Source organism: Tauraco erythrolophus, chromosome Z, assembly GCF_009769465.1.
Source record: "Tauraco erythrolophus isolate bTauEry1 chromosome Z, bTauEry1.pri, whole genome shotgun sequence".
NCBI lineage: Eukaryota > Metazoa > Chordata > Aves > Musophagiformes > Musophagidae > Tauraco > Tauraco erythrolophus.
This window is the reverse complement of record NC_141496.1, coordinates 29,039,436-29,183,614: the sequence shown is the minus strand read 5'-3', so window position 1 is coordinate 29,183,614 and position 144,179 is coordinate 29,039,436. Positions and strand designations below refer to the sequence as shown.

At 41.3% G+C, this 144,179-nt stretch overlaps 3 protein-coding genes across 5 annotated transcripts; 2 read left to right on the top strand and 1 right to left on the bottom strand.

Annotated features, from left to right (window-relative positions):
• Positions 1 to 23,289: 23,289 nt before the first annotated feature.
• Positions 23,290 to 103,247, top strand: PDE8B (phosphodiesterase 8B). Of its 3 annotated transcripts, none has more exons than XM_086630084.1 (22): positions 23,290 to 23,601; positions 56,894 to 56,950; positions 62,490 to 62,680; positions 63,943 to 64,002; positions 65,985 to 66,042; positions 70,977 to 71,065; positions 77,521 to 77,599; positions 78,135 to 78,275; positions 79,999 to 80,087; positions 80,754 to 80,814; positions 85,518 to 85,569; positions 88,542 to 88,619; positions 89,524 to 89,600; positions 90,827 to 90,991; positions 91,772 to 91,817; positions 92,258 to 92,393; positions 94,721 to 94,919; positions 95,896 to 96,113; positions 97,125 to 97,260; positions 100,238 to 100,405; positions 102,362 to 102,491; positions 103,030 to 103,247. In XM_086630084.1, the coding sequence occupies exons 1-22, from the start codon at positions 23,290 to 23,292 to the stop codon at positions 103,143 to 103,145; spliced, it is 2,658 nt and encodes an 885-aa protein (XP_086486210.1). In that variant the 3' UTR covers positions 103,146 to 103,247. The 3 variants fall into 3 exon arrangements, with proteins under 3 accessions (XP_086486210.1, XP_086486208.1, XP_086486211.1); XM_086630082.1 differs by having other exon boundaries at positions 56,891 to 56,950; XM_086630085.1 differs by lacking the exon at positions 56,894 to 56,950.
• Positions 103,248 to 106,325: 3,078 nt separating this feature from the next.
• Positions 106,326 to 139,512, bottom strand: WDR41 (WD repeat domain 41). The gene is made up of 13 exons (XM_086630086.1): positions 139,460 to 139,512; positions 133,357 to 133,472; positions 129,644 to 129,692; positions 127,593 to 127,724; positions 127,166 to 127,228; positions 126,534 to 126,645; positions 125,100 to 125,162; positions 123,751 to 123,861; positions 122,255 to 122,439; positions 118,500 to 118,621; positions 117,419 to 117,507; positions 115,492 to 115,625; positions 106,326 to 108,224 (listed from the first exon to the last, which is right to left on the bottom strand). Exons 1-13 carry the CDS (start codon positions 139,508 to 139,510, stop codon positions 108,072 to 108,074), a joined length of 1,380 nt encoding a protein of 459 aa, XP_086486212.1. The 5' UTR covers positions 139,511 to 139,512; the 3' UTR covers positions 106,326 to 108,071.
• LOC147526357 (uncharacterized) lies at positions 110,099 to 111,086 on the top strand. Its single transcript, XM_086629143.1, has 2 exons — positions 110,099 to 110,223; positions 110,447 to 111,086. Exons 1-2 carry the CDS (start codon positions 110,099 to 110,101, stop codon positions 111,084 to 111,086), a joined length of 765 nt encoding a protein of 254 aa, XP_086485269.1.
• Positions 139,513 to 144,179: the final 4,667 nt, after the last annotated feature.

Below are 144,179 nucleotides of genomic sequence, written 5' to 3'. Positions count from 1 at the left end.
ACTCGGTGGATAAGGAATTGGCTGGATGGTCGCACTCAAAGAGTTGTGGTCAACAGCTCAATGTCCAAGTGGAGGCTTGTGACGAGTGGTGTTCCTCAGGGGTCAGTACTGGGACCAGTGCTATTTAACATCTTTGTTGGAGACATGGACAGTGGGATTGAGTGCACCCTCAGCAAGTTTGCAGATGACACCAAGTTGTGTGGTGTGGTTGACACGCTGGAGGGAAGGGATGCCATCGAGAGGGACCTTGACAGGCTGGAGAGATGGGCCTGTGAGAACCTCATGAAGTTCAACAAGGCCAAGTGCAAGGTCCTGCACGTGGGTCAGGGCAATCCCAAGCACAAGTACAGGCTGGGCAGAGAATGGATTGAGAGCAGCCCTGAGGAAAAGGACTTGGGAGTGCTGGTGGATGAGAAGATCAACATGAGCTGGCAATGTGCACTGGCAGCCCAGAAAGCAAATCGTATCCTGGGCTGTATCGAAAGAAGTGTGGCCAGTAGGGATCAGCTTGTGGGTTAGGTGGGCATCAGATCAATTCACATTTTGAAGGGCTCTCAACCCCCAGTAGTAAATTGTAAAACACTTACGTTCAGGAGTTTTTTAACTCTGCTTTCCATTCTACTGTTGGGATATCTCTCAGGTTCAGCTGTTACAACCATTTGCAAAAGCAACAGAAGCTTCTATTTTTATGAAGACTTTTTCAGAGTTAAATGAATTCACATGATTTCACTGACTTTCATGCTGTGCGACCTTTGCATCTTGATGGAATTGGACTCCCTGTTTTGCATTTTATTTCAGTGCGTTCTGTGAGACTAACTAGAACTTACTAGGAATCTAAGTTTTTCTAAATTATTTTTATAATTTATCTCGCTTGATCATGTTTTCCATTTCTTCTCTGATTTCACGTCTCTCAGTGTTCTTGGTCTCAGTTTTTCCTGCTGAGAAGTACTAACTGCTGTGCAGCATACATTTTTCCTATAGAAACAGAGCTGGAATTGTAAACATTTCTCTTCAATCTCCTCTTTTCACCAAGAAAGAAAAAAAAAAAGCTCTATCTTCATATTAATCAGGAGAGAACATGTCCGCAGCAGCCTCTCTTCAATTTGACCCTGACATAGAGGTTGATATTACAACTTGCAGTACTGATTTAAGTACCACATCTGGTACTGAGAAATAAAAACCTAGTAAGTGAGCATCCTTTCATGAAATGTTAACCCTTTTGTAAAGACCTATTTACACATCAAAAACCCTGAAGGCAATTTTAGCTGGTATAAATCAGCACAGGCCCAGCTATGCAGTTTTATACTACCTATTCTGTTTTACACCAAAAACTCTCCTTCATATTGGCAATCTTATCTCTGGCTATATAGAATTATGATCTGTAGGTCTGTGGATTGGCAGCTGTGGATGTGGCCAAGCAATCCTCAGCAGGTCAAAAGCTCTGAAGCAAGTTTTTCTTATTAAACAGACCACTTTCTCCAGACCTACCCTTTAACATTCCTCAGTTTTGATGATTAGTCTCTTAAGATTGCTCAGGGTGAACAAATTGAACAAATTTATCTTCTAATAAAGCTGCCAGGAGTCATGTTACTGAGGTCCTCCAAGAACCTAACACTCTTTCAGACTGTTTACAGAAAATAGGGAGGAAGTGAATTGCAAGCAGGGGTTTTGCACCTACAGTAGCCTGAAGTCCATCACCTCTACAAGACCTGGGAACAGGTCCTGTTTGTCCATAATTGAGGTGGGTTAGTTAGAGCAGTGTAAGCTGGTATGCAGACCTTACTTTGGGCTGAATGGCATGTTTCAGCGTAAGCCTGTGCTTGCCTGACCTACACCTAATAAAAATAAGCTGGGTTTAAACTAAGGGAAGGTTGATTTTCGCTGGGTTTTGCACTAAATCAGCTACTTCGGGTTTTAAATCACACTTTGAAAGAAGATCCTACAACTCTGCATGCAGGCAATCCTTTAAGCTTCAATTTGTTTGTGATGTACAGGCCAGAGATTACAAAGGGCATCGTTGTTCTGCCCCCAGCTCTGACCCACACGCCTCTTTCTTTCTTCACTTGTTATTTTCTGCTGGACCCATGAGCTCATCTCTGTTTGACTGCTCATTTGTGACTGCAATAATAATTTTTTAGAAGATGTCACATGTGGTAAAAATACCTGTCCTAATACTCTTAACAGCATGGTGAAAGACAGGCTGATCTTCACCTGGCCAGGGCTGGGAGCAGCCTCTGGAAGTGCTGTTTTCCTTATCTGGGACTGATTTCAGTCTCAAGCCTATTTGCCAGCATGACATGCCGTCAGATTTCCAAAATACTCGGAGGAAGGATTTGCACTTACAGCTGCACACTGATGAGTGCCCCCTCTGATTCCCCTCCCCCAGCTCATTAACATGCATGTCTTCCCTTATTAGTGTTCGTCATTATGTGAACAGCTGGTAACTGTTCTGTTTTCCTTCTCGTCAAAAAGAAGGCTTCACAGCCATGAGGAAAATTAGTATTAGGTACAAGCAATTTTTAATACTGACTCCAGGTCCATTAATTTTTTCATTATCGTTATTATCATGATCATGGCAAGGGTGGGCAGTTAGGCTGTGGGCCTGATTCTCATCCTACTCAGAGAAGGATAAAGGGAGACAAACTCTTCTGAAAGCAGCAGTGTTACACCAATGCAAACCAGGGTAAGTGTGAATCAGGGTCTGACTCTCATTACATTTTTTTTCATGGCTGCCTTTAAAGTACGAATAGTTTCTCTTCGAAATCCATTTTAACTGTAATTAACTGTAATGAAGATTTTTTTTTCCTGCTTGTATTTCTCAAATACATGCTCCACCAAAGATTTTAAGTGATCCCTCTGGCTGTGTATCTTATGATCAAAGTAAAAAATATTTCTCTCACGTATGTAAGGAAAAGATGAGTAAGTAAAAGATAATTGGAAACTAGATGTATTTGCTGGGGTCCTCACTTTGGTTTTTCCTTCAGTAGACGACTGATTAATATGCATTTTTAGTGGATCATGGCTGCAATAGTCAGGTTACAAGACTTTGTGAACTGTCTGAAATACTCCAGAGTTTAGATCTCCACCTTCTGTGTTGAAGACAGTTTTGGAATGATATTTTACACTGGATTTTTTAATTACTTAAAAAATTAATTGTCCTCCATGCCTTTCATCCAGGACATAAGATCTTTTCCATTTTCCCTTCTCAAACCATAGCCCTGAGAACACATTTCTTTTCCATAGGAATCAATAGCAATATACCCATTAACAATTTTTCCCTGGTGTGAAAAGGTCAGTTAAGTAAGGTGTGGTAGAGGTGAAGTATGTTTTCCACACTTCCCATGGAGAAAAAAAAAAAAAGAAGGGCAAAAGAAGGGCTGGAGGCAAGAGTCCCAGCACTGAGGATAAGGCCTGTTGAGGGTAAGGGATGTCTTCAGCTATGCGATTTCATAGAGACGAGCCTCCATTCATGTGTTCTCACAAAGACCAGGAGCCCTTGGGGAAGCGATCTAACAGAGCTGCTTTTCCCTTTCCCAAGTCACCATTTTTGGTTATTGCTGGCCAAATCCAGTCACTTGGCAGGACAGATATCGAAAACAGATGTCTCAGTTTCAGAGAGCCTGATCTATGGTCCTGTCTTTCTTCAAGGAGCCTGGACCCTGCTGTAGGATTGATTTGATGCTCTAGCGTGTTAAGCCTCCTCATAGTTATATATCCATCTTCCTTGAAGCTATTCTTTTTGCACAGGCTAGTGCCCGCAGTTCCTGAGGTAGGAGAACGTAAAAGCTGAAGTTTTGTCTGACACCATCAGTTCGACTCTTCCTGATGACAAGTGCAAAGTCTCCAGAATCATAGAATCATAGAATGGTTACAGCTGGAAGGGACCTTCAAAGGTCATCTAGTCCAACCCCCCTGCAAGGAACAGGGATATCTCCAACTAGATCAGGTTGCTCAAGGCCTCATCCAACCTGGCCTTGAACGTCTCCAGGGAAATGTCCTCCAGAAGTAATGTCTGGGTGGATCTAGAAATGTTGTAATTGTAGGAAATTTCCATAGGAAATAGTGTGAGATCTCTTATCTGGGATTAACAACTTTTTTTTTTTTTTAAGTAAAAATAATTCATAATTGTAGAACCATGGTCTTAGTAAAGTACACTCTTTGTATGTTGAACTCAACTGTTAACGGACTGTAAGTAAAAAAAAAATGTGGAAAAGAGCAAATATGAAGCATGTTCTGTGGATATATAAAATTAAGTTTACAATTTCCCTGAAAAATATTGAACTATAAAACTCTGATGTATGATCACTTCATGGTTAGAACAGTCTCCACTTCTTTTGCAGGTTAAATACAAGTGCAAAGTAGTGAATAGCCTTGTCTTCAAACCAAACAAGTTCAGTGTGTATCTGCAGTTAAGTTAAAATACACCTTGGCACCACAGGGACTGGCAATCAGTTGGACTTACTTCTGCTCCCTCCATGTCTTCCCTCTGTATTGTTATACTGGCTTATATTTTTCCTTTGACTTCCAAAGAAAATGAGTTTAAAACAAAGTGATAGAATACTTTTGAATGAACAGAAGCCTTTAACCAGTCATATGTCATGAAAATTAAGGAAATGCTGGGAACACAATGCCAGGATATAAATAAGAAAATTGGTTTTGAATGTTGAGTTACTTCCCTGTCTTCCAAACGGAAATGCACATACAGTGATTAATTGTCCATATAAAGTCAACGAGACGCTACATCTTCCGTGTATTTTTTTTTCCCTATGGGATCACATTTTTCTCTCTGGAGCTGTTTATTCCCAACTGTGTACCACTAGAGGGTGCTCAGATAGCAGTATTACTGGGAATTTATAAATCATAGTTTGGATGGAATTTTTGGCTTTTATGCAGCTACTTGTGGCTTTAATTCTCATCTTCCTACTTGCTGTGGCTAGTTTGTTTGTTTGCTTGTTTATTTTCCCTCTGTCTCTTTATTTAGAGCTTCTGCAAGCTGAGAGACTCTTGCTGAATGAGTTAGTAGTTCGTCATCTTGATGCTGCTTTAATGGCATTCGTCAGCGCAGCACAAAGTGTCTCGCTGCGTTCCTCCTCATATCATGGCCAAACATGACTTACCACACCTCAAATGTGAAACCAGCATTAAGCCACAGCTTCCAAGTGGTTAAAGTACATATGGTATAATCCGGGAATCCAGAACCATTTAAGGGTAAGCAAACCTGTAGTACTTGGCTCACTCCCTCCTCTACACCCTCTCAGAACTAAGGGTATTTTTATTCTCCGGACTTACCAACTTCCATTTCCTGTGCAAGGAGACATTCCATGTCCTAAAATTACTCACTTTGTCACCCATACTAAAAAAGTCTAAGCAAATACACAGCACTTGCATAAGCATCATGCACGATGGGTGTAGCAATTCTTCCGGTAAGTACATTTCACTGTGCTATGTAATATCACCATCCTGTGTTAAAAAAAAAAAACCACCAGTGAGAGCCTTTGCGCTGACTGCAAAGACCTTGCATGTAGACTGTTTATACACTCCTCAAGGGCAAGGAGAGGAAATTTTCTGTAATCAGGAGAGCTGAATAGGTGGCAACCAACCTCATCGCTGAACTAGGCTTTACCAGTAATTAAGTAATCTGTGGATCACCACATACCTACACAGCGCTAATAAAACCCAAACAATGTTACATTTTTTCATTTCAAGACATGGTAAAGAACAGTTATTTAATCGGAGGTAGTTTTGAGAGATTATATCTGAAAAAAAAAACAAAAACAAAAACAAAACAAAGCGCCTAGCTTTTAGGGGATTCCTGGAATGAATGGATTGGAAGGAAAGAGAGCACCAGATGGACAAGAAGTGCATGTGTGACTGTAGGCTGTTTGCAACATTCAGAGACACGTGGGGGAAAAGGAGGTAAAGTCTTTCTAAAGAAAGAGGTCAGGAAAAGTGCCTGATCACTCTGTGGATACAGAACTGAGTGCCTTTGCTGTTTACAGCTCTGCAGGCATGTTGTGGATGAAATCTTACTTGGGCTAAGAAGGTAATTTTTCAGGGACAAAGACAAGGAGTTTTCTTAGAGTTTCAATGCAGTTACTCCCTTTGATGCCAGTCTGTACCTCTGATTCTTTTCTCCTTTGCCTCTCTGTAGAACAGTGTATCACAATTCTTCAGGGAGGTTTTGTTGACTTTCTGCTGAAGTAAGTGTGTATGTATAATGGTGGTCTTGCTAACTACTAGCTGATGCTAAACTACTCGTTCTAGAGAGGACGATGAGTAGGCAACCTATTTGCCTTCAGTATTTCCTATCAGTCTCATTTCAGAGCCATGTAAGTAAAAGAGCAGCAGTAACTGTAGATGATGACCTTCTCGCAATGGACAGGAGTAGCATACGAATGCTGTTAGATTAATATCATATTGGTCATCCTGCTGCTCTTGGCCGTGAGGTAGGATGAGCACGTGAGGATGGTCACAGATGGGAAAAGGCAGAACTGCTTTGGGATAGTCTTGCTCCCTTGGTTGTGTTTGGTCATTCCTTGTTTCCAGTTGATCTTTCCTCTACGTAGAATCCTACTTCTGGTTGTGCTCAAGCAATCAAGTAATCCTGATTGCCCTGTAAGTGAATGGTCACTGTCGCTGTTTACTTTTCCAGCAGTATGGGGGACTCAGATAGATGGAGAACACGATCAGCCTTTAAAAGAACAATTTGATTGAAGAGAGAGAAAGCATAAGCCAGAGACTTGATTTAACAGATCATCATTTAGTTACACGAAAATGACGTAGGGAAAGCAAACAGCAGAGTCCACAGACTTGGAGGTGAGAGAATGATGATGACAGAAGACAGTAGTTTGAAAACCAGTTATTGCCAAGGAAAAGTTTTTTTGGGGATTGAAGACCAAGGTGTATCCCTGTAGGCAAGTAGGAAGAAAGAGCAAAAACTGTGAGAGAAACTGCTTAAAGAAAGAAGAGGAAAAAGATACAAGGAAAGGGATGAGATTAATTTGGAAGTTGAAAGGGAAACTGAGGCAGGATAGCATCTGCAAAAGCACATCTCTTTTAATGAAAATTAACTGGTACTGTCATAAGTCTAAGGCAGCATTCTTAGACTCCAGTTCTTTTCCTGGAGTTTGTTTCCTTCTTTAGCTGAAGTTGTGGTATTCTTTATTATCTGAAATTATCCACTATGGAAAAATAATCACTCTCAGACAATGCATTGAGAAACACATTATGTTATTTTAAAGGTCAGATTTTAAAATTGATTTGACCTTGGTTTGTTGATAAGAGCCTGGAAACTTTGCACACAGTGATTTCTGACTGCAGATAAAGGATATTTTACCTACCTGAATTGTGGCTGAAAATGATCTGAGTCAGCAAACAAGTTGCAAATAGCTGCGTATTGTTGCAAATAGTCTTGCCCTCTAGATTACAGTGGAGAATGAAAAGGCCTGGTTTTTTCATATCTGGAGTTCATTACATTTTCTAGAAAGCGTTTTCCAGAAGTCGGTAGGACTGCCCTCTGACCTGCGATTTCACGCGCTCATTCTGTTACCAAAAAAAATTTGGGAAGGAGTCGTAGCTTTCATACCCTTTGTCCTTACGTCAGAAGCCATCACTCAACTGAACGGTGGCTTTGCCTTAGTCTGTGACTTCTGTAAGGATTGCTTTGCTTTGAAGATTTCACAGTCTATGTGATATGACCAGAGTATCACCTTTCTCAGGGGCCTTTAAGCAGATCGGTCAGTCTGCCTCTCCTGAAGGAGAACATGCAGCTGCTGTAACCAGAGCAGCTGATGGAGCCCAGGGTCCTCTGCCATCTTCCCAAGAAGGAATCAGACGTATACCTCTGCTACGCAGCCATGTAGAGCACATACAGCAACCCAGCACAATGGCGAAGAAGGAAGCAAGGTAGGTAGGAGCTGGTTACCACCACTCCAGCAATTCACCCACACCCTTGTGGAGTCTACAGGCTGGATGAGTTGCAGGTTGCAACCAGCCTGGGAGCCCTTGGCTTGGTGTGACAGTTACAGATATCACATTGCCACTTTGTGAGTAAAACTCTTGGTATGCAGCCGTTCATTGATCCGCACCCTCCAGGTTTATGAATTTCAGGCAGCCTTCAGGACAGAGGGACCCAGGTGCTGTGTGTGGGGTGACCACACCTCTTTGTTGCTGCACTTTCAGCACTTTGCCTTGAACCCATGGCAGCCTTTTATGATCTCATTTGCCCTGTGTGAAAGACTTCTCTGTCCTTTGTACAGGTATAATTTTAATACCTCTACTACCAGGGCTGGGAAGAGACACTAAGCTGTAGTGAAGACTCCTGGATGCTCCTTGGAGGGCAACACAAGACATCTTTTTTTTTTGTGGAAATGAGCAGGTTGCAGCTGTTGTACCTCAGATAGGACTGTGCAGCTTCAAGAAAAATATGTAGTTCTGCCACCATGTCCCTTCAAGAATAGGTACGGTTTCATATGGTGTTGGGTTTTTTTGTAAGTGTTGCTGCTTTTCTATTCCTGTTCTGGAAATTTTCTCCAAGCTTTCCATAACTGCAGCTAACTTTGTAGACATCATGAGAAAAACATGGGTATCATAATAAAGAATATACAATTTTATTGTGACACAAAGTAGAATGGTTCAGTGATTTTTTTCTGCCAACTGTTTGATCTAGTGGATCTTTGCTACAAGGTTTTCTAAAATTAAATCTCTGTAGTCATTCCTGGAGTAATGTAATGTTACTCTTTCTAGTATATACTTACACTAATTCATCCATGTTTATAACAGAAAGCAAGAGGGCCAAGAAGAGGGTCAAACTTTCTAAAGTGAGACTATTTGTAGATAGTCATGACTTGCAGATCTGAATACCAGTGCTTTGGTGCAATGGCTCTGGGTTAGACGTTGTGGCATGCAAATAACAGGATTCTTCTGCAGCATCTCTCTCCTCAGTTATTCAGGAGTGATAGTGTTTGTGCAGGTTCATTGCATTATTGCAAAGAGATTGAAAAATCAGATTATCTCTATACTATGAGCTGGGTAGTAGTTTCTCAGAGCTATAACACTGGGGAGGTTTCTAATGCACCTGTTAAAATATTTGTATTCTAGCAGGTGCAGAAGCATCCATTTCTAGACATCATATTAACATATGTTTCACACAGGTATATTGTCTTTTGTTTCATAACCCAAATGAGCCTTACATATGTTAATGACACAGGTGAAGTTGTATTTGTCATAGCTGCCTTGGCATGAGCCTTGTGCCTGTTCCTCCATGCATGGATGTCGCACGAGTACGCAGTATGTGATGTAATCATCGTCTTTGACTAAGGATTGCTTACAACATAGTCCTGCTGTTAGAGTGCTCTAAAATAGTGAAATTCATGTTTGTGTGTTTGAAACATTACCCTGAGAGTTTATAGGCACAAAATTATTCATGTGGCTTCCTCCTTTTGTGCCCTGGCCAAGACACAGGGTACTGCCGAGTATTGTAGCTCGCGAAAGCCATGCTTCTGTCCTTCCAGGAGGGGAGATATCTTCAGCAAAACACAGCCTGTCAAAATTAGTAAGAGAAGAATTGCCCTGCAGTGCTTAAGATGAATACTCCCAATAGTATTTTATAGCAAAATTTAAGTCAATCGATACTCAACAGCAACAGCAAATCCCCAATGCTATTAGTTAGCATTTGTTTGTGAAATGCAGTAGAAAGAGTAGAGAACTTTGCTGGATCTAGAGAAGATTTTCATTTCACACTGCTTTTAATACAAGTTTGCTCTGCAGTGCCTTACTTTTTGAAGACATAGAAGTTCAAGTCAGAAATTACTGGGTTCCTTAAAACTATTTTCCAATTAGAGAATCATAGAATCATAGAATGGTTTGGGTTGGAAGGGACCTCAAAGATCATCTAGTTCCAGCCCCCCTGCCATGGTCAGGGAAACCCTCCACTACACCAGGTTGCCCAAAGCCTCATCCAGCCTGGCCTTGAACACTTTCAGGGATGGGGCATCTACAACTTCTCTGGGCAACCTGTTCCAGTACCTCACCACCCTGTGAATGAAAAATTTCTTCCTTATATCTAGTCTAAATCTGCCCTCTTTCAATTTAAAGCCATTTCTCCTGTCCTATCACTACACACCCTTGTAAAAAGTCCCTCTCCAGCTTTCCTGTAGCCCCCTTTAAGTACTGGAAGGCTGCAATAAGATCACCCTGGAGCCTACTCTTCTCAAGACTGAACAGCCCCAACTCTCTCAGCCTGTCTTCATAGCAGAGGTGTTCCAGCCCTCTGATCATCTTCGTAGCCCTCCTCTGGACCTGCTCCAGCTGCTCCATGTCCTTCATGTGCTGGGGACTCCAGAGCAGAACGCAGTATTCCAGGTGGGGCCTCACGAGAGCAGAGTAGGGGGGCAGAATCACCTCCCTCAACCTGCTGGCCACACTTCTTTGATGCAGCCCAGGATACAGTTGGCTTTCTGGGCTGCCAGCGCACATTGCCGGCTCATGTTGATCTTCTCATCCACCAGCATTCCCAAGTCCTTTTCCTCAGGGCTGCTCTCAATCCATTCTCCACCCAGCCTCTACTTGTGCTTGGCATTGCCCTGACCCACATGCAGGACCCTTCACTTGCCTTGTTGAACTTCATGAGGTTCTCACAGGCCCATCTCTCCAGCCTGTCAAGGTCCCTCTCGATGGCATCCCTTCCCTCCAGCGTGTCCACCACACCACACAACTTGGTGTCATCTGCAAACTTGCTGAGGGTGCACTCTATCCCACTGTCCATGTTGCCGACAAAGATGTTAAATAGCACTGGTCCCAGTACTGACCCCTGAGGAACACCACTCGTCACTGGCCTCCACTTGGACATTGAACCGTTGACCACAACTCTTTGAGTGCGACCATCCAGCCAATTCCTTATCCACCGAGCGGTCCATCCATCAAAACCATGTCTTTCCAGTTTAGAGACAAGTATGTCGTGTGGGACAGTATCAAATGCTTTGGATAAGTCCAGGTAGACAATGTCAGTTGCTCTTCCCCTATCCATCAATGCTATAAGCTCATCATAGAAGGCCACCAAATTAGTCAGGCAGGATTTGCCCTTTGTGAAGCCATGTTGGCTGTCACCAGTCACATCCTTGTTTTCTATGTGCCTTAGCATAGTCACCAGGAGGATCTGCTCCATGATCTTGCCGGGCACAGAGGTGAGACTGACTGGCCAGTAGTTTCCCAGGTCTTCTTTTTTCCCCTTTTTAAAGATGGGGGCTATGTTTTCCCTTTTCCAGTCAGTGGGAACTTCACCAGATTGCCACGACTTCTGAAATATGATGGATAGTGGCTTAGCAACTTCATCCCGCAGTTCCCTCAGGACCTGCAGATGCACCTCCTCAGGTCCCATGGACTTGTCCACCTTCAGGTTCTTTAGATGGTCTCCAACGTGATCTTCTCCTACAGTGGGTGGTTCTACATTCTCCCAGTCCCTGCCTTTGTCTTCTGTGACTTGGGCTGTGCAACTGGAGCTCTTGCCAGTGAAGACTGAGGCAAATAAGTCATTGAGAACCTCAGCCTTCTCCATATCCCGGGTAGCCAGGTCCCCCGTTTCCTTCCGGAGAGGGCCTACGTTTTCCCTAGATTTCTTTTTATCACTGCCATATCTATAGAAGTTTTTCTTGTTGCCCTTGATGTCCCTGGCCAGATTTAACTCTATGAGGGCTTTAGCTTTCCTAACCTGATCTCTGGTTGCTCGGACAATCACTCTGCATTCTTCCAGGCTACCTGTCCTTATTTCCACCCTCTGTAGGCCTTCTTTTTGTGCCCAAGTTGGTCCAGGAGCTCCTTGTTCATCCATGCAGGCCTCCTGGTGTTCCTACTCAACTTTCTCTTTGTTGGGATGCACCGCTCCTGAGCTTGGAGGAGGTGATCCTTGAATATTAACCAGCTCTCTTGGGCCCGTCTTCCCTCCAGGGCTTCATCCCATTGTACTCTACCAAGGAGATCCCTGAAGAGGCCAAAGTCTGCTCTCCTGAAATCCAGGGTAGTGAGCTTGCTATGCACCCTCCTTGCTTCCCTAAGAATCTCCAAAGAATGCCTTCTTCATCTGATTTTATTAGTGGCACAGTTTATTCCAGAATCAGCAGAGGATTATAGGATTCACCGAAGCCTTGTGTTGCCTAATGACGAGAGAACAAGACAATGTCTTCATGTGAACTTCACTAACAAAAGGACCTGCTCTTAGGTGTCCTAAATATACTCCAGGGAGAAAAAATGTCATCTGAAATATGTGTAAAGTGTATGTTCTGTATTCTAGATACAAACGTCTTAATGCTGCTTATTTCTGCTAGACTGGCTCCTTGAGTTGAGTGTTTTGGTATCTGTAGTTCTTCACAGCATGCTGTAGTGTTCTGATTTGTGGTAAGTCTAGAGAGAAGTGATATCCCTCATAAGTGTTTGCTTTATGTGATGTTTGTACCTTTCTGGCTTGTAGTTTACAAATTTTCCTGTGCTGTTTTTATACTATTTTCATAGTTCATTACTTCTTATTTACTTCGTAAGAACATAAAATAGTCCAATTAAACTATCAGTTGACAACACATTTAACAATAAATCGGTTGTCTACCAACCAAATGAACCACTCCAAGGCAAGACAAGAAGCTACTGTACATATCAACTGATGCAATTTATACCATCAGCTGATATGTACTTAAAATATTCTGGCGTTGATTGCATACAAAGATTACACTGTAAAAGATGAGCTAGGGCAAATTTAATAATTGATACACTCTGAAGCCTAGAGATAACAACAGGATTTATGAAGGATCCTGCGGCCTTTTACTCATGCTAGCAGTCCCAGCAAAGTCAAAGGCTATGATCGGCACCATCATTACCCACCATCGGCCTACTGGAAATTCTTTGAGCTGAGGCCTCTCACCCTCAAGTGACCAGGGACCATTTCCTGCCATTCCCTTGTTTCTGCAGGCCAAGCTCAAGAAGTGGAGCTGCGAGTGACTCAACTCTTTCATGGCTTTTTTTTGGTCAAAAAGTCCGTGGAGATGTGTGTCAGGGTGGGACAGAATTAGCCCTTCGTTTGCCCTGAAGGCTTTTGAGACAGCATCAAGCAGGGGAAGAGCTTGGAAATAGGATGTGTATTGAGGAACCTGACACCTCAAATGCAGCATAAAACCCACAGCGTTATCGGCTTTATCTTTTGTGTAAAATGGCAGTGAATTGTCCAGGAATAAAAATCTATCACTATTGTTATTATTATTTATTCTTGTTATTATTATTACTATTATTGATTTACACTTCCTTCTCTGAAGAATGGTTCTTTCTTAGCCAGTGACAAAAGCAATGCTTTTTTGAGTACAGATCACATGACAAATCTCTGTCAGGCAGTGTCCTGTTCACCCAGCTGTGCTCTGCCAGGGTGTATTGTTAGACATCTATTTGCTTCAGCTTCTAACGTCAACCTTTAATGATTTTTTTTTTCTGTTTGTCCTTGTGATGACCTGAAAACATGACAAGAGAGTAAACCCAAGCTACTCTACAAGGACTGGATTAAAAAAAAAAGAAAGAAATTGTTCTGTGCTCCGATTCAGCTTGCAGTCTGGCAAATCATGGCCCCTTCAGGATTAATATTCTAACCTACACATGGATTATGTATGTTCAGAGATAAAAATTGTTTGTTAATTTTAAGCACAGCTAATTTTAGATTATTGCTTATCTATTGAGATCTAGCAGCATTTTCAATGCTGGCTAAATATAAATGGAAAAGAAAAAAAAAAATCTTATCTAAGTGGCAAAGACATCCTACTCCTGCCTACCGTGAGATCAGAGGAGGAAATTCTGAGGGCAGATAAATGAGTGAGGATGGCATTCATGGGACTGGGTCTGTCTGCAAGACCAGGAATGATTCATCGTGTGCTTTGCTAATGTCAAATAAATGGTCAAGTGCAAACTTAATCTGAGCTCTGGAGTCTGCCTGAGCCTAGGAGGACCAAGCTCTGGTCCTTGCAGTCGGGGCAGGATGGAGTGTCTGGGCAAGCATGCCTCAGCCTGACCACCAGCAGGTACCTAGAACTTGCCTCTTCATAAACTACATGTGGATGCTGTGAGCTGAAGCTACAGCCAGGCTGCAGCCAGCTAAGGAGGCAGACATGGATTATGGACTTTGCTGTACCTAGACCTACTGGTCTGCTGATGGAGTTTGTAATTTCCTTCCATAAACTGGGGAACTCACCTCAACAAAAAGCAGTATCCTGGGCCTTATCTGTGACATATCTTGGATACCTCTTTTAAAATTCCCAGAAGCCATAGAGTGGGCATTTTCCTTGCGTAAGGAACATGAACTCTATTGCTGCCACAGTGCAATTCAGGCACACATAGATGATGTACTCAGGGAAGTCCATTCAGGGGAATACCCAAACATCCACTTCCTTACTATTTGTATGATTACAATAACATCTCGAAAATGGGCTCTTCACAAACAGGTTTGTCTATGAGAGGAATTTTAATGGGAGATTTATGCATAGCAAAGAAAATCACAAAGGCCAAATATTCAGAAAAGACCAAACGTTCAGAACCTAACTGGCTGTGTGCAAGAAAGAGCAAAATGAACAGCATAGGAAAGAAACGAGGGAATTCCAGAGTGAAAAAAAGTGTTGAAAATTACCTCGTTGACACTAACAGAAGAAAGTCCCAAGAAATTAACGCAAAAATGCAACCTGAAGGAGAGCTGAAGTCCCTATACATTACCCACTAGGAGGAACAATCTTTCATGCTAGAATTTAAAGATGTCATTCAGGATACTGCAGTGTTCTTATGATGTTCTCAGAACACAGCAGATGCAAATTAGAATTATGAAATAGATAATAAAAAAGCTACAAAGTTCAAACGAAGGGCCTAATTTCATCCTTATTAAAATATAAACAGCCACGTTCCCATGAAGTTCAGTGGAAGTAGTATACTGAACCTGAAGTGGGGTCCATAGTGCATGCTAAAATCTACATGCATGCAAACTGTACTAAAAAAAACCACTTTGCTCTTTATTTTAGTTCTACATCTAAAAGAAAAGTAGGTAGAATAATCCCCTAGGTTTAGACTGTTTCCCCAGAAACAAAGACCGAGTTACTTTCTGTCTTCTAAAGCACTGCAGTTAGTGCCAGTAGCCTGGTCCCAAGTCACAGGTGAACAAAAAGTGAAGGGGTCTGTGCCTGTGCTCTTTGCTCAGGGCAGGCTTTGCTGACAGCACAATCGCTGCAGGATGACATCCTCCTTTCCGAGAGCGTGCAAAATGCCTTTTGTCTGTCACATACAGAGTGTGGTTGCTAGTGATGGGACTGAGCCTTCTGCATTTCCCATGTCAGCTTCTCAGTGCTTGAAAAGAATTAACGCTCTGGCTGGCTTCAACATTTCTCTAGCGAGTTTTCAAAAGCCATGTCAGTTCGAAGGGGACCATGAAAGGAGAAATGCAAGGAAAGGCCTGTGTGGGACTTGCAAAAAGTCTGTGTGGCTTTATCCAAAACTTAGCACTGTGGACACTTCTGAACTACTGTGTCCAGGTGAGTACCTTGCCCTGATCATGATGCTGTGTCTGGGTGAGATCCTTCCTCCTTCTCCTGGGTCTTTATTGGGAAGGCAGCCTAGCTGTTCAGAATGGCAAGAGTAAGAGGCGTGCTTTGCTTAGTCCCTAATTTGTCCACCTGGGAAAAGCAGGGTCCCAGGGCAGGCTGTGATGTTTGCTTGTCTGAAAAGCCTTTGAAATACATGGGCAAAGCTGATTCTGAGGTTTGCAGTTAAAGGCTCTTTGACAGCTGGCACCTGTTCGACACCTGGCACTTGTACAGAGATACTGAAGAGGAAAGGTTATACCTCCTCTGAGACCATACCAGGGCTGCAGTGCCAGGTATTCAAGAACATGGCTGTGTGCAGCTGAGGCTGTAGCAAACCTCCGGTCTGCCTCATCCATGCAGGACCAGGACCTTTGAGAGACTACCAGGAACATGAGCTCCCAGACAACAGCTTTTGCAGATGTATAGCCGCAAAAGGGGGGATGTTCTGACCTGCTGTTGAGGACATTTCAATATGTGTGTTGTCTAGGGTTTCTGGGGAGCTCAAGGAAAATTGTGTTTGCTGACTGTGTGTTTTCTCCCCTAGAAGTAGGGCAGCTCTTCACAGTCCCTAGCCTCAATCTGACATAACTTGCTGACCCACACTCGTTCTGCTTCTGCTTTCTAGAACTGATTTTCTGCACAGGTTCAGTGCTTTGGGTTTATTTTTTGTTGTAGTCTGTGGTTTTGTGGGTTTTTGGCTTGGCAGCTGTTGTGACTGGACCACTACTTGTCCCACAGCTCCCAATCATCTTTAATGTTGCCCTACTTTTGTGACATTCATGTGCTCTCCACTGTCTTGTGCGCAAACCTTTGACTCTTTTGAGTAGGGATTGTTCTTTATTGTGTTTCCTGAGTATCTTATACAGCTCCTTTGTTGAGGCCTTCAGTACCACTGCAGAGCAATGGCAGTATTGATGATATCAATGAACTCCCAAGAAATTGCAATACTCCAAAGGAAAGAACAGCAATAAGCTGTTCCTAAAGCATGAAGGAGAAAGCAACGAAGTGAAGGAGTCAAGTCCAGTCAAGCCCAAAGCTGTCATTCTCAAGATGATGCATTCCACCTACCTGGTACTTGCTGCAACCTAGAATATCTCAAAGATGAAAATAGGTTGTTTGAAGTATGTCTCTGATCCCACCTCTGGCAGCTGAGATTTGCTCCAGATCAGGGTCATGCTGCCCTCTCTCAACCCCAGGCAGTTTGGCTCCCGTCTCCTCGACTGCGAGGCTGGATTTTGCCTGAGGATCCTGAAAAGCACCGGCAACAAGCTGTCTGCTCCGTGGGTGGATTTATCATTCTCTCCAGGGGATGTAAAGGTTTGCCTTTTTCCGATGGCTGTGTAACTAACTATTGGCATACCGAACCAAGTCAGGGCACTGGGTTGACCTCGCTTTCCCGGAGCGGTTTTCCCCATTGCTAAATGTTCACGATCAGGGCAGAAAATGATCTTTTCGGGGCACAGGCAGGGCGAGAGGCCGGCGGAGAGCCGGGACAACTCGGAGAAGCCGGTTCTCCCTTCTTCCTCGGTGGAGCCCCGGAGGTGAAACTCGTTTTCCTGGAGCGCTTCCAGCCCAGCGGGACTGGGCGCGGGGCGGCGGGGGAGCTGCGGGGGGCCGGGCCGGGCCCAGGGGAGGTGCCAGAGGCGGCGGGGCCCGCCCCGCTCACCTGGACAGCCGCACTGGAGCGCCGGTCCCGCTCCTTTCCGCTCCTCGGAGGATGAATGGTCCGGGGAGGAAGGTAAGGGTAAGCCGGGCGGGTCGGGGGGCAGCGGGGCAATCCCGAGGAACTCCCCCTTGCTCCGGGGTTCCCAGAGCCGGAGCACAGCGGCGTCGGGTGCTGAGGCTCTCCGGATGATATCCCCTCCGGGCGGCACCCCGGCGGCTAGTGGAGGTGGGTCCGAGCCCTGCTGCGTCTGCCGGAGCCCGCGCAAGGCGGCTGGTCCCGCCGGGAGCTGCGCGCTGCTGCGCCCGGTGCACAGAGCCAAAGGCTTCCCGAGAGGGCAGTGACCGCCCCAGAGGGATTTGCTGTGCGGACATTCAAATAGTCCCGCAGAAGAACAAATCAAGGGAGAAGAGCTGTGTTATTAACGTGATAACGAGCAAAGAACGAGCTTCTTGCTGGGAAACCACCACTAAAGTCTTGTTGGGGGACTTTTCAGCGCTGGTAGGAGAACAGCAGTCACTTTTCCTAAATTTGAGGGCTGCGAAGTACTTGATTCAGTCCTGCTCAGAGGCAAGCCAAAGGATTTGGTGGAGAGCAGACGTCTAAGCCTTTTAAATGTGATGTGATCACTGTTGTCCTAGAAAATTTGCTTACAACTAGAAGTGCCGGGCCGCTGTCCTGCCAGAAGTTGAGCTCCTAAAGGGGAATAAGGCTAACGCATATTGCTACTGCTGGTGGCCTGTAGTTACTATGTATTTCTACACGTTACTCTTCATCTTCAAAGCCGCGTGGTAAAAGGTTGCCACATCTCTCAAGAATAAGCTGATACGAAGGACAGTGCCAAGTTGGCCAATTCTAGGTAAAAGGACTGCAGGTGTGTGTCCCCAGGAGGAAATTAACATCCCTGGAGCAGCTCATCATTTGTCAGCGGTGAGGAGCAAAAGTCCAGGGCTGCATCTTCTCCTGCCCCTGGGGAGAAAGAAACAGCTGCAGACAGAGGAGGGCAGGAACCAAATCTCTTTCTGGCTCCCACACAGAAGGATGGAGAAGGTAGAGAGTGGAAGAAGGCCACTCTCTCTCCGTGCACTCTCAGCACAATGCCTGCCTCATGGCATTTGCAGCAGCATTAGACTGCTAGGAGAAAGGGAACCAGGCTGAATTCCATATTCAGCTCTGCTCCCGTGAGTGAGCTTGGAAACAGGATTCTCTATGACTCAGTTTCCCCACTTGCAAGATATCTCTAGTGCAAAGTATTTTACGATCTTCTGGGGAAAACTGAGACAGCTGGCATTGTCCAAGCCAGTTAAATTCTGACTGTAAAAGAAAGCCAAAGTCAGATTTTACTGTGTGATTAAGCAATCCCAGCAAACCCATGGTGAATTAAAACACAGTTTTGCTGCAATGAATGATTTTTCAAAGTTACACAATGAAAAGAGGTTTGGGCAAGGAAAGAAAAATAGGACTTAATTTTGCTTTTTCGTTGAGTTGGAGAAAGGTTACCGCTTTCAGTGAAGTTACTCTTGATTACATTGATGAGAGTGTCATTGGATTTGTAGACTGAAAAATACATTCTGCTCTTCCTCAGGCAGAAGAAATAACCTTTACATCTTGTATTTAATATCTTTCTGTTTTCCAAGTGCCTGTACTGTTGATGAGTAAAAGCACGAGGCTAGCATTTAATAATCTATTATAGATTATCAAGTTACTACAGAGGTGGGGGTTTTTAGCAAAATAGAGGTATACAGAGAAGAGTTCCATTCTAGCTGTCATGATTGTTATTTTCCTCATATCTATTTTAAGTTAAAAACACTGCATGTAGTCTGGAAAATTTAAATAGTTTTTAGGTATTTACTTTGCTCTAATCTGAGTATGCAGCACGTTAGTTTTTACTGTTGTTTAGAAATCTGTCAGACCAATATGAAAGGACTGAGAAACTGTTAGCCTCCTAAGAGCCTAGTAATTTTTTTTTTTGTACAGGCTTATTTATACATTCTTAAACTGGTTTTACAGTAAATGAACCATGAATAGAGGTAACTGTCTTCAGTAGCTGGTTGTCAAGTACCAGATTTTTAAGTCTCTGTAAAATGCGACCTCTGAAGTAGTATATTCTTACTGCAATGAACTGGGATTTACAGATGTTACTTCCAATAATGCCAACATAAACTTAGCAATCTACTCGTAGCATGGAGTCTTAATATTGAGGTCAGAGTGAAGTCTATGACTGGCTTTGGAAGGGATATAAAGTTTGGAGGAGTATATTTTCCTCATTGTGGAGGGATTTGCAGGTATAAACACCATAGAGAATGTATATCCAGTGCTTTTTACTGGGGGAAAAAAAAAAAAAAAGAAGAAGAAGAGACACTTCAGGGTTTCACTGACAGCTTCCAGAATCACTCATATGCTTAAATTCATCATGCTGAAATTAGTCATGTGTAAGAAATTGGTTTCCTGTGAGCATAAAATTTGTTAGGGTTTATACAGTTGCAACTAAAGCCAGTGAAAGCTCTTCAGTAGTGGAAAAACTGGTGCACGTGAATATCCTCCAGTAGTCGAATGCACTGGCTTGATTTCTGGGCCATGCTAAAGATGCACGTCTGAGAGCAGAGTCTGCGTCAGTACATTAACTGTTCCTCCTGTAAGTCCCTGGTTGAATCAGTATGTGCTGCTCACGGTAAAGCCTTCTGTCTTAGTGGGCATCAGCCAGGGCAGACTGTAGCAAGATGACTGCGGGAGCATGACTTGAGCGTGCCGTAAGATGTGGGGCAAGTGTGCATGCGTGTGTTCTAGATATTCTCTCTTCCTCCCTGTCCAGTAAATCCATGGTTGTCTTCTCATAGGCAAGGTGCAGGAAGAGTATCAATGTTAGGAAAAGGAATCTTTTACTTTCCATTTCTTCACTTCCTGTTTCAGTGGCAGACAGTCATTCTCCTCTGCATCCACTCGCTCTGCCTTACTCCATTCTTTGCTCATGCTAGTCATCGCTTGTTTGTTCCTTCTGAGCACCATGCATATGAGGAGACACTGGGAGAGCTGAGGCTCTTCTGCCTGGAGAAGAGAAGGCTCCAGGGGAATCTTATGAATATGTATAAATACCTGAAGAGAGGGTGCAAAGAGGACAGAGTCAGGCTCTTCTCAGTGATGCCCAGTGACAGGTCCAGAGGCAAAGGGCACAAACTGAAACATGAGATGTTCCCTCTGAACATCGGGAGGGAACTGTGAGGATGACTGAGCACTGGAATAAGTTGTGCAGAGGGGTGGTGAAGTCTCCATCCTTGGAGATATTCAAATACCATGCAGATACGCCAATTCTGAGCAACTGGCTCTAGGTGGCCTTTCTGGAACAAGGAGGTTGCAGCAGATGACCCTTCCAACCTCAACCATCCTATGATTCTGTGATTCTGCTGTCAGACAAAGTATCAAGTTATTCTCCCCACATTTCTGTTGCTTTTCAGAGGCCCCTGTAGTTCCCCATCCTGCAGCCTTTTCTCCTCTAAAGCACTCTCACACTTTGCACAGGCAGGCTCATCCTCTTCAGGGTGATCCTTTCCTGTTACCTCAAAATCAACAGCACAGGGAGAACTACTTGAAAGCTGCATTTAGCAAAGGTTCTCCAGAGCTGTGACTTTTTATTCCTACAACTTCTCCTCTGACATCAACTCAAATGTTATGCCTAAGCTAGGGAAATCCATGTGAGAAAAGGCAGATGCCTGCAATGCTGTCTGAAATTGATAGCAAAGTTGTCACACAGTTCTGTAGGAACAGGGCAGAAACCCGAGTACTGGGATGTTAAGAAAACCTAGGTATTGATTGACTGATGAAATAACTTATCACTGATATCTATTTAGAAAAATGAACTGTGATTAGCTAACAACACAGTTTAGGGTGTGACATGACATTTTCACCAAGGTCAGTCTGCAAAGTCAAAATACGGTTTATGTTCACAGCCTTTATTAAAATTCTATATGCTGTTGATACCTGAGGTGTGTAAGTTCCTGTGAACAAAGTGTCAAACTAGACAGTCAACGAATCTTAGAGATCTTTTGGGATAGCACCATGTACACCTATGTATGGGTTCTGAGCGACATTCCTGAGCTCCTGGTTCTGCTGCAAATCTCAGGTGTGGTCTAGGGCAGGTAACTCAAATCCCCAACATCAGTTTCCCAACCGCTAACAGAAATGAAGAGGGACTTGAAGATATTGCAAGGAATACATACAACTGGTCACTTCTGTTATTAAGTGCAGTTTTAGGACATGTTCATCTGTAACTAAATGGCATTATGCTCTGAGAGACTGAAAGGTCTCACCCAGGACTACAGCCTAAGCAGCAAGAAAGGCTCCATGGTTTGGTGACGAGGCATAGTCTGCTTCATTTCGCTCGTACTGAGCCTGTCTTCAAGATGTTCCTCAAAGACAGCCACCAGCAAGGCAACGTGGCAGCATGCAAACATATGCAGCATATGCAGGATATGAGCCACAACTTGGTTTGTGAACATTGATAACTAGTGGGGAAAAAAATTAGCTAGAGAAATTTGATTACTAGGGCAAACACAGGCTCTCTCTGGTAAATGAAAAACCATAGCTTGTCAAATTGGTTGGTGTTCTCAGTCCAGTTCTTGATGGATGAGTAAATGTCCATATTGCCATAATTACAATAACCCATGGACCAGATCAGCAGAGACAGAGACTGAAGGCTCAAAGAGTCTCTCTAAACAGACATTTTAGCTGTGAAGCCATCACTTTGAATGAACTGGTCTGTAATCCATGAATTATAGAATCACAGAATCATCTGGTTGGAAGAGACCCTCAAGATCATTGAGTCCAACCATTCACCCTGCACTGGCAGGGTCCCTAAACCATGTTCCTCAACAATTAGGAGACAAATAACGTGTTCAGAGCAATTTGTTCTTCAGCATCACAATCCTTGCACCAGCTGTGCTTCACGTTTCTAGTATTTTTACATCATTCAACAAAAACTAGCTGGAGAAATAGCGATCAAGCATCAAGTAACACTCCAAGAAGAAGAAGAGTTGCATACAAAAGTGTTCATTGGTAACTGGGTGTCAAGTGAATGCTTTATTAGGCAGGCAGCATACCGCTTAGATGACATTACCAATTCTTGAAGGATTTATAACATGCCATTGAAAACAAAGAGATTTAAACTAAAAACTTGCGAAGACTTAAAACTCTACATATTTAGCTTTACACCTTGTAGGGAGTTTCACTGAGGTCAATGAAACTATTCACTGTGGAAAGCTAAGAAGGGGTGTAAAGCTCTGCAGCATTAAACCTTTTGCTTGATTATCTCCCCAGGGAGTGGAAACAGGGATTGGCAGCTATCAGACGTATAGGCTAAAATAGCAGTTTGTGTCTTTGAATATTGGCCTAATTGAAAAACAACACTGAAAACTGTGGAACAATCCTGGCCTTTTATCCTAATTTGCCGTGGGTGCTGTGTGGCTCCAAACTCCTCCCTGCAGTCCCCACAAACAACTGAGCTTTGCTCACCTGTGGCTAAGAAAAGTAGATGCGTTTTGACTGTCAAAACAAGTATTTTTAACTGCTTTAAAAAATAAAAAGTATTTGGCATAATGGGGGGAGGGGGGGGGCGCGTGTCATGTTGTAAGTACGGAAGGCTTGAAGGCAGACCCTCTGCCAGGGTCGGGAGGGGGCTGCAACGCCGATGATGCTGCTGCTTCTCCTCCTCCTCCTCCTTCTTCTTCTTCCTCCCCGCGGCTGAAGGACTCGGTAGCCGCAGGCGCTTCGTAAGACGCTGCCGAGGAGGGGAAGGGGCTTAACCGGTCTGGGGTCCCTGGAGGCGGCGCGGGGAGACGGGCAGGGGTGCCGGGGAGGCGCCGCATGGGCGGGAGCGGCCGGGGCAGCGCCACCGGCGGGGGGTGGTGCCGGTGCCGGTGCCGCCGCGGGGTGCGCGGCGCAGGGGCGGCGGCCCCGCAGCCCGGGCGGGCGGCAGGTGGGAGCGGAGCGGAGCGGAGCGGGCCGGCCCGCCGGCGGTGCAGCGGGGCTGGGTGGGGAAGGGAAGGGATGGGCTGCGCCCCCAGCATCCACGTCTCGCAGAGCGGCGTGATTTACTGCCGGGACTCGGACGAGTCCAACTCCCCCCACCAGACCACCACCATCTCGCAGGGCACCGCCACCCTGCACGGCCTCTTCATCAAGACAGACGCGGCCGACTCCATCCCCTCCGTCCTCGCCTACCAGAGCCGGCAGCAGCCGCCGCTCCCCGCCGGTCCCCGGCGCAAGGAGCGCAGGGAGCCCGGCGCCTCCGCCCGGGCCAGGGCGACCCGCTGCTGCGGCATCGAGGCGGAGACCCAGACCAGCAACGCCAGCGTCAAGGTAAACCGGCGGCCGCTCCGGAGAGGGTCCCCGCTGGGGCTGGTGTGGGTCCCGCCGGCCGTGGCGGAGGGAGGACGGAGCCTGAGCGTCCCCCGCCTCCGCCGGGGAGGCAGGCGATGCTTCGGCGGGCGGGATGCAGCTGCCAGCAGCGGTTGCCCTGGCGCCCACTGACTCACCGCAGCTGCGGCGGCCGGGCCGGGCTGGCACCGCCGCGGGGGGGCTGCGCCGGGGGACGCCTCGCCTGGAGCTCCCCCCGGGGCCGAGAGCCGGCCGCCCGGCCCCTCGGGCTCCCTCCGCCCCGCGCACGCAGCCCGGGGGTGGCTCCGGCGTGCCGCCGTGCTGAGATCGCTCTTGGAGTTGCAGCCTAGGGGTGAAAGGGTTTGCGTCGAGCTTTGTGGCTGTTGGTAGGGAGTGGGCTCCTGGGAGAGGTGTTTGTATGCCGGCATAAATTCTCGACAGCAAAAAGCCCGTACTTGCTGTTGGGTTTTGTTCACCCCTTTTTCTCCCCCGCCCGCATCTGATTAAAATGAGCTGTTGCTGCTAGGGGTGGATGTTCAGCTGAGAACGGGACCACTGCGATTCGCACACACAGCCGAACACGCCTTGATGGTGTAGGGTCAGGGGGTGCTCACGGGAGGGGCGGGCGGGGGCTGTGTCTGTCGGGTCGTCTCACTCCAAGTATGGAAGGTTTGAGTCCGCCTCTCAGTGGCTAAGGCAGGCGCTGCTGCAACCTGCTTGTCAACATCTTCACTTCAGTCTAGCAGTTAAAAGAGGTGACTTTTCTGAATTTGTTTAATTAATATTTTTTGATATCAAAGTAGGTTTTTCATTATTTCCCCCGAAAGTTTTCTAATAATTAAATGTTGCTTTTTTTGCCCTATTCCAAAGCTTATTATCAAAACAAATGGTGTCATGATCCCAGCTGTACCATAGGTTACTTTTCTGTTGTACTGGTAAAGCAGGATATCATGTCAGAAAGTAGTTCCATGGGCTTAAGCAGGTCCTGGTATTTTGTTAGAATATGATTAAGAAATTGAAAGATTATATAATCTTCCATAATTTTAAAAAATCCAGAAATGCCCTCTTCTTTTCTTATGGATTGTTTATCATTTGTTATTATATCATGTGCTCTAATAAATAAATATATTTGTCAATTTTCTGGTTATTAAAAGTGAATGTATTTCAGATGGTCTAGAACTTTGTAATTGGAATTGTAATATTATTTTAGGTAGTTTCAGTTCTTTTTACAATTTTAGAGTCTCAAGCACCTAAGATAAATGGTGTGCTAATTTGTGGTGGTTTTTTATTTAAAAACTGCTTCAATGATATAATAGAAATATTTACGTTCTTACAAGAATTAAGATGTGTAAAATATTTTATATAATTTTCAAACTGAGTTAGAGCCTCTGCTTCTGCTGCTACTCTTGACACAATTTTCTATGGGTTAATATCATACTTGAGTATTTGTCTGACCAAAGTAAAGTTGGAATATTACAGAACTATCATAAAGGCAAAACAATACTTGATACCTGACAGGCTATAAGAAGTGAAAAAGTATGGAAATATGATTCTCCAATAGTGCATGCTAACAATATTTGTTTCCATAGATGTTCAAAAATGAAGAAAAGTATTAGTTGTTTTGGTACAGAAAAAGTATCTAGTAATACCATACAGTTTTAACTGCTGTAGTGCTTGGTTGCACATATTAGCAGTGTTCAAATCTCATCTAACTGTATTTAGGGCACAAAAAAAATACATAGGTCAAATGGCTGTTAGCACTACTATATGTTAATATAATATTCCAGTTGCGTAACTGTTCAACTCACTTCAACTATGCTGCTTCACAGAATCACAGAATGTTAGGGATTGGAAGGGACCTCAAAGGATCATCTAGTCCAATCCCCCTGCCAGAGCAGGACCACCTAGATCAGATCACACAAGAACGTGTCCAGGCGGGTTTTGAACATCTCCAGAGAAGAAGACTCCACAACCTCTCTGGGCAGCCTGTTCCAGTGTTCCATTACCCTTACTGGGAAGAAGTTCTTCCTCACGTTTAAGTGGAACCTCCCATGTTCCAGCTTATATCCATTTCCCCTTGTCCTATCATTGGATGCCACTGAGAAGAGCCTGGCTCCATCCTCAGTCACCCTTTACATATTTATAAACATTTATGAGGTCCCCCTCAGTCTCCTCTTCTCCAAGCTGAAGAGACACAGCACCCTCAGCCTTTCCTCATAAGGGAGATGCTCCACACCCTTAATCATCTTTGTGACCCTGCGCTGGACTCTCTCAAGCAGTTCCTTGTCCTTCTTGAACTGAGGGGCCCAGAACTGGACACAATATAATGAAGACTTAATTTGTCTTCATTTTCTGCTCTAAACTGTTCTTTAATTGTCTACGCAATCAAGTATTGCATAATTTACATTTGACCTTATCTTTATATTATGTTTTAAAACTCACCCATACCATGATATTAAACTGGTGTTAAAAGAAATCAAAGTGCAATGATTTCAACCTGATACAATTCACATAAAAAAAAAAAAAAAAACCAAAAAAAACCCAGCAAAACAAACCCAAAATGATCCCATGTTGCTTAAAATATATGGCTTACATAAACTTTACTTTTTAAGTCCATCTAACCTGTATTCATTGGGGTGAGGTCAGTGTTACAAAGTCAATTTTTTTTTTCTTTTCTCCTCCTTTCCAAAATAAAAAGTTCCAAATTGTTCAGAGCATTCAGATGTGTTGGTTGCATCCTTCTCATGCTGGTTGTGAGTAATCATTCAGCAGTTCTATGTGAGTGCATTTCTTTGTGGATCTCAAGAGCTTGGTAACAAATATCTAGAAGTTATCTGACAAAGATCTTAAGTGGATTTGTTAAGTATTATAAGATGCATCTTTGCCCTAATTCAGAATGGGACCCACAGTTTCTGATGCCCAGCCCTATGTTACGGTATTATGATTGTTTCTTCAGAAAATAATAAACCACTTGGCAAAGAGCAGCCTGGTAGCTTACACTTGCTGAGTACTGAGTCACACAACATTCTGGACTTCCAAAACCATTCTGTGTGGTAGGGGTATATATCATTACATGTAACATATGTTCTCCCCTTCCTTCCCATGGCCTTAGTTTGTGCAGGAAAAGAGAAACATTGGAAGATTGCAAGAAAACAATGAGCCTCAACCATTTCGGCATTCATAGAATCATAGAATGGTTTGGGTTGGAAGGGACCTCAAAGATCATTTAGTTCCAACCCCCCTGCCATGGACAGGGAAACTCTCCACTACATCAGATTGCTCAAAGCCTCATCCAGCCAGGCCTTGAACAATCCCAGGGATGAGGCACCTACAACTTCTCTGGGCAACCTGTTGCAGTGCTTCACCATTGCTTGGCACTGAGATTCAATGGGCATCTCAGGAACCCCTGCACCCCTCTAAGTCCTCCAGTAAAAAGTTATTTTGGAACGTTTACTTTCTGTGCCCAAAATACCAGTTTTAGGTAAACTTAACATTAATATCATCCAAGTACTTCGTACCATTTGCTACATGGAAAATGAGATTCTGAGGAGCCTGATGTGAATCTTTTGACAATTACTAATACTCCATGATCGTGCTGAATGCAGAGCAGAGGAATTTCAAGTCGAAGTGACCACATAGCTGAAAGACATAATGCAAGTTGTGCCGTATATCCCGGGAAATAGTGCATGCTCTTGGGATGCAGGAGATAGGTTTGAATTCCTGCAGCTGAGAATGCTTAATGATCACTAGGGTGTGATACAGAAAATAGGCACATAAGGTTCCCATTCCTCTCCTTCAGGTGAGAAATAATCTAGTCATCTATCGTACTTCAAGTAGTGGTCTAGACAGCAGAACAATTGAGCAGGTTTAGGTTGTGAAACCAAACATCTCACCTGCTCTGCGAGTTGTCTAAGAGAGAGACAAGGCTACCAAACATCTCTTGGAGACATTACCTTTCAGCTGGCTTGAGTGTCCCCACACCTCAGCCATCTATCACATTGAGATGATGAGCTTGCCCTATTTGCTGTAAGGAACATTCAAGCACCTGACTCACAAAAGTTTCCTGTTCCCGGTGGGCATCCTTCAACTTCTCCATGAGCATGTTATTTCAGACAGGTTACTGTACCTCTTCTGTGTCCATGGGTTCCTAGATCACATAGTTGTACAAGGCTGGATTGTACAGAGTAGACATTCTCGAAGTAAGGAGTAATGCAAAAGCATATTTTCTGTAATTTGGTAAAGTTCTGGGAAATAGTCCTGAATTTTGTGTAATGATGCCTAAAGCCTGTAGAGGTTAAAAGGAGTATTGTTTCTAGATCCTTGTGATTTCTGAAATGCGATGTGCTCATGGGTGAGCTTGTCAGATTAATGCAACCAGCCCTGGGGACATGTGTAAGCCTTAGTCTTATATACAAAAAAGAAGCAGAGTTGAGGCATTAGTTTGTTGGTTGTTTGTTTTTAATTAAAATCTTCACAGTTCAAGGTAGATATGCTATTTGCGTGAATACTGTGTTCTCATTTTGGATATTCTGTATACTCCCTTAAAAGAGTTGTTGCTTGAAAATTCAAGTCCCATTGAGTAAGAAAATGTAAATAGTGGTGTGAAGGGGAACCAGAGATGGGAAAGAAACCATGCTTTGGGTTAAATTTTCTTCTTGTTCCACCTGCACTGCTGCCAGATCTCAGGGTACTTTACTTTCCACACAGGTCGTTCTCTGCCTGTATTTTCTGTATGCCTGTTGGTCACTCCTCTAGTTTTCTTAAAAGATTCCAGTCTGTCTCAGTTACAGGGTTGTTCAGTGTAGCCCAAAGTGAAAGATGCATGGCGTATGTGAAATTTGTAGAATTATCTTTAATGTACATGCAACTTTTCTAAAATTGCCTTCAGCGAAGGTTCTATGTACCTGTGTGGTTGCTAGGAAATAGCATGTGAGGTGTTTTACGATGTAGCAGAGTTTAACTCTTTTGAGGGAGTGTTGTTATGGTAACCAAACCCAGTAATTTCTGGACTTCAAAATAAGTCAATGGTAGCAGGATTACAGCTTCAGAAAACCAACAGTCACCTTTACCAATGTAAAGATAAACATATGTTTGTGTAATGCAGCATGTGTGTTTGAAGTGCATCATTTTGTGGTCGAGGGCATGAGCTTACGGTAACGACTGCTGCCTGATGATCTCTTGTGTAGTACTGTCTCCCTCTGACCCAGTTTAGCAGGTGCATTTTCTAGCCCAGTAAGTCACTGATCTTGCAGGACAGCAACAGTTGACTGTCCCCATGCTTCTCTGAGGGCATCTGCTTTGGGGCAATTCTCATAGGCCATGAAGTACAATGAGCTCATTTTATAGGAGCTCCCAGAACACTAATGCTTTCGACTTGTGCAGCTTGAGTCACCATTTCTTTTGTGTGAAGGAGGAAGAAGTGCTGTCTGGAGAATAAGCTATCAATCCTGAGTAAGATGGCACATTGCGCAGCTTTCTGGAGGTAGTGTCTAAGTGTAGGTAACTTTCTTCACTTGAGAGGATCATTAGTCCATTTACTCATGAGCTTTATTTTTCCCTTACAAGTCAACTGTTTGTGTCAACCACTGCCCCAGCTTTCATCATCCAATTATTTATAAATGTCTTTCTCACCCATATTGTCAGTTGTAAAAGAATAAAACTTATTAGACACATTCTGTCCCTTTGGTTTATCTCTGACTCTATAAACCAAGAGTTACTCTGGAGGGTTATTTAAAAAATCCCTGTATATCTTTACCCACTAATTTGGCTGTCCAGTGCCAATATTTCGTATATTGAACATAGAAAGGATAGAGCTTAGATTTGTGTTGAGAAGCCTCTCAGCTAAATAATACTACTTTAGGACCAGTCTCAATATTAAGCTCTTAACAATGTGGGTTACTCACTTTGAAAACACAGAACTAATTTTGATGTAGATTTACGATTCATTGATCTCTTGCCCTGGATTCATACTGCATCTGAAGAGGTGGCTTTCTTTCTAAAAGGACAGAAAAACTGGACCAACATCAGTTGGTTTCATAGCGTGGAAGAGTGGAGCAGGAACTGCGAAGATCTGGGCTCCAGCACACAGAATTCACAGAGAATGCAGCCAAGTGTGGGCATGTGTATAGATATTATGAAATGATGTTTAAATAAGAAATCCAAAGAAGCAACAGTTAGCTAAGAGACTCTGCGTTAGAAGGGTCAGTAATGTCAACTGTGAGGTAAGGCAATGAGCTGAAACGGGCAGAATGGGGTTTTGAAGCAATGTAGCAATTGGAAAACAAGCTATTCAACAGCTATTTATAAGCCTAGGACAAACTGTGCTCACAGCCAGTTTGCACATAGAGCTGTAACCTGTTAGATTTAATTACAATTTATTTGTTTATATTTGGAGGGGCATGGCCTGATTTCTTTCTCATTTTATGAATATTTTAATCAAAATACTGATATATTTACCAGCAGCATACTTTCTAACACTATAAAAAAAGTCAGCTTAGTGGAGTGTGGAATTGGGCACGAGGTCTCTGAAGTTAGCTTTGGAGCTTCTTCCAGCACTCCATTTTCCCTTTGATCTTTGGTCAGCCATTTCACCACAGGGACAGCAAAAGAAGCTTTCTTGTTCCCCCATCACAAATTTGGAAGGCTATCTGAAGGCACTGTGAACTTGAATGTTGTTAATGATCATGTTTCTCCTACAGTTGTTTAATAATTGTTGTGTCAATTTTGAAATGCAGCTTATCAAGCCGTTTTGATAGCCAGAAAATGAAGAACTCCCTTTTAGAAAAGAAGAGGGAAAATGAGGCTTTAACTTTTATGTATATTCATTTCCAAAGTGAATCAAATTTATTCTGAAAGTCGAAGTCTCCAGGGTAGACAGTAACGTGGTAGCTAGGGTGTTTTCTGGAGATGAGACACCCAAGTCCGATTCTCTGTTTTGAAAGAGCCTGAAGAAGTTCTCCCACATGAGTCCCCTGCCTCTTGGACTGTTGGCTATTTTGAGCTTCTCTTCCTCTTGGCTCTGAGACGGCTTCCCTGAAATCCATCCATTCAAAAGGGTCCCCTCCGGATGAGTCTCTACTTCCTCCTGTCTCAAAGAAAGCCTAAATAGCTGTTTAATTATATTGGGAAATAACACAAGCTTCATGAAAAGGTGGCATGTTCCATTTCAGAATAAAACCATTCACATATGTTAAATGGCTAGGGCTGTGTTTACGTGCAAGGCTAGTGGAAGAGGTGAGTGACTGCAATGTTGGACACCTTGCCATGGCCCCATTTCAGGCTGCTTCCTTTTATCTCAGATTGCGAAGTGAGGGAGGCCACGATAGCAAGACATCTGGAAAGTTTTGATTTTTTGATGTTCTCATGGACATGGTGCGGTGGCCATGGATGTGGTGCAATGGGCTGCAGCTGCTGGACAGTGCTCCTGTCCCCACAGAGCTCTGGACAGTGGCCACAGTGCACTGGTGGAAACCTGGGAAATCTTTGGCTGTCTTTGTTCTGAAGGCTTTTGCAGCCATAAAAAAGGTCAACTAGAGCACTATGAGGGTGCAGTGGATGGTTACAGAAGAGACGGATGAAGTGATGATCTGAGACAGTCTAAGCAGAGAGGGACATCATTGTTCAAGTGAAAAGGAAGTAATCAATCTAGCCTAAGTTGGGGTGGTTGTGAAAGGAGCATCTGTTATGGGCAGGAGGAGGCCAGGACAGAGAATTAAGCCAAAGGGAGTGGATAGAGAGGTGGTTTGGGGGGGAGGGAGGGGGAGGCGGAAAAAGCTTTGTCTTGGTGGCACAGCATGCTGATGACACTTGGAAGCCTTGAGGAGATGTGATGTCTGAATCTACAGATTTCTGTCCAGATCTTAGAGCTACGCAACAAAAACGTAGCTTGCAACTCAGTGCTAAGATGTTTTGTGGATTGTAGCATTTGTCTTGAACATGGTATTTCTGGAGTTTATTCGTGGTCATCTTAATGAGCTTCTAAAACAATGCAATTGTACACTGGTTTCACTGCAAGAGGAAATGCATGGATGATGTTCTTTGTTACAAAGTTGTGGTAATGTATCCACTCCTGCCTAAAGTCACCTAATAGTCTGTGCTTTACTGTGGTTTTATTTCCCACCCTATCACAACAGCAGAGGACTCCTTCTGAATCTATGTAATTTAATATTTGAGAGCAAGAGAGAAGTATCTAAAATTTGTCTAGGCAAATTGAAGACTATGGACCGGTCTGTTTGCCAGTGCAAGATCTACACTCTTGAAAGCAAAAAAAATTCTTAGCTTCACATGTTTTTTAATTTGTCTGGACTACTGCTCCAGACAAATCGTGCTGGTTTGTTGTGGCATCACAGTAGTTGAGGGAAGAATGTTGGTAGCTAAATCAGTGGTTTTACTATAAGACAGGAGAGAGAGCTTACTAGGAGGGTCTTGTCCTGAAGAAAGCTTTGACAAAAGGAGGAAAAAGAAACCCCCCAAAAAAACCAAACCAACCCAAAACCAAAAAAAAACCCACCAAAACAAAACAAACAAACAAACAAAACTCCAAACAACAAACCACCAAGCAGGGTATAACGATCAAAATTGTTGTAATACAAAGGTACTTCTGGTACAACTTTGTGAAATGACAGCATGCAGTCCTATATTTCAGGCCCAAACTGGGCACTGCCAGAGAGGACTCACACAGTGTATTAACTCTGAGTCTGGTGCGTGGGAATTAATTTAATTTTAATGGTAATTTTTTCTTTCAAAAGTGACTTTGTATAAATATTGTCACTTCATTTGATGCAAGAGTTTCTTTGGTACATTCTGGAATTTTTGCTCGTTTCAGTGTGACAGAGCTACCTTTTGCTACTCTGGTCCTTCAAGTGGGCTTGGAGTGAGCAACAGATCTTGTTTGTTTTTCACACCACCGGCAGATTGAAAATCATGTGTTTGATAGATACTGCTAAAGACTCAAGCTCAGGACAAGAGTTGTGTCAGTCTTAAAAACAATATATTTAAAATTTCATCATTTTAAGTTAGATTCTATGCATTCTGGTTTTAAAGATATCAGTCATTTTTTTTTCAAGTATGAAACCAGGTGTTTAAGAAGGTGAAATGTCATAAAATTAGCAATAGTATAACAGCTAGTGGGACTGATCGGTATTACACTCAAACAGAAAGCATGAGGGTATTGTATGACCTGTAAGGTCCTGCAGTGAATTAGAGCCACATGTTGTTCTAGGGGGTTTGGGCCCTCATGAATGTGTGTAGAACAAAGTCTTACATTTCACTGTGTTCCTGGCTTTTGTCCTAATACCTACCATTTTGTCCCAACACATGCTTGTAGAGTTCAGGAAGAAAAACTAGCAGGTGATGAGAAACTCTCTTAAAAAATAGTTCAAATCAATAGTTTTAGACTTCAGGCTTACATTTGTTTGTTTCTTGCCTACCCTATCAACTCGGAAGGTTCCTTCGTTGCCTGTTTGCAGACACACATTAATTAGAACAGCCAATGCACATACAGATCTTCTTTGGCCCTCTGGTGTTTTAGTGGGTTAGGGACCATCCATACAGTTCAAAGAGTTCAGTAATGAATCATCTTCAAAGAAGGGAATAGTTTTCATGGGTTCCACCAGATTTATACAAGATACTATTTTTAGATCAAGGATTTTTTTTTCCCCTTAGAGCTATAAAACATCTGTGGCCTCGCTTTAGATTTGAAAAATCTGTAACTCCTTTAAGGCCATCCTTTCATGTTCACTTTATTGTTATTTTTCATTGGATTGCACATAGTCTGCAGACAGCTTAAAATTGAAAAGGGATCTGTTCTTCTGTAGCTCCCATGTAAATTCCTATCAGAGATAAGACATACACACTGGTTTCCTGCACGGCTAATGAGGATGGTTGCCTGTGAAAGGATGACCCTCGGTCACTGTGCTCCCACTTATTCTCTGGTATCAATGCATAATCCGGTTTACCTATCCAAGTCTGAGATACATGTGTGTTTACAACTGGTATTTTATGATACACATACAGTTTTTGGCATATAGCATGTTAAACAGCAGATGAGTAAAGACCGTCTTCAACATGCTCTTGTTTTATTCAGGAACTCATGTAGTATAGCTGCACAGGACCCATTGGAACAAAACGAAGGAAAACAGAAGCAACTTTCTTACAGTTGCAAGGTGTTTCATTTTATGTTACTGATGTTGTAAAATGGATACTGGACATATATGATCCTCTTTCAGCTGGAGAGCTACTCCTACAAGATACTGTCATCAGGCAGGTTTAGCAGTATCCAAATGGTAAAGAGCGGCAATAAACTTCTGTGCACTTCAGAAACTTTCAGGAGAGAGATCAGGTTGACTCTGACTGTGGACACATGTTTTAAGAACATTTAACAGAGCTGGTGTCCTGGTTTCAGCTGGGACAGAGTTAGCTCTTCTTTTTAGCAGCTAGAAGAGCTCCATGTTTTGGTTTTACTCAGATACTCGCTCTGAGAAGAATGTTCATAGCACACTGATGTTTGTGGTTGGAAGTGAGTGTCCACCACGACAGCTGACTTTTAACTGAATACCAGAACATGAAGAAGATACATGTGATTTTTTTTTTTGAGGTGTTTATCAAGAAGTACTCTGAATTTTTTGTGTATCATTTCTTATCATTGAAGGAGGAACAGTATTTTATTTCAAAACCTAATGCAAGAGCTTAAAATACAAAACAGTATTCAATGACACAACTGTAAAAACTTTGTACCTTTTCACACTTCCAGTCCTACTGCAGAAATGTGCAATTCATACATGTAGTTTGGTAAAAATGACCAAATTCAGAAGTCACCGCTTCATATGTTAGGATGCAAATCTTGCTCCTGGACATCAGTGAGATGAAGATTTGACCTTTTTCAGATATGAAGCTATCGATGGGCAAAAGACTATTCAAATTTTCTGAAAATTTCACCACATCTTATTTTTAATTCCATAGAAATAAATGATTAGGCCCTGATATCTCCTCTTCTGGTTAATGGGCTATCAGAGACCAAAACAGCTGACAGTGTATCTCCCACACAGCCCTTAGCTATTTTAGCTGCAGCTAGTAGTTGGGCTAGACAGTGCTGCTTCTCCAAATGCCTTGTTCCTAACTCTCCATGATAAGTGTTCAACATTTCTTGATGAGTGAAGGACGTAGTGGCATAACATAGGTGCAACATACCAGATTTACATCACTTGGAGATGTCAGCAGTGCTTCATGACACCACTCCCTTTTGTTGATGTCTCTCTTACAGAATTTTTATTTTCCACTCATTCTTTCACCATAGGATCACTGAAGAGGACAGTCTGCCTTCTGCAGGTGATGGGTGATCCTTTTGTCTATTTGTGTGCATACTTGGTGTGTGCATACTTGTTGTATGCATACTTGGTGTATGCTTGCCTGCAAGTTGAGTGAGCCATTTTCTGGTATCTCCCCTCTAGTTTTGGTTGTTTGGGTTTTTCCCCACTCCATTTGGCCAGTTGCAGAGCTGTTGCCATTGCAGAAAATGATATCAAAGCAGGATACATTTAAATGTGTGGACTTCTTGGTTCTTTTTCATCACAGTTCACATTCTGTGTCTACCAGCTGCCCAAGTCTCTTAATTCATTCTTTGATGACCAGTTGTGCTCTTTCTCACTCTGGAGGAGAGCAGTTTTATCCATTTGTTCCAAGTTTTATCAAAATTGATGAGTATCTGACAACAGTAGGCATATCTTCTTTTCTGCTACCAGCGTGTATGCCATGGACAGGAAGAAATCATGGCATAGGTGTGTGACTTAAAACAGTACTTTCATTGCTGTCTATCACAGGATTAAGTGCAGAACAGGAAAGATAGTCTTCTGTGCATCTTCTCTAAATCCCTTCCAAACTTTTACTGCTTGTCTTCTTAGAAATTTGCTAGGCAACTGACTTGTATGCTGTTGGGAAGTTAGTGGGAATTGGATTTCCTGCTTATTTGGAAATGTCACTTCAACAGAAATGTTTCAAAGATAAAATTCTGGGAAAATATTTCAAGTTAATCAGAACTTACTATAGTCAATCTGAGATTCTGTTTATATTTTGATAAAAATGTCCACCTGAATCACTGCTTCTTCAAATAAGTTTATTTCTAATAAACAAGAATTTTCTGGTGGCTGGGAAGATCTATTGTAAAGGACAAGTATGTGGCCTTGGACAACTGGATCAGATCTACAAAGACCCAGTGTCTCCACAAATGGGATTGCAGTGCTTGCTGCTGCTCTTTCTCCTCATTTGGTAACTGACTTGACGTTTTTACTTTCTGCAATGATGTATTTTGCACCTTTGGTAGGGTTTGTACCGTTAGATCAAAACTCAAGGTGAAAAATAAAACGAGTTGTTATTTACTTTTCTTAACATCAGCCATAACATCATTTGTGTTGTTACAGATTTGGCTTCAGTGTCTATGTTTAATGCTTGCAGATGAGTTCAGTGAGCACATATGGAAATGGAAAATCGCTCCCTTTGAAGGAAAAGATGAAGTGGAGCGCTAAGGTGAAGAATTCAGCAAGTTATCTTTAAATAAATATGGTTTCTGACTTAGTTCGCATCTGAATGCAAACCAGTCAAAAGAAGCCAAGCAAGGTTTTAAATTGTACTAGTAGGCTGCTACTCAATCTGCTGTCGTTATGTTTCTTTTCATGGAGAACCTAGTCATATGAGGAAGCATACGAACGAAATGCTTACCTGATATTGCTGTCAGCAGCAGAAAGGTAAAGTGAACAACAGCCAACTGTGTGTGTTCTGCTGTATGTAAAAATTCATGGAGACTTCTGTAATACTTCATGCTGTACACATTTTAATGATAGGTAATAATTTCAGACAGAAACATCTGCAGTCTACCTTTCAACAGCAGCATAGACAATCGTTAAACCAAGCCATATTAAATAAGATAGATGCTCCTGTGACTGTTTCATTTTCTCAGAATTAGTCTTTTCACTGGAGCTCACTTATAATTCCTTGCCAAGTACAGTGTATTTATTCTATTTCCGTACACATTAGCACCAGATTCCCTAGTCTTCCAAGGATAATAAAATAATTTGTGATGGATACCAACAAAATTACTGTGTTTGTAGTATAATCTAGTTATTTGAACCTGTGTAAAATTTCATTGCAATTTATAGCAAGTGTCTTATGCTTCAAAGAAAAACTCAATCAAAGTAACTGGCATGCATGAGAAATAGCAGAATAGTTCTTATTTGCTGTGAACATAGGTAAGATTTCTATTCTAACATATTCTCACTTTCTTTATCTGATAACACAACCCATAACTACAAAATCTTAAGGTTTTTTTACATGTAGAAATAGGGTAAACTGTTTTCTGAGCTGATACAGGCAAAGTCCATTTGAGACTTATGTGTCCCAAGTCCTGAGACAGTCTGATGCCTTTAATGCTGCAGCTTTTGCCTCCCCCAAGATGAGTGACTGCAGAGAGAGTTCCTGCTTTGCCATGAGGATTCCTGCACCACCACAGAGATTGTCTCAGTGTTGCCAGTAAGCTCCCAGCTGACTCCTCCTTGGCTGGAAGGATAGTTCCCAATCCAGAGATGAAGTGCCCACCCTGGAGAAAAATAGAAGCTATGTGTAGAGTTGCTTTTAGTTATCCTCTGAAAAATTCCAAATGTATATGCCTTAGATGGCTCATGGTAAGCGTTTTGAGGCAATCATATTTTAAGTATGGTAAGAGTGACTGTATCATTTAAAAATATTTCTGCATACATCATGATTGAAATTAAAATACCAGATCAGGGAATGACTGTTTTATTTCTAATGGGAAATAATATTTGTTTGGCCTGTTTTCATAAAGTGAAATATAAAAATATCAGTTAATGAAAACGTGTTTCCTTAGAACTGTTACAGGAAAAACTCTACCTGCAAATATCTGTACTTCTCTACTGGAAGCTGCAAGAGAAATTAAAACACAAGAAACTGTTAATCTATGAAATATTAAGCATAACCCAGCACTCAGACTTTCGTGGGGGAATAGCACTTTTTCAGTGTTTTATATATATTCATTGCACAGTTTTTTTAAAAATTGATGCTGAAATGGGTCAACAATGCGCGTTTCTATAAACTCCCTGCAGTTGTTGTCGCTAGCAAAATGACTTCTTGCCTTCTTTCTCATCTTACTGCCAACTTTTGGAGGGGGTCCTTTCCTAAAGTCTCCCTAAAATCAAATTATCCTGGTTTGGGTCTGAGAAGCAGCATTCTCAGTTTCCGTGGGGGGAAAAAAAGTAAATCACCAGACAAGATGCACATAAGTGATGTATCAAGACCACTTTTCTTTTAGAATACACAAGGCAAACTCCCATCTCAGAACAGATCTCTCTGCAAGGTGAGTTCACCATGCTGACTGTTAAAATTGCCTTAAAGGCTATCAGAGCTGTTGTCTCAGACCTGCTATAGATTCAGGGATATGTTGATTCACATTAACTTTGAAAATAAGATTTTATCTACCTTGAGGACTTAAAAATGACTTGACTTTATTTGTAATGAAAGTTTTCTGAGTAATCTGTACCTGCTATAAGGCAGTTTCTGTGAAAAACCTAATGACTGCAAATTACAGAACGTGTCAGGCTGTGCCTTGCGTTGCAACTATGTATACAAAAAGGAGGCAGTGTTCCATGAAGCACGTATCATGAGTTCACCGGAACACTGGAAAAATAAGCCAGAGAGAGATTTTTTGAGAATTAATAAGTCAAAAATTACTTTTGTGTATTTCAGAAATCTCTGAGGCCTGTGGTGGGGAATGGATTCAGGAGATGTTTTAAGTGCTTGCCTTGGTCTTGTACATATTACCCAGTGTTGACCATTCCCAGAGACATGATGTTAGTTTGGTGGCTTGATCTGTCCCAGTGCACCTGTTGGTATGTGTTTGCGATCCTGGCCTCCATTGAAGCCTGACTTAGCGAAATACTTAAGCGCACAAGTAGAACCATCCAGCTTGACTGGAAAAACCAGAGCATCAGTTTGACTTTACATTTCTGCAGGGTCATTGCACTCAGAAGAAGTCTACAACAGCCTTGGAGGGGTTTTAACACGTGTCTGGCCGCTAAATATAGAACAGTTGGCTAGCTCTGTGTCCCTACAAAGGTCTAAAAGGAAAAGTGGATTTCCCAAAGAAGAGCTGCATATGTGAAAATTTCTTGTTCCGAAGGTGTTAACGTGGATCTGAAAACTTGGGGTTTAAATTCTGTAAGGAGACCTACTAACATATTTGCAGTGCCATAACTGAAATAGTCAGTGATGCTCTTGTGTTACCCAGTGTGGAGGATCAGGCTATTGTACCGCATCATCACTTCATTACAAGGTTTCTGCAGATGGAATCAGTGAGCTAATCAGACTGTTTTATTTGTGCCCAGAAATGGGCTTTTGATGTTCAGCAGCCATAACAATTACAGACCTTTCATTACAGATGTATTTTGTTGGGAGGCCCCCCCAGTCCAACGTCTCTCATTGACTTTGGGGGAAGCATTTAAACTTTAATGGTAACTTGCTATGTGAAGTAAAATTTAATTTCTGGAAAGGACTTTTGGATCAGAGAGCTGGCCACTGCAATTGTAGGAAGCCACATTTTATAAACCCTTTAATTTCATCGAAGTCTTGAAAAAGTTTACTTCTGGTCCTCTCTGACTTTACTGACTGGAGTCCTAAGCTGTCATATACACTTTTTCTGTTGTATTCAGCTAAGAAGCTTCTAACATACAGCAACACACATAAGTACGCAGTGTGGCACTTCATACTGTTTGAATTTCAGCCCATTTATATGACTCCTGCCCTCAAGATTCTCTGCTGCCCTGCCTACCTTGCAGTTCTTTTATTCATCCCATTTTCTGTAGCTTTTTTAATAGCTTTGCCTGAGGCATCCCAATAAGTGCTTTTCAGCAGTCTTGAACGGGACAGGTTTATTAAGTTTCCTTTCTCTAGAAAATCACTTATTTTATACATTTTTATCAGCACTCACATTACGGTGACCCAGTAAATTTTGTAAAATTATATTGAATTGCATCTTCTGTTCAATATATCTCAATGTCTCTATTCTTCCATACAACTCTGGCACAGATTTTTAGCATGAGTGCCAATATATTATGGGCCTATGAATGCCCAGATCACTTTCCCTGCTCTCTTGGCAGCCCGTTTCCCTAGTTTATGTCAATCAAATATTTCTCAACTTCTTTGAAAACTGAATGTGACTCAGCAAGACATTTACAGAAGTTACTATTTTCCGTATTGTGATATACACTTGTGAATAAGTACAATATTAAGAGGAAATACAAGACATTTCTCTACAGAGCACATCCAAAGACAGTTGTAAAATAGAGATATGGAAGAGAGAGATATATAACAGAACTCCAGCAATATATTTTATCTGTTGTGATCCAATGGACTGTAATGCTGGATTGTGAATAATTTATACATAAGTAGTTTATCAATGGAGCTGTGTGTGATACTGAGTCTAAGTAGCTAAAATGAAGAGATGATGCCTTATAAAAGCTTTGCTGGTGAAAATTTTGTCAGTGAATTGGAACTAAAATCTTCTATGACTTTCAGAGACAGGATTTCTAGATGAAGGTGGTTGGAAGTTGTCAGGCTTTGAACTATCCATGTGTTCTCTTGAAAAGGAGATTAATATTGTCCTACAATTCATGATAAGTATATAGTTCCTGCTGCTTAATTTTGCTTAATTCTGCAAAATGCTGAGCATTTGGGTCATGCTACTTTTTACTGTACACAAGCCCTTTTTGCCTCCAGTGATATTTCTCATAAAATAAAATTAAACAGATTGACGAACTGAGGCTGTGATGCACAGAATTTAGCTTCTGCAATATAAGGTGCATTGAAAATAGGTAGCTGTAACTATTCTTTGGGGAGAGAAAGGTGGCAGTTAACACTGCATTCGTTGGACAGAACTTCTGCTTTTAATTCTTGAGAGTGGAAGTTTATCCTGTGCACGTGCAGAAGCCATGGGAGAAGATCAGGTCCTGAGACATTTGCAAGAGACTTGTGTTTCATTATCTGTGGAGAACATAATTGTGCAGGTTTTTTTTATCCTCTCAATATTGTGTTGGTAGTGAGTTGCATAATACATCCTAATGATGGATGATTCTAATGGTGCACTAAAATGACTATATTCTGTTCAAATAGATGTCAGTACATAAAAATTGGAGTAGCAGTAAGAGCACTCTGTAGAACATCGGCATGAATCTTGTAATGCTGAGTCTGGAAAGTGGCACTTAAATTTGATGGTGCTTCTCCTTGTCAAGACTGGAATAAAATATCCAAAAAAAGAGTCATCTTCCAGAAAGCTTTTAATGATTTCCCCCCACATTTTGGAAACAGTGGTGAAAAATATCAAAATGATTATTGCTTATTGCAAAAGTAATAATTTGTTCTGGTATAGCAGGCCAGCTGGAGGACTATGCGACGCCTTCTTTTCATACTTTTGCAGAGCTTATTTGGATTGTAGCTGCATACAAAAGTTAAATCCTAACATAAGATGCTGATCCTACCTAGAGTAAAGGCAATGAAATTAACATGACTGCATTTAAGTTTGCAAGACCCAGTAATTAAGCTTCCAGGTTTATCAGGCTAATTCTTACTTTTGCAAGGTATGAATACTTCAGGTGCACCACACACCCACTACTCTGTTCCTCTGGGTCAGAGCTTCCTCTCCCTCTGACCACTTCATGTGTGCTGCTATACCCACCTTATATTAATACCACTTCTACTCTTCCTCGCTCTTCTTCTGTGTTTGGGTAGGGCTTATGGGATCAGTCAGCCCATGTGCTCTATTTTACAAGGTGTTATAGAAGCGAGAGGTGATCTTTGCCTCTGAGATTTATAACCTAAATAGATGAAACAAGATTCATTAACGCTTTAGTCTTGAATGACAAAATACAGAGGGTGAAAATTTTGGTTTTGGGTAATATCCATGTGGCTCAGTTAGATGACTCACCAGTGGGCAAGACACTCTGCATGTCCCAGAGGGTGATATCCAAATGTCAGTATTGGAGTCTTAGATTCACATGCTACTGCTGCTGCCTGGATTATCTGCAGTGGCTTTGTCAAAATTAAAGTAGAAACTTAAATTTTATTGAATATGATCATGAATTATTCAGTCAGCGTAAGAGCCTCAGAGTTGTTTATTTTGATGAGAATTTGGGTTTGATTTTTGTTGTCTGCACAATTTTTAGTGTGAGACATGGCACAGACTTTCACGTTGGTAATTTGTAGCTGCGCAGTAGCAGGTAGTGTTGAGCTGGAGACTTTGTTACTGGAGACAGCATCACTCTTCATACTTGAGGTGGTAGGGTCTGCTCTGGGAATAGTTCAGTCTGTGGGTTTCTGATACAAGGATCAATGGCAAAATAGTTAATTTTGACATATATTTAAATGCTAATTTTGGATTTTAGAGTCAATGTTAGGTTGTAATGAAAAAAGTGCACATATGTATCTGTTATCCTAAAAGCTTTGGAAGATTTAATTTTTCTTTTACTGATAGTTGTACTGTGTATTTTCAGTTTGGAGTTGTTGGGTTTTGTTTATTATTTTTTTCAAAAGAGTTTCTAGATACAATTCTAAGACAAGTCTTGTGGATGTTAAAATTTTAATTAGAAGGCCAAATTAGTTGGCTTCAGCTGCCTGTCTCCAGACTAAAATGATTCAGACAGAAGAACTGCAAAGCAAATGCTATCTGGCCATGTGAAGGAGTGAGAGAGAGAGAACATTGTGTCTATGAAGAAAGCGAGGAATACCCTATTCTTTACCAGAGCTTATTTTGATATTTTTGTAAGATGTAGAAAACTTCAATAAGATGACTAGCGCTCATCAGAATATCTTTCTGGGTTTTCTGGTTTTGTTTTCTCTGTTCCAACAAGAAGAATATAGTGTTGGTTCTAGGCTAAGATAACATATAGATGCCTTATAGAAGCTGGAAAAGGAAGGTATATATAAACCTTGTTGAACCGGGAAGAAATTTTTTCCAGCTATTCCCACCTGGGATAAGAAATAAGAGAAAGTGATACTAAGCCCAAGTTCTGGTAGTGACATCCGTTGTGCACCTCTGAAGAAGCAGCCTGCTAACCACTCTAGCTTCAGATTGATACTGGTAGCTAATAGTATGTGCATTGAATAGTGTTGGAGAAATGGTAGACTAAAAACATAGTGCATACCTTGGGTCAAAATGTTGTTAAATGTTAAAAATGTTAAACTCCTTTTAACCCTTGGAGTAGAGTCCGTAATACCTGTGTATTAACTGGTAGTTGAGGTGCTGCTTCCGACCGCTCTCAGACTATTGAGCGGCATGATCTTAGGGATTTTGAAGGCAAGAGAGAACCTGTGAATTCGGCTCAATCTTAATCTGTTCACTTTCAGTAAAATGCTGAATAGTTTATGTTAGATAAACAGTAGAAGCCAAGACAACTAAAATTTTCGCCTTCAGTAAGAAATGAGGTAGGTTATCTACTACTTTAACAGCAGTGTTAAATTATTTGAGAACACACCGTTTCTTGTCAAAAATCTTCCTGAACTGAAACAGTCCTCCAACAAGCAGCAACCAAAGCCAGAAATACACTGAATGAAGAAAAAGGAGACAGATTGCCCTTTTCTAGTAGAAATAGACTTGTGGAAAATTCCTGAATATTCACATATTAAAACATTTAACTTGTTCCTTTGCTAATTTCCAGAAGGAATTCCAAATAAGATAACTTTTCCAGTAACTTCTTACTGACATCACAGGACCCTGGAAGTATCCCCCCCACAACCCTGCACAGAAGTGGGACTTGAAATTTGTTTTGACAACACCTTCCATGTGAGGTGGAGGGTACTGAACAGTTTCTAGAGTAAATGCTGAGCTGGCAGCCCCTCAGGTCTACGCAGACAACTTCCAGATGCTTTTTCTTAGTCAGCCTTTAGAAGACAAAGTTAACTTTACATTTTAAAATGATTGTTTGATCACAGACTAACAGTATGCTTTGTAAGTTATGAGTATTTACCTAGACCAAGAGCTGATAGATCAGGATTATTTATCTAGCAGTTTGCTGCAAAATAATGTTCTAGCTGTTTCCATTCATACTTACATGATCATATTACCTGAATCTTTCAGTATTGAAACTCACTTCATATCTTTTGTATCAATTTTAATATCTATGCCCAAGAATTGTTCTACTGTATTGAACCATAGGTCTGCCACCCCACTGTCTTGTCTCGGGCAGAAGCAGAGCCTTACGCAACAGGCAGAAAAGAGGGAAGATGGAGACGAATCTTGCCCTGGGCCTCTCAACGTGTGTCTGAGGGTCTTCTCAGTTGAGGTTACGTGCCTACTGATGTGTTTCGCAGCAAAACAGGGGCCTATCTTTGTCAAATTTTGTTCAACTGCTTTTTGAACAACACCCCCTTCAGTGGCCTGGTAATTCAAACGAAAGCATCATATTTCTTGTATTGTGAAGATTTTGATGAGTTTTTCTTCATTCAGCTCTACACCATTCATGATTTCGTAGATGCCTATTCTGTTCCTTAGTTATCCCTCTTCCTGGCAGAAGCAGCCTAGTTCTAAATTCTCCAAAGACATCTTGGAATATCTTTGATTATTCTTGTTGCTTTCTCTTTTGTTTTTCTAGTTTTAACTTATCTCAAGGAAAACAAAGTATGATGTGGGCTTATCATAAATTTACATGGCAGCATAAAGTCGTTTTGTTTGGCTCTTTGTTCCTACCTTCACACTGGTTGCTTTTTTGACTATCTGAACATACAAAGATGAAAATAAGATTAATTTTAAAATCTTTTTTGTAGTTTGGGATTTTACTGCCTAAATGAACACTAGTGAGTGTATTTCTAAACAAGTTCAGATTTAGTTGCTGGTTTTTCCTAAAGTTGATGTAAGGAGATTTGATCGGCTTCTGCAGTTGTCTGTGACTCTTGCTCTTACAAAGTTGAGAACGGACCGTAATGACAAACGGATTTACAGAAAGAGGTCTCACCATGCTGAGATCCACAAGTCTTGGTCAGATTCTGCTTACTTTGACAGATGTTTGGAAAAGTTTGTTTTCCCTATGCCTCTTCACACTTCAAGGACATTAACAAAACTTACCTGCCATGCTTATTTAGTGAAGTAAAAAGTGTGTGCTAACAAAATAAACATACATTCAGAGAAACTTCTGTTGATGAACATGGAAACAAGGAACATGGAAAACAAGGGAGTGATTGGTGACAGCCAACATGACTTCACAAGGGGCAAATCGTGTCTGACAAATTTGATGGCCTTCTATGATGGACTTACAGCTTTGGTGGATAAGAGAAGAGTAAATGACATCATCTATCTGGACTTGTCCAAAGCATTTGACACTGTCCTGCACAACATTCTTGTCTTTAAATTGGAAAGACATGGATTTGATGGATGGGCCACTTGGTGGATAAGGAATTGGCTGGATGGTCGCACTCAGAGAGTTGTGGTCAAGGTCTCGATGTCCAAGTGGAGGCCAGTGACGAGTGGTGTTCCTCAGGGGTCAGTACTGGGACCAGTGCTATTTAACATCTTTGTCGGCAACATGGACAGAGGGATCAAGTGCACTCTCAGCAAGTTTGCAGATGACACCAAGTTGTGTGGTGTTGTGGACACGCTGGAGGGGAAGGGGTGTCATACAGAGGGACTTTGACAGGCTGGAGAGATGGGCCTGTGAGAACCTCATGAAGTTCAACAAGACCAAGTGCAAGGTCCTGCACATGGGTCAGGGCAATCCCAAGCAGAAGTACAGGCTGGGCGGAGGATGGATTGAGAGCAGCCCTGAGGAAAAGGACTTGGGAGTGCTGGTGGATGAGAAGCTCAACATGAGCCAGCAATGTGCACTGGCAGCCCAGAAAGCCACCTGTATCCTGGGCTGCATCAAAGAAGTGTGGCCAGCAGGTCAAAGGAGGTGATTCTGCCCCTCTACTCTGCTCACATGAGACCTCACCTGGAATACCGCGCTCTGCTCTGGAGTCCCCAACACAAGAAGGACATGGAGCTGTGGAGCAAGTCCAGAGGAGGGCCACAAAAACCAGCCAAGGGCTGGAACACCTCTCCTATGAAGACAGGCTGAGAGAGTTGGGGCTGTTCAGCCTGGAGAAGAGAAGGCTCCGGGATGATCTTATAGCAGCCTTCCAGTACCTGAATGGGGCCTACAGGAAAGCTGGAGAAGGGCTTTTTCCAAGGGCATGTAGTGATAAGACAAGGAGCAATGGATTTAAACTGAAAAAGGGTAGATTGATATTAGATATAAGGAAGAAATTTTTCATTCTGGGAGTGGTGAGGCATTGGAACAGGTTGGCCAGAGGAGTTGTGGATGCCCCATCCCTGGAAGTGTTCAAGGCCAGGTTGGATGAGGTTTTGAGCAAAGTGATCTAGTGGAAGGTGTCCCTGCCCATGGCAGCGGGGTTGGAACAAGATGGTCTTTAAGGTCTCTTCCAACCCGAACCATTCTATGATTCTATGATTCTGTGAAGTCAATATTCAAAATAAAGCCAATGTCATATGGGACTGCATTCTATAACTGGTTTTCCATAACTGGTTTCTGTCTACGAGTGTAAAAATGTTGCTGTTTGTGACATGAGTCTGTCTCTTTATCATCTGTGTGCTGCTGGATTGAAACATGAAAGTGTATTTTTCATAAAGAAGCCATCATTTTTGGACTTCCCACAATAGTTATACTAAAAGTTACTACAGTTTCATATCTCTGAAGGAGTCCATAAGGCCTGTTCAATGTTCACTCTTTAAAGTATTTCAAAGTGCAACTTGGTTACATTGTTTTTTTAAAAAAAAGAAATGACAACTTGTTCTGAATTTACTTAATATTACAGGTAGGGGAAAGGAGTGAAATAAAACAGGGCTACATTATGATAGCAGATATTTCTCTTATACAGTAGTTCAGATGTTAAAGCACTTGGCCAGTCTACAGATTTTAATTCCTTTCTTGTCAATACAGGCTGGGAGGTGACTGCCTGAGCAGCAGCCATGCTGAAAAGGGATAGGCAAAGGCATGGTTGACCTGATCTAGAATAGCAATACCACCACTTGAAGGGGCTGGATGATCTTCAGAAGTTTCTTCAAGCCCACAGTTTTGTGATTCTTTACTCATTGGTGTTTCACTGAGCATCTCAGGACATTAGTCAGGCCCTTCTTCCTATTCAGGTTCTGAGTACCTGGGGAAAAAGGAGAAAGATTCCTACTACTTTAGACTTTGAGGCACTGTAGATAGTGGATAAAAGTATGCTCTTAATTTGTGTGTCTTGCTGCTTTGTGAGCAAGAATACCTAGTCAAAATACTACTGTAAAGAGATGCGCTAGATTTTTGCTATGACTTAACCCCCTAATTTTTTGCTTTTTGGATGTTTGGTGGTAGTTCTTTTTTTCCTTTTCAAACAAATTAACAGCATCTCTGGATACGAAGCTGTTATCTTGAAAAGGTTTCTTATCACAGACAATTTGGTTTTTCAAAGTTTATATTCCTATGGTATAGAAATCCAGCCAATTCTAAACAAATGTACCTCTAAACTTCTACATAAACACAAGAATAAGGAACCTGCAATACCTAAGAGTAATTTAATGTAAAGAGGAATAAATACTTAACTTTCTGATCAAAAGGTAGGAAATAAGCCAACTACGCTGTATTTTTGTTGTTTCTGTAGACTTGCATGTAAAACATTAATCAGAAAACTCATTAAGGAACATGATTTTTTTTCCTTAAAATCAATATTGAAATTAGCATGAGAAAGACAGGATGCATCGAAGATGGAATTTCTTGAAAGAAAAGTGCTTGGTATCAAACTGTGATGCAACATTTTGTAATTTGATGCCTTCCTGCTGTATATTTTACCTATTAAAATTAATGTATAACATTTTTTTATACTTCATTCTTTCATGTCGTTGTCACAAAAACTTCCTTGACAGTGAGTACACTGATAATGATAACTACTTCTTTTGAGACTGTGCCCTTCTCAAGCAATGTGAACAGTTGACAAGTCATCTAATCCACCTGTCTAGGCACTCTACTCTTGACAAAGAGACATGTGGGTGGTAGATCTGGGGATGTGGGCCTTTTATTGCTCTGCTGTAAGGAGGAGGTGAAGGAGAAGGAAAGATGACCAGGACCCAGTTGGTATACTGACCCAGGAGTTCACAAGGAAATCTGAAACTGCTGAACTACTAACTAAGGTGTGTCACCTATTCTTTAAACTGATCTCAGTGCCAAAGGAGTGAAAGTGCCAGAGGAGTGAAAGTTGGATAATGACGCGTCAGTCTTCCTTAGAGTGTACCCAACATCATCTAGGAACTACATGCTGTTTCCATAGACGCAGTAGGTAATTTGATAACATGATGTGCTGGAGAAGGGTTAGCGTGACTTTTTCTGTAAGGAAGCATAAGCTGAGATGAGCTATCAGCATCAAACTTAGGTGGTATAACGGGCAGTGTCACTCTGTGTTTGCCCTGTTTTCGCATTTTTCAGTTTGTCATCTGCTTTTGGCCGCTTTTGGAGACGGCATGTTGTGCCAAGGTTGGTTGATCTGACTGAGTTTTGGTTATTCCTCATAAGGCTTCTAAAAAGGATGTGGGAATGTGTTTACAAATCTCCCCAGAGATTAGCAGTTTTTTATTAAGGGATGTCCTAATGAACTGTGTTCAACCAACTGTAACTTTGACACCAAACCTATTTTGTGCTAACATCAAGAATCAGAATCGTAGTACTGGTCTTAGTAGGACCAATGCGCAGATCACGAGCCTTGAATTGATGGGGGGGGGGGGGAGCGGGGAGCGGGGAGAAATTGTAAGTACAAACCTGCGATTGCTTCCAGATTCAGTTGGAAGCCTTAATCTGTGAATTATAGAGATAAACAGGATGTGGGCTTCTCCTTATGGATTATGGGGGTTTTGCAGCCTTGACAGGTCTCGGAGCAGCTGCTGCTGTGAGCAGAATTGAGGACTGACTGACAATGGTAGTTTGTATGCAAAATTTAACAAAATAATGGCCAAACTAGTGTCTTTTCTGCTTGGTTGTACTACTTCCTACTATATTGTTTTCACAAGGAAACTGCTACCAAAATGTGAATGAAATGCAAAAACTCCTAATATAATATTCTTGCTTCAGTTATAATTTTATATCAGACACACATTTGTTATATTAGAGCTCACAGAATTATTTTACAAGTGTCAGCTTGCTTTTTCAAGAGGTAGCCTAAAATTGCTAGCAACTTGACACTGGTACATTTTGTCTTTCTCAATTCTTTTTCTCTTAAGGCTGTTACAATGCTTGTGACCTGCTTGTTCTAGCTGCCCCTTGTTCCCCTCCCTGTTCTCCATGACTTTCACAGGTTTACCTGCATCCCATTGATTTGCTTTTCTTCCTTTACCACTGATTTTCAATTGAAACAGCAAGATTATACTACCACTACCATCTGTAATTGCTTAAAAATGGATGAATTAATTCTGTAGCAGAGGGGAAAAGGAATGTGAAATAGAGAAGAAACAAATCAGTATTTTTGAATACTTACTTTCCTAATTTCTTCTTTGAAACACAAGCCAGGAAACCATGTAGAGTGGAATGAGGATGAAGGAAGAAAGATAAAAATCTTAACATCTGTTCCTGAAGCTGACTCTGATCAGACAGATCTTTGCAGCTTTGCATATAAGCAGTTGTAACAGCAGACTCTGTGAAGCAAACTCAAAAAACAAGCGTCCAGTATGTTACTGTGTAATTCACAGAAATCCAACTTTAGCCATTTGATCCTTGGACTTTGAAGTTTTTCTGAGGACTTCTGCTTATCTCCAGAACTGCTGCCAATCTTAGCTCTACTAAGGTATGCAGTCTTGGCACATACCTCACGCTGAAGAATATGTGGAATTCACAGCCAGAGACATTTCTATGGCAGGTCCCCTGAAGGACTCAGTCAGGCTGGTATTCTCAGAGCACATTGGAAATGCAGGGACAACGGTGGGCTGGTGCATCTGGTACATGATAACCTGTACCCAGCCAAGCTTGGTTTCAAATGCTTCTCTCCCAGGCGAGTGCTCCCGCACCAGGTGAAGGCAAGGTTGGTGGGGAAGAGGGAGATGGGAAAGAAAGTTAGACAGTGCTTAAGGCTCCTTTTCAGGCTCAGGTCACTGCAGAAAAGGAGTGCAAGGGCTATGGGAAAAGGAGAGAGTACGCAACAGGAGCCTGACTTCATCGCCCAGATGTGAGGACAGTAGTCATGGAAGGGAAGGTGGTTCTTCACCTTGACTTTCTCTCTCACAAATTTTCAATTCCTTTGTGTGCAGTGACACAGCTTTAACTAGAGGCATTGAGAGGGACTCATCCCAATTCTGCTTGCTTTTGGGAAGCAGAAGAATGAGTTGCAGGTTTGTGCACTCTAGCTTTGAGCTAGGTGCATGAAAGTACAGCAGAGCCTGACAAACCTACATGTCTTTATGGATTTGGGTCCAGTCTGTTGCAGTGTGTCTTGTCCCGAGCTGAGAATTTGGGCTAGTTGAATATTTGTTTGTGTGACAGCTACATAAGTAAAATACTTTTTTTTTTTTTCCCCAAGGCAATTTTGAGATTTGTTGCTTGTCAACAAAATCACATATGTTAATCTGGAAGAGAATGAATCCATTATGGATCATGAATTTTGCTTATACATATGGGAAAAGTACTCTCTAAACTACACAGTAAAATTTTCCTGATGTATAGATAAGCTTTAAGTAATTAAATCATTAAATTGGGGAAATGCTACACTGAATCAGTTAAAACTAAGATGCAAATATATCACAGACTTCCTAAATGAGTGTTAAATTAATATATTAACGAAAAAACTATTCTTAGAGTTTTGTAGTGTACTGTTTAATACTCTTTATGGACTATGCTGTAAAAATGGCTTTGATTTTGAGTTTTTTATAGCATTGACTTATTTGATGTGCCACATTTTAAATAACATTTTCTTAAAACCAGACAACATTCTGAAATTTAACTGAAAGTTTTGCAAAACAGAAAGACCTACATTCCAAACAGTCAGGTGTCACTTGCCTCAATCTGGAGTTGTATAATTATGGAGAAGAGAGGAGATAATTTTCAAAACATTTTAATTTCCTTTAAGGAGTGCTTGGTTCTGATTGTATTTTCTACAGGAATAAGAGCTGGACTGATTCCTGAAAACATGGATTTGGAATGGGGGGGGCTTTACCTGAAATGACAGCTAGACACATGTATAGAGAAAAGCTGAGATTCCTATAAATCTGTGGAATGATATCTAGAGTAGAGGGGTACAGATGCAAGTCCTCAGTGAAGTTGGGTTTTTGGAGCAAATGATATATTTCTTGTGATCAAGAAAAGAAGAAGAAAAAAAAAAAAACGAAGAAAATCTCATTTTCCTATTCCAGGTAAACAGGCCTTCAGGTCAATATTTCTAAGTCACTCTCGCTGTTGTGATGGAGGGATAAACAATCTGAGATCTTTGCCAAAGTTAGAGGATAGTCTATGGAGGACCTTCTGAAGGAGTGAAGAGAGCAGTAGAAGGGATCTTAGGGTGGAGGAGATTTCTGAAAGCCAACATCAAACTAGATTTCAAACAATAAAATGCCAGTAGTGTGAAAGGCAGCTGATAAGGACATGGAAGAGGACTGTACAATACTGCTGAGCTTTGACTCTAAAGAGAGACACTTAGAGACTTCTCTTTGACTGGAGTGCAAAGAGAACCTGAGTTCAAAATAGTTAAGAAAGGAAAGGCATAAGATTCATCTTAGGCTGAAACTGAAGCCTAGATAATTTTACTGTCTTACCAGTAGATGGAATACAGCCATTTCTTTCCATGGTATTTACCACAAGTGGAAGCCTATGTAAACGTTATGGATGCATTGAGGGTCTGCAGTGGTCCTGGTTTCTTGATTCCAAACACCCTACAAGAAGTTTGTACTTGCTGTTTTTGAAAGTATTTGTGGCTTAACAAAGCTTAGGTCACATATGTCATAGAATCATAGAATCATAGAATGGTTAGGGCTGGAAGGGACCTTCAAAGGTCATCTAGTCCGACCCCCCTGCAAGGAACAGGGATATCTCCAACTAGATCAGGTTGCTCAGGGCCTCATCCAACCTGGCCTTGAACATCTCCAGGGATGGAGCATCCACCACCTCTCTGGGCAACCTGTTCCAGTGTTCTACAACTCTCATGGTAAAAAATTTTTTCCTAATATCCAACCTGAATCTACCTCCCTCTATTTTAAAACCATTACCCCTTGTCCTATCACAACTGGCCCTCCTGAACAGCCTCTCCCCATCTTTCTTGTAGGCCCCCTTGAGGTACCGGAAGACCGCTATAAGGTCACCCCGGAGCCTCCTCTTCTCCAGGCTGAACAGCCCCAACTCTTTTAGCCTGTCCTCATAGGAAAGGTGCTCCAGCCCTCTTATCATGAATAGGCTAGCTCTTCAAAATTCATATGCATAGTTTTTTTACCCATTCCTGTGTATCTGGTGGGTCAGGCTTCTTTTATGGATGCTTGAAAAGCTTGCAGTGGCTAAGTCAACAACGATGAACCTTGTTTCTTCTAAATGGTATGTGTGTTTTATCATTATTTTCAGGTAATAAAATTGCATGACCTTACATCAACCTAAAGCTCCTCTGGACTCCTTGGAAAGGTAACAGCTGGCTGTTGTGAGAGGAGCAGCTTGTGGAGTGGGATGAGTTGGCAGTCCTCTAGTGGGAGTCAGGGAAGTGCAGGGTATGAGCAGCTGGGAAAGCAGAGGCACAAGTCAACTGGAAGCCACAGCAAGGAGAGAGTAAAAAACCAGAACCTGACAACAGTGGTGGCAGAGACTGGGCCCCCCTGAACGAGAGTTGAGAGAGTAGCTGTATTGATGGATGGAGAGGACAAACAGAGGCAGCCAATCAAATGAATGAACAAGGGAAAGATAATGTCTGGAAAAACCACAGAAGTCAGGCCAAAAGTTATCTAGCTCGGGACCAAGTCTCCAGCAGGAGAAGCGTGTCGTGATCTATCCCATTTATTCTCCCAGTCTAATTACCAGCTTATCGTTTAGGGGCTTCTTGAGTCGGAGGTGGCATCTTTGTGAAAAGATCTCGTTTTTCTCCTATAAATCTGCCTCTTTTTTAATACACAAAAATTATTGGACAGGTCAAGTGACATTCCCTGTAACAGCTGAAGCTGGCAAAGAAGTATGGGGAAACTCCAAGCAGAAAAAGAGTGGCCAAGTGTTAAACTATAGAAAAATGCCAGTGAATGGCAGTTGAATGGATTAAAAGTGATAAAAGGAGTAAAAGAAAAGAGGAAGATTGGGATATAGTTCTGCTAAGAAAGAGAAGACAAAAAAAAAAGACAGGGAAGAAGAGAGGGGTGTAACATTGTTGAACAGTGGAAGAGAAGCTGGACACCCTGATCAGCTGTGTTGTAGCAGGAAGAGGAGCAGGACATCAGCTCCAGGTCAGGGATGCTGGAGAACAGCTGTGGGCTCTGTGCATCATAAGGGAATTCAAGGAAGGCTAAGACCAGTGTTGAGGTGACACATAGCTGTAATCCTTTTCAGGACTGCAGTTTGGCCAGGAAAAAAAGGCAAAAGATTTGAGGTTGAAAATAGTGGCATAATCAAATATGGAAATGGTAATAACCAAAGGATGGGCTGAGGTGTCAGCCTTCACCAGTGGTGCAGGTGGAGAAAGCTGAGCTGGAGAGAAATGCAAACGAGCCCTAGCAAAGATGGGAAGATGGAGCCAGCGTAATGCAGCAGTGTGGTGAGAGGTGGATTGGAAAGAGAGTCCCATTACCCACTTACAAAACCAAAGGGACAGAGGTCTGAAAGCATACTGCAAAGGTGAGGGAAGGGATGCATCAATGTGGGAGTGATTAAAGGGGAAAGAAGCTATAGTGTGGAGGGGGAAAGAGCTTTCAGGGCAAAAGACTGTCCGTAGGGACCTTGGTGTCTATGTGATGCTTCTCAACTGACACATCTGACCTGAGCCTTTCCAGGAGGCTGAACTCACTAACACTTTTGCTTTGCTGCTTGGTTGGCTGTGGTTGTTGTTGTTGCTCTGGAACAATGAAGAATTGTACAAGATTTTGCTGTACTAATTAGTCATTACTTTTACAGTGATTGTGTTACTAATTGTTGATTCATAAACTGTGGGGACTGTAAGTCTGCAGGCATGTGCGGTGGGTAAAGATTTTTGTATTGGTGATTTAAAAGGGTGGAACTTTAATGAAGTGGTAAGTAGATTTTACTTAATGGTACTGGTATGATAGTAAGGTCATTGATGATCACTGATTTACATAAAAATATAGGATTTAAGAAAGTGCCATTGATTTTGTCTTTAATTCTTTGATTAATAGCTGATTTCTGTGGAGATTGCCTAGGAAATTAGAATGATACTGGAGATAATATTGGACAGCTTAAAATATTAAACCAAAAAATTCTTCACTGTTTTTAAGCCTTTGTTATTCCCAGGTGGTTGGTTTATTTATTATTTCTTTGCTTCCAACCCTGTGTTTGTTCCTCTGCTCACTGAAATCAGAAATTTTCTCACTGACCTTTTTGGAACCAGGCTTGTCTCCACGTGTTTTCCCAGAAAAGTTTGTCGTAAGCTACTGTACTAATTGATTTAGGTTGCAGATCTATTAGCAGTCCTTCCTGACAGTCAATCAAATAAGGAGAGATTTATTTAAACTGGAAATCATCACTAATGAGATACTCCAGTCAGGATATGAGCAGACGTATGGTCATGGTATTACTAATATGCAACATCCACAAGGTCAGATTCAGGTTTGTTACTAGTCTGAATTTGAGAGTCTTCTCTGTTTCTATGTATTGTATAAGTAACGAAGTTGAGCACCTTAGGGACTTACAGGTTATACATGGCAATCTTTCAGATATAGCAGCACCTTTTCTGCATCCCTACGTGGTTCTGACCCTACCATGTCTGCCCAGAGCAGGACAAGGACAAGCTCCCCTACATCAAGGCTCTCAGATATTCTGATCCTCATGAGGCTTTCCTACAGTTATCAAAGGCAGGAAGACCCTGAAACTGAAAGGGGGAGAAGAGAGAGACACCCTGATTTTTAGGTCCTTCTGTTCAGGTATTTTCTACTCATGGGCTGACACAGAAGCAGCAGGGAGAGAAATCCTGAGTCACAGTTGTGTGGATTTTTTGGTTTTGTTGTTTTAAAAAACCCATGCTAAGAGAAGTGGCTATCCTATAGAGGGATCTCCGTAAAGGGACTTACAGACTTGCCTATGTCAATCTATGTCTTAGACACAGTTATTCGATCTCGGACAAAACACAATAATTAAAGCTAGATGTCCTCTGAAGTGACAGAAAAGTGGAATGCATTAATTTACAGTGTCAGTTCCCTAGTAGCATTAATAAATGAATAATAAAATACGTATCTGTGTCCTAACTGTCTTTTGTGGAGGATCCCGGGCTCTTGATCAATATATTCTGGGACAGTTGGAGCTGTACGTTGTAAAAAAAAAAGCAGTTTTTGCACTGATACTGCTCCAAGTCTGTTGTGTATTCTTACAGATTCATCTAATGAGACTTCTTTAAAACTTTTTGTTTTGTTTAAATCAAAGTGAACCATGCTAAAAAAAATGTATTTAAAAGTTTCCTATATAATAGCATTGGAGTGTGAATGTGCTGTTTTTCTGTTTTGGTGTGGGGGAAGAGGAGTTGGGAGCTTTCAGAGAACTGTTTCTCTAACCTTACTCGTAACTCATGGTTGATGAGTGCTAGCTTTCATTTCTATTCTGATACGCTCACTGGCATTAAGTGACATTGTGTTAAGGCAGGAGCTCAAGTGGGAAGTGAAGCTTTTTTGTGAGGAGAGGTTAACTACACTTATATTGGGGGCAGTTTTTGCTCTGGAAAACAGTGGCAGGCTTTGTAGTTTAATCTTTTGGAGTACTGCCTGTTACCACCTTCTGACGTACGTTGTTGGGCTGAGAAGAATCAATGCTCAGTGGTGCATGAAAGTCCAACGTGTCAGTTGTAGCTATACATAATTCCCCTGTCCCACATGCGGGCAAGGCTGTTAATACTTAACACGGTATTGTATTCTCTAACAAAAACAGTTGACTACAGGTAACTTCATCCATTTTGAATGTTTATACACATTCCTTTGAAAATTAATAAATTTAAGAATGAGATAAAACCTGTACAAAAGGCTCAAACTAACGAACACCAGAGGGCAAAACGCTGCAGAAATAAGGCTCCAGGATTCCTGTGTGTCACAGAACAGTCCTGGGAATCTGCCTGCAGTTAGAATTTTGTTCAGATTATATGTCTTGCAGGGCGATTGCTTCAACTCGCCTATACGAGGCACCTTGGGAAAGCAGAGAATCTGCCCTTTTGGAGATTGTTAACGTGCAAATAATCCTTCATACGCATGAAGGGAATAATATATTAATGTCTCGAAGACTCTTTTCCTTAAGTACATGCATCTGTGGGAGGACATAGTTATTGTTCAGTTGCTTAACAACCTTCTGTAGCTAATGGTCTGAAGTGAAACAAATCAGTAATGTACAGGAGAAGCGTATTGAAATGTATCAAGACACAAAAGGTATTGAGGTAGTCCAACTCCTAGGAAATATGGCAACAAAGCAACCACAGCCAACGTCTGCTGGCTTTCTTGCAGTTGCTTTAAATTATGACGTGCTCTCATGTCTTCTGAAAATGTCGTGGCTCACATCGTAGCCGTGATTTTTTTCCCTGCAAACTGAAGGCTATGGTTCTGGAAAACAATTTTAAATCTGCAATCCAAATAAGTTCTCTTGTCTGAAAAGTTACTGTTTTCTTAACTGAACCCATTAAAATATTATTATTGAATATATGTCACAAGACCTTTAATTCAAGTTCTGTATTACATTAGAATGAATAAGGCAATTTTTGGCTAGGAAAAATAGCTTTCTGTAGTCTTAAGCAAAATACAAGTCCTTCTGTGTAACCAAGGTACTCTGTTGGGGAAAGAGGGGAAAGGAAATGGTGTTTCTTGTTTCCTTATTTAAAACCCTACAATTTTTAACTTAGACAAAAATAAAACAAAATACAGAGTTTGATAAAATTTGTTCATATAAGATATACTTCAAAGCAACTAAATTAAGGCACTAGTCATATGCCTGCCTGCCTGCCTTTGAGAGTCTTTCATGGTTCTGTTTGATCTTTCATTTTTTAATATAAAATGCTATCTTTTTAAGAACCAGACTGGAAAAAAAAAAAAATCTGTTTTACTCTTCTTTAGCAGGCTTCAACTACAGAAGTACAAATTGGGCCCATGAGACTGACACAAGATCCAGTTCAGGTAAGATGCTCTTTTGGTTTCTTGATACAGTCAATTCAGTGTTAATGGGTGAAGAAACTAAGGTTCAACTCTTATAGTTAAGTATAATGTTTTTATTTTACTTTTGCAAGCACTATGAGATGGGTAACTAGAGTTTTGGTTTACCTGATCGCTTGAGAAGAGATCTGTGAGTAAATTAACTTGGCAAACAAGGTGCTGAGATTTCCATTAACATCAAATCATTCACTTTATATGTCCTGTCAATAGAAGTGTGTGTGTCTGTGTGTGCCTGTGTGGGGGAAAGACTTGCCTCTCTGGATGTTAAAAACTATTCAGTTCTGATATACCAAAGCAAAGAGCTCCATTGTAAGGTTTAGGTACGTGGCGAGTGTTGCTGGGTTTTGCACAACAGACAGGGAACTGTGCTTTTATAGGTCACCAACCCAAGAAATCACACTGCTTCCAACAAGCCAGGTTGAACTTCAGCTTCAGAAGCAACAGCTCTCACCCATGCTTGCTTCTGTTTCTGTGTGTTTTGCTCCTGTGCCAGTAAACAGATGTCGAGTGTTAGTTTTTTAGCTTACAGTGGGTGTTAGAGCTCTCAGATGACAGGAAATCAAACAGTCTTTGTCTTTAAATTGCTCTAGTGGTACGGCATTCATTTGAATTAACTTTTTGGGTCACTTAACTGTAAAACAGAGAGACATTTAGTCACCAGTCACCTCTTCTGATTTGTTTGGGGTTTTTGTTCCCCATATCCGGCTATGAGAGGAAAAATCTACATGTGGAAGAAATGCTATCCTCAAGGAAAATAAATCATGTGTATATGCATTGTAAAGCTTTACATTTTTATCTCTGTATTAAGCATTCAGTCTTAGTGAGAACTTGATCTGACAAAATGATTTATTCTGTATTGTTTGTTTAGTTTGTATTGTTTATATTTAAAGACAACTGTGGAAACGTGGCTTCAGCAGTAGACCAGTCTTTGGTTTTGCAAGGAACTTCAACAAAAAACTGTGGAACTCTTCACAGAAAAATGTTCTGTAGACTGTGGTCTTCTTCAGTAAGATGGTCAAGTAGATATTTAACAAATACTACTACTCTCAGTGCTTATGTCAGTATTTTACTTTGTAGAAATTGGATTTGCTGAAATATCATAGCACCAGTGCTAGCTGTTGTAAGCGAAGATTTTTCGTATAAGAAGGGAAAGTGGAGGTTTAGTTGGTTTTAAGTGTTTGATATTCTCCTTGGTATCTTGTCAGGTGCGGATGTTATTTTGTCCCTACATTACACAAGTGAGAATCTGCTACCATGGAAGACCTTAAGTAAAGGCAGACTTTTAGTAAAACTATTAACTGAAGAGTTTTCCACAAAGACATTGCCATACACTAACTTATTTACAGTAAAGGGAAATCACTTTCTGTAAATCCACCTCCTCTCTTTGTGGAACAAGCCGTATTACCTCAGCTAATTTGGCAAGTATTGCACGCATCCATGCATTTAAAAAATGTGTGTTAATCTTTTATTCCATCTTGACCATGGATTTATGTGCTTCACTGTGCGGTGCAAACGGCTACCGAACATCAGATTTTAAATGTCTATTTGTGAGTGCTTCTTGTTCGAAATCATCTGATGAGTCAATTCAGTTTGTTAAAACAATTGCCACCCGGGCTTTTCTTAGCAATGTTCATTTTATTCTGGTGTGTGTTTTGTGCTGTTATGGGATGCCTGTGTGTCCTGGTTTCAGCTGGGACAGTGTTAGGTCTTCTTTTTAGCAGCTAGAAGAGCTCCGTGTTTTGGTTTTACTCAGAGGCTCGCTCTGAGAAGAATGTTGATAGCAAGTTGATGTTTGTGGTTGGACGTGAGACTCCAAGGACTTTTCAGTGTGCTGGAGTGCAGAAGCACGGCAGGATAAGGGGGGAGCATAGCCGGGATAAGGGGGCCACGATTCCCCTTGTGATTTGTGGTGGAACTGAAGATTGAGGGCCAAACCGGCCAATTAGTATTCCATATCATGCAGCGTCATGCCCAGTATAACAGTGAGGGTCAGCCGGACAGAAGGGCTTTTGCGCTTTGGCTCTTTCGCCGCTTTTGCTCTTTTGCGCTTGCTGCGCTTTTGCTCTATTGTTTTTCTTTTTCTCTGTCCCAGTACTCCCACTCTTGGAGCACTCTCTCTCTCTCTCTCTCTGCCCCTCTCTATTTCGGGGCCTTGCGTTCGTTCAGGATTTGCAGCTTCGGGACGAGACGGGCTTCGCATACGAGGGGGTGGTGAGCAGCTACACTGTGTATTAAATCATCTGTATTAAATTGTTCTTATCTCGACCCACGGGTTTCCCATTTATCCTTTAATTCTCTCCCTCATCCCTGGGGCTGGGGGAGGGTGAGTCAACGACTTGGGGGGGGGGGGGATGGTTGTGTTGCCGGAGCAGCCTAAGCCACAACACTGTGCCAACCTCGAAACGGCTGGTATTTTTTGTCTGAGAGGTGACCTTACTTGTACTATGACCTGCCATAAACTATTTAATAGATTCCTCACGGGACTTTATGACTGTCTGTGTAGGAAGACAAGTCTGGTTTGGTTTGTACTAGACTGTGACCCAGGTACTGCTGGCCTTAAGGGGCAAAAGGATGAGTCCAAAGCAAACCTACCAGCTTGGACCGTCTAAATGCCCTCCCACACGAAGCTTACACGTCTGTCCCAATTTTGTACCAAGGCTTGCAAATAGGCATGGTTTTGTTTTGAGACCTTAGAAATGACCATGATAAAAGCACAGGCAAATGCACTTTCTTCAGGGGACACAGGAGAAATGTGGGTTTCATGAATGTTTAGTGCGCACAGAAAAGCTATCTTACCCTTTTGAAGAAGTGTTTAACCGGGCTGATAAAGGTTTGGATGTGTCCCCCGTTTAAATCCTTTCCTCACCTCTTAGGATATTCATTGGCCATTATCTCTTTCACAGCATTGATGTCAAACTCCACTTCTGTTCTGATAATGGTGATCTTCCCTGCTGCAGATGAACTATGATGATGCACAACGTTTTACTGTTCCCTCAATGCCAATTTTTGGTGTAGCAAGAGATGCCCCCCTACTCAATTCAGAACCACTATGTGTTTTCCACCTTAAAATTCTCTTGCTGGGGTACAATAACATAAAATTAATTACATAATTTTATTTTTACTTCTTAAATTGCTGTTTGTAATTTTCTCTGTTTCATTGTGGTGCCTCGTGTCTGGACTCAGCTGATGTTTCTTGTTTTGAGCTCTTTAAAGCAAATCTCTGTCCATTTTCTGTATTTGTATGATGAACTGGGAAGAAGACATGCAATATCTGTGCAAAGCAAACACTTAGAAAGATGGTAAAAATTCCAATACATGACCAAAAAATGTAAAAGGTCTCCTCAGTAGACGTCTATGGCGTTCCTAAACCAGGGCAGTACTGAGTAAAATGATCTTTTTACAGTAACTCTGGCAAATTATCCACCAAAATATAGCTACATGTTTTTTTTTGCCAAGCATCACAGATTGAATTTTAGCTTTTCCTTGACAGTATTGTTTATATGTATTGTTAAATTTTATCTCAAATTTGAGAGATATGTCTTGCAAAATACTTCTAGTTAGATTATGTTTTGATGTTTTATAGTAAGTTTCATACAAAAGTTAATGAGAAAGCACGGTAGTAATACTTTAAAAAACACTTTAAAGTTAATATTCTCAGAAGGATTCACACACTGATAATGAGCTATCAGTGGGAGATCAGGTGCTTTAATTAAGGTCCATTATTTTATAGGTGGTAAAGGACAGTATTTTGCAATCCTTTATTTCCAAACTGGAAGTGTCAAGAGATATAAAAAAATGTGGCCCCCCAAAACCTGTTTTCTGAACCATATTGTAGCTGATCAAATGAGGAACAAAATAAAACTAAGAGCAGTTAGAACCAAACAGAAGACTGTATCAGAGTAGGGACTTTACCCTAATATCCGCAGACAAAGTCTGCAGCTCAATCATGTCACTGCTTGTCAACACTTCAATGGCTAGAAAAACAGGGATTAAATTAAGTGACAACAGTTACCTTAGATGTCAAGTGTCAGAAACCCAAATCTGCTTGTTGTTAACTGCAATTAAAAATACTTTTTCTAATAAATTGAAATCTCTTATTTCCTAATATTTATGGAAATTCTGAGCATGTAATTTTCTTCCACTGTTTAATGAAACCTTGACTGGTTGTCCTGCCATAGTAACATCAATTGATTTAGGTAAGAGGAGCTCAAGATAAGCAGCTCAAGAGAAGAGAAAAATTATGGTCAGGTTTTCTAGCTTCTAGACTGATGGCGCTGAATTTCACGTGGAGACACCACAGCTGCATAGAGCAGTACCGATGGCCTTTCTTTTGAGCATTTGGGGCAATATTTTGTGTATTTTGCTCAGACAGGTTGTTTCAGTGAAGTCAGAGACTGACTTTTATTTGTGAAATGAACACGGCTTTATACATAGATTATTCTCTGGCTGCTGCCTTTCTATACAATTCAGATAGCTGTGGATAAACTTTCGACTTTTTGAGGCCTTTATATTTCACAGCATATTTACACTAAATTAAGCTTTTTCTTCATCTGTCACACAGGGTGGCATGGTTAGAGATCAGTTGGCATGGTAAATATCTGCAAATTGTGAAGGGGCTTGTCTACATGACTTGTGTGTTCCTAGCTGTGTAATTTGTATGCTGATAATATACTTATTATAGGGCAAGGATGAAAAATTTGTTCTCTTCTAAATGTACTCTTCTTTCACACAAGAAGCACACAAATACAGCTGTTTTCAGCCTATATTATGTTGGTCAGTTAGAAAACAGATTCCTACAGCATCAATTTGATTTTTAGAACAGCACCTCAGCACACGTCCGTCATACCTGATCTTGTGTGAGCCATTCCTTAAGTGTTCGGTTGAAGTTGTCGAAACTACCTCCTGTATTTAGGTAAATAGAGACATTTTTTTGAGTCAAAATTGCAATGTTTGAATCAGGTTTTTTGACCTACCTTGTCCATACTTGCTTGTCTGTTGTTCTTTTCAGTTTTGAAAGAATGTGAGTAAACTACAGTTTCTTGTGTATCAAAGGAGAAATAATGAATAAAACTGTGTTATGTGAATTGTTTGTCCCTGAAGAGCAATAATTAAGGCAGTTGCATTTCAAGCAGTTCATTACAATTAAAAGTATGTTTAGCTGGTGCGGCCTGATGAAAGTGATGATGATGTTTGAACACCTACCCACCTATTCTGGGTGGCTACTGATTGAATTTGAACATGAGTTAGAAGAGACTCATCATCTGACAGCTGCTTTTGTCCTAAATATCAGTCCTATACAGTTAACTATTGATTATCTATCGATTATCACTCTATTAAGAAAGTTGTGCTACTGCATCCACTGTTTTACAGTCTGCAGTTCAATCTTGCCACTTTCAAAGCAGACTCAATCTTTCGTACAGCAGACGCGTTCATCAAGATTTGCACCATGGAGAAAACTATTTTGCGTGTTTAACGTGGTGCCACTGTTTTGCATGCTTTGCAGGTTTTGCTGATCTTTGCAAAAGAAGACAACCAAAGTGATGGTTTCTGGTGGGCTTGTGACAGAGCTGGATACAGGTGCAATATTGCACGGACTCCAGAGTCAGCGCTTGAATGTTTTCTTGATAAGCACCAGGAAATAATTGTTATAGACCACAGGAACTCCAGATATTTTGATGCAGAAGATATCTGCAGGTAACCTAAAGAACCTTATGCTTCTCTTGAACTTCAGAATATATTGCAGAAAACCAAACCTAATTTAAAAAAAAATAGGAAAAAAATAGGTTAAAAAAAAAAAAGAACCCTCAAAACTATAGTAAAATGGAAGTTTGGGATTGAGGCCAGGAGGTTTGCGTACATCTGTAAGAGGAGAACCATATGAAGAATACACTTTTGGCAAAGCTAAATTGTAGAATTGTCTCTTCAGGTCGTGGGCTTCTATCAGAGCATAAGCCAGAGCTGAAATAATTCCCTGCTGTCTCTGTCTGTTTCTGCTGCAGCGAAGTCTGAAGCTGAAGGGCTTCAAAGGAATGTGTGCGTTCGTCAAGCACTGCCAGCTCTTCCCAAAAGTTCACATCACTCTTTTCGTCTACACAGCTCTGTCTTAGTAGCTCTAAGGTTGCAAGTGCTCAGTATTGTGATTCTTTGCTAAAATACACTGATTCAGCTGAAGCATATGTTTTGTCCCATACACCGCACTGTGCTTCTCAGTCCATCGTGAGCTGAAATTTGCCATGTTTATGACAAGGAACATTTTAAAGCTCAAATACTTGTGGTGAGGGAAGTTCTTCTAAAGGTCCAACAAATAAATATAAAGTTTGTTTATTCAGAACAGCACGACATGATTGAAAAAAGTCGTCTTTAGCCAGTAAAAGGTAAATAGAGTGTCTTCTGATAGTTCATAATATTTTTTTTGGTTTCTCAATAACATGTGAAATGGTAAAATTTTGTTAATTCAGCATTTCATAAATGATAGTCTATCGTATACATTTGCTATACCCTCTTTTCTTACTTGCATGTCTCAAAAGCCTTTCCCACCCTCTGAAGAAAATTTTACAATATCTAGAAAGACAACGGTAAATATGGGACAAGGCAGTGAAGATTCTTGTTTAAATCCGGTAATGGGTATTGAAAATACATGGTACAGACTGACCTTTCTCAACCCGTGCATTCAGGGCAGTTTGCCTCAAATAAGCTAAGTGCAAGTCAAATGCGTGCTAGGTTATAAGAGTGGATTTGAAGAGCTGTTGTTCATGCCCTATGTTTTTGGACCTCTTGCCTCTTCACTGCATTGAGCAACATATGAGGAATCTGGTATCCTCTTAAGTGAGGATACGAAGGTTTTGGTAGTGTGATATACTATTTTCTTGCCTCGATGGTGTCTTTCAGTCCGGGTTTTCATTTATATTGTCTGTGAAGATACTCAGAGGAACACTGAGAAATCTTTGTTTCCTCAGGTCTATTCGTGCCACAAAACCATCAGAGCACACTGTAATACTTGCTGTGGTTCCACGCTTGTAAGTATTACTGTTTTGTGAAAGATTTTTGTTTTACTTTATAAGAATGTTAGACAAAATAGTTATCTAATAACAGAAAGTATCTTACTAGATAGCCTTATAGACCGAGTTTAATATTATTTTACCTAAAATGGGTTAGTGATGTTTTATGTGGCCTATTGAAGTATTTGATAACTTTCCATTCATACAGACTAGTACTATCCATATCATCTTCAGCGTATCATAATGTAATGGCTTGTATACTAAGAAAAATTAGAAAGCTATGTGTTGCTTTCTAAAAGAAAAAAATACAAAGCTGTGTATTACTTTCTAAAGGAAATAACTAGATCAAATAACACACTGTGGTTATTAGGGAACTGGATAGTGGACTAAACTTCCATCTTGTTGGTACTAAACTCACCAGAATGTTGCCCTGAAATCCTTATTTTGTAATTCATACCCCATGTATCCAGGCAGAATTCTTATTGACTTAAATATATTTTTACCAAATACTTTCAAAAAAGAGGCCTTTCCTGCCTTCATTAAAACTCCTGCACATGACTGAATCCATTCCAATTTTATTAATTTCCTAGCTCAATTGAAATATTAGGAAATAGAATGATAGCAGAAGAACTATTCCTGCCAAGATTAGAAAATAGACTAAGTTTGCTGCTGAGCAAGACTTTACAACTTGCTTCACCTTTTACTTAATAACATTTTTTTAGATTCTTTCTACAGAATATCACAGGGTGTCTTTTATCCTCTTGATGCTTTCTTTTTGTAGTGCAGTTGTGTGTCTCTGAAAAGACACAGGACTTCTGTAGAGTATATCTGCCAGGTTTGCTGTAGAAATAAGTATTGGGGTTTAGTAATAGCTGCAAATACCTATTAAAAAAGACTATAACATCAACTTCTGTAATAGTATGATTGTATGTATGTATTTTATGCAAGAGTGTTCTCACTGCATTCGTTATGTTTAGATATCTATGTGAAATCGATACCATCTAATTCTTAAATATTGTGTGACCATGCAACATACCAGTTCTGTTTAATGTCTTTACCAATGATCTGGACGAGGGGATCAAGTGCTCCGTCACTAAGTTTGCAGACAACACCAAGTTGGACAGGAGTATTGATCTGCTTGAGGGTAGGAAGGCTCTACAGAGGCATGTGGACAGGCTGGATTGATGTGCCGAGGCCAATTTTATGAGGTTCAACAAGGCTGAGTGCCGGGTCCTGCACTTGGGTCACAACAACTCCAAGAAACACTATAGGCTTGGGGAAGAGTGGCTGGAAAGCTGCCTGGCGGAAAATGACCTGTAGGTGTTGGTCAACAGCCGGTCGAATGTGAGCCAGCAGTGTGCGTAGATGGCCAAGAAAGCCAATAGCATCCTGGTTTCTATCAGAAATAGTGTGGCCAGCAGGTGTAGGGAAGTGATCATCTCCCTGTACTCAGCACTGGTGAGGCCACATCTTGAATACTGTGTTCAGTTTTGGGCCCCTCACTACAAGAAAGCCATTGAGGTGCTGGAGCATGTCCAAAGAAGGGCTACAAAGCTAGTGAAGGCTCTGGAGCACAAGTCTTATGAAGAGAAGCTGAAGAACCTCGGGTTTTTTAGCCTGGAGAAAAGGAGGCTGAGGGAGACCTTATCACTCTCTACAACTACCTGAAAGGAGGTTGTAGCAAGATGAGTGTGGGTCTCTTCTCTCAAGTAACAAGCAATAGGACAAGAGGAAATAGCCTCAAGTTACACCAGGGGAGGTTTAGATTGGATATTAGGACAAATTTCTTCACTGAAAGTGTCAAGGGTCACCAAGCATTGGAACAGGCTGCCCAGGTTGAGTCACCATCCCTGGAGATAGTTTAAAGACACATAGATGTGGTGCTTAAGGACATGGCTGAGTGATGAACTCGGCAGTGTCATGTTTACAGTTGGGCTCAATGCTCTTAAGGGTCTTTTCTAACCTAAACAACTCTGTGATTCTATGATTTTGTTTTGTAGATCTGCTGACCAAGAAGAGACTTCTGTTCTTCCCCTTCTTAATGCGGGCTTTGATAGGGTATGTATAAATTACATATTTAATGTAGTAACCATGATTGCTTTGTAAATTACAGCCACTTTTTTTACTTCCTTAAATTGAAGAATATACATTTGCTTCTGCCAAAAATTTATTGCTGGGAAACCACTGGCAGTTGATTGGGTATTCTTTTCTTTTCAACAGTGTATCCAACAAGTGTATGAAATAAAAGAATCTGTGATCTATCTAATCCATCCAGAATAAACAGGAATACTGAGATTAACTTCTTGTGATCTGAGTGGGTGGTGGGTGGGTTTTGTTTATGACTGCATTAAAAAAACAATGATGGAGGACCCTGATTAATGTATGCTGTGTATTGCAACATGCTGACTAGTCATCTGGGCACTTCTCTGTGCCTTAGACTGCAGGGATTCCTCTTCTAAAGGGACTATAAGCCTAGTTCACCTCCTCCTGATGTGAAGAATAATTTTTTTAATTTTTTCTTTTTTAATCAGTTCCGTTGGCTTGCACTCATTCTTCTCAGGACAGCGTTAGAGGCTCTCCTATAGAGGCAGTAGAAGGGAAGATAACTGTCCATACTGTTTCTCAAAACAGCTTTGTAGGAGAGAGCACAATAGTAGGAGTTCTCAGCTCTGAAAATCTAGGTTCTGTTGCTTACTCTCTTCCAACCTTTGTGTGAGCGGCTTTGGATGGATATGAATGTTGTAAATCAGCTGTAATATTAAAGTTAGCCATTCATAAGGAAGGTTATGTACTGAAGTGACAGAAGCACATCAGTGGACTGTAGTTAGGGAGAAGTAACTATATCTAGTTAGGACAATTAAATATAGTAAGTAAAATCAGAGAAGGAAGGGAATTAACCCAGGCATGATCTCATGCTAATAAGCTCATACTGAGTCCAGTATCTGAGCTAATTCATTCTTAGCTTGAACTTCGTTACAAAGCAGAATGTGCACCAGGATAACTGTCTGCAGATCATCTCCAAAAAGAGGTAATAGATCTTACTTCTCCTTCAAGGGTACTGTGGGGGTAAAAGCCTTAAAGGAAAAAGCATTTCTGAAGCACTTAGATGCTCCAAAAATTGAAAAAGTTGAGACTAAGAGAAAGGTCAGCCCAAGAATGCCTTTCTCTCTCTCTCGCTCTGGAAAAAAAAAAAAAAAAAAGTTGAATATTTTTGAAAAAATCTTTTTTTTTTCTCAAGTCTTGTGTTTCATTTAAAAACAAAGTACACAGTAGAGCCAGAAGAGACACTGTGCAGCTCTGAGACACATCTCAGTGGCACACACTGTCTGCCTGGGAAAGTAAAATTTTTTTGCACTTGACAGCTGCTCTAACTGTTCCTTCCAGCTATCCCAAATATACCAGAGGGCTTGCAAAATATAGTAATTCTGTATTGGAATTATTTTCCAGCTTTTAAAACACATCTGAGTCAAAGATCCTGTTTTTGCTGCGGGGTGGCCATAGGAATTATTTCTGCTTGGATGGGGATCTGTAGGGACTAAATCCATTAACACAGAAAAGCACCACACACACATACGAAGATTTAAAAATACCCTTCTTCAAATAGTGACATGGTATTTGCAGAGAATCTATTCCTCAGCAGCACAATGAAATTTATTTTTGGAAAATCATATCTGTTCAAACTAAAATTTCTCTTCACTCTTTTTATTTTTACAGTCCATCCTTTCTGGTAGCTTTATTTTGCATTATCACTATTCATTGGATCAGCGTTTGTGCTGCTTTTCCTTACTGTGTTCCTCCTCTTCCCTTGACAAAACATTGAATGCAGTCACTCTGTCTGGTGGTGGCTGTCTTCTAAATGCATCTCCAACTTGATTAGTAAAGAATTTGACCTTCTGTCCAATTTATCTGTCACATTTTTGAAGAGTTTTGTAGACAAAACCAGACTTTTTACACCAGGTTTGAATCTAAAGATTCTGAAGAACTCTTTTAATCTTTTTGGGGGGATTCTCTTGCAGACAACCATGAATATTTTTTCTGTGGTGAATAGCTGATTATTCTGCTTTAAAATGTTCTGTTGCTTTCCTGTGTACTTACGTTATAGTAATGTCTTTCTATGTTTACATGTACCTGGAATATATATTGTAAGTAGTCCTAAATAAAACATTTTTAATTTCTTCTAATGAAATCAGTGATGATTGATCACTATCCAGATCTGGATCACTGTGATGACTAAAAGATCTTATGACGAGAGACAGATTTCTAGATTTTTTTTTTGTTCATTTTATACACTCATTTAGCATTTTTCTTTATGCTATTTATGTTTTTTCTTCCTCCTTGTCAAGGAAGTCTATTTTATTACATCTTCCAATTATTTTCCTCCCCCCTATATCATTAACAAATTTTGTGTCTGTGTATTTGTGGTTTGTTAGTGCAGTATATTTATTATGTTGATTTTTTTTTTCCCTCTCAGCTTCATAAATCTAGTAACAATGGCCTACTTAGAGTGGATTAATTCAAATATGTGATTTGGCTTATTGACTGATTTTTAACTATAATTTAAATTAGCAGACACAGGACCTTAAGTTTGCAGTTACTCAATTACAATCTTATGTTATATTTTGAACTTTACTTCTTTTCTTAAACAAATGTTGATTCTCATCTATCACTTGCTATTAAAACTTTCTGGTTTGCAACAAAACGAATCTTTAATATTAAACCTAGTACTTCTTGCTAAGCAAAAAGAATGATGCTTTCCTGCTAGCTGATGACTATTGTGACTTGTGTCAATTTCTGTACAAGACGGCAATGGAATCCAATTGTAATGAAGTAAAATGTAATTTAAGAGTATATGTTAGTTAAATCAAAATGTGCTGTATAAATACTAAACTTTTTTTAAAAGAAAGTATTATTGTCTACCTTCTAATGTTTGAGAATTAATAGATCTTCATCTTCTTATGCCTCATTTAGATGCACAGACTAGAAAAAGGAAATGTTTCCTACCTTCTTCAGGTCCCAATTGTTTTCTCAGCTTTGAGTGAGCCAGTGAACGAATGGCGTTAGTACCATAAACTTAAATAAAGAGATTCTGTGCATCTGCAGAAGACTATACAATAGTTAAGAGCAGGTTTAACACTTCAACAAGCTGCAATTCTTAGTTCTTAGCCAAAGATTTGTGCTGAGATAGGGGTTAATTTTTGTCAGGAAACAGCACTACTTTAAAATTCAGTTTATAAAGAGCTTCAGTACTGTTCCAGTAAGCTCAGTTTGTAAAATCAGTTGCCATCATTGTTAAATAGTATATTATTGATAGATTTGGTTTTACATGGTTTTAATCTTCGCATGAAAATATCTGAATATTCAAAGAGCACCGTAAAACTGAAAATCTAAACCTACAGCGCTGTAGAAGACAAGCTTTCTTGCAACACAACATTATTTGCGCCTTTGCTTCTGCCAACTTGATGTTGTGCCTTTTGGTTTCCCGTGCATTCACTGAGTGCATGAGGTGAGAGTTTCAGAAATGTTTTAAGATCTTAATGTTAAGGAGTAAAGCAGACCAATGTCAACAGTCATTTTTAATTTTCCTTTTTTACATTTTGCTGGCAACTTGGGATTAAACCATTGGTCCTCAAAACAAAATTTTTCATACAGAACAGCTGCATTAATTTCTTAAAAGCCATTCTTTGCTCCTCAGAGTTTTGAGTGGTGCCTCTTGACTCTGCATGCAGCTGCGCTATGAGAACTAGTGACAACATGGGGTATTTTCTGTGAAAACTAGAGTTGGTGCATGTACTTCTAAAGAGTGATTTAGCTCTTCATAGCAGAAGTTTACTTATGAGCAGTAAACTTTATCTGAAGTCAATCTACTCCTCTTCTGTCAACATAAAGTTTCTGATTTCAGCAGGACCAAGCACAAGACCTTTCAGCTCACTACCTTTGCCTAATGAAGAGAGGACATTGTCTCACGTCTGGAGTATATAAAAGTTTGCTAAATAAACTAACTGTTGTCAATGTGCTCCTTACTTTATATAGTTTTTTCGGCTCTGAATTCACAGTAACGTCTCAGTGAGATTACTTGTGGAGCAAAGTTACTTCACATTCTGAGCTTCAGCTGCAACAGTTGCTTGAAAACAAATCAAATGTCATATATATCTATATTTTTTAGAGTGAATGTTTTATGTCTCTAAGGTATTCCATTTCCATTCTGACTTAAGGATAGATGTTCTAAGTGAAACATCAAGGCAATAACGGTTTTGTGTGTGTCTTTGTTTGGGTTTTAATTAGATTATCTGTTTCTAACTGGGTAGTTAAACCAAATGGAAAAATTCGTAGTTCAGGTTTTTGCATATTTTTATACTTGCTTTGTATTTAGATAGTGATGTTGTCTTAGGAACTAGAAAATCATGCCAGGGGAAAAAGTGATTACTGAACATAAAAGGTACAACTAAAGCTTTTTCTTTCTGCAGAATCATAGTATGGTTGAGGTATGAAGGGAGCTCTGGAGGTCATTTTGCCCAACCTCCCTGCTCAAACAGGGCCACCAAAAGCAGGTTGCCCAAGACCATGCCCACACAACTTTTGAAGATCTCCAAGGATGGAGACTCTGCAGCCTCCCTGGGCAACCTGTGCCAGTGTTGTTACCCTTGCAGAAAAAAAAAAAGCGTTCCCTCATTTTCAGATGGAACCTTCTCTGTTTCTGTTTGTGCACATTGCCTCCAGTCCTGTCACTGGGTACCACTGGAAAGAGTCTGGCTCAGTCTTCTTACTCTCTTCCCTCAAAAGTTTATATACCTTGATGAGATCCTCCCTTGAGCCTTCTCTTCTCCAGGCTGAGCAGTAGCAGCTCTCACAGGAGAGATGCTTAATCACCTTCACGGCCCTTTGCTGGACTTGTGTCAGCTGTCTCTGTAAGGTTAGAGTTTTAGATACAGGAACAGAAATAACAGTTTAAAACCATTCCAATCTATTTCATGCACTCTTGATTTGTCTTCCAGCAATTCGTGGAGAATAGCAGCATAACTGCTTGTTACAATGAACTGATTCAAATAGAACATGGGGAAGTGCGATCTCAGTTCAAATTACGGTATGTAGAAGTGTAAGAAACTGCAAACATCAACTGCTTGGTCTACATAATTGTATCAGGTTACTTTCTGCTTCTTCCCAGATACACATATATGTGCTTTGTGTCTGTATGTTAACTAATATATTATACTCTTATTTCCTTCTTCTGCTACTCTGTATAGGACAAATTTAAGTTCTCAGTAACTGGTACTCTGAGAAAGCTTGGTCTGTGTATGTTTCGTTCACTGGTGGTTTAAATGTCTGCTTTCCTAATGCACTATGCAGTACATGTCCTTTATTCTGATGCTTGCTTGTGTCTCATTTGTCTTGAGGTGCCCATATTGAATTTGACAACATTCTAGCAGCCATTACTACCAGCATTACAGTCAAGGCAAGCTCTTTCAGCAGAAACATTACAGAACAATGACTTTGGCTCATTTAATTGCAAGGGTAGAATCTTAAAAAAGCTGTCTTGTGTGTAAGGCTTACAGGCTGCAAATTTATATGATGGTAAAGCTTCACTAACTCATTCTTGATCTCATGTGTGTGAGATTTCATACCTGATAGCTTGAGCTGAATGCAATCTTGGTCCTCTCTTCATACCTTGAGTTTTTATTTTCTTTCTTGAGCAAGACTTGAAAGATCAGGAGCATAGCTTTTTATCTTAGTGAGAAATTAAACTACTTTCCTTCCCTTATCACTTTTTCATTAATGTGACTAATTTTATGTGTAATACTGGTGCTTATACATGCATATGAATATGTTTGTAATTCAACTGTAGGGGGAAAAAAAGCCCTTGAAGTTGAGTGTCATGCAGAGAAGGCGTAGTTCCCTGGGTGTCATAAATTAATTCCAGTTCCACCTACAGAAGATACTGTCATTTCTCTACAGGCTTCAGTGTCTCTGTTTGAGAAGTAGATTTTTCTAAGATTTTCTTTGCAAACCAAACCCCAAGTGACTTCACATTCAAATGACTACACATTTGTGCGTGCACAACACATTTATAGTAAAATTTTCATGGAAAAAAAGTAGAATTTGGGCTCACACAATTTTTAATAGCTGTTTTCCAAAAATCAGCAGAAAAATAAAGCAGCTGTGAAATTTTAGAAGTAAATTAGGTGTTACTGTGGTCCTATGGTGGTTTGTTGTTCAGTTGTAAATGCAACATGGAATGAGTGACTTCTGAATTAAGTCACTATAGATCAGAAATTTCAGACTTACATAGAAAGATTAAGCTTTTTTTCTTACACACAATATTTGCAGTTTATGTTTCATTTCAAAAACAAGATGCAAATACGATTTAGCATTTCTACATCAGTAGTATCAATTACGAATGCAGATAATTAAAACTCCAACACAGGGAACATGATTCATATTGGCTCCCCTACTTTTCTGCAAGTTTATTTATAGTGATTGTTAAAGGAGAGGCCGCTGCCCAGGCATTCAGACACCATTCCAGGAGCCACACTCACAGAACCTGAGACCTTCACTGCTGGGACCGAAGTCCCTTTGCAGCGGTGACTGCAGTTATCAGACAGGTGCCCCTTTCGACTCCTCGCTCACACACACACACACACACACACACATGCACGCATTCACTCTCAGGCACTTTCTCTTCCTTCAAGCTCAACTCCAGGTTTCCTGCAGCAGAGTCTCAGGCATTGAATCTTGAAAAAAATAATTTATTCAGTTGGTACAGCCAGAAAAACAGCTCGAGCTGAGTGCCTGCAGAGAGGGACCCCAAAGAAATCCCTGGACAGTTATACCCTCACAAGCTATGCACCCCCTCCACGCATTCTTCACGTGCCCTTTTGGTCCAATGGTGATTTCTGGTCTGGGGTCTTACTTATTGGATTCTTTCTCTGTCAGCAGGCAGGCCGTCAACGGTTCTTATCTTGCTGAGTTGCAGCACTTGCTGACAACTGTAGCCTCCTTATTTTCTGGTATGCATTTCTTCCTGCTCAGTAGTAGAACACGGGAAACTGAATAAGTCCCAGACTTAGGATAAACACTACTTAGCAACAGCCAAACATAAGTGTATTATCAACACTATTCTCATACTACATCCAAAATACAGCACCATACCAACTACTAAGAAGAAAATTAACACTGTCCCAGCCAAAAGCCCGTTTAGGACAAAGTTCACAGCTCCTGAACTAAGGCTTCAGCCAAGTCTTACTACTAGTGCTAAGTAATGGATTCCAATTGAGTTAGAAAATGACAACTACCACAGTGATCACTAAAGATAAAAATCTTAACATTTGTTAAAATTGGAAGGAAACCGTCTCAGTCCCTAGCAGCATTTCATCTACTGACAGTTCTTTCATCCACATTGTTTATGGAAACAGCAGTATACCACACATTTATAATTCTGCTAGCTTTTGCTCTCTTAAATGTAATTACATAAACTGTTGAGCCTAATTGCTTTGAATTTATATAAAAAACAACATTATATAAAATGTATTCTGTGTTATCATGTCTTTTGTATACTGACAATACACATTATATATACTTATGTGCGTATATATATATTCACATCACCTCTGAACATGACTGGTTTGGGAACCTTTGGCAGCATTGCAAAATACCATGAAAAATCTCAGTGGTATTTTTGGGTTTACTACTGTCACTGCCAGGTGCAGTCCCAGAATATTTTAATAGTTTAAAGAATTAAATAGATGTGGGCCCAAGATAGTTAAACAGTTAAATCCTCTTCGTTATATTACAAGCACAAGTAACGCTTATAAGCAATATTTGTACTAACATCTGTGGCATGAGGTAGCCTTTTAAAAGATAAACTTTCTGAAAATGCGTATTTGTAACTTAGAGAATCTGATATCTTACAAAAAAAGGATTTCCCCCTACCTCTGCTTGATTATGCAGGTGTTCTAGGTAGATTCATTATGCAGGGAGGTAGATTCAGGTTGGATATTAGGAAAAAGTTTTTTACCATGAGAGTTGTAGAACACTGGAACAGGTTGCCCAGAGGGGTGGTGGATGCTCCATCCCTGGAGACATTCAAGGCCAGGTTGGATGAGGCCCTGAGCAATCTGATCTAGTTGTAGATATCCCTGTTCCTTGTAGGGGGGTTGGACTAGATGACCTTTGAAGGTCCCTTCCAGCCCTAACCATTCTATGATTCTATGATTCTAAATGAATTTGCCATTAAAAACTAAGCAGAACTGGTGTTTGGTAATGCTGTTTGGTTATAATTTGTTTTTTCCATCCATGTGGTTTAATTAAGTGGGGAAAAAAGTGTTGCACTGTGTGTCTATAGCACTGGGTCTCTGATATGTTTGCTGTCTCAGTCAGTCTTCTATACAGCTTTGTAAAAGCAAAAGGGAAAAGAATATTTTCAGAAAGTTAGTCGATGAAATTAAAACCAGGATATTTCAGGTGTTCAAATACAAGAGAAACATGGTGAAAAAGTAGGACCAGGCCAGGAAAGCAGTATACTTGGTCATGTCAGCGGTCAGAAGTGTCTTTCCATTGCAAGTGAGAACACCGCTTCTCCGTGTGGCTTCTGGTTTGAAGCTTGGTTGGACATCTGTGGGAGATGTGTATTAATCAAAGAGGACATGAGCCATTTAAACTTGTAATTTTGCTAGCTTGGTTGCCAGATAAAATGAAAATAGTAAGGTTTGAACAGTGTAAACATAGCTCTGTGTTTTCTTGCAGAAAGTTTACATGATGACATTTGTTAGTAGCTGGTGTACCAGACGGGCACCTATCACTGCGATAAATTAGTTGTTTCACACAGCACAAAATCACACTTTGAAGCCAGCTTGGACTGCTAGAAAATCACTTGTAAAATTACATTGGCAGCTCCGTTTATTGTATGAGCTGAAATACTGCTGTTGCCTTCTGTATGTAACGCTTCTTTCTGCAAATCTCCATCCGCATGGCTGCATGTATATTTCTTTGTATATCCTATTTGGTTTTGAGTTACTTCCATGATGAGCAGAACTAGAAATGTCCTGTATTTCTTAATTCTCTGGTCATAACTATTAATTCAAACCCCACTATGCGTTCTTGGGGGAAATAAATAACTGTATACAAGAATGTTTATGCAGTTTATGCTCACTGCAATGAGAGGTATTAGAAGATAATTAGCTTGAATTTAGTCCAAATCTAAGGTGAAGTACTGACACCTGTCGAAGCATCTATCTGGTTTGAGACCATCTAAGGAGCTTGGAGGTGTTCAAGTCCATAGGACCTGATGATATGCATCTACTGGTCCTGAGAGAACTGGCAGATGAAGTTCCTAAACCATTATCCATCATATTTGAGAAGTCGTGGAAGTCTGGTGAATTTCTCAACAGCTGGAAAAGGGGAGGTATAACCTCCATTTTTAAAAAAGTAAAAAAGGAGATCAGGAGAACTACAGGCCAGTCAGTTTCAATTTTGTGCCCAACAAGATCATGGAACAGATGCTCCTGGAAACTATGCTAAGGCACATGAAAAATAAGGAGGTGATTGGTGACAGCCAACATGGCTTCACAAAGGGCAAATCCTGCCTGACAAATTTGATGGCCTTCTATGATGGGCTTACAGCGTTGGTGGATAAGGGAAGAGTAGCTGACATCATCTACCTGGACTTATCCAAAGCATTTGACACTGTCCTGCACGACATCCTTGTCTCTAAATTGGAGACATGGATATGATGGATAGACCACTCAGTGAATAAGGAGTTGACTGGATGGTCACACTCAAAGAGTCAAGTGGAGGCCAGTGGCAAGTGCAATTCCTCAGGGGCTGATATTGGGACCGGTGTTGTTTAACATCTTTGTCGGCAACATGGACAGAGGGATCGAGTGCACTCTCAGCAAGTTTGCAGATGACACCAAGTTGTGTGGTGTGGTTGACATGCTGGAGGGAAAGAATACCATCCAGGGGGATCTTGACAGGCTGGAGAGGTGGGCCTGTGAGAACCTCATGAAGTTCAACAAGGCCAAGTGTAAGGTCCTGCACATGGATCAGGGCAATCCCAAGCACAAATACAGGCTGGGCGGAGAATGGATTGAAAGCAGCCCTGAGGAGAAGGACTTGGGGGTGTTGGTTGATAAGAAGCTCAACATGAGCTGGCAATGTGCGCTGGCAGCCCAGAAAGCCAACAGTATCCTGGGCTGCATTAAAAGAATCATGGCCAGCAGGTCGAGGGAGGTGACTCTCTGTCTCTACTCTACTCTCATGGAATACTGCATCCAGCTCTGGGGTCCCAAACATAAGGACATGGAGCTGTTGGAGCAGGTCCAGAGGAGGGCCAAATAGACGATCCGAGGGCTTGAGCACCTCTGCTATGAAGACAAGCTGAGAGAGTTGGGGTTGTTCAGCCATGAGAAGAGAAGGCTCCAGGGTGATCTTATAGCAGCCTTCCAGTACCTAAAGAGGGTCTACAAGAAAGCTGGAGAGGGACTTTTTACAAGAGCGTGTTGTGATAGGACAAGGGGTAATGGCTTTAAACTGAAAGAGGGCAGATTTAGATTAGAGATAAGGAAGAAGTTTTTTACAATGAGGGTGGTGAGGCACTGGAACAGGTTGTCCAGAGAAGTTGTGAATGCCCCATCCCTGGAAGTGTTCAAGGCCAGGTTGGATGAGGCGTTGAGCAACCTGGTATAGTGGAAGGTGTCCCTGCCCTTGGCAGAGGGGTTGGAACTAGATGATCTTTGAGGTCCCTTTCAACCCAAACCATTCTATGATTCTCAGTATACCTGGGTGGTTTCTTTCAGTGTGCACTCTCTCTTTACATAAATACATATATTTACTTTTTTTTCTCACTAGTATTAGGAGCCTATAAATAAATGTTAATCCCATCTTGTGTAAATTATAATTTAAGTAATTTAAATTTTATAGAAAGATGGTAAGTCTTTTGTTTTCCTGCATTAGTTCAAGGATAGCCCTGAAAAAAATGGGAAATGAAGATCATTTTGGCCCTTAATAGAGATCAGGATATATGCAAATCAAGTCACTGAATTACTACTTGGAAGCAGGAAAATTGACATTTTTCTGACTAGGACTTTGAGATGGCTTAAACTGTTTCCTCTAATCATGTTGTATTACGGCTTCTCTGGTAGTGCCAATCTATTTGCTGTATTGAAAACTTTGTATATATCTGCTGTGATGATTTTTGTGTTCCTTACATTTAATGATCACAAAACTTTCTATTCTGTTGTAACAGCCATTTGTTATTTTTAGTGCTAATTATTAGTTCTTGCTGTTTAGAACATGTTTGGAGAAAGAAATATGCATTAAGTACCCATGAGCAGTATTACAACATGATCTGCAGTAAAGACATATTAACAACAGAGATGTTGGAAGCTGAATTTCCTGAAAAAAAATGGTAATCGTGATAGTGGCATGGTTTGGTCAACATGCTACTTTGTGGTTCATCTAGCGATAAGTACAGTATGATAATGTATTTATAGTGGGCAAACTGTTCTAACAACAAATCTAATGTGAATCATTTGCTAATTTCAGGGCTTGTAATGCAGTGTTTACAGCATTAGACCATTGTCAGGAAGCTATAGAAATAACCAGTGAAGATCATGTCATTCAGGTAGGGGGGAAAAAGTTAACTATTTTGTAGAAGTTGGAGAGAGGAACCCCAAGAGGACTTTGCTCAGTAGTTTCTGTCCTGCTTCAGTATTTTAGTTTTGTTGCCCATTAGAAAGCCCTGTGCAACGAACTGCCTTATTTCTGTATGCTGCATGTTAGCACTCGCTAATTTTTGAAGACTTTTCCTTTGGTGACTTTATTTAGATTATAATTTTCAGTAAAGTAATGTTGTTTGTGATAAAACCAGCATGAAATCTGAAGCAGAACTAGATAACCTGTACGGTAAAGAGTTCTGTTCTCTTTCTGAACCTTTAGATAACATCTTATATATCACCTTTTGTGTTCAGCTCCTTAGTTGAATAACACGTTTCACTATTATATAGTATTTTTATATGAAAAATACTGCATTGTAGGGATGTGTGGTTATGGCTTCAGATGTATAACTTTAAACATTTTGATAGTTATATGTGAGTAATTATCCTTTAAGTATGGTGGGGTTTTTTTCATATTATACCAAAGCACTTTTGTTTTGGCAGTATGTTAATCCAGCCTTTGAACGGATGATGGGGTATCGCAAGGGAGAGCTTATTGGCAAGGAACTTACTGAGCTACCAAAAAGCGATAAAAACTGTGCAGATATTTTAGACTCTATCAACACATTTATTAAAAAAGGAAAGGTAAGCAAATAAAATAAAGTCATGCAAAACTGCTTTAGATTTCTGTTCTGCTATATTTTTGATGCTCTAGGCTCAAGAACACAAGATGTGGTTTTCATGAGTGAACATATGAGACCAGAATTCTGCTTCTCAGGTGTCTTAGGAGCACAATAACTCATGCCTCAGACAAGCAACTACAGATTTCTTCAGCTTTGCTTTTAGGATCTGATTGAACTCTTCTACCAATCTGTTGGCTTAAGATCAATATAAGAATGTTTTCTGTGTTTCTGTTTTGCTTAAAGCTCCAGGAGCTTTTGTTAGTTGAAACATAACAATTTGGCCCTCGGTCAGTCTCTCAGGTGGCTGCATCATCCGACCAAAAGGTTTAACAGTTCTGATGTAACTGCAGAGCCTTCATCGGCTGCGTGCATTAAGCAGCATGTGGCATAATCAGTTGTGACCAAAACCAGCACCCAGTGGGGTTTGTTTTTCTAACTGTAGTTAGAATATCTGCAGTGCACTGTGAACTCCTGCTGTGGTGGTGATGGGCCACAAAAGCCCTACATATTCCTGTCCATATGTTCTCCTAATACATGCAAGATCTCCCATGGGTTGCAGAAGTACCTCCCACCCTTCCCTGTCTCACCCTCTGCTTCATGAACTTTGAGGAGTTCTTGAACCTTTGATTTAATTCCAGCAATGATCTGAGCTTTGAGGGTCACTGTCTGGAGTTGTTTGCAGGTTCATCTTCGTTCATTAGCAGAACCTACAGGTCACTCTTGCTTTGCAACTCCTCGTTCATATAGGCTGCCCAGCTGCTGGCACTGCCTGCTCAAAGGCCCTGTGTGTCTTTTGCATCCATCCATCTTTGTCTGTGATGGAGAAGGTACCTTCCACGCATTTGCCAACTTCATCTTACTCTGCTGCCAAGTAGTTCCCTGCTTAAAATCTCTCTTCTTTGAGGTGGTAAGGAGAGAGAAGCCACCTGCTTTATGTCCTTTTCTTCTCCAATCCATACTGGAGGATATCTTTTATCTCTGCATCAGTGGGCTGCTTAAGGATGGGGCATATATGGCTCCTGGTTAGCCTGCAGTCCTCTTGCTGCTTTCTTGTAGCAGTGGGGATGGAGGGAAGATTAGTGGCCAGTCAGGGAAATAGAGGTTTGCATGGGAGAACAGGATAAAAGATGCCATGAAAAAAATTGTTTCTTCCTTTTGGTGATCTAGAGTGCCTTGGATATCCATGATCATGGGAAAACAGTCATGGCGTGAAAATAGGCTATTGGTTACCTGAGGTTAGTTGAAGGACACGCTTAGGTCAAGGGCTTCCAAAATTTAACATACATATCACTTGATGACTGATGACTTCAAAGCTGAATGGTGCTCAGCACAGAGTTTGGTTCTGCTGCTCGCAAGGGAGATACTCTCTGGATGTGTTGCAACCACCACTGCTTATGGTGGTACCTAGCAAGAGTGTTCATAACCCCTCAAAGTAGCTTATTCCTAAAGTCGTTTGTAAAAATTGTATACTGTCTCACAAGAAAACATATTTCTGCAGTCCTTTTGTTAGCAAATGCCTGTTAAAGGTGCTACTCTGTATTAGTAAATTTTACACTCTTTTTAAAAATGCATCCATGAAATGATATGCAATTATTTACTACATAAGGACTATGTAATAATAAATGAATATTTGACCATAAGCTATGTATTCTTAGATGCTGTCTCTGTTGTGTGTGTTTGCTTAGGAATGGCAAGGAGTTTATTATGCAAGAAGAAAATCAGGAGACAGTATCCAGCAGCATGTGAAGATAACACCTGTGATTGGACAAGGAGGGTAACTAACTTGTCCAGAACATAATTGCTTTCTGATTTTTAGGGCCTCCTCTCTGCTTTCCCCATCTGTAAGTTTGACATGAACCTCCATGTAGTCAGTAGCTGGAGGATATAATGACTTCAAGTAATGTGGAAAGAATAAGCAAAGTTTAGAAAGTCATGTTCTTTGCTGACATTTGTCCACCAGTGTCATCAAATGCTGGCTAAAAGAAGTGTGAAGTCATAGCAATTAATAGTGTTACTGCTATAGACACCTGCAAGATGACATTTAGCTTCATGTCACCGTGCATTTCCTTACAAAGTTACTATACAGTAACCAAAGCATTTTCCGGTCAGCTGGAAGGATGAGCAGCTGGGCGATCCCCTTGTTTGTGCATGTGCTTGATACGCGCTCACACCCTTTGCAGCGTGGAATGGGCACGTTGCCAAATTCTGCTCCCAGCTGTGCAGGTGAATTCCTGCAGGAGCAGAAGGATCTGGTGTCCTGGGACAAAAACAGAGCTGTAACGCTGAAGGACTGCTTGTTGCCCAGCCATCTGTTTGGTGTGGGGTTGGGTATCTTGTTTCACGAGGGCGTGGAGACCACTGCTTTAGAAAACTGCAGTGTGTCACTTCACTTCTCCCTTTACCATTTGACATGATAACAAGTGATTATTTCTGTTGCTAGGAAAATAAGACACTTTGTGTCCCTCAAAAGGCTGCATTGTACCAATGAAAACAACAAACAGGTATCGTATTTCTTTCATGTCATAATTTTCGTCACTTGTAGTAAACTGATATTTTTTGGTCTAGAAATCTGTATTTTTCTAAGAGAATGTGATCTCTGTTGTGAACGAAGTTCTCATTGATTATTGGAGCAATCAAGAAAACTTTCGCCTATGCATGGGCTGTTCTTCTTTTGTAGGACTGCTGAGTGGAGCGATGGATGTGACAGTTGAGTCCTTGATACTGTGGAGCAACATAGACCATAGTCCAAAGGGAGTTCAGGGGCTTTTTTCTAGAACTGCTCTTGCCAGTCTGATCCAGGGTACTTCTGTCTAATAATGAATAACCTGTGCTCAGCTGTCACAAGGTTTGCCAATGTGTAGTTTCTGAACAAAGTGTAGGCTTCATACAGGACCTGAGACATCTCATGCTCATCAGAACATGTGTTGTGGAGTGGTGTAATCCAAGCCATAAACCAAGTGAACCAGCAGTAGCAGCTGACCCTGGTCTCTGCAGTCCAGGCACATATCCACCCCAGCAGGTCCTGCAGCAAAGCTGGTGGCATGGGGAGCTGTTTGTTGTCATCCGCTCCTGGTTCCCTCCCTCTAAAAGTGAAGCAAGTGATCGTATCACATGCTTTGCCTCAAAAATATTCTGGTACATGGCCTGTAGAGTAAAGAAGTTTGAACTTTTATAAGCAAAGGACTTAAATCTATCTTTAGCCTGTGGTCTGTAGCAGTGAAATGGAAGGTAGGTGGAAACATTTTAGACTGAGGATGTCCTTGGGAAACATTATATGTTTCTACATTCTTTAGGAGAGAGGTCATGATCTTGGTTTATTTAGAATTGTAATGTGCTTTTATCCATGATGTGGGTAAAGATACTTGTGCATAAAAGGTATTTAGAAAGTCACTACTATTTCTGGTTGCCCCTTCTTCAGTATAACAACACTGAATTACTGGAAAACTTCCACTACTGGAAGAAGTTCATAAGTGATATTGTGTAAAATTTGACTGTTGAAACCATCCCACTTGCTCGAGTTTTTGTGGGGACAGGTAGTAACAAGTCAAGGGAGAAATCTGCACAACCTTTGAAAGAGCTTTGAAGGCCTATTACTGGAAAACAAGGCTCAAAATGTTTTAAACTGACCTAATCTTTGAATTAAAACAGAGATTTTAGTATTAGCAGCAGCATATCATTTACAGTAGCAGAATGTTTTAAAGCGCTCAGGATAGAGTGCAAGAGAGTTTTGTAATAGAAGCAGTGCTAAAGTTACATGTATTTCTTTTTAATTCATTATTTAAACCTCACTATTATTATTGTTTCATTTATAGCTGCTTTGATGTTGATTTTAAAGTGAGATACAATTTGATGTTTTCTTTACACTGTACACACAGATGAAAGACTGGTACAGGGAATTGTGAATGTGATACTCCTAGTGCAAGATGATCAGTACAAAACAATTACAAACTCACAGCCAACTGTAAAAAAAAAAAAAAAGAAGTAGGAATATAGATAAAAGTCCTTATCTTTTCTGTTTTTCATTGCCCCGTTCATTGGGCTGCCTAAACCAGGAAGCTTAAGATACATATTTTAGTTAGAGACTTGTTTCCAAGACCAAATTGATATTCTCTGTACTACAGGCACTGTTGGAAAGCACCATCAATTCGTGTTATTTAGTATCGGTTCATGAGCAGTTATTGGTAAATAAAGCACTCATGCAATGACTTAGAGAGCTTTACACATTTGCTGAGCCCAGGGAATATGGCCTTCAAAGGGTTCTCCACAGATGTAGAGATCTACCACCAGAGTTAAAGGCCACAGCCTACCAGAAAGTATGGTCTGTGGAGATTTAAGGTCCATTGGGGAAAAAACAAGGTGCATCCAACAGAACTACATAATTACTCTGTTTCACTTCTGTGGTGGAAATCCTCCTGCCTATAGTAGAGCACCAGGTGCTCTCACACAAAGTGAAAAATTCACAGTATCTTGGAATTTTGATGGTTTGGGTGTGATTTTGGTTTTGAGTTGGCTTTTTTTTTTATTTATTTTAGATGAGCAGTGATGGTGATGTATAACCATATCTATGTTATATTAATAAGACTTCTTAAAGTTATTTTTATAGCAATATTAGTGTGATCGTATCAATCCTGATCAGCAACTGGACATTGCAGTTTTCTTAAAATCCATGCCTGAATACTTCCAGCAGTAGAACTTTTCTTGCCCTAAAAAAAAAATTACATTTCTTTTCAAGCCACAAGTAATTCTTTATGGAAGGATAAAAGGAAATTGAACAAACTATTTATTTAGTTATAGAGCAGTAAAAGCTGTCATGGTTCAAATTTGGATGCAAATGTCTAATGTTTCACTGCATCAACATAATTATAAATGGCTTGATCTCAGCATTCAGACAGTATATGCAGGCAGACTTAGAAACATCCTTACATTATTATTATTATTATTATTATTATTATTATTATTAGGCATTGTTTCACCTTAAAAAATGTAGATGTGTTCTTTGTCATTACTGACAGCCTCTGTAAGGATATTACAGTATGATTAGAGATCTATAGGAACCTTCATGGATTTCTGTGCCAGATTTACCATATATGAAAAATAAGCATATTAGATTTACATATGGGAAAAAAAAATCATCTGAGAGTGTATTAAATGTTCTTACAATGAAGATTTATGAATGGGGATTGACTTTCATGTGACTACTCCCGTGTGCTGAAGTCTAGGTAATGATTAATGCTGCCTTTGTCAACTTGAGACCTAGCAGAGTCCGTGTTTGTGCATTCATAAATTTACAACTGAAGTAGTGTTTCTTCTCTTAAGAACGTACTGGCCTGAGATGAACTGTGTAACTGCCCTCATAACTTACCTTACGTGAGTCTTCCAAGTCATGCCTGCAGAAGGGGCAAGAGAAGTATTCAGAGCTGAATTGTGGTTTGTTTCGCTTTTTTAGTGGAGCACTTAGAGGACTGTGCCAATGTCATCTGCCATTTATGCAGTAGATAGTATATCCAGGGGCTCTGAGAGGAGGTCTAGTCTGGGACTAGAACAAGCAGTTCAGATGCCTTGTGTCACTGTACCGTATCTGATTACTTTCCTTGGTCTTACTCTGTTTGGATGAGATGATTTCTCTGAGAATTCCTGCAAGATTACGAGAGGTGTTTAAGCTTTTAGAATCAGTTTTTCTGGAGGAAGTCATTCCTTACACTCCCTCAAACAAGATTTACATGGAGCATGTGCCAGATTTCCCTTTTTTTTTTTTTAATTCTTATTCATTACAGAAAGCCACTCCTGAATTTTGCCTTTTTCCTTTCCATTCTCTCCTCTATCCCCTTCACCCTCTTCCTCTCCTCCCCACAGTAGCCAAAAAGAAAAAAAGATGGAAGGTATGAAAGAATGATGGAAAAGAGAATTTGTATGATTCTTTTCCTTTCTTTCCTGAATAATGCACTGCCATAAAATGATATGGATTCTAAGAGCTCGTAAGTGCAACCTTGCCATTCTCTCCTTTTAACTCACAGTTTGCAACCATGGATATCCGGCTTCCATGTAATCTAGTGCTTTGCTATAGACAAGTGATGGAGTTGATCAAAGGAGCCAATCAGCATAGATTAGATGACAGTACTGAACTTCTAAATATGATGCATAGTGAAAAATATGTAAATGCAGTGTCAAGCACTGAAGTTTATTCATCTGAAGCAGAGGGTATGTATACCTTCTGTCACGAAAACAGTAAAAAAAAAAAGTAATGTGTTATTTTTAGTTCTTTTCAGTGTCTCTGTTAGCTACATCTAAATACATGATATGCTAATTTTAGAGGGAAGACGACGAACTGAAAGTTCTGCTCAGTTTTCCCTATTAACAGCAAAATACTTTTTTGTGACCGTGTAATGAAGGAAACTTACACTTCACATTGGGTGAAGTGATTAGCAGATATTAAACTGTCATGTATTGAACAGACTGTGCTTTCGTTTCTGAGCAGGATGGAAAAGTGGATGAGTATTTAATCTGTGTTACGGTAGACCACGCAATAGGTGTAAACTCTAAGATGATGGAAATATCCTATTTAAATCCCAAGAAATATTGAAATATCTATCGGTGAAGCTACCCAAGATGTTTCAGAAGCACAAATAATTAACGTTTTAATTCATGAGAATGATTTAAAATTATTTGGAAACAAAGAAAGTTCTGAGGGATGACACCTGCCTCTGCCACTCAGTTGCTGGAAACTGTTTTTTTAACTGGGTTTTTTAAAGTCTGGTTATCAGTGAACCACAAAATGATGCATACAAAATTAGCTTAGATAGTACTACTAAAATACATTACTATACAGAGGGCAAAAATGAACATTTTAGAATTTTTTTTTCTTTTTCTATTTTATTCCCGGAATCTTTCAGGTTCATATGCAATTTGCATTTAAAACACCGCCTGAAAATGAGTGTCAATTCTCTTGCAGACACAGGCATTAAACAGGAACTTAATACATAAAAGCACCATTGTATCTGTGATTTCCTGCATTGTATATCTGTTTACATTTGTATTATTTCCCTACATCTAGTAAGACTTGAAGAAAAGTCTTTGCTGAATGCTTTTTTTTAAATAACTGAACAGTAAATGCTGGGTAAGGACAGAGTTGGATGTAGCCCTTTTAAATTAAATCTTTTTGCATTCTTTTCCCTTACATATATATTTACTCTCGGTGCATCTTCAGCTCTACAAGAGTCACCGTGATGAGAAGTACACTGGAGACAATGCTCAGTCAGGTTAGAACACTATCATTTACCTTTATGTACTGCTGTGCTGGAGGTCGCAGCCAAGTGCTTTGCTGGTATGAAATGTTGTCTTTCTCTCTCTTGAGTCAGTGGTCAGAGCAGATGGCCGATGGCGGATGCCAGCTGCTCTGATATCACACCACGAATCGGATTTGTAATCGTCATTAATAACTCAATCTCCTGCACAGAGCTCTCGCCATGCATTCGGAGTTCAGGTTCATTGCTCTTCACCCTACTAAAATACAGTGTCTGATCCTGAAGCTGATGTACCTTGGCACCCCTTTCTGTCTGAAATTAATGTGCAACTGTGCTGGTCTGTGCCAGCAGATCTGCCCGAGCGTTTCAAAGTTCAGGACCCGTCAGCAGGCCTTCGGTTTGGCCCCAGCACAGGGCTGAGATAGGTGCCTGTAGCATCCAGGCTAGAGCGGGTCCAGGGAGCGCTGGGCTGTGGCAGTGTGCCTGCACCAGCCTCTCTGTGTCTTGGGCAGGTTGACTTACTTGCAGGCAACATGTTCAAGCTTTCAGTAACTTCTGCAGACAGCTTTTGGTGAAAGGCGTGGAGTATAAGGGGGTAATCTCTTTTTCCGATGCCGTGAAATGTTTAGAATAACCATTTTCCCTGAAGAACGAGGCACCAAAGGCTGATTTTAAGCTCATGATTCTGGTGACCTGAGCCCAATGCAGCACCACTGTCTTATTCTGAGTGAATAGTTTCTTGTGCCCCATTGCCTTCTGGAGCCAGAGGCCCTTCCCAGTACGAAACACTGGACAATGTTGCTGTGCAGTGTCAGGCAGCTTCTGATTTTCACATAGGAGGAGTATGTAACACACCAAGAGCGTGAGAAGTGACCGCTTGACATTCCCTGCTTTTTCAAGTAACGTAAGAGTACGTACAAGCATTGGAGAGCTTTGTGGTTCCAAATAATAATGTGCAGGAGGCAGAAGGGATAATATATGCAATTTTCTGCTCTCATCACCATTGCAGCCAAGAGAACTGATCCATCATGTATTAAACTGTTAGCTGCTGTGTCCCTGTAATAAACGAAGCTTTTCTTTCTCACCATTTCTTTCCTTCAAACACGAGAATGTGAGAACACCTGTGAATTAAGCTGAGAAACATTTGTTACTAGTTAACATGTAGTTACTAGCTTACTTACATGTTTTACAGATTATGTGGGGCGTTTAAGTTTGCTTATTATTGTCACAAATTTCAGCAGGTCTGGGAAGCCACATCCCATAAAGCCACTGTGATGCAGTGAAAGCGGGCAAACTTAGAGTCACGTGTATGTGATGTAGGTTATCCTGCCCTGCAGTCCATGGTTGTGCTCCAGAAATAAATTTCCAGAGCCATGGCCATATACCAGTACGTGATGAGAGTAGAAAAATAAGCTGTGTGTATTGTGCTGTTTGTGATGGTGCAATTTGTAACACATCTGAATGGGGAGACATTCTGCTCGCCAGATGAAGAAAATTTATTTTTTGTTCAGCATTTAAATATTTTCAGCTGAAATTGTAGCCTGGCACAGAGTAGCTTTTATGCACCTGTGACTTTCTAGGTAGCACTAACAGAGTTTCCAACTTGCTAGTTAGTATTTAGTACAAGGAGAGTTGTCCTGTGTGCTACTGCCGCTCACAGCTGTGCATATGCATAAATGTTTGCTCCCACTCAAGTGCCTCCCGTTAAACTCCTCCAAATGTTAATGTAGGAAAGGGGTTCAAAGAGGAGTCGTATCAAATAAATAAATAAAGTAATTTAAGATGCATTGGTTGTTCCCTGCTCTTAGCTGTCAACAGAGGAAAGTGCTTTCAGTTTCTCCAGTCTGGACTACAATAAAATAAAAAGACCCAAGTGGTCTTGTAAATCTGTGGTAAAGAAAAGTATTAAGACAGAAACTGTGTTTCAGTCATTTTAAGATGGATATATTTTTAGCTCTGGAGAATGGTATACAAACATTTTATTTTGCTAAAGACAGGCTGCACATATTCTGTCTTCTAACACAGTTATACAAATTGGTCATTATCTTGAGAATATAAATTTTAAGATACTTCTGATTCTTCACATGGTAGTTATCTCCTTTTAGAAGCTTCCTGGGGTCTTTGATCTTTGAGTGGCATTTCAGAAACTCTGGGAACAGGTAGTATAAAGACTCTTGCAAAGACGTGCATAAATACACAGTTGCTGTTTCTAAACACAAGGGAGAGAGCAGACTGTAATGTTTTGGAGATATAAAATTTTACTAAATCTTTTTTTTTTTTTTTTTTGAGGCTCTTTCCAGGCATTTCATCCAGCTATTGCATTTGTCTGGATGTGGTAATTTCTCTTGCTTTAGCAAATGGCAGTTTCAAGAAGGACAGCTTGGTACATGGTTAATTTTCACAGTAACTGAATCAATTGTTTATAAACCTTCTCAGTGTGTTTGATTTTTCTTAAACGCAGGGTACAAACAATTACTGCAATTAAAAGCAAAAGCTGTCTGAGCCTGAACTGTGCTTGGGCTGGAAGAACGTAGACTGAGACAGGATTTTTCTCACTTGGTTAAACTTCTAGATGGTTAAACTCAGGCTTGTTCAGTGATGGGTGCAAAGCAAAAAGGACTTGCAGGAGGGGTTCAACCCACCTGCCTGAGACATCTCTCCTAAAGCAGGATCTTTAACAGCTACCTTAGACCCAGACAGCCTGAAGAACTGTTGGTTTTAGACAGCTAAAGTTACGTGAAGCAACTTCCCTGTTCCATAAGGTGTCTTCACTTCTTTGCAAAACAGCTTTCTAGGTGACTTTAGACAAGCTGCTGTAAACTTACAGACACTGAATCCCTTGTTCTGATGTGCAGAGATTACAGTATTTCCCCCACTTATGCGGTACTGTTAAGATCATTAAACTAAATGTTCATAAGTATCGGTGGAGGAAGCTCTGTAGGGGTCTTACTTGATGCATTTTTAAAGCTTTTGTCTTGTATTTACAGAATCCCATTCCTTCAAATGCAAGAACAGAAGGAAAGACTCAACTGATATTAAGTCAATAACATCTCAAAGTAGTGACGGTAAGAAAGTAAACTGTCAAGAATAACATTATAAATAAAGAACAGATTTGCCCTAGAAAACAAAAAGGCAGAATGAAAGAGGATCCAGACAGATTCACAGCTGATTAAACAGACATCAGTCAATTTTTTTTTTATAACTGCTGTAAAATTTTTTCATTCTGACTTGCGAAGCAGTGTCCCAGCATGAGTACCAGAACCACTGCACAATGCATGTGGCGTGCAGTGCCTTCACAGAGAGGAGGAGTGGCTGTGCCGCAGCCTGATAAAAGAGTGGGTGGTGAAGCATTAGTTCCACCTCTCTTAGAAGGCTGCAGCATGTGCTCCCAAACCAGTATTTTGGTTTCATTAGTGTGGGACATGAAGGGATCTATTGCTGCGGGTTATTTGAGGGCAGTACTTCTGCTCCTGATCCCGTTTGTGACTGCTTGGGGCGGTTGGGACATAGCGGCAGAGATTTCTTTCTGCCTCAGTGTGTAGTGAGAGCAGTGCAGCTTATGGGGAGCAGGAACAGGTTTCATTAGAGCAGCTGTATCCCTGAGATGAGGAACGTATGCACCCGTACTCTCACAGGAAGAGCCGTGTCTGACAGAGATCCATTGAAAACAAAGGGAGAGTGGCAGGTACAGGGCATGAAGTATAAAATAGCTTAAGTATAGCTTCATTTCAGTATAGCTGAAGTGATGGATGGACAGAAAAAACTGAGAGCAGAAGAGAGGGATGGTTGCAAAGGAGGCAGACAACGATGCAAGAAATTAAACAGTAAAGCAAGAACTTGCAGGAGAGGAGATACAGGAGAAATGGGAGATGAAGCTGGATTCTGTCATGCTGTTCCCCAGTGACGCTTTAAACGCTGTCATGTGATTTACTCTCTGTGGCATGTAAACGGTGCTCTCTTTAACGGCAGCTCCAAGTTTGCAGACCCGACGGTACTCTTCCATGGCAAGGATCCACTCAATGACAATAGAAGCTCCTATCACAAAGGTGAGTCCTGAGCATTGCCTTTTCCAAAAACTCAAGAGTTTGGAGTTGATCTCATAGGGAAGTATGCAGTTTGTGGCAGGACAGCCAGGGGTTTCCTGCACCTTGTATTTAACAGAATAATCTAAAAAGTATTTTTTTCCTTACCACCTTCTGCATCTCATCATCTCATTCCAAATTCTAGTCATAAGGAAGAATATTAAACGGGGGAAAAGGATGTCTTTGCTAGATGCAGTGCTTGTAGCTGGAAGGGAACCCTGCTCTGTTGGGCCGTGTATGTGTAGTAAGACATGTGCTTCCAGTCTCACCTTTGCTTTTACCATTGGTATTTGTAAGACAGCATGCAGAGGAGGGAGCACCTGCACCATGTTCTGTCCCTCCACTTTCCTGCAGTCTTTTCTTCTCTATCTGTTATACAAATTCTGCTGTTGCAAAACAGCTGCACAATCACTTGTCCCATAAACCGGAGTGCCTGCCATACCCAACCTTCTAACCACTTTTTGCTATCTCCCCATCTTCTCTTCCTGGCATCAAGCTCTTTACTTCCCAGCACCACTGTACCTGTTAGAGCATCTGACTCTTTCCTTTCCTTTCCTTCTCCCCAAGCCTACTCTCAAGGAGACCTGCAGTGGCCCTGCAGCAGCTCCTGGTTGCTGGAGAAGACGGCACTGGTGCTTTCTCCCTCTCACTCTCCCTCTCAGTGCCAGAAGCAGTCCTTGGTGTCATTGCTACACCCCCAGATCATGGCTGAAACACAAGGCGAGAGGCAAAGAAGAGCCATCCTCTTCTCCCTGCTTTCTCTGCTCTCTGGCCTTCATTTTCACACTGAAAAAAATGAAGGATTTATATTCAATATCAGGATATCTAAATCATGTCCAGAAGTCTGTTTCTTTTCTCCCTGGGGACTGAATGATTGCTTCTGAGCAGACCTGGCTATGCTGAAGGACTGGGACATGGCTAGTTTTTGGTCTACCCACCTGTATTTCAGATATTTCACACTCTTCTCCTTTCATTTTCCTGGAGTTCACCAGTTACAAACAGCAGATGGACACCAGGGAATTAGAAAACAAATTTACATTTTCGGAGTTGTACTTAAAGTGTTGAGGGAGATTACATACCATTTGCTAAATGGGAAGTAGCATAATCAAGCCAAGAATAAAGATTTTGTAGTAAGAGAAGACAAAAGTGCCATTCACTCTTCCTCACCTGCCTCCTTAATCTGCTTTCAGGTTATTAACATAATTAATGCTGCCCAGGAAAACAGCCCTATCACAGTAGCAGAGGCCTTGGACAGAGTTCTGGAAATCCTGCGGACAACAGAACTTTACTCCCCTCAGCTAGGTACCAAAGATGAAGATCCTCACACAAGTGATCTTGTTGGAGGTCTGATGACTGTGAGTAAAATTAGTAAAGATGAAATTACTGCTACCAGTTTCCTACATCACAGTTCAGTGCTCTGCTGGACTAAAACTTCACAAGCGATTGGAAGGGGACTTGGAATTTGTCACCTTGAGTATTTTGGCCTGTCTAATAAGAGCAGGCACCAAGATGTAGTAAAATATGGCCACGTCTCCATTTAGTGCATTCATCCTCATAGTGAACATGATTGCCACTTATAAATCCAACCTGATTTGCCTCAAGGAGATTCTGTTTAGGAAACCCTAGAAGTTTAGATGGGATTAGAGGAATTGCTTTACAGCAGGTCCAGTGTTAAGTGTGAGGTTACTTTAATCAGATTCTGTCTTTAGTCTTGTAACAGCAGCAACACTTTCTGCCAGAGACAGACAGACCGCCTACATTTCATCATGGTTTAACCTCATTTTTTAACATACATTGAGCTAACCTTTGCCAAAATAATATAAAGAAAACGAAAAATAAATTATAGTGGTTAATTTGAATGATGAAATCCTGCAGGTGCCAATGAAGAGTCAAGGAGGGCAATGCACTGTAGATTTAATAATATCCTTTCTCGAGACCTCATACTAATATCCCTTGGAACCTTTCATGTCTATTTTGAAAGACCTTAAAACAAGGATGATTCTTGCAGTGCTACAATAGGAGCAGTCCTTTTATTACCCAGGAATAGCACCTAAAGAGAAAGTGCATATAGTGCTTTTGCAATTGATGATCCATGGATATTCTGTCTAAAATTTATGATAAACTTGCTTTTTCAGGATGGTTTGAGAAGATTGTCAGGAAACGAGTATGTGTTTTCTAAGAGTAAGCCACCATTTTAAACTTCCCTTTGCATGTGTGACTTCTGTTGTAGCTGCTAATGATGTAGAGCTCCAAGCTAATTCACAGTGGGATATATGTCTTTGGAAATAGTTGTCTAAGTGACTGCAGAACAAGTGCTAGACTGCTTCCATTTTGGAGTTGAAGCAGGTTCAAATAGTTAAAGTAATACATTTAAAAATGTAAAGAATCAGACTAAGAAAAAACTAAATTGTCACTGAAAGAAATGTTCACTGATCTCTTTGGTTTATGTCCAAATAATCTGTGATATTATAAACCATATATATTATAGGCTTTTACAGACTCTTTCATGTAAGGAAAATCATTGTTTTTCTTGAAAAACAGTTCTTTTCTAAATGGAATTCTGCATGCGGGTGGAGGGAAAAATCCAGAAATGTTGTCATTCCCAAATTCCATTTCAACAGATATGAACCTGAGCCATAGTCACTTTTCAGTGCCAAACACCATCAACGATGTTCCGCCCTGTATCGCACAGCTCTTGGATAATGAGGAAAGCTGGGACTTCAATATTTTTGAGTTGGAGGCTGTTACAAATAAAAGGTACTGCGCTCCTTTCCCCAGGTGCCCGCAAAAAGCTTGTTGAGGAGCTGTAGCAGAAAGCGCTTTGCTCCGTAAAAACTGAAGCAAGACACGGCAAATCTATTGAGAGCTGCTTTTCTTTTTTTGTATGTGTGTATTGATACCATGGAGAGCCCTGCACAGATTATTGTCTTCCCTGACAATGTCTGCAGCCCTCCAGGATTGTTTCCCTTTCAATTTTCACCTTGCTTGGCTCCCATCCGCTCTGTCCAGGTGACATCTGGAATACTGCGTTCAGCTCTGGAGTCCCCAACAAAGAAGGACATGGAGCTGCTGGAGCAGGTCCAGAGGAGGACCACAAAGATGATCCAAGGGCTGGAACACCTCTCCTATGAAGACAGACTGAGAGAGTTGGGGCTGTTCAGTCTGGAAAAGAGAAGGCTCTGGGGTCATCTTATTGCAGCCTTCTAGTACTTAAAGGGGGCCTACAAGAAAGCTGGAGAGGGACTTTTTACAAGGGTGTGTAGTGACAGGACAAGGGGCAATGGATTTAAATTGAAGGAGGGCAGATTTAAATTAGACGTAAGGAAGAAATTTTTCACTCAGAGGGTGGTGAGGCACTGGAACAGGTTGCCCAGAGAAGCTGTAGATGCCCCATCCCTGGAAGTGTTCAAGGCCAGGTTGGATGAGGCTTTGGGCAACCTGGTGTAGTGGAGGGTTTCCCTGCCCATGGCAGGGGGGTTGGAACTAGGTGATCTTTGAGGTCCCTTCCAACCCAAACCATTCTATGATTCTATGATTCTATGATTCTATGATTCTATGATTCTATGATTCTATGACACTGCTTGGCACAGTCCGATGGTGTTACGTGCTGGATGTCCCACAGATGCCCCTTTTTCCTGCTGATGTGCAGGAATGCAGGTCATGCTGGAAAAAGCAAGTCTCTCCCTCTCTCACCTAAATCAACCCACGATTTAGAAAGCTCTGAGGCAACTGTGGCTTTTGATTACAAGGATAAAAAACTAGGATGCAGGATAAACCAGTGATAGGATCAAGAGCCTGAGATTTTAAAGCTATAACGAAAGAAGATGCCAGTAGTTTTGAGGTCATGCAGACCACAAAAATAAAGATGTCATCCACAGAGAGGAGTGATTTTCATTTCAAGATGCAAAGAATTGGAGACATTCCTAGGTCTCTTTCACTTTGAAGAAAAGGGTCATTTTTGGAATTTACATTTGCCTGGTTTTAATTTGCAGATGTTGGCTTTTGGTTACGCCTTTCTCAGCTCAGAAGCCCTGTAGATCATCTTGCAGGAGTGGAAAATGTGACTGAAAGATAAGACCCTGTCACAAGCAACAAAGAGTAAATGACAACTCAGAGTGGATTTGGATTTAAGAACCAACAAAATTAGAGATTTTACCCTACTTACTGCCTCACACACAGGCTCATCGCTGTGCTCCCCAGCATTACATTCACCAGACCTCAAATTCCCTTTCCAGCCAGGAGATCACTGCTCGCAGGACTCAGGACATGCCATTCCTGTTTAGTCCAGCACATACCACTTGAAGCAAGAAAGTAGGAGGCTTCTGCTTGAGAGTTCAGAAGCTTAATTTTAGACATTAACCACCACCACCCCCTCCCTCCCGCTCCCACCATACTCTTACACTTAAGCTTATCCGCTGCCTGTTAGCACTTGGAATTCACAGGGAGGGCGGGGGGGTACCAATGGCAAACTCCTGCCTCAACTCTAGAAAGTGATCCAGTCGTCCTAAAGCTAGAAGAGTTCACATGAAATAGTAACCTCATGCTAAGAGCTGCTCTGAGAAGCATCAATATACTTTGCATATTGCCAACTTCAAATAGACAGGAAGTAGAAATCTGGACCCTCTGAAGTCACAGGATTATTTGAAACAGTAAATATTTTACCCTTTTTTTTGTCTTAGGGCTTTTTAGCTTTTGGGATATGCCCAGGCCATGTTCAAAGTCTGCTTTTTCTCTTCAGAAAAAAAATGTGGTTTTAACTGATTGACAGACACTAAAAACACAAAAGACCTGAGCTTTTAAGAATTTTTTCTGAAGCCACAAGAATTGGTGAAACTCGAGTGGAACTGCACCATTTCTACAAAACGTATTAAAATAATGACTGAAAGGATGGTAGATGTAATAATTTGTAACCTTGGCCAGGATTTTGAGAGGTTATAGATGTGCAATTTAAAAACATTTAACATTCCCCCCCCCCCCTCCCCCTTTTATTTTTAAGGTCTTACTGGTTTGTCAAAACTATTGTTCTTCAGAACATCAGAAGATCTTATTTTACAGCCGTGCTTTTTTGTTCTATTGTTTTTCAGGCCCTTGGTGTATTTGGGCTTAAAAGTTTTTGCCCGGTTTGGGGTCTCTGAGTTTTTAAACTGTTCAGAAGCAACACTGCGAGCGTGGCTGCAGGTGATTGAGGCCAACTACCACTCCTCCAACTCATACCACAACTCCACACACGCAGCAGATGTCCTACATGCTACCGCCTTCTTTCTTGGGAAGGAGAGAGTTAAGGTATAACCATCGCCGAGGAGTCCTTTGGGCTAGGATTTCAGTATGTTTGTCATTTTGTGTGTGTCACTCAAAAGTCAGATTTTACTTAAATAATGGCCTTGGCTTCATAAGGTTGCTCTGCCCTTGAAGTCTTTTCCTGTGACGTCTGCAGGCCCACACAGTTTCTGTAAAGTCTGTTTGTATGAGTAGGGAATTTACGTTTTTAAGCAGAAGGAATAGGAGGGAAAAACCTGTCTCTCTTCTATCTCTTGGTAACTGACTGTTAGTAACAGCTCTTAATTAAGCTTTGCAAAAGCTTTGGAGAGAGAGGTGCTGATCTCTTCTGAGTGAAGAATCCAGTATCCAGTGAAAGGGCATGTGGGAATGGGTCAAAGCTGAGCCAGAGGAGGTTTAGGCTGGACATTAGGAAGCATATCTTTACTAAGGGGGTGGTCAAACACTGGAATGGGCTCCCTAGAAAGGTGGTTGATGCCCCAAACCTGTCAGTGTTTAAGAGGTGTTTGGAAAATGCCCTTAACAACATGCATTGACTTTTGGTCAGCCCTGAAGTGGTCAGGCAGGTGGACTAGATTGTCATTTTAAGTCCCTTCCAACTGAAATGTCCTGGCCTATCCTACCCTGTTCTAAAACACACAAGCTGTGTAGGAGCAGAGTCAGTACAGGGTCAATCAGGCAAGCACACAAAGTGGAAGGACACCACTAAAGGATCCATCCACTGTTAGAGGATTTGATGGAAAGTTATTGCTTAGATGTCAGCATAGTAAAAAGATTCATTAAGGAAAGAGGATTTGGATAAGGGTGGGAGGAGGAGTTTTGGAGTAGGTAACCTGTGGGCACATTGAGTGGAAAACAATTGCAAAGAGGCAGAATCCCTGCACTTGAGCTTACACTTGCATATTTGCGCGTACCTGGAAACGATCAGAATTTATTTATTGTAATTTTTGTGCCATGTCATATTTTTTCTCTCTTCCTGTAGGGAAGCCTTGACCATTTAGATGAGGTGGCTGCGTTAATAGCTGCCACCATTCATGACGTAGACCACCCTGGACGGACCAACTCTTTCCTGTGCAATGCAGGCAGCGAGTTAGCTGTGCTTTACAATGATACGGCTGTATTAGAGAGTCATCACACGGCACTGGCATTTCAGCTTACAACTAAAGACAGCAAATGCAACATTTTCAAAAATATTGATAGGTGGGTCTGCTGGAGAAGGGGAGTGCGCATGTGTGGATTGCTTGTTTGGGGATTTTAGTTTGGGACAGATTAAGAGTCTACCTTCTAAATTAGAAAATATAACTTGAATAGAGACATTAATATTTAACCTCTTCCAGAACCCTATGTAGACTTGAGTTTTAAAAAGGCGTTACTTTCCATTCCCCCACCCCCTCATCCTCCAATTTGTATTTTTTGGACAATGTAGAGATTTTTGATAATCTTTTACATATGACATTGGCATGGTCTAGTTGGCCTCCAGGCTGCATCTTGACCCATCTTGATTCATTGCCTTTTCATTGCAGGAGCCTGCAAATTACTTTTTGGGCCACACATTTCCACCCAAACAGCTAGACTCTGCATGCTGTGCCCACTCCGCATGTTGCCCCACACTTGTGGCACTAGTGCACTCACATGGGACAGAAAGGGCTGGTAGTGGAGGGAAACGGAGCTCTGGGAGAGCTGGAGGCACCATGCTACTGGGCGTGCATGTAGCCTGGGAGATTCCATTGCCATCAGACAAGCTTTTGCAGGGACAGGGTGTGAGAGAAAGCGATCTGAGAGGGCAAGGGCCTGACCTCAAACAGGTAATGAATTTACGTACCCCCCACAACACCGTTGGTATTTGAAAAACCTCAGATTTGAGTTCCAAGTGAACATACAGTGAGATGGAAATGTGTTGGTGCCATTCCTGGAGAACTTGTCTTAGTTACAGCATTAAGATATTGAATTGTAATTTTTTATTAAATTCAAGGGATTGATTTTCCTTAGGTAAAAATAACAGACAAAAGGCAATAAAGGAATTCTCATCTGGAGAAACACGGAGAGGCAAGATCTAGGCCATTCCTCCAACCCGAGACCCTTCGTAACTCAGAAGGTGCCAGCTCACATGGATGAGCCCCTGAGCAGTGTTTTGCAGAGCTGGGTAGGGACGAGGGAAGGGCGGAGCTCTGTCTGGCAGGCTTGTGAGGAGTAACTATTTTTCTTTCCTAGAAATCACTACCGAACGTTGCGCCAGGCCATTATTGATATGGTTTTGGCAACAGAGATGACAAAGCACTTTGAGCATGTGAATAAATTTGTGAACAGCATCAACAAGCCAATGGCATCTGAGGAGACAAGCCCACATGTAAGTGCTTGCAGGACTTCAAACCTTCAGGCATTTCAATTAAGTTCTTCCAAGACAACCTTAAGTATCATTTTCCTTCAAGTTGTATTAATTTGCACCGTGGTGCAAAAGACACGGGATTGGTGACCTCACAGCTCAAAGAGTGAAAAAATACTTTTATTTTCTTGTTTCCTGTGTCTGGCTCTGCCCTTAACACATTTAAACACTTCACTTTATAAGCCTTGGTTTCGAAGCCATCTCGTGTTCAAAAAACATGCAGGCGAGTGCTTTTGTACACGCAAAAATCTGTGCGTGGAGCCAGGTCGGCACTCATGCCTAAGGTCCTGCCTCCAAACACCAGGATTTCCCTAAGTGTAGGGTTGTGACTGAGGAACCTGCCCTAACAGTTTCGTGCCTATGTAATCTGGAGCCTTCAAGCCACAGGGAATTACTCCATTGCTTCCTGAGACCTCTCCACCCCATTCCTGATTGTAGCAAGTGATGTCCGTGACTTTACTCCTGTCAGTTACACACCCCAATGCTCCATCACCAGCCAGGGTATGTTTTGTAAGATGCCTCTGAGTTTTCCAGCCCAGGGCCCTCTTTACCTTCTCTTGTTGCCTCTCAAGGTCGAGCGCTCCATACGCAACAGGGTTCTCCAGGGCAGTGTCACTGACCTCAGCAAAGACCACCTTACCACAGCTAAGTGAAAACAGCACGTTGGTAGAAACACTGAAGAAAAAATCAGACCAATTGAAGGCCCATGATAATAAAAATAAATAAGAAGTAGCTGCTGTCAGTTTTCAGTAACTGGATTTTTTGCACTGTAGACCATCATGGGTGCAGAAACCAGTCAGGACTGGTGGGGTTTACAACTTTAGGGACAGCATTACATCAGTTGAACTGACCTGCTTCTAGGGACTGCTGAGCTCCATTCTCCCAACAGTCCGAGCTGGAAATCCCAAAGGCTGCTGAACCTCACTGGCACTGTGGACACATTGCGCTGTACTCTCCAGCACTTCCAGGCTCTGGAGGGCTCACTGGAACCAGCACTGGCTTTGAATTAGGCTGATCGTCTGCAGTGTCAGAAGTCCCAAGGCACAGGGGATGCGGTTTGGGCACTGCTGGGGGCCCCTATGACTGTTCCAGCACAGCCCCTGGCACCGTGCTTCATGGGTTTGCCCCCGTGGCATAGGCTAAGACAGGACAGTGGGGATCCCACTTTAGATCAAAGCCTGGATGAAAAGACGGTCCACATCAGTGAGTGGTGCAGAGCTACCCGCTCTCAGGTGTCTCTGTACTTACATGTGGACCAGACAGCAGCTTGCTCCACCCATTTCTAAAAAAGCCCTCTGAGGCGTCACTGGGAAATGTAGCTTCTCACAGTGCTTCATTTCTCCTTCTGACAGCTTAAGCGTTTTTCTGAAATGTTTCCTCCATCTCCATCCTTTTAAAATCTCTTTTTCTGGCATCCCCACATTGGCCTGTAGGGTTTAGATTCACAAGCCTCACTGAAACCACGGTGTTCCCAAGCTCTGAATGCATTTCAGGGTATCTCCTTGTTATCCCGTGAAAGCATTTGTTCTAGGACTTCCTCAAGAGCTTCTAAACACTCTCCACACATTCTACTGCAATCAGGTTTTCTAACCCGTAGAAAACATTTTCTTTGACTCGCTCTCCTTTATCTCACTGGTTTATAGCAGAGGCTATTTTAAAACGTACAAGAGTTGGAGAGCAATAAAAGGGGAGCACAGAGCCACTTCTATTACAGATTTGGTTTTTTCCCCCAGTATTCGGTTGTTCTGTTCCTTATTGTTAACGGTGGCTCTTCCTATTTTGATCTCCAACAGCAGTTAAGAAGCAGGTTAATTTGGCAGCTCTTTGCTGGGCTACCCATGCTGAAAAAAAATTAACTGCTAAACATAAAGTTAGAAGATTAATGCCTGAATTCGCAAGAGTCACTGCAAAATATCTCCCCATAAACCACAAAGACATTAATTTAGCTGTGGCGGTAAAAAGTATTTATGTTCAATTTTTGACTCAAGAGTTGAATTTAGCAGTGAGGGGAGGCCATAATTACGCAAATATATTATTTCGAGAATAGCGCTAACGCCATAGTGAGCTGAGGTGGTGGTTTTTTATTACTCAATAAGGAATGTAATATACCTGTGCCCTTCTAAACTGTTCAAGACCCAGAAGATGACGCCACAGCAGACTTGTAACAACCGCTCTGTCCCCTCCACCCGCTCTCCAGAGCAGTCAATAAGCAGTTCGGTATTTCACTGCCTAGCAAGCAGAGACTTCCTGCAGGCCGTCTGCCACTCCTGCATTTTCCCACTGTTAGTATCTCATAGATTATCCGAGATTTCATCCTAGCTGGTAACTAAGGCCAAAAAGTATTCTGGGCCAAGTGTTCAAAATCCAGCAGAAACGCAGCAGTTTTATTTGCAAATGTACCGGAACTGAATGGCACAGACTTGGTGTTTTGCTTGTAAAAGAAACAGTCACTTGCACAAATTGGTACACAGCCCATCTAGGAATGAAAAGCAAAGTCTAGAAGCTCACATAAATGAAGCAGCCTGCTACCATCACCACTCCCAAATTTAAACACTCAGCAGCGAGGATGGTTTATCAGCTTGCAGTTGGCGGATATGTTCCCTATCCCAGTCCTCTTGCAAGAAAGCGAGGCTGGAATGCAGAGAAGGGTAACTCACCCTAGCCAATAAAAAGCTTGTGACTCCTTTATTTCACAAACTTTGCTATCAATTCTGAGAATCTCCACAACTGCCATATGTAATGGGACTACCATTAGTTACTCAGCGAGGCTGCAGTTCTCAGACATCACTTTCTTCTCCAAATTCCTGGTGCTTTCTGTGAAATGAGGTGTCAAGCTGGGTGCCCACGTGCAGTCTAAGTGCAACAGAGCTGGTAAGGATGCCCTCGCTCCTGCTAGCAGGAATGCTGGCCACCAGCCCCTGTAACCAACTCTCTTTTACAGAGTGAAGGCAGCGACTGTGAATGTACAGCGAATATAAAGAATTTTCCAGATAACCAAACATTGATCAAGCGCATGATGATTAAATGTGCGGATGTAGCAAATCCATGTCGCCCTCTAGAGCTATGTATCGAATGGGCAGGGAGGATTTCAGAGGAGTATTTTGCACAGGTATGTTTATTTTTTTATAAGTCGGCTATTATGTTAAGTAAGAAAATGCATGTCAGCTGGTCTGCTATTCCACACGGAGTCTGTCTGGCATCACCAAGGAGTCCAGATGTATGCATTTTGTCCCCGGTCAGAACAAGACCCTTTCATGCAGAAGAATTCGCCCGTCAAAGTTGGCTAGTTTGCTTACCATGAAGCCTGCAGGAGAGAATGGTGGAAAGGAGGTTTTACACTTTTAACTTCCTCTGTCTGGCCAAACAAAATGATTTGATTAGCCTCAGACAATATAACTGGATTCTATGATTCTATGATATTCAAGACCATCACCATTCTAGCTTCCAGTCCCAGTACCTCCTCTGAGGAGAGCATGGTGATCCATACCTGAGGAAGCCCTCAGCTGAATCGTCAGGCTGGCCCTCTCTTCTAAGACGGCGCCTGAACTATGGTCACAGCAGGCAGATGATGTGGCAGGCCAGCACTGCAGGCACCTGGGCAGTGCAAACGCTTATCACATGGGATCGCTCCCGACAGAAGTGGAACCTCAACTTCCTTTTCATAATGTTCAGATTTTCTAACACAAATGAACCAGTTTCCAGCAAGTGAAACACTCTTCTAGTTCTTTATTTGAACAGCTGATAGATTCTTAGTTTTATTTGCCACGAACGGTGTGGAAATCAACAGCTGTGACTGGAGAGACAGAAAAGTGGGCATGCCTACCATCCAAATTCATATCACACACGCGATTGATCATTATTATTGGGGTGATCTTATAGCAGCCTTCCAGTCCTTAAAGGGGGCCTACAGGAAAGCTGGAGAGGGACTTTTTACAAGGGCATGTAGTGATAGGACAAGGGGCAATGGATTTAAACTGAAAGAGGGCAGATTTAGATTAGATAGAAGGAAGAAATTTTTCACTCAGAGGGTGGTGAGGCACTGGAACAGGTTACCCAGAGAAGCTGTAGATGCCCCATCCCTGGAAGAGTTCAAGGCCAGGCTGGATGAGGCTTTGGGCAAGCTGGTGTAGTGGAGGATTTCCCTGCCCATGGCAGGGGTGTTGGAACTAGATGATCTTTGAGGTCCCTTCCAACTCTAACCATTCTATGATTCTCTGATTACTGAAAGAACACAGTAGTCAGCGGCTGAGGCATGTCTGAATTTCATTTTAATCATAGTGAATACATCGATCACTGCCTAGGTAAGATCAGGTCTCGCTGTATCTCCCTAGCAGGCAAGTTATCATGAGCTAGCTTTAAATCGCCAATCTTGGGCACCAGCCTACCTGCAGCAACGTGAAGTGCTGAGAACTGTTCTGCTCTTCATTCACCTCTCCTGGTGATTTTGAGGACTGCTCTGCAGCCAGTTCCAGCATTAGACGCTGCCTATACTGCTTAATATGGGTTTTTTTGTAACTAAATCCTAAGACTGCTGAGGTGATTGGCTCCTCCACCATACTGAGCACAACAAACCAGCCCTCTTCCAGTTGCGGACACAGAGTTAAAGGGCACACCCTTACTCCTATTCATCTTATAGCCCAATAGAGGCAGAGAAAGTAGCGACAGCAACGTCCCTCTTACTTAAAAGGCAAATGGTTTGAAACTAGAAACCACTAGAGATGTGGAAAAAGGAGAGATCAAATCTGTCCTCTGCTAAAGGACTCTGCAACCCCATTTTCTGTTTTTAGCTGGTGTGCCTTAATCACCAGATTAGAGCGTTCTGTCTTGCTGGAGCTAAGAGCAATCACAGCACTACAGTAACAGAGTTCTCATGAAAGGGAAGAGATGCTGATTTCGGTCCCAGTTCCAGATGAACTAAAGCACATGAAACTAAGGCAGTTCACCTCAGGTGTTCTAAGGTGTGTGTTACATCTCCTACTGCAATTCTTCTAATTCCCTGGCCTTTGCCGCTCCAGCACGAAAGCCAGCAAAGCTCTAGGGGCTAACTGGAGTTTTGTTTTCTTAGACTGATGAAGAGAAGAGGCAAGGTCTGCCTGTTGTAATGCCAGTATTTGATAGAAACACCTGCAGCATCCCCAAGTCTCAAATTTCCTTCATTGACTATTTTGTAACAGATATGTTCGATGCGTGGGATGGTAAGTACTTCTGCTTTTCCATTCCTTGTTCTGAGGCAGAGATTTCTACAGACTAAAATGAGTAATCTCAAGCCGGCCATGAGTCCCTTTTTTCCAGGGGCAGTGCCTGTATCTAAGCAGTACAGCACAGGATCCAACCAATGATGCTGCTGAAGCCTGTTTCACTGCACACACCACCAGCCTTACAAAAGTTGAGCGCTTACCAGACAATCTATGCAAAGAAGGAAGGAGTTATGGCTTAAAACTAAGCTTCTTTTCATTCAGGTCTTTTTCTCCTTTAGCAATGTATTTCTTCTGCGCAGCAGAAACTGAGATCACAGTGGTTGCATGCCAGCACAATTCAATAAAGTCATCATACTTTAAGAAAGGGATTTGCCTGAAAGAGAAACAGACTGAAAAAAAAATCTTTCTCCTTTAAGCACTCGCTTACAGCTGAAGGAACAAAAGAGAGTAGGAGAGTGCCAATTTCAGAGGAGGTTGAGCTGTTCTTCTGCCTGTTCTGTATACATAGTCCAACTGTTCCTCCTGTTCCTTTCAGCATTTGCACATCTGCCTGTTTTGATGCAACACTTGGCTAATAACTACAAACACTGGAAAACACTGGATGAGTTAAAGTGCAAGAGTCTCAGGCTCCCATCAGAAAACAACAACTGACACAAAGGCAAGAAAAACAGACCTCTTGATCTACCAGTTTCACTGTGAATCACTTACTGACTTGGCTACAAGAGAGATGGTGTTTCCTTTCCAGTGAAATTAAGACTGCGTGGCAAGAAGGAAATTTTTATTTATCACTTTTAAGCTTCTCTGAATCCTACAGAAAAAAAGTTTTCAAAAAGGCTACATAATCCACAGATGAATAAGTGCTCTTTGGAAATAACATTTTGTGGCAGAAAATGTACTTCTGAAACTAATTTCTAATACTGAATACGCATTTGTCAAATCTTGTAAGTGATACAACTGTTTTCACTAACACTTCACACAACTGTTTCTCAGACAGAGTTTCTCAGTCACCAGTAGAGTAAGACTAGGTTGACAAATAAGCATAAAAACCTCCCCCTTCTCCAGCATAAATTTACTCCAATTCTATTGATGTTCTTCAGCCCTCTGAACCATAGTTCTAAAAAGAACATGCACAGTAGAACAAGTAAACCTTGATAAATTGGATACAGTAAAAAATAAACCCTGCACCATTTTAAACAACCTTATTATTACAGAGACTATCTCTAAAGCACCACCTGGTCTCTCTTCTTTCTTCCCAATATAAAATCTTAGCAGGAGTCAAATATTCCTAAAATTGGTCATATAATGGAGGAAATTAGGCATGTTCTATATAATTGGTGCCATCCACATGTTTCTCTGCCATTTTAGAGAAACACAGCCAATGTTTCGCCAAATTTTACACAAAAACCATTGTGGCACTTGCTCAAAATCCTTTTTTATGAAGTGGTGTTTGTACACATGGTCATCATGTGTAGTTTTATGATATTTTATGATAAGTCAAGTCCATATATTGTGCTACTTACTTCTAGGATGAACTTGCCCCTTTTTAAAAAAGTTTCCAGGTTGTAGTTTGTAACAGCATTATAATTTGTACTGCTTTTTTCCTCCTAATAAAATGCTGGTTTGTTTTGTGATGTAAAAAGCATTTCAAAAGATGTAAGTAAGTTAGAAATCAAACATAGTTTTTCATTAGTTTTATGATACAAAATTTATGCTAAAGCTTCCAAAGCACAAACGCATCTTTTTATACATCTCATTGTAATCACATGCAAAACATGAACATGAGTTCAAATTTTAGACTATTCTCATACTATTCAGTTAATAAATACTAGCGGATCTGCTGATTTTTAACACTGTGCACTCCAGGCTGCAGGCAAGAGCGTCAAAGCTGTGGCTTCAGTTGAAGAAGCAGTCCTCTACTCACTAAAAGGCAAGGTCTTTGAGATATGCTCTTTACCTCCTCTATGCTGTATCAAGAATTGAACCCAGCAAAGGAAATAAAAAAAAATCCCCAGAGTTTAGACTGCTGTAGAAGAAAAGTGACGATGATTGTTGTTAACTGCAGGTAGCTTACATACTGTGCCAACCTTTTTGTATGTTTTGTACCAAGTTCTGAAAACAAAAGAAAACATTCATAAAATGTATGTGCAGAGAAATGTATATAAGCTATATTTTTGTTAGAATTGTAATAGAACCTTACTTTTGTCATAGCTAAGGCAGGTTGCTGTGTATTAAAATGCTGCATTCTGTATATTTGAAGAATGGTGTTCCTGGTGAAGTATGTTTATTCATTCTTTCTTATTATACATATTGCAACATTCTTCAATGGATGGTACTCAGATAAGTTGAACCTCTGTTTTTTATACTGTAAACAGTTTGCTTTTACCATTTCTTTATTTAGAACTAGTGCTCCCAGTGGTTATACCTTAACTATACTGATGACTGAATGCTCACTGCAGCTTGCATTAGAGAAAAGAATTTCACAATATTCAAAGCTTTCTCATCTTAATTTAATTTGTTAAATACAGCAACACTCTAAGACCAAATCCATGTAAAACACTTTAATTCATTATTTTTGTCACACTTCTGTCACAAGAAAGAAAACGTGAATGGTGGAAGGAACCTAAGAAATAAAGTTCAGTCTCAGTTCTGGTTCATGAGTTAAGGCGTTAATGTCAAATCAGTGTATTTGTTGCAAGATACTGTGTTTCTTCCCACAGTCAAAAACTAAGTGAAAATGTAATTTGTGTGGAGATATGTCCTCTTCAACAGAGGCAGATCTCTTATACTATAACCTGTTCAGTTGACTAATAGCTGTTTGTTTCATGGTACTGTCAGTGCATGGATATATAAAACAGCCGCTTCAGAGTTGTACAATTATTAAGGGTAGATCTGATGAAGATATTTACTTTCATGATGTGAACACAGGGAATTCTTCATTACTGTGAGGTGGAAAAAGAATTTTAAAAGGACACAAGGTGGAAGTAAAATTTCTAATCTGGTCACCCTAATTCTGCTCACTGCACTTCCCAACAGTAAGTGATAAATCCTTAACAAGCGTAGGCATGTACAGCCTTACTGCATTCACTCTTGTGCTCAAAGTTCATTTGTAAAACAAAGAACTCAATTTAATACTTTCAACTCAACCATCTTTAAAGGAAGAGACCCTTGGGAGATCTATTACCAATGGAGTGTATCTGAGAACAATGGCACGTTTGATAGATATAAATATTTATACACACATGCAGGACTATTTAAGGCTGAATTACATCCCTGTAAAATGCACAGTGAGTTTTGTGACTAGAACTGTTCAGTCAAATAGGTATGTTTCTGTACCAGGCATTCACTTAAAAGCAGTCACATAAAAATGAAATAGTTGTTCTCATGATATAGGAAGAAGAGATAATAAAAAGATGATGTTCCTTCTCTCTAATTGTAACTGATGATAGCAGTAACCTCTCCAAAAAACCTAAGTTTTATAAGCTTTCACTGTAAAGTTTTAGTAACAATAAGTAAACTCACACTTTGTATACAACTAAACAGTTATTTCTCAATTGAAACAAGGAAAAAAGAGCCAAAGAGAAACTCATCTCCTCAGCTTGTATTGGGGTAGCCAAAAATGCAACACTTGCTGATGAAGACAAGCTGAAACAATGCAGACCAACAGGCACAAAGGCTTAACATGCCATCTTCCTCCCTCAAGTTTAATACCATATACCAAAAGGCATGTTATCATCAGCTGTAATCCCAACACCTTTCCTATACTGGCCTATGGAATAGCCACTCTGAGCAAAGACATGCAGCTCAAGATTTAACTTAACCTTAAGCTGACTTAACCTTCCTGAATTGAAAGGAGAGGGTAATTTAACTATTTCTCCATGTTTTGTGTTTTTGAAATATGTCATTTTGAGCTCCACACTCAAAAAAGATTACTTGTACAAATTGACTAAAGTGGGGGGAAAAAAGCACAGCTCAAAATATTACTGTCCCTCTGCCCTGCCTTCCAGGGAAGATTATGGTCAGATTCAAGAGGCAAAGCTTGGCTTCTGGGTGCCAGGAGAAAGACAAGTGCCTGTGGGGGCTGGGGGAAGCACGTCTAAAAGGCTTCTTGGTTTCTTCTAGGAAGATGGAGCTTCCTCCTCTTGCTTCTGCTCTTGTCAGGATCTGCTTAGCCCTTCATTTTAATTGCACTTACTGCAGCCACTGGATCTTAAGTCTGAAATTACAGCACTGTAGTTTCCTGTACTGAAAACTGTTCTCATTGATTCAAAGGGAAGAGATGGCACTGAAAAGTTGCATGAGACATTCCTGAACTGTTCAAGTGCTGGATCTTCTGAGTAGACCTGAGGACAGTGGCACCGACTTCTACATGGCTGTACAACCACTAAGTTCCCAAACTGCCTTCCTCCCTAGCTCCTCTCTGTTCAAATGGTAACTAACTACTCATTATCTCATTCTCCCTCCCACTTTCTTTGTATCAGTTCTGGATTTAACTTTGCTTTTTTTTTTTTTTGCTTTTGGATTTTTGTTGCCTTGGCTTGGGGTTTTTGTTTCAGTTTGGGGGTTTTTCCTACTCCTGTTTAGCTTGCAGATTGCTGCTATTTCTGACTTGAAAAAGGCATTGTGTACGTAGAGGCTTTTTATTTTTAAATTCTAAAATACTATTTATCCTTACAAACTTGGTGCCGATTTCTCTGCAGTCAAACTTCAGCTCAGAATTTAGTATTCATCTGGCAGAATTGTTTTGCTAGTATTGAACACACCAGCTGCTACTGCTCAAGAAAGTATTTTACATCCTAAAAATCCAAGGTAAGCCCAGTGCTTTTATTAGACACAAATTAATTTGATGAAAACACCATGGAAAGACTAAGCTGAACCGATCATGCTTCATGCTAGACACAGTAATGTGCTGTATAAACCCCAGGAGAGTAGGTTAACCCACAGTAAAACGGCAGCTACTGCAAGCAAGGAGTATCCTTCCTTTGCTAAAAATTAAAACCTGACAAACCAGTATTGCCTACTTTTCTTTCTTGCTCTTACCCTTGATGAAGGGTAGCAACTTCAAATGCAAAAATTCTATTTGAGAACTGTTTGGTTTAGGTTTTTTTGTAGACACATAAATCTGAGCCATCAGTGACTAAAGCTTAGCTTCAAGAAATAAGACACAAAGCAGGAAGCCTCAGATTATTTTCTGTGCCTCCTTTCTGCACGTAACACTGTGGAATGCACCCAGCTGCTTTAGTTATGATCCATCTAAGGATTTTCACAAATCTTAATTTTGACATCCACCCATGATATTTTTAAAACTTAGGAATAATATTAGAAACTATTTAATGAGTCATCGTTATCTTCAGTCTTTCAAGAGAACACCATTTCTGCTGACAGAGGAAGCCAAGTAAGTTTCAACATGCAAAATTCCCCTTTGAGAAGAACAGTAGCAATTAATAAAAATTCCAATATAATACATGACAGTAAGTGTAAAGCTTACTGGTAGTCACATTACCAGTAGCTCAGGCTTTCCTTTACACTTGCATTTAACACGCATTCAGTTTATACATATATAGCCTGTATTCGAGCAATTTAAAATTTGAGCTGTAAATCGTCATTTTGCGCCAATTTTTGAAATAATGCTAAACTGCGGAGCCTAGATTCTCTTTCACCATCCTTCCATAAAATAATGAGGTGGTCCGCAGAGCACGTAGCCAGTCCCAGCTCACCAAAGTACAGGAACATCTGCAATGAAACAATTACTATTACCATGATGCTCACACAAGATTGTCAGCTTGCTTAGATATTCAGTGTACAGCTGGATTAAACACACATGTGTGTCTGAAATGGTTCTGTTGAACATACATATGCAAAATTACAATGCATACTTTCTATACGATTGACATGTTATAAAATCCCTACATGGCAACAACTCTTAAACAGCACTTCGCACTGAAAGATCTCCGTTTAGAAAAAGCAGTAAAGCCTTACAGATAGGGAAGCTAAGGTACAGAATACTTGTGAAGGTTTGATTGGGGGGGGGGTGTTTCTGGTGGCAGGAGAGGAGATTTGCTCCCTGTGACCTCCTCGGTTTTGGAACCGGGTCAGACCCGGTTCTGGCCACCAGATCGGACTTCCATCTCCCTCGGGGTTAAGACAATCGGCGCCTCTGCGAATTGCCCTATTTAAGTTGGGACAAAGGAACCAGAAAAGGTGCTTTGCCCAGAACCCAGGAGAGGGAAGGAGGGTGCTGCCCCCGCTCCCCGGCTCCCGGCTGGGCGGCTGCCCATGCCGGGCCAGCGCCACCCACTGAGGATGGCGGCAGCGGAGCTGCTTGGGGAACTCGGGGAGCACCTCGTTCCCATGATGCCCGCTGGGCTGAGTTCACCCAGAGAGGACTGAGATCTGAGAGAAACAGCCACACCGACACTGGGTCAGTGAAGATGGAACAGGACGAGGTGTGCCGGAGCTGAGTTTTCCCTGCAACCAGTGGCGAGACGGCAGGTGACCCTCCCTGCAGCCAGGACAGACTCGGTGGAGCAGAGACCCGCTCGCAGCCCATGGAGAAGACCATGATGGAGAAGAGATGCCAGAGCCTGAGGATGGTCATGAAGCATGGGACACACGACAAGGTAGAGAGGCATCTAGAGTCTGTGGGATGACCCACGCCAGAGCAAGTGGCAATAGCTCCCTAAGAATCCGAGACTGTGGTGAAGCCCGCACTGGAGCAATCCGATGGGGAAGGATTGCATCCTGCGGGTAGGACTCACTCTGGAGAAGTCTGTGGATTTTCCCTTGCAAGTAGGGGATCCACTGGAGCAAGGGGAAAAGGGTGTAAGGACTCCTCCTCCTTTAAGAAAGGAGCGGCAGTAACAACATGGGATGAACTGACCTGCACTCCCCCATTCCCTGTCCCCTGTGCCGCTGGGGGAGGAGGTAGAGCTGGTAAGAAAAGGAAAGGGGACGGGGGGGGTTGTTTTTAAGATCTGGCCTTGTTTTCTCTTTATCCTTTCAAGTAATTGGTTTTGTTTCTGTTTGTCCTTATTCTTTTAAGTAACTTTTAATAAATTGTTTTGCTTTAAGAAAGCCGAGTCTGTTTTGCCTGGGACCATGGTTGGTGGGTGCTCCTTCTCTGTTCTTGTCTCGACCCTCAGTCCTTTTATTATATTTTTCTCCTCTCCATTTCACTGGGGAAGGAGTGAGAGAGTGGCTGTGTGGAGTTTAGTTGCCGGGTCGGCCTAAACCACGACAATACCGAAGAAATTTGTTCCAAGTCAGCAGTAAAAGAGCGAGCAACTTGCGTGAACCCTGATCTCCCAGCTTCTCAGGAACAGAAGCCACTATTCTGTTCACTCGAGTGCACCGTCCCCTTCCCACACACCACCACAGGCTACCATCACCAGGCCTGGAAGGACCTGAGTGTGCACGTTGGCCCGCAGCAGTTGGCGCAGGCAGGAGCTCTTTCCTGGTTCAGGGAGGCTGACACAAGTGGTGGTCATTGCTTTCCCTGAACGACACACAACTATGGTTGCCACTCAGCTGAAAAGCAGCACCAAGAAGAGTGTGGCGACTCAGATGGAGGTCCCATGCAAACATGTGGCTACCCAGGTCTCGGCTGCATGGTGTGCCGGAGCCTATCACTGGAAGGCAGCAGAGACAACTGTGTGCGCTGTGACCAGGTGAATGATCTACTCTGCCTGGTGGCAGAGCTGAAAGAAGTGGAAAGGCTAAGGAGTATCAGGGAGTGAGAGAGGGAGATCGACTGGTGGAGCCACACCATTATCATCCCTGAGGCAAAGGCAGCAGACGGACACTCAGCATGAAGCAGAGGATCTCCTACCCTCTTCCCACCAGGCTGAGGGAGGGGACCTAAGAGACCAAGGGGAATGGAAACAGGTCCCTGCTCGGGGCAGCAGGTGAGCTCCCTCCAGGCCTCCCTCACCTACCCAGCTGCCCTTACACAACAGGTATGGGGCTCTGGAAACTGATGATCCAGCAAATGAAGAGGAAAATATAGATGAGGGCCCACCCAGGGGGTTGCCTAAGGTGAGACAGTCTGCCCCACGCATTCTGACTGCCTCTGTTAAAAAAAAAAAAAGGTGGGTAATTGTCATCGGTGATTCCCTTCTGAAGGGAACAGAGGGGCGAATATGTCGACCGGACCCAACTCACAGGGAAGTCTGCTGCCTCCCTGGGGCCCAGGTCAGGGATGTCACTAGGAAACTCCCTGGTCTGTTACAGCCCTCTGATTATTATCCATTACTGGTCATGCAGCTCGGAACTGATGAGGTAGCAGAGAGAAGTCCAAAAGCCATCAAAAGGGACTTCAGGGCACTGGGGCATTTGGTTGAAGGGTCAGGAGCGCAGGTAGTGTTTTCCTCAATCCCTTTAGTGGCAGGAAAGAATACAGAAAGGAACAGGAAAACACACCTGATTAACAGATGGCTCAGAGGCTGGTGCCACGGACAGAAATTTGGGTTCTTTGATCATGGGGAGGCTTTCACAGAACCAGGTCCAATGGCAAATGACGGATTTCAGCTGTCTCAAAAGGGGAAAAGGATTCTCGCTCATGAGCTGGCGGGGCTCATCAGGAGGGCTTTAAACTAGGTTTGAAGGGGGAGGGGGATATAACTAGGCTCAGTAAACTAGGCTCAGGGAATAAGGCCTCCCACCCCCCTAGAGTGAAATCGGCGTGCTCAGCTGGCTCTCTGAAATGCCTGTACACCACTGCACGCAGCATGGGGAACAAACAGGAGGAGTTTGTGTTCGATCAGGGGGTTATGATCTTGTAGCAATTACTCAGACTTGGTGGGACAGCTCGCATGACTGGAATGTGGTCATGGATGGCTATGTCCTCTTCAGGAAAGACAGGTCAGCAAGGCAAGGTGGTGGAGTTGCTCTTTACATGAGGGAGCAACTAGGGTGCCTTAAGTTCTGTCCAGCCTCTTTTCATCACACCAGGGGTGGATCAGGATTGTGAGTGCGAATTAAAGGACAGTCTGGCATGTGTGATACTGTTATTGGTGTATATTACAGACCACCGGATCAGGATGAGAAGGTTGATCAGGCCTTCTACAGGCAGCTGACAGCAGTCTCGCAAATGCAGGCCCTGGTTGTCATGGGAGACTTCCACTATCCTGATATCTGCTGGAAGGCCTACTCAGCCAGCCATCCACAGTCCAGGAGGTTCCTTCAGTGCATTGATGATAACTTCCTGATGCAAATGGTGGATGAGCCTACTAGGAGAGGAGCACTGCTGGATCTTATTCTCACTAATAAGAAGGGTCCGGTTGAAGAGCTGAAGGTCGAGGGTAGCCTTGGTTGTAGTGACCTTGAAATGGTGGAGTTCAGGATCTCATGTGGCAGGAAGAGAATACCTAGCAGAATTAGAACCCTGGACTTCAGCAGAGGCAACTTTGATGTCTTCAAACAATTGCTAGGAGAAATCCCATGGGACAGAGTACTAGAAGGTAAAGGGGCCCAAGATAGTTGGTTAGCCTTCAAGGACCTCTTCTTCCGAGCTCAAGACCGGTGCATCCCAACAGGTAGGAAGTCAGGAAAGAGTACCAAGAGACCTGCATGGTTAAATGGTGAACTGTTGGGCAAACTCAAGTGGAAAAAGAGAGTGTACAGATCATGGAAGGAGGGGCAGGCCACTTGGGACGAATATAGGTCTGCTGTCAGAGGATGTAGGGAGGCAACTAGGAAAGCTAAGACCTCCTTGGAATTAAACCTTGCAAGAAAGGTTGAGGACAACAGAAAGGGCTTCTTCAAATACATTGCAGATAAAACTAACACTAGAGGCAATGTAGGCCCACTGGTGAATGAGGAGGGTGCCCTGGTGACAGAGGATGAGAAAAAGGCAGAGTTCCTGAATGCCTTCTTTGCCTCAGTCTATACTGCTGGAGGCTATCCTGATGAGCCCCAGAACCCTGAGGCTCCTGAGGAAGTCAGGATAGAGGAGGAGTCTACCCTGGTTGATGAGGACTTGGTTAGGGACCAGCTAAGCAACCTGGCCATCCATAAGTCCATGGGTCCTGATGGGATGCACCCACGGGTGCTGAGGGAGCTGGCAGATGTCATTGCCAGGCCACTCACCATCATCTTTGCTAAATCGTGGGGAATGGGAGAGGTGCCTGAGGACTGGAGGAAAGCAAATGTCACTCTGGTCTTCAAAAAGGGCAAGAAGGAAGACCCAGGTAACTATAGACCGGTCAGCCTCACCTCCATCCCTGGAAAGATAATGGAACAACTTAACCTTGGTGCTGTCTCTAGGCATATCAAGGATAAGAGGGTCATTAGGGGCAGTCAACATGGCTTCACTAAGGGGAAGTCATGCTTGACAAACCTGATAGCCTTTTATGAGGACATCACCCAGTGGGTGGATGATGGCAGAGCAGTGGATGTGGTCGATCTTGACTTCAGTAAAGCATTTGCCAGTCTCCCACAGCATCCTCACAGGTAAACTGAGGAAGTAGATGATCGGGTAGTGAGGTGGATTGTGAACTGGCTGAAGGATAGAAGCCAGAGAGTAGTGGTCAATGGGACAGAGTCCAGCTGGAGGCCTGTATCCAGTGGAGTCCCTCAAGGGTCGGTACTGGGACCTGTATTGTTCAACATATTCATCAATGACTTGGATGAGGGAATAGAGTGCATGGTCAGCAAGTTTGCTGATGATACTAAACTGGGAGGAGTGGCTGACACACCTGAAGGCTCTGCTGCCATTCAGAGAGACCTGGACAGGCTGGAGAGTTGGGCGGGAGAAATTTAATGAAATACAACAAGGGCAAGTGTAGAGTCTTGCATTTGGGTAAGAACAACCCCAGGTACCAGTACAAGCTGGGGACTGAACTGTTGGGGAACAGCACAGGCGAAAGGGACCTGGGGGTCCTGGTGGACAGCAGGATGACCATGAGCCAGCAATGTGCCCTTGTGGCCAAGAAGGCCAATGGCATCCTGGGGTGTATTAGAAGGGGTGTGGCTAGTATCACAGAATCATAGAATCATAGAATGGCATAGGCTGGAAGGGACCTTAGAGATCATCTAATCCAACCTCCCTGTCATGGGCAGGACACCTCTCAACTAGATCAAGCTAGGTCAAGAGAGGTTCTCCTCCCCCTCTCTCTCCCCACTCTGCCTTGGTGAGGCTGCATCTGGAATATTGTGTCCAGTTCTGGGCCCCTCAGTTCAAGAAGGACAAGGAACTGCTGGAGAGAGTCCAGCGCAGGGCCACAAAGATGACTAAGGGAGTGGAGCATCTCCCTTATGAGGAAAGGCTCAGGGAGCTGGGTCTCTTCAGCTTGGAGAAGAGGAGACTGAGGGGGGACCTCATTAATGTTTGTAAATATGTAAAGGGTGACTGTCATAAGGATGGAGCCAGGCTCTTCTCAGTGGCATCCAATGATAGGACAAGGGGAAATGGATATAAGCTGGAACATAGGAGGTTCCACTTAAACATGAGGAAGAACTTCTTCACAGTAAGTGTAACAGAACACTGGAACAGGCTGCCCAGAGAGGTTGTGGAGTCTCCTTCTCTGGAGATGTTCAAAACCCGCCTGGACGCGTTCTTGTGTGATCTGATCTAGGTGGTCCTGCTCTGGCAGGGGGATTGAACTAGATGATCCTTTGAGGTCCCTTCCATTCCCTAACATTCTGTGATTCTGTGACCAAAGAGTAAACAACTGTGACAGATGTCAGCACGCGCCTGGTCTCACAGAGGAACACAAATCAGCAAGAACAGCGACACAGAAAAGAACATCAGCAGTGGAGGTATTTTGCAAGAGCAACAGAGTTGACAAGTCAGGTAGTCATCCCTGACTTCAGAGACTCCCACAAGGCTGCCTGAAATTAGCCAATGGAACCAGGCCATGTGATGCCACTGGCAGACTTGCAGTGTCCCGACTCTTCAGCTTATTGAAGGGATCTGCCCAGGGGAAGCATTCAGGCCAAGGACTATGCTACAGCCTACCTGCTCTGGGAACAGCCACTTACTAGCTATGCTGTTCCAGCAGAAACACTGTCCAAGCCCACGTCTTTGACCATCTCATTTCATCACTACTCAACATTTCCAGCCTCAACTGCTCCAGTCTGCCCAAGGTTTAAAAATGAATTTTTCCACATGTACCACATTGCCGGAAATCATATCCACCATCATCTCAGTCACTCCTTGGCTACGCAGCATCCCAGCAAAGACCCAACATGTGCCTCCCACCTTCTTTGCTGTGTCTCTTGCTGAATAGCAATCTTCCATACTAATAATAGGGCCTCTTTCAACAGTTTTTCAGAAAGAAAAGTGGTAGAAAGGGGCAGAAAGCCTTGTAGAAATTCCTGTAGCAGAAACCTATCAATGAAAAGCTGTTAGCTTTTGGCACTAGCAGTTCCAAAACCCAGTCAGTCTCCTGAACCCTCATGTGCAAAACTACTCCAGAACCACACCACTCATCTCTACCTGCCATTCCCCCTGCTCCTGCCAAGAATGTGTGTAAATGCTCAGTCTAAGAAAGTGATTTGTTACTCCAGTAGGTTTGTAAAACTCAAAAAGGTGTGGAGGGAAAATGCCATTTAAAACAAAAACATACTCTATTACGCAGACAGAAGCACTGAATGGTACTTGATCTAAAAGTAAAAGACCTCCTTCAGGCTCACGGTGCAGAGTGCTAAGAAATTCCTGAATGGGTTTGGATATTATATATGAGCCTTTGTTCAGATTGCAAATTTAAGATGAAATCTGAAACAAACACGCAGTTCTCTGCTGTAATTTTTACAGTCTACAAAGAAACCAAATACCCTACCAGGTTATCTGTAGCGTGTATGTATATATTTGCATACGCAATCCTCAGGTACCAGTCTCATTAGAACTTTAAGTCAGTAGGTATTACTGCCTTCACACTGCACTAAACCACACAATCGATGTGTTCCCAGCCTCCAGAGCCAGGAAGTCAAAAGTTACACTTTTCCCAAAATTACATTAGTAAGTGAAATTCACTTCTTGCTCTTACTAAAGCTGACCTACCTGCACAGCTGATGAATGACCAATTAAATCACCAACCAGCTCCAAGAAATACATAGGTGTATTCTCCTGCACCTTCTTAGCAGCTTGGTTTGCCTGCTTGTTTGCCCTTCCAAATCCCCACATGTTGAAAAATCCTGGGAAAAAAAATAATCTTTTATTTTGGCAAAAATCACAAACACGATTTATTTCCTCCAGCTAAAGAGAGAACTACACGAGTCACTAAAAATGTAAAAGCAGGACAGTTTGCATGGCAAAATGACAGAAGCTTCGTACTGTGCAGCATTTCTACATCTGGATTCTTCACCCTGAGGGGGGAAGGAAAGATAGCTACTTTGTCTTTTGTCCCTGCTAGATGTAATTTAGCAAACACGTTGAATTACTTACCTGGATGAGACAATACATGGATTTAGCAAGAAATCCAAGGACTGCCTAAATGAACTAACTGAACAGCAAAGGTAGATGCAGGACAGTGATGTTTACCTTTGCTCTGTCCTCTTAAAACTGCTATTTGTGCAAAGAGAGAAATGAGGTGCCAGTCTCTTCCCTGTCTCTGATGTTGAATTGCCTGTTTTTATACTGCCTACTGGCTTTCTCCTTTAGATTTAAAACTATCAGCCAAAAAGAAGTGTAAAGACAGTCCTCCACATGTCCCCTTTGGCTAGCAAGAAAATACACATCTGTGCCACAGCCTCCAGGAGAACTGTGTAATAATACTGACAGAAGTAAGAAAAGTGGGTTCTGTACACAATGCAGTTCAGAATTTCTTCCTGACCCTTTCCTCAGCCCCACCAGCACACAAAACAAGAAATGCACTAGACCATGGCCCTGGTGCAAGAGAGATAACTGGAGAGATGAACAACTACTCAGGGGATTCCACCGAATAAAAACAGAGTAAATCAACAGCAGTCCATCTATCTCACTGTTGCATATGGTTTCTTTCAAGTGTCCCCAATCCTAGAAGTTATAAATTTCCAACGTGAAACCGAATACCACCCGTCACAAGAAGAAGAACTGTGTAGATCAGCTGTCACCAGCAATGCTGAAGACAGAACATCTTTTAAAAAGTGTTTCTAAATCAAACCAGGCAGCAAATATCTTTTTGCAAAGATATTTATATATTTTTATATATATAAGATATAATATTTGCAAAAATTACCATCAAGAGGCGAACAGCCAGGTAGACAAGATAAATCAAGAAAATTATTCACAGTTTGAATAAAAAAAATCCTACAAAAGAGAGTAACAGTTCATTACTGTTCCCAGTCCATAATACTAATTATATTGTGCAGAGCAACTGTCCAAGACTACAAGTACCAGTGCCTAGGGAAGCTGCTGGCCTGGTCAAAGAGCAGCAAGCACTACACAGGCTACGTCTGTACTTGGGGAAAACGCTTCCTAAAGCACTAGCAACTAGCCCTGAAGACTATGATGCCCAGAGGTAGTAAGTGAGGTTGGATACAGTCTCAGAGTCCCAATGTCATTTCAAGTTCAAGGAGGAGATGTGGAAAACACATTTTTTGTGCCAGCTGCTGATCCGCAAGCTTCTCTAGCTTTCTTCTCAAGGTTCTGCCACTATTTACTCTTGCATAGTAGAGGATCCAGCACTATTCAGCAGAAGCAGCGGATCAAGGTTTGTCAGGAGAGGTCATAATTTCTGTTAAACTAGCTGATACAACTGTAAACTCTAAACAAGGTTTACGGCACAGAACTGCTTCAGCTGGAGGTTCTAACTTCCCATATCAGATCTTGGAGGGCTTGTACACCCACGTCTTCTTCAGTTTCCCTCCCACACCTGTTATAGATTGGTAGAACACAAGACTTTATTTCTTCTTACAAAGCCTTTAAGCCTCTCTATTCCTATACAGTGAATATTGCATTTCCCATTACCCTCTTTAAATGTTCTTTTCACCCCCCAGTACTAGCAAACCTGTTGCAACTGGTTCAGCTGGCAGCTGCTGCTTTTCTCGGAGCTCCCAAATGCGTACACTGCCATCTTCTGAACAGGAGATCAGCTGCCTGTAAAAACAGTTGATAAGCAACACCAGCACAGATACTTCACTGTGCAAGTTACCTTGTGACGTTGCTATAAAAGAGACAGCAAGTGCCTCAGGTTCTACACAAGTTTTCTTGAACTCTCAAATGTAGCAGGACATCCAGGTGTTCCATACAAAACAAAGTGCATTTGTAGCAGGACAAACTATAAGGGACTTGTAAAACAGGTGGAAAAACGCACACATTTTCCATCCCATTTTAAAAGCATACCACTCTGTAAAACTAAGAATAACAAGTCTAGACTCTGCGAACAGAGTTCCACTAACTGGCTTCCGTAAGCTTACTTTCAATTTTTCTTATGGAAAAATAACAAAAGGAAAGATACTCCTTTTCCTTACATGTTTAGAACAGCACATGTATTTACAAGATCAAGGCCCTAATTTTCATCTTCTGACAAACCTTTGCTCCTTTGAACAAGACCATAAAGGGATCTAACAACATAACTATTAGATTTTATATATATATATGTGTATATATATATGCAGCAGATTGTCCAACTTGACTGTCAAAATAAGTTCCAGCTAGAAACACAGCACTAATGAACAAAGGCTGGAAGTTACTATTTTTTGCAAAAACATTTCAACTGTTACAAAATATTTAATGAAAAATATTTACTGAATACATCATAGACCTTTGCTTTATAGACATAAAATACCATTAAGCTGTATTTTCACAACATAGACAAAAGTGCTTTATCAAGTCTGATTTTGAAAGTAGCCAATATATTTTAATCTGAGCCTGTGGATCAAGCATAGTACATTGTATTTTTTTCACATCTAATTACAATGATGCATTTTCAAAAATCAGATCTACAAGCTCTATCTACTAAAAGCAGACCAAACTAAAGACCAAGTCGTTGCCCTAGAAATTCGATGTAGTTTTGCAGACTGATTCTGCCCACGCTTCCAAGTTCAGCGTTTCTTTGCTGCATTAACAAAATGCACCGTGACTCGTACCTGTTTGGAAGCTTCTCAATGTGCAGTACAGAGGAGTCGTGAGCAGTTCTCTGGCAGGCAATCACACGCTTCATTTGAAGATTATATACGTATATGCCTTTCCCAACAGCAGCAAACACACACTGGAAAGAAAATTCAATGGAACAACTTACAGAAACACACACTGAAAGACCATCCTGCGTGTAATGGATTTCCAGCAGTACTATGATGTCATCTAGCCCGTGTTATCTAGCTTGTTTCTGTCCTCATGTTACTGCTTTATCCCAAACATATGGAATCAGCAAGTTACGGAAAAAATATGGACTTTTTGGAGGAGATGAGAGATATTCTCCTATACTCTTCAGTAGTTGTTTCATCTCTGTATTTTCATCCTGTACTTTACAGTCAAAGCAGATAACAATAAATCAACATATTTCTGCAATTAAACATTTATGTTCATATGCTAAAATAATGCTCTTTGTTTTTGACAAACTCTTGTTTTATCAAGAAAGACTGAGAATACAGGAAGCTGTTCTGCATTTTTGCCACTTTTTAGAACTTAACTGAAGCTGCACAAAGAGGTCTTGCTCAAGCACTTGGTCTCTACTCAGCGTAGAATAGGAACTCTCTCACAGAAAGGCGTAACAGAATACTGCAAAGATCTGGAACCATTTTGCATTCGATGCTGCTCTTTGGAAAAGTGCAAGGATTTCATCTTATAACTGTCATGGCCCTAAGAAGCCACAAACAGTTTACAGATCATTGGACCTGGGCCCTCTGGTGACTTGTAATTGTCTTAGAGAGGACAAATGTGAAGTTGTGTGTACGTACACACAATAAACATCAGGTACCAAACAGAGGAGCGCAAAATGCTTCCATTCAGTCCACAGTTGCGGTTTTGAACGTACCTTGTTTAGGTGATGGTATGCCGGATCTTTTCCCTGAATGGCCTACTTTATCTACACAGACCAAACGTTAATGTCTCATAAACAGTTTAAGCTACATGCTTGTCAACACTCTGTAAAACCGGTAACCAGTGTCTTTGACTAAGATTTCCTATACGTATTCAACAGTGTTTTGACACTGTTCAAAACTCTCTGTCTAGGTTTTTGCTGAGTTTTGGCTTGGTTTGGTTTTGTGGGTTTTTTTGTGCACATCCGTGGTGGGAGCTCCAGTAGCTCTGAAACTAAGCTCATATTGCTGATAGCACTCTACCAAATCTAGGAAAAAAACACTGAGCCCATTTTTATTATTCTCCTAGTTTTGTGTGAGGCGCAATTCAATGGCCTTTCACATCACTCTTCCACTCTCACATCTCAGCCTTTTCTCCCTTACAGTCTTCTACCTTGAGACAGGCTTTTAATTTTCATATAGTCTTATGGCTTTGCAAAAGATGCTCTTCACAGATCACTTTTTTGGTTTTTTACACAAGCCCTGGTAAAACTCTGGTCATCTCAAACCTCAAGAAAAAAAACAGACAATGAAGCATAAATTGTACACCTATCTTAGAAGAAAAGTTAAAAACACACACACACCCCATCAGCAGATGCACTCCTTAGCACTGTTTCCTAGTATTGCCGCACCTTTACCATCCCACTTCTTTCTGAATGATGTTTTGCCTACAAGCTCAGTGTCAAACTAGACAAGTCCATCTTCTTCAACTACCTAACTACCAAGCTTGCTGACAAGGTTCCAGGTAGAGGAAACACCATTTTTTTGGTTGGTTTTTTTTTGACATGAAGAAGAGTGTTCTGCTTTTAGATAGTAGGTAACAAAGTCATTCATTATAGGAATACGTTTCTCCAGCACTTTCTAAGTAAGAACTTTACAATACAGACAGCTCTGCCCTAAAAGCACCTTCTATTTCAGCATGTAACACTAAAACCACCTTTCCTTCTCACTATTCAAAAGTCTCACAATAAATAAAATTCTGCAGCAATTTGTTTAGTTCAGTTCCATGAATGGAAGAAAGTCCTCAGCAGCCTCAGACTCCACATTCAATGTTTTAACTACCTCTGAGCTTCCCAAAATCGTTTTCCCCTCCCTTGAAACACATCTTGTGTAGCTTTCAAGCAGGGAATCAAAGCGTTTTGAAGCCAAATTACAGAACTTCTCCTAAACAGGATTGGCTTTTTGCTCCTCCTAGAACTAAGCACCCACAACAAAATGACTAGCAATCCTGTCTTTAGAGACAACTACATCTCTTTCCCCCCAGCACTGACACCCTCCAATGTTTCTCTCTCCAGTGTTTTAGGAATGTTGTTTTCACACACATGCATCGGGTGATGACTTGGTCCTCAGCCTACATTCAGGCTTCCCCACAGCTTTTATTTTGTTATAGCTCATACTTCTAAATCCATTTCCAGGAATCCCTTTCTTAATCATTCCCCAGCAATGGATCTACAGGCCCCAAACCAGAATCCCACTGTACCTGAAACATGAAACATCTTTTCTTTTGCCACTAGCAGTTGGTAAGATTTCACAAAAGTAAACGACAACCTGAGGATTTTTAATGTTTCCTGAACAATAACCGGGTTCTGCCCGAGTATTCTGACCAAGAACTCTTGGATTATCTCCAAACCATGATTACAGCAGATTGGATTTTGGACCCATATTTGTGCTCTTTACAATTGAGTATAGCACATCTGAACAGAAGCAGCAATATTTATTTACAACTGTCCTGGTTTAGCCCAGTGCCACACAGCCGCTCACTCACTCTCCCCCCTCCCAGGAGACGGGGAAGAGAATTAAAGGGGAAAAGGGAAGGAGACTTGTGGGTTGAGATAAGAACAAAATAATGATAATGATGATTATGATAATATAATAATAATAATAATAATAATAATAATAATAATAATAATAATAATAATAATAATAATAATAATAATACAGACAAGTGATGCACAGTGTAATTGCTCACCACCCGGTGACCAACACCTGTCTCATCCCAGCAAATGATCCCAAAACAGGTAAGTTTCTTCACCGCAACCTCCGATGAGCAAGAGGCCCAAAACAAGACTGAGACCAAGATAGCACTCTGAGAGTGAGAGCCCCTGGAAAAGCAAAAAGCCCTTCTTTCCAGTCAATCCTCACCTATATGCTAGGCATGACGCTGCATGATATGGAGCACTCCACTGGTCAATTTAGCCCTCAATCCTAAGTCTAAATTCAAATCATAAGGGGAGTTGTGGGCCTTGGCAAGAACACAGCAGGCTGGAAAACCTTTGAGGTCTCAATGTCAAGTATAAACACCAGTGCGCTATCAACATTCTTCTCATAACAAATCCCAGACTAAAATCAACACAGAGCTCTGTCCCAGATGAAATCAGGACAATAACTAAGCATAGACATATGCCTATTATTTAATTCATGTCATGGTACCCTCAGCTATAACTGTTCAAGAAGCACACTATTGTGGAAATTGCATTTCCAGAAACATGGAATACGAAAGAGGTATGCCATAAAAACACACATCTCCTGTTTATTTTTCTCTAGAGGTACTGTAAACAACTAATAAATCTTCATCAGTCAAACATAAATGTCTTTGTGACGGTCCATTATGTTAGTTCCCATACCACCAACTTATTATAACCTTTAGTTACCTCAATGAACAAAATTTTATATAAAAACTGTTGACTGTAAAAAAATAACTGTGCACATTTTAAAGAGGCCTCTCATACAAAAACAAGCCAACAGAAAACACAAAACACTTGGCCTTCTGCGGTAAAGTCATGCTAGCTCACTTGAAGTAGTTTACTCTGTTTAAAGATTCTTACCTCCTCATCAGATGTTAAATGTTGAACTGAAGTTTCATTTGGGCTTTGGGATAACTTTATCTCCGGCTGCACATCTGAATGGACAGAGGAGTCCCAGAAGTTGCACTCAGATGCCTGCTTTGTCCAGTCAAGTGCATCCCAAACTATTAACTCACCCACGTGAGAACCTGTCACAAAAGTCAAGTCTAGAGGGGGCAAAAAACCACACACAGAAATCACATGATATAAAAAAATCCATTCCACACGAAGTTAGAACCCTAGAAAGTTAAGAGAGCCCATTTTCTAGTGAAGCTTTGTAGTACATAGCTGACTGCACAAAAACCTCTCCCTTTGAGTAAATACTCATTTGATTACCTAAGCATAGCTCAGATGAGCAAAAGGGGATGAGCTCTCTCTTGTAAAATGAAAACTAGGAGGGAGAACATTCACTGGGCACAGTGCACAGTACAGTACAGAAAAGGCAAGGCACATCACCAGAAGTATGTAAAGTATCTGAAGTTCATTTGTTGCCTACATACAAAATCCTTCTATTCCTTGGACAAGTAGGTATATCAGCACCCCTCAGACACAGCAAAGTATGTCTTTGCCATAAACAGAAATACCGATCACAAATCAAATGGATGAGTTAGTGGCAAGATTGAAGTAGCTGCTCATGAATCTGTTAATCACACATGGAAATGAACTGCTTCAACAATACTTAACACCAGTAGCTTATGGTCTTTTTAAGCCAAATATTGCTTCCCCTTCATGATCAACACAGAGAAAATAATGGCAGCAGGAAACCCCAGAAACAATCACCACAGAATCCAAGTTTTCTTTTTTCCAGCTTCTTGTTACCTCTGTACCACAGCCCCTTTGTGCCAACCAGGCTGACACAAATAGGCCCAAGGACAAAATATACTCTCTTTATCACACCAGGAATAACTTGTTCTGGGCTCTGGAGGTGCTCCATAAAAAAATACAGGGAGGAACAAAGTAGAAGGGGTTGATACTTGTAGTTGAGTAGATAGAACTTCAGAGAATAGCTCAGTATTGCCCTAATGAGCAGCAGAGATTGCATCATCTTCCAGAGTCTCTAAATAATGGATGTACATGCAGGCCCACACCTGCACACCCAGAACTTTCAGTTAGCTTGAGACTACAACTGCAAAGGCTGTGGCACTGTGTATTTCATGTTAAGAATCAGAAGGAACAAGAGAAAACGGCATTTTAAATTTTCCCAACAGAAGGAAGACCCAGAGTTCCATTCCCGCCAATGACACCACCTCTTTTGAGCCTTTTCTATATAGTAACCTGCCCGGTTTCATTTCACTGTTAGTCCATAAATAAAGCCATTATATTTTCACATTTCACTACCTCTGCAGCTACGCAGGAAGGTACATCTACTAGTTCTGAAGTTTCACTCCAGTTAAAAGTTTGGTCCCAATAAAAACTCCATAGTCAAAATATCCCACTGGTAACTAACAAAACCAGTAACATTATAAAAAGATTCTTACCATTGACACTGACTAATGACAAAATGTTATCCTGATGGTCACTAAGGCGTTTTAGTTCAATGACATTCCAATCTTCAGATCCACCATTAGAAGCCATCAACCTAAAAATGACTTCAAAGATAGAGAAAGAAATTGTCTAAATAAGCTTTATCATTCAGAATAAAATGTAGCTATGCTTAAATAAAACACATCATTTTCAGAAAGACACAAACAAAAACCTGTTATAAGTGAGACGGTATTGGATGTGCAAAGCCGCTTATGACCACTCACAATGCCAAAAAAAATGGCAATAAACTATTTCAGTGTTATTATTGAGGCCTTTTACTACAGCAACTGTAGGACAAAACATTTCAGCCTAGTAACTCTGAAGTTCAGAGAATTGGTCAACATCAGAAGTTACAGAAAGCAGAAGTGAAGAGTATTAGACATCTTCATGGATAAGTAAACTAAAAGCTAAACATCTTTCTTAAGGGCTCCTTTGATTGAAAACTATCATTCAAAAGGATGTAGTATTCTCTAGCAAGGCAATCAAGATCACCAGGAATTAAGACTTTATTTTAATGAGTCTTGGAATTTCTTTTATGATATTTCAAGGGCACTACAGAAGAACTGTGGGAAGTTCAGATGGAAGTTTACATTGCATACCAATGTCTAAGCACAACAGACTATTTTTAATTTGCTCCCAATTCTTTGATCAGAATATCAGATTGCTATTTTTCAGCTAAGTGTTTAATCATATTGAGCAAAGTCTGTTGTTTTGCTGATTCAGTGCTCTAGTTTTTCTCCTAGATTTTTTTCCATATTTCGAAATGTCAGTAATTTTATAAAACATTCTTTTTTTTAAAAAAAGACTCTCCACCAACAGCTAGCCGATGATTTACAGTTTGCATACACAGAAAGCCCTGTCTCCAAGTGAGCAACAGAAACCATCACATTGTCTCATTATAGCTTTCGATAGTATAACGAGATCAACAATACCTCATACTCCTGATCTTGGAATAAGGTGGCTCTAGAGAAGCCTAGTATCTGAAAGCTCAGATAATGAGTTCCAGACTTTCTCCAGAAGGACAAATGTAGATCACCACAATCAGATCTGGACAGGTGGCAATAACAGTAATAACAATAACAAAGAACACAGAAAAGTTTTGTCATGAAGATCTCAACAAAATTCCTGAAAGAGATTAGTATTGTCTGCCTCTTAGTCAAATAAGAGAAAAAGGAAGAAGGTTGCTAATCACACCCTAATACCATTTTCTTTTCCTATACAATTCCATGCTCTTTACATATATCTCTGATAAGCAGGTGTTATAGAGGAACATGAACATTTAACAGAAATGCAACATACTCACTTAGCTCCTTGCCAACAGCTGCCGCAACGCAATTTTTAGGCAATTCAACCAAAGCACTGATACCTTTGAAAAAATACAGGAGATAAGAGAGAAAAGGATATTCGTTGGCTCCAAGAAAACAGCAAAATCTTAATACCTTATTAATAAAGTTCTTCATAATCTTCCTTCCACTTCAAATTCTTATCAAAATAAAAGCGTATTGCCTGAAGTTAAACGGCATTAGAAGTGAACAAACTACCTCAGATAAAGATAGAGTCAGGAGTTTTTGTCCTGAATCCAGCAGCATTCTGAATGTCAAACTTGAGCTAAAGCTGAGAATCAATAATTTTTTTTTATTTTAAATAGTTAAGATGTTTATATCTTAATGCTGGACAGTATTAAGGACACTGTGGTTATTACTGAGACTCTAAACATATGCAGTACCAAAGTTATTAGATACTGGTACTACCACAGTATGCATGATACTAGAATATCATGCAGAGCCAGCTGAAGAAGAAGAGGGCACAAGATAAAATATCCAGCTTGCTGTTACTCTGCTTTCATCCCGCACAGAATTCCCCTAGTCTGTGCCGCCACACCATTAAAGGAAAACTCCCCAAGGAATAAGCAATCTGTCTCCTTCCCCACAAAGGAAGCAAAAGATTAAGACGGACGAGAGGGCCCATGCTGCACAGCCTGTTGATCCTTTGTACAAAAGTTTCAATATTATCTCACACTAAAAACCACTTCCAACTGGTATTTAGCATTATATTTCATATTGAACCAAAAGACGAGCCAATATCCTCAAAGATTCAGAAGGTTTTGCCTAGCACTACTCCATTCTATGACAAAAATAAGGAAAATATTGGTTCCAACTTCCAGTTTGATTCACAGCTTTGCAGACACCTTTGTAATGTATGGCAATAATACGCAACGATTTTCTTCACATGGACAGATAATATATAAGCTTATTAACAGAAAAGCATGATTGACATTGAGATCTGACTACGTTTACTGTATTTCTATCAAAACCTGCATTGTCTACATCAAAAGTACTGATTCTTAATCATGAAAAGAAATCTGTACTGCTCTACTACCACAAAGCTTTACTTGGGAATAATAAAACTCCTGCTCATTCACAGAGAAAGCCAGCCAAAGGATCTGGTCCACATTACAGCAAACATATATATCAGCATCTGAGATCTAGCCCTGTAAGTCCAAGCTAACGTACAGTTACTGAGATTTGACATATCCTAAAATTCACACAGCACAAGAGATTAAAAGCAGTCTTAATTCTGAAACGATTAAGTCTGACATTTAAAAAAATAGAGAGTGGCTTTAACACATAATGTTATCATTAGAATTAAAGAGAATTTGCCAAGTTGGTTTTGCATCATTATACAGATCCATTTTACTTGCACTTTAACAGCTATAATGAGTCATTTACATTTTTACCTGCATCAGTGAGATGACTGGTCTTACACAAGAGATCTAATTCTCGGTTCCAAACACATAGCTCACTCCCTCCAGACAACCATACATCCAGTCTTTGAAGAACTGTCAAACACTACAGAACAAAAATCAGATATATGTCCCGTGCAAAAGTTCTACAGGGAATTTCTCAGTGAGACGATCATGAGCTTTAGCTAGAGAAAGCGGTAAGTACTATGAAATACAGTATTAAGGTGTCACTTTCCAGAGAAACACAGATTTAATTACATACCATATGTTACATTTTTTGTCAACAATGCAAAACCTGATTTTTCAGCAATTTTTTTTCTACTATTAACATTGAAGAACTAATTTGACTGTAGGTTGTCTTTTCCAACACAGTAACAAAACCAAGCCATAAAATGATCTTTGTTCTACAAGGTCAAAATAATGGTCAAAAAGAAAATCAAGGTACTAAGAGTTCTAAAAACAAATTAAGAATTATGTCCATTTCTCAGCCACTCATTAGGTACCTGTTCTTAAACCAAACGCTCCCGTTCATTTTAACACACCTGCTTGTATAGCCCATGAGCCATGCATAATTAATTCTTGTCTACAACACAACAACAGACAAATCTAGCGTTTCCTCAGCTTACCTTTACAGTAGAATGGAAACATGAAACTTTCTGAACCTGCCTGCCACTACTGCAGTCCCAAACCTGACTTTAACTATTAAGGAAAGGGTTTTTATATATCAGAAATATAACTGCTGTGTTTGTAACTAAATGACAGATTGGGAAGTAGGCATGCAGAGACTCAGTCTTCTAAGCCCTTGATTGTCTTTTCCATATTTGGCCAAAATGACATATTAATAAAGATCTGTTATGGATTCATTTTTGTAGTAAGGAATGCATCTACTTATGAGTAATAACTAGTAAAATACTAGTGTAATCCAATTCCACCTACTGGATATTATCAACCAATGAGTTTAAACAACCTGCAGCCTGTCTCAATGCTACCTTTAAAAGCAAAAACCAACAAAAAGCCCATAGAAATTTCAATCTTCTCCAGATCTAAGGATACAATAACTGTTCTATCAGCTGATGCTGTTAAAATCAAATGGTTTTTTTCTTCAGAAGTATCTGACGAAGAAAATGGTGCTATAGCTGTAATTTTGTGTGTGTGTCCATGAAGTTCAAAAAGTTTTTGTCCAGTCTGAAAAACAAAAACACAGGTACTAAATGACTTTTGAAAAGAATTTCTAAGAGTCTAAAATCTCTCTTTCTAAAGTAATTTATGGATTTACTTCTTACTACCTTCAATACTGTTCCAGATCTTACCCAGAATTAAATAACACATTAAATGTGAAGGAGTAATACATAATAAAAATTAAGAGTATAAAAAAAGTCTAAAAGCCCTTAAGAACCGAGTTCCGTATTAAACTCATTTCATTTTAATACCAGTATTAGCCATTCACTTTTTTTAATGGATACTACAGTAACTCAGATTTGTTGGCAAACTCTTTCTTCAGGAAGTAACTTTTTTTTTATTTTAATGATTCAAGAAACTTGTCGTATATTTATGGCAAACACTGTACTGCCAATTTCCTGACAGCTTTATTTCGTATGTACATTATCTACAGCTTCAGACTGGTAGCTTGGATAACTGCAGGTACTTCTGCTCTGTTCAGTTAGATAGCAAAACCCTACAAACGAATATGCAGAAGCACACTGACATGTTAAACACGCAATTAAAATACAAGGTAGTTATAACTGTAAACTTCTTTACACTTGTGGGTTAAGTTTTTAAATTAAAACTACAAAAGATTTGCTTTAATAAAAACATAATAAAAATCCTACGGAAGTAGAAAATGGAACTCAGTTCCTAAGCTGGATATCTAAATGAGTTATATATTCACAAACTGCTCAAAACACTGAGTATACATACTCACATATACGGTTTTGAATATTCAAAACCAATTTAATTTTCCAAATTATAGAATTATAAAAGGCCTTCAAAAACAGCAAAACACTAACTGAAACTGCTCAAGAGAAGAAGTTTCAAGTTTCTCTTCCATATTTTAAAATTACACCACCTCAAATGTCACATAAATTTTTCAGAAGGTTTCTAAAAGAGTTTACAGTTTGAGATTTATTTCTTTCTTAATTCGAATGAAAGATCAGGTGGGATGAGGCTTTGAGCAACCTGATCTAGTGGAAGGTGTCCCTGCCAGTGGCAGGGGGGTGGAACTAGATAATCTTTAAGGTCCCTTCCAACCCAAACCATTCTGTGATTCTATAAATGTCTGATACTCGCAGGTTAGACAGCACAGTATGTGTCCCTTTCAGACTTCCTGCTGAACAATTTAACTTGTATACTAGCCATCCTTAACACAGGTCTAATGGTCACCCCTTCTCCATAATTTTATCAATGATACGGAGGCACAGAGCGGAAGAGCAGAACAGTGGGTATCGCACTTAGAGAGCACTATTTCCATAATAAATCTAATATCTTAGTACAGTTTTCAAAAGTTATAGAAGATTTTTATCACAGCAAGCAATTAAGGCCTTGTTTCTGAACCACATGAAATGTTTAACTTCCGCTGACTTTGGTGTCTTTCCAGTACAGTTTGTGCTAGCTCTCCATTTAGTCTAACCATTTATGCCACGAATATATATTGCTAATAGAAAAATTATATTTATTTAAAACGTAAGTATATATACAAATCTTGGCAGGACTGGGACCTTGCTACATATTTGTTGTGTCATTGGTCAACATTCCAGTGTTTACAGCAAACATCGAACATATTTTAAAAGAAGAATTAAAGCCGGAAGTTTATACATATTTCTGCTTTTCACATCATTTCACCTCAAATCTCTCTAAAATCACCATGTCTTCCCAAAACATTCTAACTTTTAAAACTTACTATTCTCTTGGGTTCACACTTTTACTTTCCTAGCTCTCCTTTGTAAACTAAGATTTGGCAGACTCCCTCCGCTTTTACATTTTCAAACAGTAGCTCTGCAGCAACTCTTATTTATTCTGCTTTCTCACTAATAGACATTTCTAACTCCTCTCCCCTACTTCATCCCTCTCCAAAGCACGCAAGCTACCCCAAAAAAATTAGAGCTAACCTGAGCATTCCACAGAAATACGATTCCATCATCTCCCGCAGATGCAAACCTGGGGTGGGGGGGTGGGGAAAGCTGTGAACCTTCAATATAGCATAACATAATGGCAAAGCAGTAAACAGTTATGTAAGAAAAATGTTTACAAGATATATCAGACTCTGGCTTCAAAGAACAAACATGTATGCATAAATCTCAATTACAGCTTATAAACTGAAATCAGTACATTTAAATAGATGATTATCAATATACACTTAATATAAGGGCAAGGCTTAAGAATTCCAATACATGCTATTATAAATAGAATCCCACACTACAGAACCAATTCTGTTGTTTAAAAATATGAGATCTTACATATCAAGTAACATCGAACTCTAAAACCAAATACTATTAGTCAGAGCTGACTGACTGAAAGACATCTAACAAGTTACAAACCACTCATCTGAGCCCAGGAGTAAAGGAGTCCAGTATTTATCATGATACTTTAAACTGTGGCGTAAAAGAACTCCTGCAGAGAGTGCATTTAAGGTGCTAACTTTGACTTCTGCTAAAAATCCAGCTAGAAGGCATACTATAAAAGGAAAAAACATATTAGCATGTTAATCCCACATTTACAAAGCCTGACCTAAATTCAATATTCTTCCCTAGGCTAGAGTGAATATCTAACCATCTGCCTACATCACTACAACAGCTACACCATAGCTGAAGTACACATCCCAGCTACCCCAGTAAAGGCATATTGAGTTGAGAAAGCCTAGAACAGAAGTAAGACCTTCCATAGAAAATTGAATTCAGTTGTTACCTCCAAATATGCCTTTCTGATTTTTTCCTTTTGTTTTAAGCCTTCACCAAGGATTAAACAATTACTATTTAGAGAATTAACTAAGATTTGTACTATGTGCAAGAAAGTAATGAATAAGACAGGTTACATCATTTCCGATTTTTTTTCTGTTACCAGCTGTGAATGGTTTCATTAACTATATACATGCCTGTCATTTTAGACGCTTTGCAATTACAATGTTTGTGAAACTTGCTAATAGAATAAGTTTTCAGGCATAAAGCCATAAAGGTTTTTCCTCTTCCTTCTTCCACATATCCTCCACATTTTATTCTATTATAGTAAAAAGGAAAAAAAAAAAGTGTAAGCAGTACTTTCTTCATATCTTTTATTATTTTAAATATATATATTTAAATAATATATATATTTTTTAAATGTATATTGTAGAGTCAGTTATCCTACAGTTACATTCTGTTCACCAATGGGGAGATACATGGGTCACCTGATTCTTTTCCAGTCATGATCACCATCATCTATAACCTTGTCTGTTTCCTGAAGGAGCAACGAATGGTCAAATGACCAACAAAAAAAGCTCTTCTTAAAACGTGTTATGAACTCTGTTTAGTTTAATGTGTCAAATGCTAGGGTATTACATGCAATTTTATCTCAGCCCATTTTTCGAAGACTCTTGCTGAGGCTTAGCCTTCTTTAGGGATCTTCCAATCAATATGACCCTTACTTCATGTTCAAAAAGTACAAGAGAAAAGAAGATAAAAAAGCAGCTTTCTGTTACATTTATACAGGATTTATTTAGTATCTTCAAAAACCAATCTGAGAAAATTTTCCACTCACTGGTTTTAGCTGAGCCACTGAGAAAACAAGAAAATCCTTCTGCAAAACTCTCAATAAGATGACATTATCTAAAGACCTGAAGCGTGAAACTTGGCTTACAATAGTTGACAAAAAGCACACAATGGAATGCTGCAGAAACTAAATAAAAACATTTCAGAAGCTGAGTAACAATACTAATTTTACTGAAAAGAATCAAGCGAAAAATATTATCAGCTCTTTAACAATCCAGAAACTACCATATTCTTGATAAATTAAACTTTAGAATTACTGTCCAGTGAAGTGACTTATTAAAGTCCTCAAACTCTCAGAATATTAACCAGCTATATAACTTATTCCTTATCCATATGCTATTTTATAACCGATCTTCAATGCGGCCATCCAGGCTTTAGTTTTACACTGATTATCATTAGTTTAGCTTCAATAATTTACCTGCTACCATACAATAAAGCCCAAAATGGTAGAAGATTTCTCTGCATCAGCCAGTGTGTGCAATCAAAGAATACTCTAGTATTCCTATAAAGACCAGTTACATTTATTGAGTATGTGTTTTGGGAAAAATGTATTTTGAGGAAAGGTTATTAAAATAACTTGGCTGGGGAAAAAAAAAAGAGGACTAAAAAAAACCCACAAGATTCTTTTATTTTTGTATTAATCTTCTGGTGGATTACTATAATGTAGAAAAATAAATTTTATGGTAATGCATATATCTTTTCTGATATATATTTTTATGACACTAACAATGAAAACTGACAAGCTAGAAGTTCTCCATGGAGTCTTCTGTGAAATACATGGAGAAGAAGAAAACCTTCTTTCACAAAATACCTGCTGTACTCTGCAAGGATATAAACTAAACTCTTATCCATGTTAACTTTGTGTAGTGTATTGATGAATATATTAGAAATCCCCTTCTGTGCCTAATCCATAAAAGATATAAATTACTACAGCTCCTTCAGAGAGAGACTCTTGCCTATTACTTACATTCTTAGTTCTAAAGGTTTTCTATTTAATTCTCCACATCAGCCAAAAGTCACTACACTTATTATTGACTAAAAGCTTCACAACCTTACTTTTAAGGCAGATAAATATTTCCTCTCTTGCAGGATTAAGTTAAAATTAGAGAACATGCAAGGCTAATTTAGACAAAGCTGTGACAGACGCCAGGTCGTTAACGTAAAACTATCGTAATTAATTCTCTCAGTCACACTTCCAAAGTGACAATGGTAAATGTAGTGACTTAATATTAATCTCAGAGTTCGCAATAGAGTTGGACATAGTTACAAGGAACTAAAAACAGATCAGATAAAGATTGTTAGGGAATATACAAAAAAAGTGCACAAAGCTAAAAACTGGAAAAGAGAAACAAAAGAACTGTTAGACTTCAAAGAAGTACAGCAAGCTGAACAAGATCCAATTGGAGAAGATATGTAATGTAGAGATTAGACATATGTTGAATTTTACTAAGCAGGTATTCTGAATAAAGTGGTGAAAATTTCAAAATTTGAGAAATTTAGAAAAGTTGCATTAACCAAAGCTCAAGTGAATTAAGCACTAGAGCTTCAGAAGAACGTGTAACAAAATATTGGAAAGAAAGGAACAGCAACATGCTACAGTGTATCTGTAAGAGTCTATTACATTCTTTTGTAGAACCAAAAGATGAAATAGCTGTCCTCAATTTAAAATCATTAAACACATGCATCCACCCAGAAAAGAAGCAGACACTACTGCCTACTGCCCTGGGAGAAAGTATGTATGCATGTACAGAAGTGAATGTTCAATTCAGAACAGCCTGAAAAAAAAGGGCCGAGTTAGCTGGAGGGATTTCCTTTGAACAAATTAATTTGTACTAAGAAACATAACTCCATCACCATTATTTTCTCATGAAAGTAAAACTTACAAGAGAAGTAAAAATATGGAGTAACATATCAAGAAAAGAGAGTGTTCATCTCTTGCCTTTTTTAACTCCAGGCTTTTCCTGCCCTCCCCCTTCAAAAAGAAAAAGTGAGGATTAAAAATATTACTACATTTTCATAAATAATCTCTAACGTATTGCCAAGGATGCTATGAAACAATTTGAAATGCAATTTCATACCTGCAGTCATCTATTTGCACTAGAAATCGTACTATATCTTGATGACCTTTCAACACAAGGAGCTCCGTGTAAGGATTCTGTATTTGTTCTTCACCAATTGTCTGTACAGATGATTTCTAAAATTCATAAAAAAGGAATGACATTTATTTTGCACTGACATTTCACCAGGTCTTTGTAATAATCTACATATAGACTCGTGTGTGAATGTATAGTTATATTTGAATTTAAATTAAGTTTCTGAAATATCATTTTGCCTTAATGAAAATCATTACTAAAGATCATTTCTTCTTATTTCAAGTAAATAATATCTTTCTATACCACATATTTTAAATTACAATATAGCAGTTCGTTTAACAAAAACATTTTGTACTCTAATCACGGATACACCAAGCTGAAATTCCAGTTTAGTCATGAGCTGTCATGTGGACCCAGCTTCATGACTCAATTCACAACATAAGTCTGTGGACCTCTCGCATCTTTCACCTACCGTTCAATTTTAAAATTCTATACAAAACCAGCATTTTTAAAATAAAGAATACTAAATAGTTCTGTTACATAGTACATAAATCATCTGCTGGAACTCTATCCACAAAATACCAAAGCAAACCGCTTTAAAAATCATAGCAAATGCTTAATATTTTATAGAACAGCATCTGCAATTACCCCCAACTAGATTATTAATTAAAAGAACAATCAATCACCCAGAGCAAGCTGATCACCAGGTAGAGTCAACAAAATATTGCATAAGACTGCAGTTTCAGGGCACAATAGTTCTACTAACCTCAATCATCAGTTTGTTTCAAGAGAATACAACTTTTTCGTATTTACGGTCTTCCACATTCAGGAACAACTTGCTATTAGACATTATTTTAAAAATAAATAAATCTAAATAGCTCAGTAGTAACTCAGTGACAGCACTCTCCTCCATCTTACATGACAGTCAACATCATCTTACTTCCAGGACTGCGTCTTCTCTGAGAGCAGACTTTGGCCTTTTCAGGAATCTTCTTGGTAGAGTACTATGGGATGAAGCCCTGGCGTGAAGAGGGGCACAAGAAAGCTGGATAATATTCGAGGACCACCTCCTCCAAGCTCAGGAGCGGTGCATTCCAACAAAGACAAAGTCAGGTAGGAACACCAGGAGGCCCACATGGATGAACAAGGAGATCCTGGACCAACTTGGACACAAAAAGAAGGCCTACAGAGGGTGGAAGCAGGGACAAGTAGCCTGCGAGGAATACAAAGAAATTGTCTGAGCAACCAGAGATCAGGTTAGGAAAGCTAAAGCCCTGATAGATTTAAATCTGGCCAGAGACATCAAGGGCAACAAGAAAAACTTCTATAGATATGTCAGTGATAAAAAGAGATCTAGGGAAAACATAGGCTCTCTCCGGAAAGAAACGGGGGACCTGGCTACCCGGGATATGGAGAAGGCTGAGGTTCTCAATGACTTCTTTGCCTCAGTCTTCACTGGCAAGAGCTCCAGTTGCACAGTCCAAGTCAGAGAAGGCAAAGGCAGGGACTGGGAGAATGAAGAACCGCCCACCGTAGGAGAAGATCAGGTTCGAGACCATCTAAAAAACCTGAAGGTGCACGAGTACATGGGACCGGAGGAGGTGCATCCGTGGGTCCTGAGGGAACTGGTGGATGATGTTGCTAAGCCGCTATACATCATATTTGAGAAGTCATGGCAGTCTGATGAAGTTCTCACTGGCTGGAAAAGGGGAAACACAGCCCACATCTTTAAAAAGGGGAAAAAAGCAGACCTGGGGAACTACAGGCCAGTCAGTCTCACCTCTGTGCCCGGCAAGATCATGGAGCAGATCCTCCTGGCAACTATGCTAAGGCATGTAGAAAATAAGGAGGTGACTGGTGACAGCCAACATGGCTTCACAAAGGGCAAATCCTGCCTGACTAATTTGGTGACCTTCTATGATGAGGTTACAGCATTGATGGATACAGCACTGATGGATAAAGAAAGATCAACTGACATCGTCTACCTGTCCAAAGCATTTGGTACTGTCCCACACGACATCCTTGTCTCTAAACAGGAAACACATGGGTTTGACAGATGGACCACTCGGTGGATAAGGAATTGGCTGGATGGTCACACTCAAAGATTTGTGGTCAACGGTTCAATGTCCAAGTGGAAGCCAGTGACAAGTGGTATTCCTCAGGGGTCAGTACCGGGGCCGGTGCTGTTTCACATCTTTGTTGGCGACATGGTTAGTGGGATCAAGTGCATCCTCAGCAAGTTTGCAGATGCCACCAAGTTGTGTGGTGTTGTGGACACGCTGGAGGGAAGGGATGCCATCCAGAGAGGGACCTTGACAGGCTGGAAAGGTGGGCCTGTGAGAACCTCATGAAGTTCAACAAGGCCAAGTGCAAGGTCCTGCACATGAGTCGGGGCAATCCCAAGCATAATTACAGGCTGGGTGAAGAATGGATTGAGAGCAGCCCTGAGGAAAAGGACTTGGGAGTGCTGGTGGATGAAAAGCTCAACATGAGCCGGCAATGTGCGCTGGCAGCCCAGAAGGCCAACCGTATCTCGGGCTGCATCCAAAGAAGAACGGCCAGTAGGTCGAAGGAGGTGATTCTGCCCCTCTACTCTGCTCTCGTGAGACCCCACTCGCAGTACTGTGTTCAGCTCTGGAGTCCCCAACACAAGGACATGGAGCTGCTGGAGCGAGTCCAGAGGAGGGCCACGAAGATGATCCAAGGGCTGCAGCACCTCTGCTACGAAGACAGGCTGAGAGTTGGGGCTGTTCAGCCTGGAGAAGAGAAGGTTCGGGGGTGATATTATTGCAGCCTTTCAGTACTTCAAGGGGGCCTACAGGAAAGTTGGAGAGGGACTTTTTACAAGGGCGTGTAGTGATAGGACAAGGGGCAATGGATTTAAACTGACAGAGGGCAGATTGAGATTAGATAGAGGGAAGAAATTCTTCACTCTGAGGGTGGTGAGGTACTGGAACAGGTTGCCCAGAGAAGTTGTGGCTGCCCCATCCCTAGAATTGTTCAAGGCCAGGCTGGATGAGGCTGTGGGCAACCTGGTGTAGTTGAGGTTCCACAGCAGCGGGGCTGGAACTAGATGATCTTTGAGGTCCCTTCCAACCTAACGATTCTACGATTCTATGACTTCAACAGAACCTACACTGTAAAACAGTAATTACTGAATACTGTACAACATGCAGAATACACGACAAGTAATCCTACATGAAAGATAAACATATTATCCTCAGAAACTTCAACATTTTCTTGCAGGAATAATAAACTATTTTCTATTATTTCCACATTGATACTTCTTCAGAAGTTAAGAATGACAAAGTTAATAAATAGGGAAAGAAATCTGTATTTATTTTTTAAATGAAGAGGTTGTCAAAATGCTAGTTCTTGTGATTTCATCTTGGTTTTGTGCTATCTGATGCATTTCATGAAGCAACTGTTCCTCATTTTATGCAATCATGTGACAATAGCAGTTCCCATTTAAAATAATGCAAGTAGAATCTGCATGGTTATAAAGAAAAGTTGGACAAATGTGGAAACCTGGAGTTCAGCTGTCAAAAGCTAATCAAAACATTCCTTAAAAAAAATTGGAAATTCTAAAAATCCTAAGCAAATCTCAGCATCACTGGATGATGTAGTCAGATTTCCATTTTTATTTACTAATAGAAACACACATTCACAAAACAACTGCAACATCACTTTGAAAAAGTCAGAATTTGTAAATTTAATATCCCAATTCTATATTCTGTTGTTGCTTCCTATTCAGTACAAGACAGTGCTACTTCTTTTGAACAACGCGTCTAATCTTATTTTTCTTAATTCTAGGAATGCCTGTGGATATTGAAAGGTACAGTGCTCATAAAGCACTATCGGTTACAACAAATAACAGTTTTTCCCCCAGTGCTGTCATACAACAAGCGATGCTCTCTTCTGATCTTCATTAACATTTACTGAAGTGTTGGGTTACACATGCGTTCTTTCTCTGAAGAAATCTATTTTTGATATAAACTATTAATTTAGATCTCTTGTAGCAACATCAAGTTTTTAGAAGGGAAAGCTAGATGCTGATGCTAATGGAATCCATTCCCAGCTTGCATGTTTTTATGCAGGACCTGTAAGTATCACTATGATAATCAGTAAAAAAAACACAACATTCATCTCAGCTTCGGAACTTGCTAAAACCCCTATGACCTGAAGCATTTAAAAGTGGGATATTCAAAAGCAAATCATCAAAAATATGGATACAAGAGTACACAGACATACTTACATATGTATCATGGATCATAATAAACTAGCTTATATGGACCATGATGTTACTGCAGTTAGATTGTTCCCATTACAAGAGCCACCCTGCTTAAGATGTACACCACGGCCGCCAACTGAAGATATTCAGGAGCTTAAGTCTAAATGATTTTCAATTCCATAGAAAAAAAATGGGTACGGAGAAATTTACATCTCATTAATTTAGGACAGCTTTGCCAGAGGCTTTCCCTATTGACTCTGTGCGATGTCACTGCAACACATCTGGCCTTTTATGACTGGCTGAAGCCATCGCACAGGAAACAAGCACGTGAAGTCCACAGGCCGTACACTGCTATAGGCTTCCTTATCTATTTCAGAAGACTACAGAGGAAATCAATAGTTACGAAGACGATCTTTAGATGAAACAATATTACATAATGCAGGAAAAAAGAACAAAAAGAGTTTTGAGGTCAACCCTTACCAACATTTGTTATTTAGTTTTTCCACAGAGGAGCAGAATTATTACCATCATTCAGCAAACCAGCTGTAGCAATGAGAACAGAAGTCTTGGGGATCAGGTTTAACCAAGCCATGAACAGCACAATGGAAAAACCGGTTGACACCTTGACTCATGCTCAGGCTTTATTAAATCACAGTATAAATAAACCCTAGCTAGAGTTTAAACTTTGGAGAGCGATATAGTTTCCTTGCATGTTAAAAAACGGTTGCCTATTTTCCATCTTCATTTTAAAAACAACTGCACATAAACCTGCTAAGTATGACTGCATTACAACCAATATTTTGAATGATGACAAAAGTCAGAGCTATTCTCAGCCATCATAATCCCAAATTGGTACAGACTCAAATTTCCACCAAAGTAACTACTGGCACTTGAAACCAACCACGATATTGTCACGGTTTGCTCATGTACAGCAGTTACTTCCTCATATTTGTCTAGATTACAAAAGCACTACGATTAAGGAGACCAGTAATAGTGTTAATTAACTCTTGTTAAATCCAGGCTGAGAACTTAGGGAGCAGCAGAGTCTTAGGGAAAAGAAAATCCAAAAAAACTCTCCCTCAAATCCAGTAAAACTCTTTTTCTGAGCAAGGCAACAGGAAGAATGTCAGTGTTGAACGTGCTACATAGGCCTAGTTTATTTTACGGATGAGAAACTGAGAAGAAACGCTAGAAGACTACTACAAACTACACGTAGGCCACATAAATAACAAGTTACTCCCTATAATTTACATTATCGACAGAGGAGTCCCGAGGGCAGGACTCCGCATGCTTGCGAGCTCTGCAACATAACCCCCGCTTGCCCAGGATGAGCCAAGCAGGAGAGAGAAAGCCGCGACGCTCCGGACAGGGGCGGCTCCCAAGCCCTTCAGTTCCTGGGCAAGCCCCGCGTGGCGGTTTTGCTGTTTGCTTTTGTGTTTCTTCCCCTCTCCTCTTTCTCCTCAACGACGCCTGTAACCCTCTCTCACAGCCAGAAAGCCTCACAGGCTGCGAGCGAGCCCTGAAGGCCTGTCGCTCCGAAGAGCCCAGCGCACGGCCCGGCCGCGCTACCACGGCACAGCAGGCCCACGCCGGCGGAAAGGCCGCCGCGCAAAGCCCCCCTTCCTCACAGCGCTCCCCCGCTGGACCTAAAGCTCTCCCCGAGGCCTCCACCGGGGCCGTGCTGCGTGAGGGCGGCCGTCCCCAGGGGCAGCCCGCGGCCCGGCCGGCGGCTCCCGACTGAGGGGACAGCGCTGCGCTCCCCCCCCGCCCCCGCCAACGGCCCCAACGCTCTTCCTGGCCCCGCCTCCCGCCGCGAGCCGCTCTGCCCGCTTCCGCCACGCCCGCCCGCCGCCTTACCTCCGCCAGGCCCTGCGGCTCCCGGCCGCCGCCAATCAGCCACCGCAGCATCGGGACCGGCACCTGCGTCCCCGCCACGGGCGGCTCGCTACAGCGGCCAGACTGTCCTCGCCGCTCGGCGGGACGGCCCGCAGCGGGGACTCCCGCCGACGGAAAGGCCTTCCTAATCGAGCTCCGCGCGGAGAGCAGCCCGCCAGCGGGCGGGGCCGAGAGGGACCTGAGCAATCGATCGCCGAGCGGGTGTCGTGCAGCCGCCAGGGGGGCGGTGTGAGAGGGCGGTGGCGAACGGGAGCGGCGGGAGGGCAGCGGGAGGGCGGCGGGACCCCCCAGCGGACTGAGGTCGGCCTGTGGGCCGGTTCTGCGGGTCGGCTGTCGAGCGCAGCGAGTCCTGCAGCGGACAAAGGAAGTATCCACCTGCTTTTTACTTGCTGCCTTCCAATTTCAGATGAAATTTGTGCTACGACAAAAGAATAATTATTACTATTTTATTATGACTCTTACCCGTTTCCTGAAGTAAATAGGATAGATAGATCCAGATCCAGATCCAGATCCAGATCTAGATGTAGATACAGATGTAGATGTAGATGTAGATATATAGATAGATAGATCAGATTTCCCTTGGCTGTGACTCCTTTAGGAGCCTCCTTTGCTGAACCTTCTTCAGGTCTGTGATGTCCTTGTTGGGATGGAGCAACAAATACAAATGAGTCTGCTCCATCGGGCTAAACAACAGCCTCACGTAAGTCACAGTCCTGCTCCTCGTCGGTCCTTAACACAATGCTCTTGGCAGCCTTTTTGAATTTCAGGTGCACAGGGAGCACAATCACAAACCCCAACCCAAAAGACCTCACAAACCCCTTTCTTGAGCAGAAACAGATGACAAAGGAGCCCCTAACATGTCTAAGTGTGACACAGTATCATGAGACATACCTGAGATTTCCCAGATATCTAGGGCAGGAGATAATGATAGTTTGCTAAAACCTGAAGTTCTAGTAGTGATCAACCTGTGTGTGGAAAGCACAGGACGCATCCTAGGTCTAGGATGAAATGCCGCTGTAGTGACACAAGTTTGACAAGTATTGGTGGCCTGCAACCTGAGTATTGTCATTTGTTAACTTCTCTGAATTCTTTGCAGCTTCTCAGCAAGCTAAAGTTGATGACAGCCATAAACCAGTTTTAAACCAGGAGACGTTTACTCCTACTTCAGCATACTCCTGAAGTATGAACTCATACTCAGTTTTTCCATTTCAGTTTAGCTAGATTCCCAGCTCAGAGGTGCTGTTCCTGCAGACCAAGGGCACAGCCAGTGGGATTACTTTGTGTGTACAGCTACATCTGCGAGGTTTTCCGTGGTACTATTTTATCGTCAGCAATCTCCTCTTCGGCAGTCTCCCTAAAAAATTTGGTATCTTCTCCAAACTACCAAGTGTTAACTTGTTTCTTGCATTTCATGTATTGGAAGGAAAGAGTTCACAGCATAACATCACTTAGAGTTGTATGGCCTGAAATCGTCAAATACAGTATGCATAGTGATACATCCAAAAATGAGAAAGAGAGGGAAGAGCACTTATATCAGATGTGGTGACAGGGAATGCTGCTTACTCAGGTTAGCAGCATGGTAAAGACCTTATTTCTTCTCTAATGCAATGAAGAAAACACACTGCTTCACTTTACCTCTGTTTTCCTTATTTTAACTTGTGTTTTTGTATCACAAGTCGCACATCTGGAAGAGATAGGATAGAAAAAAAGCAGTGCAGTACTAAGCCAAACAGCATCTTTGTAGATAAATGCAGAGTACTTTGATTTTCATGGCATCATCTGGAGGCTGTAGGTGTTGTACTGTCTTTGTGAAGACGGTGCTGGGATGCGTTCTTTAAAACAGGGCCTGGAAATGCACCGGGTTCCTGCGTAGTGAACATGGAGACTTACACAGCTTTTGTCATGTATTGAGCTTGCATGGCAAGGTTTTGGTAGCAAGGAGGCTACAGGAGTGGTTTCTGTGAGAAAATGCCAGAAGCTTCCTCCATCTTCAATGGAGGCAATGCCAGCCAGCTCTAAGACAGACTCACCGCTGGCAAAGGCTGAGACTATCAGCAACAGTGGTAGCACTTCTATGATAACATATTTAAGAAGGGATTGCCCAGAGAAGTTGCGGATGCTCCATCCCTCAAAGTGTTCAAGGCCGGGTTAAATGAGGCTTTGAGCAACCTGGTGTAGTGGAGGATGTCCCTGCCCATGGCAGGGGGGTTGGAACTAAATGATCTTTGAGGTCCCTTCCAACCCAAACCGTTCTATGATTCTATGATTCTATGATTCTATGATTCTATGATTCTATGATTCTATGATTCTGTGATCAGAGAGAGAGAAAAGCTAATTAATGCACTAATGTTCCTTCTTTGTTGAGAAATTGCTGAAGCCTATTACAGTTTCCTCAATTTATACAATTCCAATTTTTCTGTAGCTTGTATTTGTTGAATAGAGTAGTTAGGAACAAGTGCACAATTTACAATCAGTCTTATTTTAACAATTACTGGGAGCGATTTTTACAAAGAAGGTACTAGAAAATGTTATTTTAAAGCTGACTTCTCTAAATCAGGCTATATACCTTTGAGACATCGTTAGTTGTGATTCAGTTTCAAAATCCATGCCTAATCCAGACAGTATTTTCCCTTATGACTAATAAATATATCAGTTGAAAAGTGCCTACAAGGATTTCACACTCTGCCAGGATCAAATACAGCCCAAACCACTTCACGTATCAAAGAAACAGAAGCAGAGAAGTTCAGCCAACAGATGATATTTCAATGGGCAGCATACTTATACTCCTCCACCACCATCATCTGCGCCTTAAAATGCGCCTTAAAAATCCACTCTGCTGTTCCTTATATTCAATGGCAGTTAAATCCACCTTTTGGGAAACGGCTAACCTTGCATTCCCCAGTTCAAATGAGTGATAAAAATACTGAGAAGTTATCCCTTTCAATCCATATGCATTCTTAAAGGTACAACATGGCCCTGGGTGATGGAGGATAACATAGCTAAGTGTCAATTGCGTAGTTCTGGTGCTTAAGGCCACGCCATCCAACCTGCTTACTTCATGACTGAAGGTGATTGAAAGCACTGAGAAAAAAACAGACCTTGTGGCTCTCACAAGCTCAAGGTCACCATGGTACACCTGCAACATGCCACTAGGACAACCTGGGGGTGTTCCTTCAGGATTTGACGCATACTGTCACATCACCACCTATCTCTGTCTAACAGTCGGCATATGGAGGTTTAGGAGATCATCCAGCAATGCCACCAAAGCACATTGAGCTCCCCCTCCTAGCCTGAGTACAGATTGCGCTAGACCTAGGATATTAACTTGATTTAGTTAAGCCTGGATCTAAACTCCGCAAGAAACTTGGTAGAGAATGGAAGTTCAACTACAGGTAGTAATTAGCTTGACTCTGTATTCTGAGAGGCTTTCTCCAGTGACAGTCACTGTTTTACCTGAGAGCAAAAAAGTTTCCCCCCTGAAGAAAGGATCAGCTGCTTCTATCAAGAGTTGCTGGAGTTGCCCATGGGTCAAAGAAGTGCATGGATTCAGATTCATAAATGCAAATAAATAATTTTGCACTTTGCCAGATTTTTTGGGTCTGCAAGAAAAGGCTTTGTCACCCCTACCAATCAATGGTTTCAGCTACCCTTGAAGCCGCACTAGAAACTCATGTGTTGCCTAGTTATACGGGATCCCCTTTGCATATTGCATTCCTCTCTGTTGCTCAGGATACCAAAATATGGGCAAATACACAATAACTCTGCCCCTAGAGATAGATGTCCTTCATGGCTCATGTTGGCACAAGGACCATGTGGTGTAAGACAGCCAAGTTCCCAGGTCTTCGATCCTAGAGCAGCTCACTCAATGGAAGGATCCAGCAGTATCTGAGTGCTTTAGGATTGTATGAGTGTGATGCAGCTCATCATATAAGCTGAGATGGAGTCAGGTAGCACAGTGCTCCCAACCTCCCCTTCATGGAGAATTTCAAGAGATTGGGAAGGGGTAGAGAAGAGTCTCACATTGTTCCTGACTGAGGGAAAACTCAATGGTGTCTTGGCAAAACTCTCGAGGAAATGGGATTAATTCTCTCCCCTTGGCTTTAGATTTAACATCTAAATGTGCAAAACGTGTATTAAGTTCTCCTGTCTGGTCTGAATCATAAAAACCTCACCAAAAGCGCAGATGAATACTAAAAGCAGGGAGAGGTTACCCACATGTTTCTAACAGCAAGAATTTGTATTTAGTTGTAATTTGTGGCAAAGATTTGGGTTAGTTCTCACTTTTGCCACACTGGGTTCACAATCACCTAATTTAAAGTCAAGGAAAGACTTACTTTTATACTAATTCAATGGATTAGAAATATGGTCTGTGTATTTTCATTTTTGATGCTTTGATTTGCTGTATTACACAGGTTTTTTGTGCTTGAATGATCACCTTTCTGCCTCCACGAGCTCTGTGGCCTCCTCTGTCGTATGGCTCATGTAATCTAGTGTTTTCTCCTGCACGTTGTGAATAAATATGCTTATTTTTGTGTATCTTGTGTGTGGTTTACATTTATTTGTGAAAAGAATCAGAGTATACTACATAAAGCCATATTACTGTGTTTCCGTTTGCAAAGCAAATTGGTTTGCTTCGTTAGTGCCCATTTCTTCTACTGTATTCTTCCTCAAGGACTAAGGA

Bases quoted from the DNA above. Each gene is read 5' to 3' on its own strand.
- PDE8B (XM_086630082.1), top strand. From the start codon at position 23,290: ATGGGCTGCGCCCCCAGCATCCACGTCTCGCAGAGCGGCGTGATTTAC. The intron at 85,570-88,541 runs GTTAGAACACTA...TTGTATTTACAG, and splicing joins TGGAGACAATGCTCAGTCAG to AATCCCATTCCTTCAAATGC. The intron at 102,492-103,029 runs GTAAGTACTTCT...TGTTCCTTTCAG, and splicing joins TATGTTCGATGCGTGGGATG to CATTTGCACATCTGCCTGTT.
- LOC147526357 (XM_086629143.1), top strand. From the start codon at position 110,099: ATGGTGTGCCGGAGCCTATCACTGGAAGGCAGCAGAGACAACTGTGTG. The intron at 110,224-110,446 runs GTGAGAGAGGGA...CTTACACAACAG, and splicing joins AGGCTAAGGAGTATCAGGGA to GTATGGGGCTCTGGAAACTG.
- WDR41 (XM_086630086.1), bottom strand. From the start codon at position 139,510: ATGCTGCGGTGGCTGATTGGCGGCGGCCGGGAGCCGCAGGGCCTGGCG. The intron at 127,229-127,592 runs GTATCCTTAGAT...AGTTAAAGTCAG, and splicing joins CAGCTGATAGAACAGTTATT to GTTTGGGACTGCAGTAGTGG. The intron at 108,225-115,491 runs GTAGGTCAGCTT...GTTTCATTGCAG, and splicing joins GTCATTCATCAGCTGTGCAG to ATGTTCCTGTACTTTGGTGA.